At 38.4% G+C, this 144,179-nt stretch overlaps 8 protein-coding genes, 3 long non-coding RNA genes and 2 pseudogenes across 16 annotated transcripts; 7 read left to right on the plus strand and 6 right to left on the minus strand.

Moving 5' to 3' along the window:
- Positions 1-7,964: 7,964 nt before the first annotated feature.
- On the plus strand, positions 7,965-9,272 carry LOC121052104. The gene is made up of 3 exons (XR_005807986.1): positions 7,965-8,243; positions 8,896-9,021; positions 9,110-9,272. It is a non-coding gene; the product is annotated as an uncharacterized LOC121052104 (long non-coding RNA).
- Positions 9,273-10,357: 1,085 nt separating this feature from the next.
- Positions 10,358-12,497, plus strand: LOC112194988 (tRNA ligase 1-like). The gene is made up of 6 exons (XM_024335262.2): positions 10,358-10,454; positions 10,796-10,896; positions 11,099-11,149; positions 11,407-11,489; positions 11,984-12,083; positions 12,300-12,497. Exons 3-6 carry the CDS (start codon positions 11,111-11,113, stop codon positions 12,456-12,458), a joined length of 381 nt encoding a protein of 126 aa, XP_024191030.1. The 5' UTR covers positions 10,358-10,454; positions 10,796-10,896; positions 11,099-11,110; the 3' UTR covers positions 12,459-12,497.
- Positions 12,498-17,105: 4,608 nt separating this feature from the next.
- Positions 17,106-18,000, plus strand: LOC112194340 (annotated as a pseudogene).
- A 5,137-nt stretch (positions 18,001-23,137) lies between these two features.
- On the minus strand, positions 23,138-23,816 carry LOC112192851 (cold and drought-regulated protein CORA). The gene is made up of 2 exons (XM_024332753.2): positions 23,627-23,816; positions 23,138-23,511 (listed from the first exon to the last, which is right to left on the minus strand). The coding sequence occupies exons 1-2, from the start codon at positions 23,733-23,735 to the stop codon at positions 23,360-23,362; spliced, it is 261 nt and encodes an 86-aa protein (XP_024188521.1). The 5' UTR covers positions 23,736-23,816; the 3' UTR covers positions 23,138-23,359.
- Positions 23,817-59,577: 35,761 nt separating this feature from the next.
- Positions 59,578-62,127, minus strand: LOC112191832 (V-type proton ATPase subunit H-like). The gene is made up of 4 exons (XM_040517011.1): positions 62,065-62,127; positions 60,430-60,671; positions 59,884-59,946; positions 59,578-59,777 (listed from the first exon to the last, which is right to left on the minus strand). Exons 1-4 carry the CDS (start codon positions 62,125-62,127, stop codon positions 59,666-59,668), a joined length of 480 nt encoding a protein of 159 aa, XP_040372945.1. The 3' UTR covers positions 59,578-59,665.
- A 3,450-nt stretch (positions 62,128-65,577) lies between these two features.
- Positions 65,578-66,842, minus strand: LOC121052153. Its single transcript, XR_005808199.1, has 3 exons — positions 66,694-66,842; positions 66,539-66,577; positions 65,578-65,785 (listed from the first exon to the last, which is right to left on the minus strand). It is a non-coding gene; the product is annotated as an uncharacterized LOC121052153 (long non-coding RNA).
- A 118-nt stretch (positions 66,843-66,960) lies between these two features.
- LOC112193856 lies at positions 66,961-68,137 on the minus strand. The gene is made up of 3 exons (XR_002934058.2): positions 67,627-68,137; positions 67,462-67,533; positions 66,961-67,040 (listed from the first exon to the last, which is right to left on the minus strand). It is a non-coding gene; the product is annotated as an uncharacterized LOC112193856 (long non-coding RNA).
- A 3,766-nt stretch (positions 68,138-71,903) lies between these two features.
- Positions 71,904-76,856, plus strand: LOC112191750 (serine/arginine-rich splicing factor SC35). 5 transcript variants are annotated; one of them, XR_005808772.1, is made up of 10 exons: positions 71,912-72,169; positions 72,273-72,351; positions 72,747-72,826; positions 72,930-72,996; positions 73,445-73,516; positions 74,276-74,494; positions 74,575-74,752; positions 74,850-75,045; positions 75,240-75,417; positions 75,547-76,856. XR_005808772.1 is itself a non-coding variant. In XM_040517118.1 (8 exons), the coding sequence occupies exons 1-8, from the start codon at positions 72,094-72,096 to the stop codon at positions 74,853-74,855; spliced, it is 756 nt and encodes a 251-aa protein (XP_040373052.1). In that variant the 5' UTR covers positions 71,904-72,093; the 3' UTR covers positions 74,856-75,115. The 5 variants fall into 5 exon arrangements, 2 of the variants coding, with proteins under 2 accessions (XP_040373052.1, XP_024186920.1); XR_005808771.1 differs by having other exon boundaries at positions 75,240-76,856; XR_005808773.1 differs by having other exon boundaries at positions 74,850-74,961; positions 75,240-76,856.
- A 14,543-nt stretch (positions 76,857-91,399) lies between these two features.
- LOC112193664 (60S ribosomal protein L21-1) lies at positions 91,400-92,945 on the minus strand. Its single transcript, XM_024333887.2, has 2 exons — positions 92,633-92,945; positions 91,400-91,864 (listed from the first exon to the last, which is right to left on the minus strand). Exons 1-2 carry the CDS (start codon positions 92,867-92,869, stop codon positions 91,607-91,609), a joined length of 495 nt encoding a protein of 164 aa, XP_024189655.1. The 5' UTR covers positions 92,870-92,945; the 3' UTR covers positions 91,400-91,606.
- A 2,495-nt stretch (positions 92,946-95,440) lies between these two features.
- LOC121052049 lies at positions 95,441-97,738 on the plus strand. Its single transcript, XM_040515913.1, has 3 exons — positions 95,441-95,525; positions 96,555-97,385; positions 97,496-97,738. Exons 2-3 carry the CDS (start codon positions 96,557-96,559, stop codon positions 97,528-97,530), a joined length of 864 nt encoding a protein of 287 aa, XP_040371847.1. The 5' UTR covers positions 95,441-95,525; positions 96,555-96,556; the 3' UTR covers positions 97,531-97,738.
- A 16,442-nt stretch (positions 97,739-114,180) lies between these two features.
- On the plus strand, positions 114,181-115,080 carry LOC112194802 (dirigent protein 22). Its single transcript, XM_024335033.2, has one exon. The coding sequence runs from the start codon at positions 114,276-114,278 to the stop codon at positions 114,858-114,860; it is 585 nt and encodes a 194-aa protein (XP_024190801.1). The 5' UTR covers positions 114,181-114,275; the 3' UTR covers positions 114,861-115,080.
- Positions 115,081-140,301: 25,221 nt separating this feature from the next.
- Positions 140,302-141,338, plus strand: LOC112194913 (annotated as a pseudogene).
- Positions 141,339-141,469: 131 nt separating this feature from the next.
- Positions 141,470-144,153, minus strand: LOC121052103 (F-box protein At1g30790-like). 2 transcript variants are annotated; one of them, XM_040516083.1, is made up of 2 exons: positions 143,792-144,153; positions 141,470-142,613 (listed from the first exon to the last, which is right to left on the minus strand). In XM_040516083.1, the coding sequence occupies exon 2, from the start codon at positions 142,611-142,613 to the stop codon at positions 141,525-141,527; it is 1,089 nt and encodes a 362-aa protein (XP_040372017.1). In that variant the 5' UTR covers positions 143,792-144,153; the 3' UTR covers positions 141,470-141,524. The 2 variants fall into 2 exon arrangements, with proteins under 2 accessions (XP_040372017.1, XP_040372016.1); XM_040516082.1 differs by having other exon boundaries at positions 141,470-142,616.
- Positions 144,154-144,179: the final 26 nt, after the last annotated feature.

Consider the following 144,179-nt stretch of genomic DNA (forward strand, 5'->3'; position numbering starts at 1 on the left):
AAAACCTCTTAATCATGGCCGTCACAAGAATGGAAGTCAATGAAAAACCATGACTTTGTAGCAATTGAAGGACCATCAAATGCAATGCATGAGCTTACCTGAGCCATGAGTATAAAGGACTTCTTCTATTCTTCAACCTTGATCTTCAACAAGGCAACAAGCCACAATGGAGAAGAAGATTGCAATTAAGCAAAGTGGTCTTCAGGCTTGGGCTTCAAACTCTTGGGCTTAATAGGTAGAGTTTTGTTAAAAGAAGGAATGCCAACAATATATCTATAACTAATACTTGGTCTAAGAACATTATATACTGGAGGTTGAGGCTGACCCATGATTCTTGATCTGCAGGCAATTGAGAGAATTGAACAAGCAGCAGAGGTTTAGGGTATATAAAGGAGCCAGTGAGAGATGAAGGAGTAGGTTTTTTGTCCCTTTCTGGACTAATCCTTGTCTAACAAGCCTCTGCTTAAGATTTCCAAGTTTCTGTTTTTGTCAGTTTTGAATCACTATACTTGCTTCATTGATTAGAACTATAATTTGTATTGCAGCAATCTTGAACTCAAGTAGGCCTTCTAAAGGTGATGACCAAACTGGGTATAGTACCAATTAAGCCAGGCTAATACGAATTTTGAAAAAACGAATTAAAAAAAAAAAAAAATTTAAAGAGCCAAAAACCAGTACCTTTACGTTTAATAAACTAATCACCAGGATCTTGATATTGCCTGATCTTGTACTCTTATATGCACTATACAGAAAGTATTACAGTATACCTTAAACTGTCTACTGATAATGTGGTAGTGTGTTCCTCCATTCTGTTCTATGAAAATAATTTACTGCAGAATAATTCATCGATTACTGTTCTAGATCAACATCATTATGTTTATCCTATCCAGAGTGGAAAAAAAATCTATCCTTGTGACCTTGTTCATACAAGCCAGGAAGGTCACGTACGCATGAATCGATGCATTAACTAATAAGCATTAGAACATCAATTTTAGTGGTTTAATATAAAATTTGTCTACACACACACACATATATTTTAGTGTCAAGGGAAGAGGGATATAACTGAATTAAGAAAAGAAAAGAAGAAAAAATCAACAATGACTACTCCATTGGGATTATTGATAAACAAACTGTCAACTCACAATACTGTTAATACATATGTGTACATACATGTGCATTTGCAAGCATAATTAGCTATAATGAGCCACGCTCATTGTACCGCCAGGGGTACCAACGCCCACCATATAAGTGACTGGCGTAAAGACAGCTAGCCGGGTTACCGCCTGAGCCCCGGATCAACCCCAAAGCACCGCCGATGCGCCGCCACGCGCCGTGTCAAGTTAGCATCAGAAGCTACTGAAACTGGGAACTGAAGCACATCAGTCCCACATCGAAAACAAGGAGAAGATCATCCTCTTCCTCACCTATAAAAGGTCCTCTCCTCTCTCCTCTCTCCTCATTTATTACGCATTCAATACTTACCTACTGTTACTTTCTCAACATAAATACATTGACTAACTTAGGCATCGGAGAGTTGAAGACCGCCCAGCGCGGTCTCCCTCTGACGCCCATTGTATTTTACTTGACAGGTAACGGGAACCACTAACAACAGAAGTATCGATCCGCCCGCCGGATCAGCGTTAACTAAAGTCCAGCTACCGCTAGACTTTTAGACATTAACAATATGTGATTTCCATAATTTTTTTGAATCACATCAGCTTCTGCATGTTCTGCATGTCAACTTGCATCCTCAGTTAACATGTACGTTCTTCCTTTGATTTAGATAAAGAATTCCAAACGAATTGGCATTGTATATGTAATGGTTTGTGATCAATGTTCCCACCTGACATGGGCATTAGTAATATGCATAAGGTACTAAACTGTAATTAATTAAGCTCTTAATGTGAAGTGTTCCTCCTTGTGGTGGGTTAATCCAGGGCCGGCCCTGAGGGCAGCTGCCTCAGGCCACCGGCTCCCGAGAGAAAGGGAAAAGAATATATATATATATTCTTTTCCCTTTCAACTAGGAAATGGCAAGTTGGTCCAGGGGAAACGAAGTCATTTAGCATCCTCCCAACCATGGTTTGAATCCCAGTACTTCCCTTTTTTTAATCTGTTCAGTCACTTAAGTGACTTCAGAGGGCCCAGATCGAAACTTGCTTCACCCTTTCAGTTTTTTGTTTTTTTGTTTTTCCAATTACTTATGTTAATTTTTCTTGGGGATGTTAACTTTTCTTGGACCCTGTGGCCCAGACCACCCTTTTTTTTTAAGCCTTTTCCTTTTTCCATATGAACTTTTTTTTTCCTTTTCTTATATTAATTTCATCTTTACTTTTATTAAAAATACATGATTTTGTACTGTTACTTGGCGCGAAAAAGAAAAAAAAATATATATATATATATATATATATATATATATATGGGAGGCCACATTGTAATTCTTCGCCTCAGGTCATTAGAATATCAGGTCCGGCCCTGGGTTAATCAACGCTATATTTGGGTTGAAAGTTATGTAATAGTTAACTCCATGTATATATACTTGGGTCTAGATCAACTTCAATAATGTTTATCCTATCCAGAATGGTTTTTTTTTTTTTTTTTTACACATGAATCGATCAAGTAATGAGCATTAGAACAATTTTATTCCCACTTACCCTTTTTAAAAGAAAAATGACAATTTTGCCCTCAGCTAAATTAAATAATTACATCTCTCTCTCTCTCTCTCTCTCTCTCTCTCTCTCTCTCTCTCTCTCCAACGAGGCCGGCATCTCTCCTCGAGGAGGTCCACCGCCAGTGACGGGGATTGGGTGGAGTTGGAGTTGACGACCGCCGCGACATCACCCCTCACGCCGGTGTTATCTTCCTCACTCCGTTGCCATTGACGTCGACTGCACCTCCAATTCCGAGCACCGCCTCCATGTCAGGGTCGTCATCAGACCTCCAAAGCTCCACGCACTAGGACTGGAGTTCTGTCTGGGTCGAGCTCCGACACCGTCATTTACTATCCAGAGTATTTTCTGGGTGCACAAATCATAACTTTTTTATTTTGTATTTTTTAAAGTAATGGGACAGAAGGAAAGGAAAAAAAAATTTGAATGTCTATTGGGGGGCAATAGACGTCTATTGGAGGGCAATAGACGTTTTAAAATTGATATAATCTCTTCGTTTTTTTCTTTAATCAAAGTTTTATTTGTCTAATTTTAGGAAAATTAGTTCTCATTTCCGCGACTTATGAAATCTCCGACGACCTCTTTAAGGACCTCCGGCGAGGTTTTCAAAAAAATCTAGTGGGCGGCTATCAGTGATCGGAATTCAGGCCAAAGTTGGCCGGAATCCAGCCACCGGTGACCAAAAAATCTGGTGGCCGGTGATCGAAGTCTCCTATAGTTTCTCTCTCTTCCATTTTATCTCTCTAAGTAACAAAGGGGTAAGAGTAAAATAGTCTAAAAAAATAAAACACAAAAAAAATTAATGGGGTATTAGGAAAAACTTTTTTAGAGTGTTTTGGGTAAGGGGGAATTAAAAAAAAAACTTAATGGGGTAAGTGGGAAAAAAATCCCTAAAAATAGGGTAAATGGACAAAAACCCAAGTTTTATTGTAAGATCTCAAGAAGTCTCGTTACAACCAATTTAAACCAAGGAAGAGGGATATAACTACAAAAATCATCGATGCCTATTCCAAATATTAAGGTAAAAAAAAAAAGTTGTCATCATTGTGCTACCTAACAACCTGAATGATCTAGTACCTAAAAAAAAAATTGTATATGAATAATACAAGCATTAGGGTTTTCTTGTTAAGTGCTCCCATTGTGTTGTTGCGTCATCTCTCCCATTGTGTTGTTGCGTCATCTCTCCCATTGTCTGACCGCCTGAATAGATATTGATCCATTGGATGCTGACCCATTTGGCCCATCTGGCTCAACTCCACTACCTGATGCATATTTTCGCTTGTTGCTTCTTTGTTTTCTTTTGCCTTGTGGGCTGCTTTTGACATCTTGGCCAATCTGGCTAGACTCGCCTATCTGGTTCATATTTTCGCTTGTTGCTTCTTTGCTTTCTTTGCCTTGTGGGATGCCTTTGTCATCTTCTCCAATTTTGCCTTTTTCCTGGCTATTTGCATCTGAATTTTGTTGTTGTTGTTGTTGGTGATTATCCTTTGGTTCTAACAAATCTTTTTTAGATTTGTTGCTGTGTTTGCCTCCATTGAAACAGCCGCAGCAGATAGTGTCTAAAAAACCCATCTGTTTATCGTGTACGTACTTTTCAAATATCAGCTAGTTCTTGAGTTATGAGTTTGCTTCATAGATGTCAGCAGGGGTCTGGTGTGTATAAAGGGGCTAATGCCTGTTTAAGGAGTAGATTTTTTTTTTCCCTCCTTGTTCTGAACAATCCTTGTCGAACAATTCTCTATTTTAGATCTCAAGTTTAGTCTTTTTGCCAGATGTGAACCAAGTTATCTTGATTCACAAGTTATAAGATGATTATTCTAGGTATATGCATAATTTTCTGGTGAGCAATTATATTTATGTTAAGGGTGTTTTTATACTGTTAAGTAATCGGATTGTTTTTTCCTTACCCAAAATTTATTGGACCGTCAGCAAGCTATATAGTTAGTGATTCCTAATCCTTGTTGAACTGTACAAGTTTGCTCAACTTGATTGTTGTTGAACTATACAGCTTTGCTCAACTTGATTGATTTCCACCACTTACTAAATCTAAACTGCTTTCTACCACTCACTCATGAATCTAAAATTGCCTAGTAGCACACAGGATCGATCAGATGATACAAGAACAGATGGATGATGAACAAATTCTCAATTAACAAATGGTAAACCTCACCCAAAGAGTGCAGCTCTAGGATGTAGCATGCGATTTGTGTGTAGTTGAACTGCTATCCATTTATTCAACGATTGTTCTTCTGCTTCTCGAGTTTGGATGTTTTGGCCGTTTGGGTGTAAAGGCTACAAGAGAATAATGGATATATGCAAAGGTAACAGAGACTAGCAAAGGTAAAGGAATGCTGAGTATAAATTAAAGAATGTTAAAGTACCATTATACCAAAGGTGAGAAGTAGCAAATATCAAAGGTAAATACTCAGCATTTCTAAGATAATTACCAACAATAAAGTTGTTGTCACCGTCTTGAGATTTGTAAAACAAGTCATTAGAATCTGCTATATGGGCATGCAAGAAACCAGCAGATAAATCGAAACTAGACTCACCCCAACATAAACACACTACTCGCCAAGTTAAGCAAGTGTGGAACACTAGAACTCACAATGCACTTTTTTTTTTTTTTTATCGAGATCATACGGTTCCTCAAAGGCTTCCTAGGCTCAGAGACTAATCCGTGCTGAGGGATCATGTCAGAACGCTTCCTCCTCCCTGGCCACCAAGAATATATTGAACTCACAGTGCACTTATACTAAGACTAATTATAGAGTCTAGTAATGAACAATTCACCTAACAATAAGAGCAGCACACCCAAAATATTGAGAATCGAGAATTCAATTAAAATATTTTACCATTTTGTAAACTTATACAGTCCTACCCCTTATTTAGTTAAAGAAATGATATATGTCGATAAAGGCTTTTATGGACATAATAAACATTTCGTGCATTACTGTATTAATAGTAAATTTGCTCTTGTGAATCGGTGTTTTCATTAAAAACAAATAAATGTATGTTGTCTAATTTATTACATCTACGGTTGTTTTTAGGTTGCAAGCTCTCTCAATCAATATATGTATATGTCAGGTAAACCATCTCTTATTGTTTCTATTAAACCTCTTAACTTTAAATTGTTATTAGGGTTTGTAATGTGTGTGTAGATGATGTAGAATAAATGGCAACAAGGGTCGAAGAGCAACTTGTTTATAAAAATGGAAAATTGGGTCTGCTGCAAATTTGGCGTTTGGTGTTAGAATGCTAATTATTATACCTTTCCGAGAAGGAACGGTGCTAGGAACAAAATTTGTCACTTTGCCAAGACGTATGGGCTTTTTTTGGCTTATTTTGGGGTTGTTTCGGGCTTCAAAACTGCAATTTCCCTTTCTTTTTTTTTTCCAGCATTTTAAGTTTTCTAGTTCGATTTGAATTTATTTTGTTTTAACCCGTGGGCTTTTAGGATTCATTGTTGGTTCCTAGGGTTTCTTTTCTCCTATATAAGTAACCTTAAATGGTTGCATAACTCATCTTTCAATCTTTTATCAATCAAAATTAAGAGTTTTATCTTATTTTCTGGTGGACTCCAGGCTTATTTGTTTTAAGATTTATTGCTTGTAAACCCAAGCTACACTACTTTTGACTGCGTCAATTTATAATTAATATATATATATATATATATATATATATATATGTAAATATTTGACATACACAGCAAATATAAACGCGGCAAAGTAGGTGGTTTTATTGTCTTATAAATAGTACGTACAACATGACAAGTTGATCAGAGGATCGAATTAATCATATCTTTGTGAGCCACTACTCAACCAATACAAATTTATTGATTAGCAAACAAGCTAGTGCATACTTCTTCCACTCTAATACTTTTGCAGCTGCAGGATCATCATCTAGTTCTCGGTTTCGGGTCCATGCCCTCCCCCTCCCTTTCCTCCCTTGCCTCCCTTTCTTCCCATGCCTCCTCCTTTTCCTCCATTGCCTCCTCTGTTGTATCCCCCTCTGCCATCTTCATTGGAAAATATATTTTAAAGATCAAAACGGAAAATAAAAGATGATGTACATAAATTATATATACCGTAATTCAATAACTCGCTCCAAAGGTGTAGCTACATACGGGTTCCGCTGGGCTACAGCCCACCCCTGAAAAAACTATAATTTTAGTTTAAAAAATTAAATATTAAAAAGTAGCCCACTTCAAATTTCTAAAGTTAGCCCATATGTTAATTTTTTTGGGTCATATCTATGTTATTTCTTTGCTTGAAGTATTTGATTGTGTTTTATTTTCTATTCTACTTTAAGAGACATATTCGCATAAAAATCTTGCTTTTTTTAGGTAAATAAGGTCAGAATAAGAGTTGGCTGAGAATTATGATACAAATTCAATAATTAAATATTTTTGGTTTTATTCAAGAGCACAAGATAAAGTTTGAGTAGATATGTTATTTTGTCTTAGACTTTTGTTACCGAATTTCTATCAAATGTTATAATGTTGATTTTTTTTGAATCAGTTAGCTATTTGATTATTTAATATGTAATTAATATATGATGTAGTTTAATTTAAGGAAAGAATAAAACATGTTACTAGTAAAACTTAGGAAAAAAAATAATTTAAAGCATTAGTAAAATTTTATTAATTTTTTTTTTAGCCCATCCTATTTTAAAATCCTAGCTCCGCCATTGACTCGCTCAATTTATGCATGCATGCCTCAATTAATTCACAAATTCATTATTACCGGAATAATGTGCAGGTAATTAAGAAAGTGGTCTAGATAGAAATTTACCAGTAGTTGGAGTAGTTGTCTTAGTTAGGTCACGATGAGCTGAGACCTCAGCAGTGATGAGGAGAACGTACAGCAAAGATAAAAAGAAGAATAGTCTTTGAGTACGCACTATGCCAATAACCTCATCAGACGACAGAGTTCAGACGACAGACATGCTGTTTTCTGTCGTCTGATATATTTTAACGACAGACAGTCCAAAAACTGTCGTCTGAATATAGCAACATACCATACAAAGTTGGTCTTGAGAATTAAGTTTGTTTTCAGACAACAGTTATCTGTCGTCTACTCAAAGGAGATAAATTAATTTTGGTTCGTGTCGTAAGATATTTTTTTTAGTTTGTGGTCAGACAACATTTATCTGTCGTCTCTTTAAAAGAGATAAATTGACTTTGAATTTTGTAGTAGCTGTTTTTTTTTTGGCACAACGTGAAGGGATTTTAAGACAAGCTTTTAATGATTCTCTCTCCTCAACAAATTTATCAAACTCAAAAACCCCGACAAATTTATCAAACCCAAAACTTCACACAACAACTCTCTCAAACTGAATCCAAATTTCTTGCCATGCAAATCAAAAGTCCTCACCCAGAATCAAAAATCCAGCTGAATCCAAATTTCTTGCCATTCCAAACTGAAAACCCAAAACAACCTAACCCCCCAATCCATACCCCATCTCTCTTCGAGAAAGACAGAAAACCTCATTCCGCATCTGAGACTTTGTTTCATATAGCGAAATTGTCCAAACCTCATCACTCATTTCATGGCTAGCTCTTTATCTATGCTGGTAAGCCCTTAGATCTAGTGTTCATCTATTTAGGGGTTTTGTTGGAATGGGGATTTAGGGCTTTTATATGAAATTTCCTTTGAAATTTGATTTGTTTTTGCTGGGTTATGTTCGAATTGGGGATGCGGGGTTATCAAAGCAGATTTAAGTGTTCGGCTCCGTTCTTCCCAATGGCACAGTCCTCCCATCGGCCTTTTATCAGCATCTTAAGTAATCCTATGTATACTTTAAACTTTAAAGGCTTCAATTTACATGTCATGTTTGCGTCTGTGTTTCTTCAATGTAGGGTTTCTTTGTTGGTTGTTTTTTGGATTTACAGTTCGTCAAATTTGATTGGTGTTGAATGAGTGGGTTTTGGTGATGAGTTAAATTTTGGGTTTCACGTAATCCGTTTTCTCAAGCTGATAGACACGATATATATATATATATATATATTTTTTTTTTTTCTCTTTGTTCTTGGTTGAGCTTTGTGTTTCTGTTGTTGATAGAGTGAAAGAGAGGGAGAGAATTCCATAGAATATGCATGTTCTGCATGTTCTCTGTGTGTGTGTTTTTCTGTTCTCTGATAATAGTAATAATCAAGAAACACGGAGAATGAAAGAATTTGTGGTTTTTTTGAAACAATTTTGATTTGGGGTTTTGGTGATGTCAGGGGTTTCTGGGTTATTGGCTTAACCTTGAGGTGGAGGTGTGTGAGAGCTGCTGAGGTGTGGCTTCAAACATCCAATTCCAGACTTATTGTTCATGCTTGGAGACATAGATTGCTTCTACGTTCAAGGTTCCTTAATTCTCCTCTCTCAATTTTGTCCATTGTAATTGTAAATTGTTCCTATTTAATGTTAAACTGTGATTGGTTTTGTATGCAGGTTTCATATGCTACTGTTGTAAGAAATTGGTCTGCAAGGTCTGAAGAGAAGGAGAAGGTTGAATCTGTAAATCAAGGTAAATGGAAGAGAATACATGCTAAGCAATTTTTGAAATCATGCTCAACTTTAAATTTTTAGAAATTTTTTGATAAGGTTTTTTTTTTCCTGAAATCTGTAGAGGATGAATTTTTTGAAGTTGCAAACTTTGAACATTTTAGTACAATTTTAAAGCCATAGCCCGAGAGTAGAGTAGAAAATTGATATGGGGTGGTCTGCTGGTGTGAGATTATATGCTGTTGAGGAACTCTTCTTATGCTTGAAAGATGGTATATGAAACAGGATTTTGGTTAGATTGCTCTATGGGTTTGATTTCTGCATGTCTGACGATCTCCCAAATCAATCTTTGCCTTTCAAGTATTTTAATTAAATTAAGTGTGGATTTTGTAGAGTTATCTGTATGGGATTTTGTATCTATTCAGAAAAGAATCATAAGCACTTGCTAATCTAATTCATAGAAGCTTGGAAGCTTATTGCATCTTTGTTTTGTTCAGTTTCCATTTCTTTGAAAATACATTGACTACAAATGGTTGAAACAAAAACTTTTGACTCACTGTTTGCTCTGCACTTTTACAAATCTATGAAATGAAATCTTAATTACAAAGAAAGAGAAGAGGGAAAAAAGAAAAAAGCACTACAAATTCACTTGGAAAAACAACAATGATAAAAGAGAGTGTTGTTATGAAAAATTGCATGTGATTCAGATTCCTAAATTGTTTGTGCTCAATAATAACCACATGCATGGTATTTGGGAGGAAACAGAAATTTGAATTTCAGTTTTGAACTTTTGAAGCATATGCATGTTTTGTTTAACGAAATCTGTCTTTGTTTTTGAACTCAGAATCTAAGTTAGTAATAAGAGATAAAGAAAAGCAATGGAGCTTTGGTTTTCAAATCAGAATCAAGAATGAAGCAAAACGATTATATTTGTGGTTTGTGCGTAGATGGATCAGGACAAAGAAGTTCTCAATAGGGAAGAAAGTACCAAACCCCTTAACTCTTGATCTTCACCATGCTGTGACCAGTATCTGCAGAGCTGTATCAGAAAGACATCCATTTCCTGATGGAGCTCATACAGGTGTTTTGTTTGTACAAAAAAGAGTGTCTTTTTCTTTCAGATCAAAACTGATCCTTCTCTTTTTATTTGTGAAATTTGTTTTTGGGTTTGTAGAATGCTGAAGACAATAGGTACAAAGAAGGTGTAGAACCAACTCTGGAGTTTGTGCTGACCAAGAAAGACATAACTAGAACTGGAGCACCAACTACTCTTTTGGTTTTCAATAATGAGGTTGGCTTTTCCAGGGAGAACATAGACTCCACTGAAATCATAATCCTCTTTTGTCATTGAAGGATTCAGCACTGTTAAGAATCTTAATGTTGACCTTTCATCTCAAAGTTATTCCCCCCCCCCCCCCCCCCTCCCCCCCAAAAAAAAAAAAAAAAAAAAAAACAGACACACAAAATGCATCTTAAGAATGGTGATGATTATTTTTGTTAATTAAGAGAATGCTTCTAGGTGCTAAATAGTGGCTTATTAAAATTATTTATTGATAGAGATTGTATTTTCTACAACTTTTCATATTATTTGATCTGGCTTAAATCTTATGTTAAAGAATGTACTGGTGACAGGATAGTTGAAGTCCCAAGCTCCCATATTGTGATCATTGAGGGCATCTATGCTTTGAGTGAAAAGTTGCGGCCTTTATTGGATCTGCGAGTATCTGTCACAGGTGATGTTCACTTTGACCTTGTTAAAAGGGTTTTATGGGACATACAGCGAGCTGACCAAGAACCTGAAGTAATAATTCATCAAATATCTGAGGAATGGGAATATCCTTACCTAGAAATGTGCCTTGCAATGATTCTATCTAATTCTTCTTTGATTGCTTGTCTTGCTAATATTAGTCACTCTTTTCTTCTTCTTCTATTCAGATTAGGACAAGGATGATTGAGATGGTATCTCAAGGCTCGGCTACCTTGGAGGTAAGGGATTTTCATGAGCTCTTTATTATTTTGTAAAAATTACATTACTTTGTGCATTGAGATACCACTGTTGACTTTTAACTAATTACTCTTTCCTAAGAGTTGCAGATCCTACAGTTGGTTCCTCGATTGTTGTATTGAATATTAATAAACTTTTGGTTCCCATAAAAGATTTGGAGTTATTTATAACCTAATTTTGATCTGTAATGACCAAAAGAATCTTCAGGGAGATTTATTGATTATGATCCTTTTTGCAGGTTTCACTTAAACACTCGGGGTCACTTTTTATGTACGCTGGTAATGAGGGTGGTGCTTATGCCAAAAACAGCTTTGGTAATATGTAGGTGACAACTGTTTCTTCCCCACACTGTCAACACTCCATTTTTTTCTCTCTTTATTTTTGTGCTGTTCAATTTGGTTAATGAATAAAAGATGAATGGCCATGCAAATGTGTGTACATTTGGGTTAGCCCATGTTCCTTATTGTGAAACAACTGCTGTTTCTAATCACTCGTATTGAAGAAGGGGGCATGATATGTTAAGTGCACCAGTAAAACAGTAGTGGAATTGTATCTGTTACACTGCTATTGTTATGAAACAGAATCTCTTAATCATATCTTGGATGATTATCTTTCTTGTGAAAAATTGGCAGGCTTACTTAAATTTATTTATCCGGCAAAGAGCAAGTTGTGGAACCATTTGGGGAAAACCTGATCAAAATAAACTTTGCAGAAATGGAAATTATGTTTTTGTTACCATTATGTCTCTATATTTCTTCAATAATCACTAGTTTATGTAGGTTAACAATAGCTGGCTGAGCATTGTACTTTTACAGATATACAGCTGTTGGTGTATTTGTTCTTGGACGTATGTTACGTGAAGCATGGGGATCTGAAGCAGCAAAAAAGCAAGCAGAGTTCAATGATTTCTTAGAGGTGTTATTCACATGACCTGATAGTAAAGAAAAATGAACATTACACGTAATATCTGTCAAAGTTTTCTTTTCTCCACCAGAAAGCAGTATTCAGTCATATCATATTTATAAATAAGAAATAACTTAGTGACCAATAATCATGCTCAATATATTCTTCCTGCTACCCTGTCCCTTCCCTGCCTTCCTAAATCTGGCTTCTTGTTGGTTACTCCTGCAGAGGAACCATATGTGCATATCAATGGAGCTCGTAACTGCAGTCCTAGGAGACCATGGACAGTGTCCAAATGAAGATTTTGGTACTGAGTGTTTTTCTTCTCTCCTTTTTCTTTCTTGTGATTTAAAAGACTTTATACGTTCTCTCTGCTACTATCCTTAAAAGAATGGGATACACAATTGGATACACAATTGCTACTATCCTTAAAAGAAGCAGTTATGTATTCTTCAATGATGGTTTGGACATGGGTTTATATGAGGAAGGATGATGGAGATTACACAGCAACAAACACATTACTTGTCTTGCCCCACTCTCAGAGAGGTAAGAAGACACTTGACCTTGAGCGTGGAGGGTTTTTTGCCTAACTAAATGAACGGCTTTTGCTGCTATTATCGATCATTTTAACCCTGTTCCAGTAGTCAATTTCAGGCTGGATTGATTTTACTTTGTTGAAAATTTGGAACAATTGATGTAGTTTGGTCACTTGGTGGCTTATTGAAGTGGTAGTACAATGTTGTTAGTGGTTTCCAGGTTTTTGATGAATATATGGTACAAAGTAATTTCTAGTTTCTATATGAATGGTATATTGTGGTTTATATTTCCAAGTTCTGATGAATGTATGGTACATCATTGTGGTTTCCAGGTTTCTGAATGTGTGTTGCTTCATTAAAAAAAGAACAATATATGGAAGCCAAATTCTGTGGTGGTAAACCAAATCACACAACATATAAAGCATAACAACTGAACATCGAACAACAGAATTCAAGCAGAATTCTGTTGTCTGAAACAACCAGAATCCATAGATAACTCACCGTAGATGTTGTTGGAATAAAGTTCACACAATAGATTTCCCAAATTAACTTGTAAATTCTACACATTTAGTCGACACTTTATTGTTGTCTCAAATTAGATCAGACAATAGACAATTGTTAAAGTCTGTTGCTAAAGTTATACTACAACAACATTTGACTGTCGTCTGATACCATATTTAACCACATATACTACCATTTTGTGCATATCTGAGCAACATTCAGACGACAGATATATTTTTGGTGACTGTCGTCTGAGTCACCTTCTGACGTCGGGCATTGACTGTCGTCTGAACACCAATCAGATATCAGCTTAATAGACGACAGATTTTCTTCATATCAGACGACAGTCAAAGTCTGTCGTCTGATGGGTTTGTTGGCATAGTGACGCCATTTCTCGGTTGATTGCGAGTATATATCTGTGAAGGAAATATGCAACACCTCTTTTATTTTGTAGTGAACTTAATGTAGCTTGGCGCTCCCTTTTTATAGACATAATCTGTAAGAGACAGTGGGAAGATCGAAGAGTGAGTGAGAAAAAAGATTGAGATCGAGGTCAAGTTGTGAGGGCCTACGTTTTTAATTTCTTTTGTCGTTCTGGAATAGAAAGTATATGCACGTGTAAATTATTTATCAATCATGCTTTTAATTCTTTTGTTTTGATGGTAAGGTCGATAGATAGGAGGATCGAGATTATAGCTTTGTACAATTCATTCACGCAAGAATTGGAGTCCACGTACAGAGGATTTCCCTGGGAGAGGACCGCAAAATAATTGACACTCCAGTCTCAAATTGGCTGAATTTCATAAGAACAGACTAGTGATTATCAAAGTCCTTTTCAATGATCGGACCAAAAAAAAAAAGTCCTTTTCAATGCCGACCATCCATTAAACTGTAACTGTACTACTTGATTGATATATATATATTTCTCAAGTAAATTAGAGAGTAGGTAAAAAGAGTTTGAAATATTGGTAGGCTTTTCAAACTACTTGACTGACCGTTTTGATGATTTATTGAAGAAAATTAACATAATTTTTAATTAAAAAATAGACAGTTTGGAATAAAATTTTAAACTATTATCAATAATTTATTTGCTTAATACAATTCAATAACTTAATTTTCTCCAATCTAATATACAGAGGTCCGTGATAAAATCAAAATCTTGGTACAATTAGAAGTAAGTCACTCATGAGATATCCTGTATTTAGCATATCATTTCACATGCATGCAAACTTATTATGAGTCTGAGTGTATATTCAAATAACATTATATCTCTTATCAAGTGACCTACATATCAGAAAGTTGGTAATTTCATATATTGGATTGGGTGTTCGTCGTTATCACCAATCATTTTGCCGAAGGCCCAGTATAGGAACCTAGTATTTCAGACTTATGATCTGATTAATTAGAGATAGATTCGCTATGATAAAATCTTAAATATGTTGAGAATATATACATCTCACATGGGAAAAATGGAACATTGCCTATGGGTTTATAAGAGTTTGGGCTATTCCATCCATTGCCAATTGGTTTTGGATGTGAACTCCAGATTACTTTATCAGGGTATCAGAGCGGGTTATCCACGTGTGCATGCCAAATGGCCACACGGGCTCCACGTCACTCAAAAGTTGTCCATGTGTATGGCTTGAAAATTCGCCACACGTGCAGGGGTGTGTTGAGAATATATACATCCCACATAGGAAAAATGAAACATTGCCTATGGGTTTATAAGAGTTTGGGCTATTCCATCCATTGCCAATTGGTTTTGGATGTGAACCCCAGATTACTTTATCAAAATAGTGACAAGTGTGACCTGTGACCCATTATTAACCATCACTGCACTAATATTGTCAGCCTTAACTAATCATTAGGTATTAGAATTTATCACAAAATGTCTCAATATAGTTGGAGATGATCTTTCTAAATGTATCCAGAAAATATCTAAATACGTCTAACAAACTTTTTACACCCAACAAAATTATAAAATATCTATCTACACCCATCAAGTTTCCTCTAAGATGAAGAATACCAACACTCGGATCCCTGGATGCCCAACACCCCAATCTAGTTGTTTTTTTAAATATCAAAATATATATAAGTTCTTGGACATACTTAATCCAGTGCACAAATATAAACACTCCATCTGTCTATCAGAGCGAGTAATAACTAAACCTTCAATAGCCAACACGAACAGAGTTCTTTCCAACTTCGAGAAACTAAATAGAGCTCCTATACACTAAATTATTAACACTCATTCATCACATGAAACATGTCTTTTGTGTTACTATCTAATATGGAAAAACTGCACTCTCCTGCTATGTTTTTGGAAAACCATAGAGCCCTTGCTCTCGAATTTCTCATCACCACAATTAGAGGTGTCAAACGGGTCGGGCCGGCCCATTTTAAGCGGGCCTAGTCGTGCTTCGTGCCGTGCTCGGGCCAGCCCATTTATTATCGTGCCGGACTCGTGTTGGCCCATTTACTTAAATATTAAGCCCGGCCCGGCCCATGGCCCGAGCCCATATCGTGCCTGGCCGTGCTCGTGCCGGGTCAATAACGGGCCGTGCTCGTGCCTACCCACTATAAAACACGATTTTAAAATCCTAATTTGAACAAATAAAAATTACTTTTATTTAACTATTTAGAAAATTTAAATAAATTAAGTTCTACAACGTTTTTCTTAATCTTAGGTTTTTAAGATTAGATTTCTAATAATTTTTTATATTCCACTATAAGAAAGAAAGAAAAAAAAACTCAAAATATATTGTTTTTAGTATATTATTGTGAGATTAATCTTTATTAATATAATGAAGATTTAATATCTATTATTCTTTCCTTCATTCTATAGTTGAATTATTATTAATGTCTTTATTAATAAACATATATTTAATATTTAGAAAAAATACTTATGTCAAAACAAGGATATAATGTTGAGAGTTTCTATTGGGACCTCCAAATCTGCTCCCTTGACCTCACTCTATTATGAATTATTAAATGACATATATAACTGCTATAAAATGACTATTAAGGATAATAATTATACTAAAAAATATTATATTTAGTTTATGTAGACTTTCCAATTCAATAATATTAGATTGTATTTCTTATTATTTTCCTTATCTATTTTCATTTTCCAATTTCACTACATACTCATTAAAGCGTTCATATATATTTAATAAGAATTAAAAATATGATTAAGATCATATGACATAAAAATGTATGATATATATGTTGAACGCATATTGGTGAGTTTATGATTTATGACCTAAATCTAAGTCAACCAATTATATTTGCAAAAAAAAAAAACTAGTAGTTTAGAAAACCAAAAATATTTAAATAATTAATCACGTGGTACAAAAAAATAGAGAAAAAAAAACATTAAAAACAAATGATTTTTTTTTTAGAATAAAAAAAAATGAATTCTTCATTTTTTTTTTTGCACAGCAAAAATAGAAAAAAAATTATTTAAAAAAAAACAGAATAGTTCATGGCATTTTCTTATTGATTAGACATTAATTTTTGAAACCCAAGTTTGATTAAGAAATGTATATTTAGTTAAGATTTATAGAGTGATTAAATCATTGAAATGACTAACTTTTTTATTTTAAAGATAACAATTTGTTTGCAAATTATATGATTGAGGTTATTTGAGGAAGTTTAGTGAGTAAATTTAGTATTTGAAAATTTGATAAGAGGTGTAAAAAGCATAGAGGTCAAGTGAGCAAATTTGGAGGTTCCAATAGAAAAACTTTATAATGTTTTGTTTCATTATTTTGACAATATAAAAGAAAGCATTGGTGGAATATTTGTCATGAGATTTTAAATAAAAATGTCTCATATTCAAATCTCATCATTGTAGTTTTTTAATATTTTTAAAAACAAAATGAAATTTTGTATTTGTAACGGGCCGGCCCACAATATGTCGTGCTCGGGCCGTGTCGGGCCGCTTTTAAGCGTGTCGTGCTCGTGCTTAGTGACTCGTTTACCACCTCTAGCCACAATGAAACTCGTCAGGTTATTGAGGTTGATCGAACAACGAAACCATGTTGATCGAGTTTAAGAACAACACCGTCGTGAATGGCACCATCACAGGTGTGGATATCAGCATGAATACACATTTGAAGATAGTGAAACTTACACTCGTGGAAGAATCCAGTCAGCACTCAGCAGTGGCGGAACTACATGAAGGACTGTTTGGGCTATAGCCCAACCCAAAATTACTGGGATATTTTATATAGTATAAGTGTGCATGTTTAACCGTTGGCAAACATTGGTTCAGTTGGCAAATTGTGGAGTTGTTTTCTTTCTTCCTAAGGTCTCACCTTGGTTCGAGTCCCCTCAACTTGCAGTTTTCCCATTTTGGCATTTTTTTCCCCTTTTGTTCCTGTTTTTTTGTTGTTGTCCTTTTCCCATTTTCTTCTCCCTCTCTCTTTTCTTTTGTTTTGTTTTCTTACAACATTTGCTATTCCTAGTTTCTTAAAACTTTCTTCTCTTAAAGGTAAATCTTGCCTGTTAATATTTTTTGCTCTTCCCCTTTTTGTCTCCTTTTTTTTTTCTTTAGTTCCAATAACGTGCTTCATTTGTATTTCTTCTAAAATTAAGTCCCAAAATTCTTAAAATCATCGTTGACCAAAAAAATATATATCTTGTAAGCTCTTTAAAGTAGCCCACCCCTATTTGTCATCCTGGTTCCGCCACTGATCCAGTGTCTCCGGATCATCTTAGTGTGAGAGGTAGCAATATATTCGATACCACGTCCTTCCTGACAACTTGAATCTTGACTCTGCTGGTTGAAGAGAAGCCCAAGGTCAAGCCCAAGAAGCCAACTGCAAGGAGGCCTGTGGGAAGGCCGGGGATGTGGACGTGGACACAGTCATGGCCGTGGTGGATGTTAAATATGCTACACTTTTTAATTTTTGTGAATGACAAATAAAATGAACATATATACCTTATTAGAAGCCTTCGAAATCCTGATGCTCACAACTTTCTCAATACCATGTGTATTTAATCTAGAGATGAAGCAATTATAATAGAAAGTGAAATTTGGGTTCAAGGTTTTTGCTCGAACAAAAATGACATTGTTACCTGAACGCAATGGACTGCTGGGTTCAAATACAAATACATTTTCAATTTTTATGGATTTTTTTTATTATCTCAATTTATCATGAATTTTAAAGTCATTTCCTACATGGAAACAATTGTCTTTTTATGCTAAATTAATTTGTTGGGTGTATTTTATTTACTGCAGACATCTAAAAAAAATAGGATTTAAAATAAGCCACCAACTTATAATCTATAGTTTTTTAGTATCACGTCAATATCATGAATTTCATTCTCTTCTGACAATATCTGTTTGCTTTTGAAAAGCAAAAAGCGAAGAAATTACCAATATGTTGGATATATGTCTAAGATGAGTAAGATCCATCGATTATCGATGCTCCGCATAACACAAAATTCCTAAATTAACTTTTAGCATCGCGTACTCTAAGTCAAATTAGTTGTTGATGATCTAATATCACATATCATGTGGCAAATAGGCTTAACACAAGAAGGTTCATCTTCCATGCATGACATAATCCACGTATAAGTTATAACAACGAACATGTCGGTGATAAAGTAGATCTTTCAATAAAATAAAATAAAGGAGGGAAGGATTTCAATGGGTTGAAATTTTAAGATCACAGCAGAACAAGCACTAGGACCTACACTCCTACAGCGCTTGGTGTGTTTGCATCAATTAATTGATTTTCAAGTAGAGGCCAAAAGCCATTTCATATGTATGTAGCCGCAGAGTTTGAATAGGCCGGGAGGCCATTCACACTGTCGACGGGCATCTCTGATCTCTCTAGCTAGCTAGTCGACGGGCATCTCTGATCTCTCTAGCTAGCTAGTCGACAAGTAATTAGACGGGTTTGATAGATCTTGATGGTTTCTGGCTTTTACATCAAATCTTCTCTGGCTTTTTCGACCAAAGGGAAACAAAGAAGAATATTTGGATCATCGGAGAAGATTACAGTACTGGATAGATAGCCAAGCAAAGCACACTAGCATACGTCCCTCACTGCGTCACTTAACACTTACGTATGGATCGCGGGGCCTGGATTTTGTTGTAGGGATTGGACTGCAGTCTGTATCTGACTCACTGCCGTTGGGTAGCTGGCATTGGTAATATACTTTTATTTAGTGAATTTGAAGTAATTTTTTTTTTCGTTCATACTACTCATTTTATATTTGGTTATATATGATAATTTAGAATTAAATTGGAGGTCCAGTTACGGAAGGAATTGGATCGATCAGTTCAACTTTGAGTATAAATTATTAATTGAACTGATAATTTTTTTTTAAATAATAGAAACCGCACCTTTTCAGTTTTATTCGGTTTCGATTAATTTCAATCATGCTGACTTTAACAAATTGACTATAAATTTTGACAATTATTTTTTATCCTAAATAACAATATCTATAATTAATTTGAACCAAATAACATGCATTGAATGACAAAAAATTCAAGAGAAATTTAAATCTATAAGAAAAAAAATAAATAAGTAGAGTAAACTACATCTACAATAGAGTTTGATTAACCTAAAATCATAGAATTTAAAAGTTCTAATAAGCAATAGAAAATTAAAGAAGCATAGGTGTTAAGATTATGGACAATTATATAGCGTTTGAGAGCCTACAATAGAAACTAAAGCTAATAATAATCAACCCTATCTAACAATTATATAACTTATGCTTTTGGTTCGTTTCGGTTAAGATTTTTTCCTATTTTTCTTAAGTACTATCCGAAAACGTATTGCAAGCATCAGTTTTGTTTTGTTTCGATTAAATTTTGTCAATTGACTCAAACCACGTTCGATTTGGTGTGGTTTGTCATTCCATTGAGTAAATTTAGAAGTCCCATTAAAAATGCTTACTATAAAGTGAAACATTTACACCAACATATAATAAAACCTTTACTTGCAGCACCACCTTTTAATATTAAGGTACATGTTTCACCAGGCTTTCTTTTCAAAGAATGGATGCTTGAAATGGCATCTACTCTACAGGCTAGTATCTTTGCTAAACTACTTATGGTAATCTGGGCTATTTGGAAAAACAGAAATGCCATGTTATGGTCTGAAGCTGCAATGCCCCCTCAAACCCTTCTCTTGAGTAGTTTCGCTTAGTATGAAGAGTATATAGCTGCTCAGGGAATTTCTGTTTAGGAACAGAGATCCCAAAAGGAACGATATTGGAAGCCACCTTTGTAGGATAGATTAAAATTGAATGTAGGTGGTGCCTTCTTGCCATCTTCAACTGTTGGGGGTGTTTTACGAAATGCAGTGCGCAGGCCGGTGATTTCATTGACGGTTTCTCACATCAAATTGATCATGTTGCCTCTGCACAACATGTTGAATTACTAGCAATACAAAAGCGTGTTGAGTTACTTCAGCAACTGCATGTTACTAATGTTGATTTGGAAAGTGATTGTCTGCTAGCAGTGCAAGCCATTAATTTCAGCCAATGAACTGGATCTTTCGGAACACAGAAGCTTGATCTTTGATATTCAAGCATGTTTGAAGACCATTTCTGGATTGAAAGTTGCTTACACTCCTAGAAACACCAACTGTGTTGCTCAGAGACTAGCTAGTCTCAATATGGACAGTATTTGGCAAAATCATGCTCCAACGCCTGTGGATACACTTATCTATGACTGTAATCATCTTACATGATCAATGAAATTCTACCATCATTCAAAAAAAAAAAAAATAGTAGTTAGCGCATTTAAGGGAAAACCTTTTTCTCTATGTCCACTATATGTCTCGGAAATCATGACCATTCTTTGGCTCTTTGCGACATTATCCACAGTCAAGTTAGTTTCATATATATATATATATATATATATATATATATAGGGTTTTGTTGGTCTAATTAGGAATTAATTGATGCAAAAGGATATAAGCAATCACATGGCTCAAACCTGAGATTATTAGGTCAAAGGCGAACCCTAAAAACTGGGTGGACTTGACTCTTCTGCCATTCATATATATGAGAATTATTTTTTTTCATAATCCGGGAAGAATGCACAAAAATCACAAATTCAAAATGCAGGCAGAAGCCAACAAACAAAATAAGTCGAAATACTAATGAAGCTGAAAATGGCAAGGGAAAATATACAGTGGTCGCGGGGAGAGAGAGAGGGTTTTGGAGTTAATTTCAGGAAAAATTAACTTTCCGGTCACTGTACTAGGAAGAAAGTACGTGTTGGATCCGGATCCTCTCCTTGCTGGGAGTTATCCTTATTTATCCTTGGCTTTCAATCTCAACCGTACATTACATATCCAAGGGCCATTAAAACTCCACATCAGCAAAATTTCCATTAAACGCGTAGCTTAGAATTCTACTGTTAACAAAACATAAACGCCGTTTACAATTTTTTTTTTTTTCCCCTCTTTCCCCATCTTTCTCGTCTTCATGACTTCATCTCTTGCCTCCACATTAGTTTTCAACCCATTGCCTGGTACAGCGAATTGAATAGCCAGAGAAATAGACCGTCATTCAACCCACTTAACAAACTTCAGAATCATATCTCCTAGTTCGAACGCTCTTATAGCACCGGCATGAGAGTATAGACCAAATGAGAGTATTTGAAGACTAATTTCTCTCTTCAACGAGGATTGAAATCCCCACCTCTTTTATGATCAGTAATGACTCCTCAATACCCATTTGCAGCAAACTGCAATCCATAGACAAAATCTCAAGGCTTTAGATCTCTTACAGGATGTCCATTTCATTAGATAATCACCTACTTGATAGATGTCTCTTACATCAATTGTCTTATGAATATTGCAAACTTGCAAAGCATAGAACATGAAAGTACTGAGAATTAATGTTTTGGGAATTTAAGGAATCAAGAGAGACCCATTTGGCCGTTGAACTTCACTGCCAATCCCAAATCTACCGAACCCAAAACATCTTAATAAAATTTGGCCAGCAAACCCACCCAAAATCCCAAAATGAGATTACAAGTTTACCACTCGCCGCAGGTGAATGAATCTCGTCATCCACTTCCATCGCTTTCTTCCCCCACCGCGTGCTTATCTGAGAGAAAAAAAAAAAAAAGTAGTGTACAGATCTCTGTGTCTGAGAATTGGAAAATTTCCAGATGATAGATGAGAAAGATTCAGATTTCAGAAAAACAAGAAGAACGAAAAGGATAATGGAGAATAGGCGACTAGAAAGAGATGGACTAAACTAAGTCCAGAAGCCATAGGCTATTAGGTTGATATTGAAATTGATTCAAAATTTATTTCTGCATGAAAAGGTGTCGAGGTGGGTGAAGGAGGGGAAAGATGACGGAAATAAACGTACTTTAGCATTTCCATTGGGAGAGTTGAAAAATTCTTGCGTGGGGCTGCCACGTGGTGGGGCCGTGAGACATTTTAATTAAAAATCTCAAATTTTTCTCTTTTTTTTTTGAAACTGTCCTTGATTTTTAATATGCAATACTTAAAATACCTCCCCTACTTAGGTACTGATTGGCCCGTCCCACTGCCACGTGGTGTGGGTGCAGTATGTAAGACTCCCACCTTGGGAGTTTAATAGTCTGATGCTGATGTGGACAATTATTAATTCTTTAGATTTCGAATCTAGCAACAAAGGAGGAAATGTCACCTTGGCTAGGATCCGGATCCCGTAAGTGTCAGTTTTTTTTATTTTATTTTTATCTAATTTCAATGATTAAATTTAGTGATTCAGTTATCGACCTCGATCAGAAAAGTTTGTTTTGCGCCGAGGGCCTCTCTTATTATTATGTCTTGAGCTTATCTTGTCATTCAAATATTGCACATAAAATAAAGTTTGCTGCATATAGTACTTTCATCGAAAACTTTATAAAACTACGTTAACCTTTGAGCTGGCCGACTATATATATTCTCTTTAAATTGTTATTAGGTGTTATTAGACAATTTTTTTTCCCCACACACACTGGAGTTTGATATATATATATATATATATATATATATATATATATTTATAGTCAAACATGAATTCAGCTAATTTAAGTGGATCATATATAGTTCATAACATGAAGATGCGAGGATTGAATTACAAAGATATGATCGATTGAGAGTTTGGTGGACTGCTCAACCAATACATACTTATTATTAATTACCAAACAAGCTACTAATATTAATACCCTTACATCAGGTACGTACGCTTGCAATAGTGCAATATACACACAACTGCATGCATACAAAGGGTCATCACCATCTAGTTCTCAGTTTCAGTCTCAACAGCATGAGGTCCATGTCCTCCATGACCTCCATGACCTCCGTGTCCACCATGTCCTCCGTGTCCACCATGTCCTCCATGGCCGCCATGTCCATGATCGTGTCCGTGGTGACCGTCAGTGTTGGCTTCTTCTACAGTTGAAAAAAATCTATACGTTAGAAAGGAAAAGAAAAGAAACATAATACAATTAAGTTGAATTATAGAATGTAATTCTACACTGGTTGATTAAGAAAGTGAGAAACTCACGAGTAGTAGTGGTAGTCTCAGCTAGGTTACGATGAGCCGAGACCTCAGCAGAGATGAGGAGAACAGCGAAGGCGAGGGCGACAAGAAGAAAAGTCTTTGAGAATGCCATCTCGATCTCTCTTGATTGCTTAGAGTTTGTAGGAAGGTATGCAAGAGGTGATTGATTTCTGAGTGAAGTTCCTGAAGCTTGGCCCTCCCTATTTATAGACTTCTTGGCCTCGAAGAGTGATCGAGTACGTGGGAGAGGAGTGAGCGAGTGAGAAAGAGGGATCAATTTGTGAGACCCACAGTTTAATTTCTTTCTTTTCCTTTTCTTTTTGCGCATAATTAAACCAGTACGAAATGCTTTATTTGGTTTTCTTGATAAGGTTGATGGGAGTGCGTTTCAATTAAGCAAGTAGTTAAGTCCACGTAACTATACGTGTTACTCGATCTGAAGTTCTAATCGAATAAGATTTTAAGGGATGTGGAAAATCGGGTGAATTAAGTTTCGATGATTCTCTTTCTTAGCATCAATTTACTGAGTGAGTATGAAAGACCTTTCACTATGAACCATCAATATCAAATTAGGCAGTTACATATATACATATGAAAATGGATTAGCCTAGCTAATAGCTAGTCTAAAAGTTTGAATTAGGGAGCTTTTCACACTACAATGTTGACAAACCACATACAAACGTTCTCACATGTCTCAAGGCCAGATAAATAAACATGTTGAATGATCAAAATTCGAAAAAATCGTATGAAACTATGGATCTTGTGCGATATATACGTCCCTCCTTACGTCACTAGGTCATATAAATATGGGAAAGTATAGTATACCCCATTGTTATTAATATAGAGCACACGGGATGCTTTTAATTGGACATAATTGGATTTGCATAAAGATGGAAAATATGACCACATTCACCTTTTTTCGAAAGGCCACCACATGCACCTACTCACTGTAGGGTAGGTACTATTATGTAGAATTTGTAATTTTTCACTCTGCGTCATTTTCAGACTACGGGACATTTAAAAATTCACTCAACTCCATATATAGAACAGAAGATGCTTATGGATAAACATGTTTAAAGATCATAGAAGATTGTAGAAGATGCATGTTGCCTAATTAGGCTCTTTTTTTTTGGTTACATTTCTTTTCTGAAGCTTTTGTAAAGGTTAATTGTTTTTTTATTTTTTATTTTTAAATTATCACAAACATAAAAGAACTTTGGCCGCGGATTGTTTAGCTAAAATAAAAAATATAGCATAGAAATTCTCGAGGGCACTAGGCTGAAACCATTATTATTAATATAGAGCACACGGGATGATTTTAACCGGACATAATTGGATCTGCATAAAGATGAAACTATGACCACATGCACCTACTCACTCCCACTGTAGGGTAGGTACTATTATGAATTTGGAATTTTTTTTTTTTGTCAACTTCAATTTGTAATTTTTGACGCACATCATTTGCATACTACGGGACATATGGCCATGCTCACAGAACAGAAGGAAAAAATAAAAGAAAAAAGGAAGAAAAAAGAAAAACGTTATTGATCATGTTTATCTACGGCAGCCGTGCTAGCTTATAGATAAGCATGTTTGAAGATCATAGAAGATTGTAGAAAATGTTGCTTAGACATCATCATTATCATCCAACCCTAAGGAAAAAACTAGCGTAGCCGTCATTGCATCAACAGATGCCATAAAATAGTGCTAATAAATCCAACCCTAGAAGAGGCCTGAGAGATGATGAAGATGCATGCTAGGAGAATAAATACCACATTTTTCTCATTTGGTATTTGGACCTTTTACTTTATCACTAAACTTTCAATTTTACCCTTTTGAGAATTTTCTTTTCTTTATCTTCTTCCACTTCCTGACCTCAATCTACCTCCTCACAAGACTTGTGTGTCTTCAGCAAAAACTTAAAACTTTGTTGTGAGAGAAAGATAGAGAGGCTCAGAGGTTGATCAATAAATATAACACATATGACAACAAGGATATTGAAAGAATTGATAAAGAAGACAATTTGGGATTCAAGTTTGGAGAAGGTTCATAGGGGAAAGCATATGAGGGTTGGGCCTTTGAGCGTTATATGACTGCAATTTAATGTCATCCCAAGATATCAAGTAGCAAAATCAATGGAATGCACACATTTTTTTTTTTTGAATCAAGGAAATAACTGTATAGATAGAAACTCAAATAGAGTTGAATACAAGCATATCGTAACACCTCCATATAGCATTTGTGGAGTGTTATCAAATTACTAGAAATTTGTGTTAGACTAAGGCTAGAGTAACCATTACATACCCTTCCGCTACCATCTACAGACAGAACAAGAAGATGTAGTAGTACCCACGGTGGTACATAGAGATAGGCTAACACAAATAGATCTAGTTGATTATGAAGAAACAAATGAGTTTATAAGCAAAGAAAATTAATTTAGTCGGTTTAATAAGAAATTCAACTCATCTTTTAGACGGACTCTCAATCATCTTTTATATAAATTCAACTCATAATATTAAAAGAAGTAGGAGCCATTCAATTAGGCGGACTCGGTGAAACTTTATCTTTTAGACAAGGACTCTCATATAGGACTTGCCAATTCCAATAGAGAGATATACAGAAGAATAATGAAGAGAAACAAGAAAAAAAAATATAGAAAAGAGAAGGAGGAAGAGAAAAAAAATATGCAGGAAAGAGAAAGAGGAAGAGGAAGAGGAAGAAGGAGAAAGAAAGAGAAACCCAGAAATGGCAATTTCAATTTGGGGATGCATCTCTGGTTGCATCCGACTACGTTCTAATTATTTTTACTTGTTTAATTTTTTTATAGTTTTTCTACAGGGTCAAAATGGGAATAAAAAATTTGTAAAAACTGAGGGGGGGGGGGTCCATATAACAATTGTAGAGGTATGAATAGAAGCATTTCAAAGGAAAACATTAAAAATAATAGTGTACTTTTGCTATTCACATACACAAAAAGAAAAAGAAAAAATGAAATATATACTCCAGAGATGAGGAGAGGTGCGGCCGTATCCTTCGTTCCCTTTACTTCTGGGCTCCAAAGTTTTAGAGGTCCATAATTAATAGGGAAAAAAATGCAAACAGTACCTGACCTTTGGCCCATTAGTAACTTTGGTACCTGACAAAAAAAAAATATCACTTTGGTACCTCAAGTTCTAACCACGACCCAACATTAGTATCTGGACCGTTAACTCCGCTTAACTCCGTTAAGGAGACTGCCAACTGTCATATTTTAAAGGGTATTTTTGTCTATTTGTATCTTAATTAATTTTTTTTTCTTTAAGCATTTTTTCCTCTCTCTCTCTCTCTCTCTCTCTCTCTCTCTCTCTCTCTCTCTCTCTCTCTCTCTCTCCCTTTCTTATCCTCTTCTTCCCTCTCTCCAGATCAACCTGCAAATTCATCCCCGTTCACTCAATCTCTTCTTCTTTCTATTCGTCCTCGTTCAGCCAAGTAAAACAGAGCTAGTGTCAATGTGAAGAAGAATTCTCAGATTTTTGGAACAAGAGACTCTAGCCTGTAATCATCACATGGAAAATCCCGATCTTCCAAATAGAAATGGAGAATCCCAATCAGATGAGAGAGAGAGAGAGAGAGAGAGGATCAGATGAGAGAGTTTTTTCCCAATCCAAAACTCCACAATCTTCACTCTCACTTCTTCAACCTCCAAAGCCCAAATCTTTACATCCAAAGCCCCAACCTTTCCCCAATTCCCCGCCGTTCCCTCAAAATCAATTTCAAACGATGCTCTGCCTCGTCATTTCGATCTCCTCCACATCATTTTCATGAACTTCTTCCTCTTCCCCTAACTCCCCAATTTCACCAGAACCTAGTTGCTTTGAAACACCAGCAACCATCCTCCTCCCCAATTTAGAGGTGAGTACCTTTGGGTTTTGGGTTGCTTTTCGCCGCGTTTTCTGACCTGGGTATCGAGTTTCTTCGGCGAAATCACCCCGATTTGTAGAAATTGTACTGCGAAAACAATGGCAGGGGCGATGATGAAGAAGACAATAGTGATGGGGATGTTAGGAGGTGGAGGCTTTCGTGATTAATTGGAGGGAAGACTAAGCAGTTGCGTCCTCATATCTAATTTTTCTTCTTCTTCTTATTCATGCTTTATGGATTTGGTTATTGTGTATGAATGTTTGAAGCTTTTTTATGCAAAGATTGCATCTTGGTTTGAGTATTTTTGGGTTATTTTTGATGGAATCAAAGCTTCCTTTGGAAGTCCGCCGACTGTTTATGTTCTAAGGCATCAATGGGTCTATTCGTGTGAGAAGGCCAAGCAGGAGCTGGATTATAGTCCTAGACACTTGAAGGAAGGATGAGGAATCTGTAGGTTGATCTGGAGAGAGGGAAGAAGAAGATAAGAAAGGGGAGAGAGAGAGAGAGAGAGAGAGAGAGAGAGAGAGAGAGAGAGAGAGAGAGAGAGAGAGAGAGAGAGAGAGAGAGAGAGAGAGAGAGAGAGAGAGAGGAAAAAATGCTTAAAGAAAAAAAAAATTAATTAAGATACAAATAGACGAAAATACCATTTAAAATATGACAGCTGGCAGTCTCCTTAACGGAGTTAAGCGGAGTTAACCATCCAGATAATAATGTTGGGTCATGGTTCGAACTTGAGGTACCAAAGTGATATTTTTTTTTTGTCAGGTACTAAAGTTACTAATGGGCCCAAGGTCAGGTACTGTTTGCATTTTTTCCCCTAATTAATATTGATCCAATCTTGTGGAATATTAGACAGAAAGCAGCGCTGTATATGCAAGAGTAATCATTAATTTGCGTGTTTGTTGATAGAGAGAATTCTACAAATGGTCACTCAACTATGACTCATTCGACACTTTGGTCACTCAAGTTTTAAATATATCACTTTGGTCACTCAATTATTACACTGTCAATCACTTTAGTCACCCAAGAAGTATATTTTCTCACTTTAATCACTTGTCCCAATCATATTTCTCAATTTTTCAGAATTGGTTGGATAAAAATATCATTAATATAGTGGCAAATAATTTTTTTAATGAAAAAAATTAACAAAGTTACTAAAGTGATTAACAGTGTAATAGTTGAGTGACCAAAGTGATATATTTGAAAGTTCAGTGACTAAAGTGTCGAATGAGTCATAGTTGAGTGACCATTTGTGAAATTTTCCTTTGTTAATATTCTTTATCTGATTTATATTCATCTTTTTGGAATAACAAATTGATTGTGAATCTCTGTGTATTGCTGCCGTTGTGGGAAGCAATCGATCTTCTTCTTTTTTTGAATAATCGATCTCTTTTTTTCAAAACGGAATTTGTGCTCTCAATCTTGTTCATCACCACGTAATTTTCTCTAAAGCATATATAAATTAAGAGCAATGATATAGGGCATCAATGAGGCCTAAGATTTATGGCCTCAATCCTAGGTGTTATGCCATGTAATCTACACATATCACATATTTGCCGAATCATGTTATGTAATTCTTGAGTAAAAAAATCATCTTATCATTCCAAAATTCAAGGCTCTAAATTATTTTGGTTTTCAATCACCATATTTCTTGGGTTAGAATTATGATTTCAATATTTTTTTTATTTTGATTTATGTGAATCCAATTTAATTTTTGACTTTTCTAATTAACTTGTTAGTGTAAGGAAACTATCATGCAATTAATTTTGTTAAATATATTTATTAAAAGAGTTTAATATTACTTCAAATTACCAGATTTCATGGTTAGATTTTGATAAAAAAAATTTAAAAATAAATAAAAAAAAAGATTTTGTGGTTTAGAGTTACGATATTAATATATTTTCTTTATTCAAGTAAATCCAGAATATGTGTCTGACCCAAACTTTAGGTTACTTGACCTAGTGGTAATAGAGTTAGAATTAGAGATATTCATAGATATCAGATTAATTGTACGATTATCTTTCCTTGTACAATTCTGATTCTATGTCTTGTAATCCTATATATAAAGAGATCTCTATTATCTATGAAAGCACGACTCAATTCTCTCCCAATTTCGATTTTCCTTAAACACGTTATCAGCATGAAGCCCTAACCCTAAAACCCTAAAATCGTAGTCTTCAAAGCCTAGCAACCACCAACCCTGAACTTGAAGCTCTCGATCCCAGGACCCAGAACTGCAGGTGGCGTCACCGGAACCAGCCGAAAAAGCACCGAACCGACCACAAGAAGACATAGAATATTCACTGCGCGGTTCGAGTATTTCCAGCCCACCATCGACCTTAATATTCTGTCAACGTCAGCATCTTCACCTCACAATCTGGGAACTGGTAAAATTATTCCCTGAACTAGTTGAAAAGTCCCCGAGCCGGCCACGAATGAGCTGCAACGTTGAACCATTCTAGGATTTGATCCCCAAAAAAGGAAAGGGAGCAGCCCAAAAAGAAAGGGAAGGAGCGGCCCAGAAGAAAGAAAAAGAAAAAAAAGAGGGGCCCGTGGCCCACATTCCAGTCAAAGAAAGAAGAAAAGAAAGAGAAGAAAGAAGAAGAAAAAGGGACGGGGCCCAGAAGAAGAAAAAGAAAGAGAAGAAAGAAAAAAGTGGAAGCCCACGTGCAAAGAAAAAAAAAGGAGAGGCCTATGGCCCACTGAGGGAAGAAGAAGAAGAAGAAGAAGAAAAAAAAAACCAGAGAAAGGAGAGTGGGTTTGGGCTGAAGCAGAGAAAAAAAACAAAAGAGGCAGGCTTGGGCCGAAACAAAAAAAAAAGAGAAGAGAAGGGCAGCCCATTGCCATAATATTCCTGCCAACCACCGCCAAGCTCGGGCCACCTCCGTTGACCAAATTCTGGCGGCTTTCCGATCACTATTTCGAGGTATTTTTTTACTAAAAGTTCTTGTTTTTGAGTTTTTTTTCAATTTCTCTTCTTTTCATCGGGGACTTGCAAACTCCCTTCTTCTACCCCCTTTCTACTTCATAGGGACGGCTAAAAAGCCGACCTGTGGGGGTTAGTGCTCACTCCAAACTTGGAGCTTGTAGAGTCCTCCAAACTTAGAGTTTGTTGAGAAGTTATGATCGACCACAAACACATCATTGTTTCGATCTAATCCAATTCCTCTTGGAATCGGATTTCTTGGAAGCGACTACGCTAAGAAATTCTATTTTTTTCGTGGTAGCCTTTTACACTCCGAAACTAACCCTAATTTCTTGTTCTGTTTTAAGATGAGTTACCTGAACAAACTGGACTTCGCTCAATTGAGAACAACTGGTTTTGGATATCACAAGTGGGTTCGTGATGTCTACCAACATTCCAAGGCCGATGGAATCCTGGATACGATTCTCAAGCCTAGCCAGGACGTGCTAACTGTTGAGCAAGCTCAAGTTTTGGAAGCAAATAGAGCATCTTTGGAGGCAAATAAGGCAAAAGACCAGTGATAATAGGGTTAGAATTAGAGATATTCTCAGAAATATTTATAGATATCCGATTAAGTGTACGATTATCTTTCCTTGTACAATTCTGATTCTATGTTTTGTAATCATTATATAAAGAGACCCCTATTATCAATGAAAGCACGACTCAATTCTCTCCCAATTTTGGTTTTCCTTAAACATTCTTTGCATTTTTGTGGATCTAATTTTAATTTTTGACCCTTTTTTTCATCAAATTTTTTTGACTTTTGTGGTTATAATTAGGATATTAATATATATACTTATACCATTTTAATCCTAAATCAAATACATACACACACACACACCATACATACATACATACATACATACATACATACATACATACATACATACATACATACATACATACATACATACATACATACATACATACATACATACTAGCCTTCCTACACGCGCTTATGCGGGTGTGGAAGTGTGCGGTGCTCGCATGTGCACTTATACATTTCTGTCCTTTCCTTTGACAGTCACTTAGAATGCCTTCGACGAACAGTTTTGGGAAGTTTAAAGAAAAAGCCTAAAGGGCATCATACTATGTAATTGAACTAAACAAATTGGCCTAATTACCCCTTATACACTAACACGTATGAAGAATCACCAGATTATTCCGAAGCCTTGCATCTTAATTTCAATAAAAGAACATAAATATTAAAAAATAATAATAACAATACATTCACGTAAGGAACAACCATTACATATTACATGCAGTTGATTATAATCTCTTATGGCAAATTTAACAAAATCATATGACAACTAAATACTAATAATTCACAGAAGAAAAAAAAACCTTAAGGCACCAATAACAACCTCTGTTTAGCACCACCAAGCCGACCATCTTCCGGCAAGCAAACCTTCAAAAGCATGCTCCAAGGCAATATTCTGGTGTGGAACTGTAGGGGGATCGTGAATATTGAAACCCAGAGGGCCCTCATTGATCTTGTCAGAGCGAAGAAACCAAGTCTTATTTTCTTAGAAGAAACTAGCCAAGGAAAATCTCATTGTTTCGCTTTAGGGGCAGATTGGGATTCAAGGGTAGCATTTGCGTGGAACATGGCAAGGAGTCTCAAGGCTTGGTGCTACTCTGGAATGAAGACATACATGCATATTGACGTTCGAACATCCTCCCCAAACCATATTGACACTACCATTGGGAAACCTGGGTTGGAGTTGTGGAGGTATACGGGGATCTACGGTGTTGTTGCAAGGGGAGGCAGAGACAAAACTTGGTCTCTTATTGAAACCCTAGTTGTGCAGCCATGCTCTCTTCCATGGCTAATGGCTAGAGATTTTAACGAAGTTATGAATCAAGCAAACAAGTCGGGGGCCCCTCCAAGGGTAGCTTCTGCAATGGTCAAGTTTAGAAGAATGATGTCAGTTTGTGGTTTTATGGATATGGGGTTTGTAGGTAGCAGATATACTTGGTCCAATCATTACACAAAGGAGCATTTGGATTGGGGGTTTTAGACAACACAATGGAGACGAAGGTTCCCATTTAGCAGAGTGATCACTCTTACCCTAGTGAATCTGATCACGACTATCTGTTGATTGAGGTCAATGGTGAAAAGAGGCAAAATTGCAGGAGATGTAAAAGGTTCCGCTTTGAGGAGATATGGCATGACAGGGAAGAATGTGCTAATATCATTCAGCAAGAGTGGGCTAAACCTACAACTGGTAATCCATTAAGACAACTAGGGCACAAGATTAAGTTTGTGGGCCAGCAGCTAATGGAGTGGCACTACTCTGACTTTGATAAACAGAGAGTGGGGATGGGTACTATTCAGGAGAAGCTGAATGACGTAATGAGACAACCATTTTCTTCTCAACAATATGAAGAACAATGGCTGTTACATGTGAAGTATAGTCAATTACTTACAGTGTAATAGAAATATTGGCGGCAACGTTTAAAAACACTTTGGCTAAAGGAAGGTGATAGAAACTTGACATTCTTTCATAGAAGAGCTAGTAATCGGAAAACCAGGAATACAATGAAGGGGTTAACATATGTCACGCCCCTGATTTTATACACAATAAATCGATATATAACCCCATAATTATATATGCGTGAAATGTTCAGCCATCAATACAAAATACTTAGAACTTATTCCCTTTTAATGCAAGTACATATTGATGCCCTGAACCCACAAATTCTATATTGACTCGCCCCATAGAGTCACACAACACATGAGTTTACGAATTAAATTGTCAACAACAAAATAAAACGTAAATGCTCCTCAGAGTAACTATACAACGGAAGTCCTTATCAACGGTAAAGTCACAAAGATGGCTTCCTACCGTAAAGCTGCAAAGCGCCACCTCAGCTTCAGCCACGATTTCTCTGACCTGCAGGATTAACCCCTACACCATTCCATTGAATAGTGCACCGGGTTTCCACACAACAAAACCCGGTAAGCTTATGAAGCTCGTATGAGTAACTCAAAACCAATTACACGAATTTACGGGATAAAAGCCCGCACAACTCATGTCAACACGAGGAAAACCTTTCGACTCGAGGATAAGGAAAACATACCATGCTTCCCAAAACAATACTCTTCCCCAAAAAGGAAAACACAGAAGCCACACCGTGACAAAATCATATAAATCGTTAACATCACAATTCAAATCTGATTAATTGATCCAACCTGGATAAAACACACACGCACATCAATCATACCTATCGTTAACCTAACAAATAGCATATGATTCTTAGTCCAACCTGGACAAAATACGTACCCAGGAGTCATAAGTAACCTACTTAGATCCATGAGGTACCATGGCAGACATACTAGCGCTCTAGCTTATCGTAACCACTCGCCCGGCTAACTGCGTGATTCCTTATTTCTTACCTTGGTCATTATCAGCGACCTGTCACCATCTGTGACATATGATCTTCAGACCCCATCCAATCTCGAAATCAACCATTGGTCACCATCTGCGACCTATCACCATCTGTGACATATGATCTTCAGACCCCATCTGGTCTCAGATCAACCATTAGTCACCATCTGTGACATATATAATATAATTCACAAGTCCTCCCAGGACAATTAAAAGAAAGAATCCCCGAAACTCTCTTTTAAAGAAACACGTACTCATGAGCATCAGATAGCTCCCCACTAACCCCATGATGTACCAACAACAAATCAGTCCAACCTAGACACACAACACATCAACACAGATTCACCACGAAGCCACTAATACATGAATACGTATGTATATATATATGTACACACATAGTCATTCACTCAGAAATGCAACCAATACATGAATACATATGTATATATATATACCCCATAATATATATATGTACACACATACTCATTCACTCAGAAATGCAACCAATACATGAATACATATGTATATATATATACCCCATAATATATATATGTACACACATACTCATTCACTCAGAAATGCAACCATACATCTATGGTAACTAGACTCATAACACAGATAAATCATTGGTTACCATCTGCAACCTATCACCGTCTGTGACTCTTGGTTTTCATACCCCGTCTGGTCTTAGAACCAACAGTTGGTCACCATCTGCGACCCATGCTTTTCAAACCCCATCTGGTCTCAAGTCAACGTTAAGTAAGTCACATCTGACCTAAAAGCGTTACGACCATCTAGTTCCGGCTTTCCCCATCCCTGCTCACCATCTGTGACCCTTGGTACAAAGACCAATACATTTAAAATGAGTCACGCTTGACTCCAAAATGTAACATCAACTCAATGCTTTTCAAACAATAGAAAACATCTTTTTCCACAATATTGTTTCTATGAAAAGTCCAATTCAACAATAATATGAACCCATCATGCATATTATTCATCACACATCATCCACAAGAATATATATATTTCACGTAAATATATATATATACATAGTCATTCGCTCAGGAATGCCTATTAATACCAACTATAGTTTGCAGTTAAATAATTAACGCCAAAACAATAATGGTAGTTCCGTTCATAATGAACCTTGTGAGATTACTCACCTCGAAACTCCCGCTGCGTCTTCAATACAGAACAAGACAGCCAATCCACAAAATAGCCGTCCGAGGAGTACTACGTCACGTACCTAAGGAATTACAGCTCTCATTCAGTCAACGAATCACAAGGGATAACGTTCGAAACCCTAAATCGAACCAAAATTCTCAAGGTGACGCCAAATGAGGCGAAACCACATCCGAGACCTCCCAAAGTCCTCGGAATACGTCCACGATCGATGTGACCAAACCACAAGTCGATCGGACGCTCAAATCCTCAAGGATCGAATAAATCGATCGGTATGAAACTGCAAAAATCATAACAATTCCATACGAACTCCAAAATTTGCATATTATATATCGAAACGCTCGTATCAACGAGTAGAACATATATAATACCAAAACCAATTCCTTAAGTGGCCGGAACACCGCCGGAACGCCACCACAGACGGTGGTGCACCGCCGCCGGCCAAAAACACATTATTTCACAAAACTCCCAACATCAAAAAGCTTCATCTAAGCATGCTTGTGAATTCTCATAACTGGATCGAAGTCAGAAAACAAGCCTAAGGGATCGAAAACTACCTCACAAGCCGTGAACAGTGATCCAATCCGAGTTGATCGAAGTTTCACGTGAATCGATCCAAACAACCACCAAGGATCGATCGGCGATGCAGTTCTGAGCTCAACCAAGAAAACTGGAAGCCTTGCCGACGTCGGAATAAGGATCGCCGGCCGGGTCCGATTTCTTCAATCTGGGTCGACTTGCAGCGCCGCCGTGGATGAGAATCGTCGATAGAGACCACCACAGAGACGACCGGAGCAAGGAGGCGAATCGTTCTGGGTTGGTTTCACCGGAAGAGGTCGCCGGAGCTGCGAGTTCCGACCGGGTCGGAATGCCGGGTTCGGGTCGGGTCAGTCGAAGAATTTCGACTCTGAGGGCGCGGACGAGAGAGAAGAGAGAGAGGAAAATTATTTCCGGAAACGGAAATGAGGAAATGAATATATTTTTTCTGATTTTTCCTATAAATACCAAAATGGAAACTTCTTTCCATAGTCATAACTTCCTCATACGAACTCCGATTTCCGCGTTCCACATATCCACGAACTCGTATCGACGCGCTCTACAACTTTCGTGAAGGAAGTTTTTAGAGAATCTCAACGTATCAAAAGTCAACCTTGAAACCCCCCCTAATTCCACACTTTACGAATAAAAATTCGTCCAAAACACTTCCGCTCCGTCCACGAGCCACGAAAACGTCCGATACCCACAATTTAAATTCCGGAAAATCCTCGGAAAGTAAATACGAATTTCTGGGGCATCACATTCTACCCCCCTTAAAGAAATTTCGTCCCGAAATTTAAACGTACCACTCCCACAGTACGTATAAATCATCCCCACATCCAATTCTCATTCCTCAACAACCTGTTCTCACCTCGCTGTACAATATCCTAGCTCAATAATGGATACAGGTACCCTACCTAATATCACAACACTAGGAATCTTTACCACACCGCTCGGTGGCAACCCAATCATTTCATGGATCTCATCCTCGTACACTATCCAACAAAGACTCTGTGACTGCAGCACTACACACAGATCACACAAGAGTCCAGAATCCTGTTATCACAACAGTATCTGCATCATATCATCAATAATGCAAACCTTGCATTACAAGAATTGAAAATGAAACCTTCATTTCAACTCACCTCGAACCTATGCATCACAACTTAATAAGTGTCTACCCAACCTGGGAACACAAAATCAAGCTAAGGTCTGGCCCCACCTGACCCGCACACACATCATCACCTGTCATTGTAATTACAATCAAAGTGGTATAGACCTTCTACTACCACAACAATGAAGGATGCATCACATCACATGCCACACTCAAAAGTCTAGCTATAGACAACAGACAAAACTCAACACAACACAACACATGGAAAGAAGTACACAACTATCACACATTATTCTAGCACACAAGCAGAATTAGATAAGGTACTTTCTTATCCGCACACACATCAGCTTGAGGAAACCATGCAACCATGATTCCATCTAGCACTCCATAACCTTTCCATCTAAAGGAAAACATAAATCACCGCTGTGACAATGTTCTATTTGCTAACTTAACCATTAAGAAGCAAATCAAGTCTCATCTAGACAATAAAGGAAGAATACTCTCGGAATTCTCCTATAATTACATACTTATGAGTCTCCAGCAACCTCGACCGTTACTCCCATAAACTATCCTGGCAGACAGACAAGAACTCTGACTGACATCGTAACCATTCGTCCGGCCAAGGACGTGATTACCTATTTCCTGCCTTGATCACCGTCTGCGATCAGTCACCGTCTATGACTCAATATATCACCATCTGTGATCAGTCACCATCTGTGATTCAATATATCACCATCTGTGATCAGTCACCTTCTGTGACTCAATATATATCACCATCTGTGATCAGTCACCTTCTGTGACTCAATATATATCACCATCTGTGATCAGTCACCTTCTGTGACTCAATATCGATCACCATCTGTGATCAGTCACCATCTGTGACTCAATATCGATCACCATCTGTGATCAGTCACCGTCTGTGACTCAATATCGATCACCATCTGTGATCAGTCACCATCTGTGACTCAATATATCACCATCTGTGATCAGTCACCTTCTGTGACCAATATCGATCACCATCTGTGATCAGTCACCATCTGTGACTCAATATATCACCATCTGTGATCAGTCACCATCTGTGACTCAATATCGATCACCATCTGTGATCAGTCACCATCTGTGACTCAATATATATCACCATCTGTGATCAGTCACCATCTGTGACTCAATATCGATCACCATCTGTGATCAGTCACCATCTGTGACTCAATATCGATCACCATCTGTGATCAGTCACCGTCTGTGACTCAATATCGATCACCATCTGTGATCAGTCACCATCTGTGACTCAATATATCACCATCTGTGATCAGTCACCTTCTGTGACCAATATCGATCACCATCTGTGATCAGTCACCATCTGTGACTCAATATATCACCATCTGTGATCAGTCACCATCTGTGACTCAATATCGATCACCATCTGTGATCAGTCACCATCTGTGACTCAATATCGATCACCATCTGTGATCAGTCACCATCTGTGACTCAATATCGATCACCATCTGTGATCAGTCACCATCTGTGACCAATATCGATCACCATCTGTGATCAGTCACCATCTGTGACTCAATATCGATCACCATCTGTGATCAGTCACCATCTGTGACTCAATATATCACCATCTGTGATCAGTCACCTTCTGTGACCAATATCGATCACCATCTGTGATCAGTCACCATCTGTGACTCAATATATCACCATCTGTGATCAGTCACCATCTGTGACTCAATATCGATCACCATCTGTGATCAGTCACCATCTGTGACTCAATATATATCACCATCTGTGATCAGTCACCATCTGTGACTCAATATCGATCACCATCTGTGATCAGTCACCATCTGTGACTCAATATCGATCACCATCTGTGATCAGTCACCGTCTGTGACTCAATATCGATCACCATCTGTGATCAGTCACCATCTGTGACTCAATATATCACCATCTGTGATCAGTCACCTTCTGTGACCAATATCGATCACCATCTGTGATCAGTCACCATCTGTGACTCAATATATCACCATCTGTGATCAGTCACCATCTGTGACTCAATATCGATCACCATCTGTGATCAGTCACCATCTGTGACTCAATATCGATCACCATCTGTGATCAGTCACCATCTGTGACTCAATATCGATCACCATCTGTGATCAGTCACCATCTGTGACCAATATCGATCACCATCTGTGATCAGTCACCATCTGTGACTCAATATATCACCATCTGTGATCAGTCACCATCTGTGACTCAATATCGATCACCATCTGTGATCAGTCACCATCTGTGACTCAATATCGATCACCATCTGTGATCAGTCACCATCTGTGACTCAATATATCACCATCTGTGATCAGTCACCGTCTGTGACTCAATATCGATCACCATCTGTGATCAGTCACCATCTGTGACCAATATCGATCACCATCTGTGATCAGTCACCATCTGTGACTCAATATATCACCATCTGTGATCAGTCACCATCTGTGACTCAATATCGATCACCATCTGTGATCAGTCACCATCTGTGACTCAATATCGATCACCATCTGTGATCAGTCACCTCAACCTAGACACGATATACACATAGCTCACACCTGCGGCCATCAATTCCATAATCTTCCATATCGTGCCTACATAAGTCAACTGGTGACTACAGCCTCATGTTTAGATTCTCAACTAGCGTTCCATTACACAAATTAAGCCAACAATCAATCAAATCAAGAAGAAAACAAGGCGATCACAATTTAAAACAAGCAAAACAATTCATAGTAACCCCTGCATATAATTTAGTTCAGGAGGTCACATTAAGTCAAACAACATGACTACAACAATCTAATAACTAAGCTCGCACGAAAGGATACAGTTTTCCCCGAAAACAATCCTTATCACCCCACCAGAGTTCAATCCAGAGGTTCCCATTCCTCCAATGACTGCAACTCAAAGAACCAACACCTAGGTTCACAACTTCACTAACAGAGCAAACCAATGCTCTGACGATTCTACATTCTAACCCACAACCAACACTCATACATACCCAATGATTATATCAATACTGAAGAGCATCAGATGGGGATCCGCTGCAGACGGGCCATCACTCGGATAGTACTGATTATCACCAAATATGTACCTTACGCTCTGATACCAAACTGTCACGCCCCTGATTTTATACACAATAAATCGATATATAACCCCATAATTATATATGCGTGAAATGTTCAGCCATCAATACAAAATACTTAGAAACTTATTCCCTTTTAATGCAAGTACATATTGATGCCCTGAACCCACAAATTCTATATTGACTCGCCCCATAGAGTCACACAACACATGAGTTTACGAATTAAATTGTCAACAACAAAATAAAACGTAAATGCTCCTCAGAGTAACTATACAACGGAAGTCCTTATCAACGGTAAAGTCACAAAGATGGCTTCCTACCGTAAAGCTGCAAAGCGCCACCTCAGCTTCAGCCACGATTTCTCTGACCTGCAGGATTAACCCCTACACCATTCCATTGAATAGTGCACCGGGTTTCCACACAACAAAACCCGGTAAGCTTATGAAGCTCGTATGAGTAACTCAAAACCAATTACACGAATTTACGGGATAAAAGCCCGCACAACTCATGTCAACACGAGGAAAACCTTTCGACTCGAGGATAAGGAAAACATACCATGCTTCCCAAACAATACTCTTCCCCAAAAAGGAAAACACAGAAGCCACACCGTGACAAAATCATATAAATCGTTAACATCACAATTCAAATCTGATTAATTGATCCAACCTGGATAAAACACACACGCACATCAATCATACCTATCGTTAACCTAACAAATAGCATATGATTCTTAGTCCAACCTGGACAAAATACGTACCCAGGAGTCATAAGTAACCTACTTAGATCCATGAGGTACCATGGCAGACATACTAGCGCTCTAGCTTATCGTAACCACTCGCCCGGCTAACTGCGTGATTCCTTATTTCTTACCTTGGTCATTATCAGCGACCTGTCACCATCTGTGACATATGATCTTCAGACCCCATCCAATCTCGAAATCAACCATTGGTCACCATCTGCGACCTATCACCATCTGTGACATATGATCTTCAGACCCCATCTGGTCTCAGATCAACCATTAGTCACCATCTGTGACATATATAATATAATTCACAAGTCCTCCCAGGACAATTAAAAGAAAGAATCCCCGAAACTCTCTTTTAAAGAAACACGTACTCATGAGCATCAGATAGCTCCCCACTAACCCCATGATGTACCAACAACAAATCAGTCCAACCTAGACACACAACACATCAACACAGATTCACCACGAAGCCACTAATACATGAATACGTATGTATATATATATGTACACACATAGTCATTCACTCAGAAATGCAACCAATACATGAATACATATGTATATATATATACCCCATAATATATATATGTACACACATACTCATTCACTCAGAAATGCAACCAATACATGAATACATATGTATATATATATACCCCATAATATATATATGTACACACATACTCATTCACTCAGAAATGCAACCATACATCTATGGTAACTAGACTCATAACACAGATAAATCATTGGTTACCATCTGCAACCTATCACCGTCTGTGACTCTTGGTTTTCATACCCCGTCTGGTCTTAGAACCAACAGTTGGTCACCATCTGCGACCCATGCTTTTCAAACCCCATCTGGTCTCAAGTCAACGTTAAGTAAGTCACATCTGACCTAAAAGCGTTACGACCATCTAGTTCCGGCTTTCCCCATCCCTGCTCACCATCTGTGACCCTTGGTACAAAGACCAATACATTTAAAATGAGTCACGCTTGACTCCAAAATGTAACATCAACTCAATGCTTTTCAAACAATAGAAAACATCTTTTTCCACAATATTGTTTCTATGAAAAGTCCAATTCAACAATAATATGAACCCATCATGCATATTATTCATCACACATCATCCACAAGAATATATATATTTCACGTAAATATATATATATACATAGTCATTCGCTCAGGAATGCCTATTAATACCAACTATAGTTTGCAGTTAAATAATTAACGCCAAAACAATAATGGTAGTTCCGTTCATAATGAACCTTGTGAGATTACTCACCTCGAAACTCCCGCTGCGTCTTCAATACAGAACAAGACAGCCAATCCACAAAATAGCCGTCCGAGGAGTACTACGTCACGTACCTAAGGAATTACAGCTCTCATTCAGTCAACGAATCACAAGGGATAACGTTCGAAACCCTAAATCGAACCAAAATTCTCAAGGTGACGCCAAATGAGGCGAAACCACATCCGAGACCTCCCAAAGTCCTCGGAATACGTCCACGATCGATGTGACCAAACCACAAGTCGATCGGACGCTCAAATCCTCAAGGATCGAATAAATCGATCGGTATGAAACTGCAAAAATCATAACAATTCCATACGAACTCCAAAATTTGCATATTATATATCGAAACGCTCGTATCAACGAGTAGAACATATATAATACCAAAACCAATTCCTTAAGTGGCCGGAACACCGCCGGAACGCCACCACAGACGGTGGTGCACCGCCGCCGGCCAAAAACACATTATTTCACAAAACTCCCAACATCAAAAAGCTTCATCTAAGCATGCTTGTGAATTCTCATAACTGGATCGAAGTCAGAAAACAAGCCTAAGGGATCGAAAACTACCTCACAAGCCGTGAACAGTGATCCAATCCGAGTTGATCGAAGTTTCACGTGAATCGATCCAAACAACCACCAAGGATCGATCGGCGATGCAGTTCTGAGCTCAACCAAGAAAACTGGAAGCCTTGCCGACGTCGGAATAAGGATCGCCGGCCGGGTCCGATTTCTTCAATCTGGGTCGACTTGCAGCGCCGCCGTGGATGAGAATCGTCGATAGAGACCACCACAGAGACGACCGGAGCAAGGAGGCGAATCGTTCTGGGTTGGTTTCACCGGAAGAGGTCGCCGGAGCTGCGAGTTCCGACCGGGTCGGAATGCCGGGTTCGGGTCGGGTCAGTCGAAGAATTTCGACTCTGAGGGCGCGGACGAGAGAGAAGAGAGAGAGGAAAATTATTTCCGGAAACGGAAATGAGGAAATGAATATATTTTTTCTGATTTTTCCTATAAATACCAAAATGGAAACTTCTTTCCATAGTCATAACTTCCTCATACGAACTCCGATTTCCGCGTTCCACATATCCACGAACTCGTATCGACGCGCTCTACAACTTTCGTGAAGGAAGTTTTTAGAGAATCTCAACGTATCAAAAGTCAACCTTGAAACCCCCCCTAATTCCACACTTTACGAATAAAAATTCGTCCAAAACACTTCCGCTCCGTCCACGAGCCACGAAAACGTCCGATACCCACAATTTAAATTCCGGAAAATCCTCGGAAAGTAAATACGAATTTCTGGGGCATCACAACATATGAGAATGGTGAATGGCAATCTGCCCCCATTGAGATTCAGCGCCTCTTAATGCAGTATTATACTCATATTTTCTCTACTGAAGGTGCAAATGTGATTGCTATGCAACAAATATTGTATGCAACACCATGCAAAGTCACACAAGACTGAATGAGAGCTTATTGAGGCCGTACACTGATGAAGAGATTAAGACTACATTCTACCAAATGCATCCTTCTAAAAGCCCTGGCCCGGATGGTATGTCTCCATTATTGTATCAAAATTATTGGGATGTTGTTAGTCAGGATATGTGTATGATTGTGAGGTGTTTACTTGGAACAGGAGATATTTGGGTAGAGTTCAATTATACCTATTTGTGCTTAATCCCAAAGATCAAAGACCTAAAAGATGCTACACATTTTCGGCACATAGCTCTATGCAATGTAATCTGCAGAATTAGGTCCAAAGTGGTTGCTAACAGGCTTAAAGTGTGCTTGCCGGATATTATCTCCCCTTTGTAGAGTGCTTATGTTCCAAGCAGGTTAATTTCAGACAATATTTTAGTAGCTATTAAGACAGCTCACTTTATGCATATGTTGAAGCATCAGGAGATCGGTTTTTTCTCTTTGAAACTTGACATTAGCAAAGCATATGATATGCTAGAGTAGATTTTTTTGCAGGCCATCCTACTCAAGCTAGGTCTCTCTACACCTTGAGTTTAGATGATCATGAGGTGTGTAAATTTTATTAAGTACGTACTCTATCCTTATTTAAGGTGAACCATGTCGACAAATCACTCCTACTAGAGAATCCTACAGGGAGATCCTCTATTATCATACCTATTCATACTATGTGCAGAAAGCTTATCTGCATTGATCACCAAATCTGTTAATGATAATGTTATTGCTGGTCTTTAGACCTCCCCTCAAGCACTAACTCAGCATCATTTATTTTTTGCAAACGATAAGTTTTCTGTTTGGAACCGTCACTGTAGAAGAATGTTATCAATACAAGAATATTCTAAATGTGTATGAGCAAGCTTCTGGACAAAAAGTAAACTTCCGAAAGAGTAGTATTATCTTCAGCAATAATGTGCCACAAGAAAAGCAATTTCACCTAGCCTCCATTCTTGAAGTTAAATGTGTCAAGGAGCATGATAAGTACTTGGGGCTTCCCTTCAGGGTTGGTAAATTGAAGACAGAGATTTTTGCATACCTCAAAGAAAAATTATCTAAAAAGCTCATCAGTTGGAAGTCAAAAATCCTCAGCTGTGCAGGTAGAGAAATTTTGATCAAGGCTGTGGCACAAACCATGCCCTTATATGCTATGAACTGTTATTTGCTACCTAAGGGTTTATGTGATGATATTCACCAACTTTGTGCTTCCTTCTTTTGGGGTGATACTGAGGAAAAGAAAAAGATACATTGGCGAAGTTAGGAGCGTTTATGTCTTACTAAACATGAAGTTGGCATGGGCTTCAAAAATATTTATGCATACAACTTGGCCATGCTAGCTAAATGAGGGTGGAGGCTGTAACTAACTCTAATTAACTTATTGCTAAGTTGTTTAAGGCTAGATATCATCCCCATTGTTCATTTTGGGAGGCTGAGCTAGGGTATTCACCTTCTTTCTCTTGGAGAAGCATTTTGCAGGGGACACTGGTGCTAAAGGCGAGAGTGCATTGGTGTATAGGAGATAGTGTTAGAATTTGTGGCTTTAATACCACTGTTGTAATTTGTTGTGGAAGCTTTAGGAGTAGTGGGTTAGGACAATGTGTTTAGGACTTTAGTTGGGAGCAAGGGTTTGGGAGAAGGAGTTAAAACAGAGGAGGTGTTCTGTACTAAAACAGAGGAGTTTTTGATAATTGATGGTTAGTTTTTGGGCTAAATACTGGTTACTACCCTGTGGTTTAGGTCCAAAATCAATTCAGTCCGTGGACTTCTAATTTCGTCAAAAACACCCCTATACTTTCAATTTTGATCTAATAGGTCCAATTCGTTAATATTCTGCTATGGGTTCAACTTATAGTACTTATAGTTGGATTATTTGATGAAAAACTTTTTATTTGATAGATTTTGAATAGTGAGACTCACTCCTAAATTAACTATGCATGCCACCTCAACACCACATCATAAAATATAGGCCGTATACGAGTCACGTCAACAAGTTAAATGACTCAATTATCGGAAGACTAACAGATTGGACCTATTAGATCAAAATTGAAACTGCAGGGGTGTTTTTGATGAAATTAGAAGTCCAGGGACTGAATTGATTTTGGACCTAAACCACAGTGTAGTAACCAATATTTAGCCCTTCATTAATTGATGATTGTACATGGCTTGATATATATATATAGGGCTGGGCATATAAAACCGAAGTACCGAACCCGACCCGAGCCCGTACCGAAAACAACTAAAACGGGCTGGTACTGAAAATATAAAAATTACTGTTGGGCTCGTACCGTACCGTACCGAATAAACGGGACGAGCCTCGGTTCTCATTTTTAAGTCCCGTTTTGGGCCCGGCCCGTACCGATTTATATGAATCTATAATATATATTATCTTACCCTCCCACGTCCCACATCCCACGACCTACCCACTTTCTTCTTTCTTTTCTATCTTTTCTCTCTCTATCCCACATCTCTGTGGCTGTCTCTCCCTCACCCTTTTATCCTCTATTCCTCTCGATTTCTTCTCTCTCTCTCTCTCTCTCTCTCTCTCTCTCTCTCTCTCTCTCTCTCTCTCTCTCTCTCTCTCTCTCTCTCTCTTCCCCTCTTCGTCTTCACCTCTCTGTGGCTCTCTCTCCCTCACCCTTTCTTTCCTCACCCTTTATTCAACTTCTCTTTTTCAAAGACATCACCACCACACCACTGCACTCTGGCATCCTCGGCCCACCGCCATCTTCGGTCAACCTCGGTGGCACCACAATCGTCGCACCACCCACAAGGAACGCCCTCCAGACTTGTTCCCATTGATTTTAATTTTTTTTTAAGATCTGGGTTTTGTCAATTTGTGCATGTTCTACGAAAGAAATTGTATCTACAATTATGCAGGGTAATTTTAATTTTTTCTTTTCTTGAGATCTAGATTTGTAAAAATTGATATTTGAGTTGTAAAAATTGATATTTGAGTTGCTTTGTTTTTGTTTAGTTGGCTGTAATTCATGGATAGAGCCAACCTAGAGCCTTCCAGAGTTCCAGATGCTTGCTCGAGAGCATGCCCATTTTTTTCATTTAAAAAAAAAAAAAAAAGCTTAAGTGCCGAACCCGACCCGGGCCCGTACCGAACCTGTTCGGTTTCGGTACCGTCGGTACCAACTTTAGAAAATCAAAATCCCGTCCCGACCCGTACCGAAATATATTTTCAGAATCGGGCTCGGTATCACTCAGTAACCGGCCCGTCCCGGCCCGTGCCCAGCCCTACATATATATAGACCAAGTCTGCCAACTTGCTTAACCGACCTTCCCTTATGGTTAATTGATAACCACACATTAAGAGATGCTTCTAGATACATTTTGACTTTCTTAATTATATATACATCTAGAAACTTTCTTCACTAGTTAACCTGATTAGTCTAGATTAATCTAATTAGATTTGTACAAGTTCTAGATTAATCTAGATAACTAGAGAATAGAAAGTATCAATGTGCATTACTGTTTTAACAGATGGGAGGACAAGTGGATTACGGGTTGTCATGCATCCCAAGTCCAAAAACCTCCATGTGAGTTGGAGTTGGTGGACGAACTTATTGATTCTAATAATCCAGCATGGAATGCCCCTCTCGTTCTAGAGATGTTCACACTAGAGTAGCATAAAACATCTTGTGCATACCTTTAAGCCAGAGAATAATGGAAGACAAACTGTTTTGGAGTCTTGAAAAAAAAGGTTTCTACTCGGTGAAGTCGGTGTATTGGCTTACTAGACCTATTGTGCTAGGTAATGCACTTGCGTCAACTTCTACCAGAGATCCTTTCCAAATGTTGTGGAAGAAAGTTGGAAAGCACAGGTACCTGGTAAGGTCAAAATCTGTCTTTGGAGGCCTTGTCATGATCTCCTGCCTACTCGCATCAAGTTACTGTCCAAAGGCTTTTAGGGGCCAACAAACTGTGCCTTATGTACACATCGTTTTGAAGACACTGCACATGTTTTGTGTAATTAAGTGCCCCACGGCCTCTACTATTCTCTCATCACCCCCTTTTAATCTTGGAGATAGTTTGCTTCCCAACATACACTTCAAAGAATGGATGCTGAAAAGGGCCTTGCAGTTGAGGCAGGAAATGTTTGATCATTTTCTAGTGGTGTTGTGGGCCTTGTGGAAGAATAGAAATAACCAGGTTTGGAATGAAACTCATCAGTCTGCAAATGAAATCTTCCTTAGTGCTTTAGCTTAGATGGAGGAGTTTAAGCAAGCTAACCAAGTGACCAAACCAGTTGTGGAAAGAACTAAGCGCTGGTGGAAACTGGACTCTGTAGGCCGGTGGAAAATTAACACTGATGGCAGTTTTGTTCCGAACCAGACTCGAGGTGGGCTAGGTGGAGTACTCCGGGACGACTTGGGGTAGTTTCGGGCTACATCTCCAATCCCAGTAGCTAATGTCTGCTCTGGTAAACATGTGGAGCTAATGGCTATCAAAAAAGGCCTTGAAGTGCTGTAGACCTTGCAGGTTGACAACGTGGTGCTGGAGACCGATTATTTAGAAGCCACAACAGCAATTAATTATCTTAGCCCGAATCTTACTGTGTTGGGAGGTCTGGTAGATGATATCAAAACTGTTTTGGGTTTGTTTCGCAATGTGTATGTTGGCCATGCTCCAAGAACTTGTAATGGAGTAGCTCACAGGCTAGCTAGTATTCCTTTTTGGCTAGGGAAGGCTGTTTTTGGTTAGTCGAATACCTAACAACATGCAGTTTGATTCTGATCACTTTGGCTAATTGCCTCCTAATTTAAGTATTTCTGTCTTTGATTCAAAAAAATTACATATTACATGCAATATTGAACACAGATGACATCCATCCAATAGCAATGTCAGACTATTATCTTCTTTATCAGCTTCCCTTTTAATGCAACTAATAAGTATCTATGGATTTGAGCCCTGCTCTACAATATTTGATGCAATTTATACCAATTGGTCCCCATCATCCTGCATTTTGAATAAGTAAAAGAAAATAATATAAAGCCCATGTACCAAAGAAACAATATGAGTCCATCCTCTTCTAGAAATTAGTTCTTGCCCTTTAGAGCTTTGAAGAGTAGAGAAAAAATTATCATAAAACATAATAACATAATTCTTTTCCATTCATGTAGTGTATTCAATTTACAGATGTTCAAATCACAACAGGTATACAGTAAAGAAACCAAAACCAATCTTTTTCTTAGGTATACAGTTTCTGAAGCACAACCGAAATGAAAACTTTCTGAGGAGGGGAACCTCTGTTCTCTCTCCTCCTCCCTTTCGTCTTCCCTACCTTTGCTCTTCTCTACCCTTTCTTGTGGTAGTTCTCTTCTCCGGCGGTGGCAGGTTCCTTTGTTTTTCCTTTCTTTATTTCTTCTTCATGTTTATTTCTTTGTTAATTTATTTATTATCTACCCTAAACCTCATTGAAGCTTTGTTCACTTCTTCAACAAATTCCCTGATACAATTGAAGTATCCAAAAGGTGAGCACTGAGCTTCCTCTAGAATTCCACCAGGAAAGCAGTTTCCTACAACAATCTAGAATTCATAGTTTTAATAGAAAATTACACACAAGTGTCATTCTGAAACTATAATTCAACATAAGGCCACTTAAATTTTTTTGTATACATAGGGCCACTTGAGGCTACAATACAGCAGATTTTTATTTTACTGTACCAATTTTGCCCTTAGCTCCAAATCAGATCAAAATATCTGTCTCTCGAAATGAGAATCAGATTTTGCTCTCTCTCTCTCTCTCTCTCTCTCTCTCTCTCTCTCTCTCTCTCTCTCTCTCTCTCTCTCTCTCTCTCTCTCTCTCTCTCTCTCTCTCTCTCTCTGACGAGCTCGTTCGCTTCTCACCGTCGAATAACCTCTCTGATGTCAGAAGCTCTCCCTCAGTGGCAATCGACTATTACGTAGTGAAGCTCAGCGCTGGCCGGATGATGTCGACGTAGAGACAAGCTTTGTTGCAGATTTGAGCGAAACGAGACTGCATCGTTGCACCATCTCCTCATCTTTATTCCACGTTTTCTCTGATCTCGATGCCGATTCAAAACAGATCGGAGAAATCAAATCAGTCACAAGAGGGAATGGCTTCATCGACCACGGTCAGAGTCTCCTCCATCTTCCGCCTCGACCAGATTATCATCCTTGTCGTCCACAAGATCTGGTATGCGAGCGCGGGTCATGGATCTGGTAGGCAAGTTGAGGTCAAAGCAGAATCAGATCGGCTAGATATGAGAGTCAAAGGGCGAGTGAGAGAGAGAGAGAGAGAGGGGGAGGGAGAGACCTTGTATTCGTGGATGTTGAGGCGGCGGAGCTGTTGCTACTGCCATTTTCCGATGATGGAGAGAGAGCAAGAAGTGAGGTGCTTGAGTAATCCTCTCACCATTGTTCGGAGCTCTGAGAGACCTAGGCCAACAACAACCACCACTGAGATATAGAGAGAGGGAAAGACTGCATTTGCCGGAAGCAGAGACTCTGATTTAGATTTCTTCTTACGACGATGGCGGCAGCATCTCCTATAAAGGCTATGATCCTGATTATAACATGTTGTCAAATCCGGTAAGATTATGTTGTATATCTATACTTGTTAATTGCGAAATTTTGTTGTGTTTATAGTGTGTGGAATGGTGATGAGGTTTTGATTTCAGCTTGGCCTGTGAGGTTTGAAGTGTTAGTTGGTTGTTAATTGAGTTGGTTCAGTTTTACAAAGTGTGAAGTGTGAATAGGTTTTGTATATATGGCTTGTGATTTAATCTAAGAAATTATTATAATTGTATGATTGTTTTGCTCAAAATTTGCAGAATTTGAGACTTTTTTTTAATTTTAATGCCAATCTGGGACTTGTTAATCATTGTTTTGATTATTGAGTAAATTACGTATAAGTGCATCTTTGAGTGTTTTTTTAACTGTAAGGCCACCAACTAATTTTTTTTCCTCATAAGGCCACTAAATTTAAAATGGTGTTATATTTTGGATATAAAAACCAACATATTTACATAAATGCCACTAGAGCAAAAAGTCAATAACCATTCTCTCTCTCTCTCCCCTCCGGCGAGGTCTTCAATCAACTCCGGCCGACCTTTGGCCAACTTCCGACGGGTCTCCGGCCAACTTCCGGTGAACTCCGGCAACCACAAAAGCTACTGTCGCAAGCAATAAAAGCTACTCTAATGAAATTTCAGGCAACCTCCGGCGAGATCACAAAAGCTACTATCATCAATAACAAAAGCTACTGTCACTAACAAAAGCTGCTGTCACTAGCAACAAAAACTACTCTGGTGAAATTTCCGGTAACCTCATATAAGGTAACAAAAGTACTGTCACTAGCAACAAAATCTACTGTCAGCAACAAAAGCTACGCTCTTCAAAACCAAGAGCTACTATCCCTACCAATAAAAGCTACGATCACCAATACCAAAAGCTACTATCACAAGCAACAAACGCTACTGTCACCCACACTAAAAAACTACTCTCACCGGTAACAATAACACTCTCACTATCACCAAAGGTTACTCTCATCAATGCCAAAAGAAATAACCAAGCAGAACAAAAATTGCTACTAAGTAGAACAAAAGCTACTCCAAGAGACTGAGAAAACTATTCTCAGAGACTAACAAAGTTATGGAAATGTAAATAATCTAGCTAAGATAAAAATGCTACTGCAATTGAGATATAAAAACACATTCAATAATACGAAAAGTATGCAGGGTTCAAACAATGATATAACTATGTAAAAAACTACTTATATAGTTGTAAAAAACTACTTCCATAGTTGTAAAAAGCAACTACCATAGTTGTGAAAATCTATTACAATAGTTGTACAAAGCTACTGTCAATGTTGTAATGCTACTGTCATTTTTCCAATTGTGATGCTCTAAACCCATATGCATAATTTTGCCACCTTCAACATGAGACTCATTTCTACATTTATTGGTTGGCTGAATGCTCTCTTGGTCAATGGAGGCTTCAATATCCAAATTCATATGTTTTTTGAAATCTTCTTCTACAGATGCAAGGGGACAAATTCTGCAAGAACAAAGATACAACAAAATATTAGTATTTAAAATGAAAATTAAAAACAACAATGTACTGCTATGCCCCAAACGTGGCACTCTTTATCAACTAGATAATAAAAAAATAAGCAATCTAAAAAGCAACTAACATAGGTATAAAAAGCTACTATAGCACACGTACAAAGCTACTGGACCAGTAATAAAAAGCTACTGACTTAAGTACAGAAAGCAACTATAAAACATGTACAAAGTTATTGGAGTAATAATAAAAAGCTACTGACATAGGTACAAAAAACTACTATCACACGTGTACAAAGCTACTGGACTAGTAATGAAAAGCTACTGACATAGAAACTGATTGCATAAAACCAGCTGATTATACATGCTTGATATTTCAAAACACAAATGCTTCTACGGATTCTAATAAACATTGACATCTCAACATGCCTAATCTCAAGGTTATTATCTACATAATGTATAAAGTACACTTAAATTAATTAGAAAATTACACACTACATTCAAACCTTTGAGGGAGGTTTAATAATAAAGCTCAACTGCAGCTAGCTAGCAGGCACTACTCAATTGCTATATGGTTATGAGGTCCAATAGATTTATTAATATGTTCCTTGATTAATGGCATCACCATCTCTCACTTAATGCTTTGCCTTTGTTATAGGTAGATGATATGATAACCAACTCAGCTTTAGCATCATTCACCAAACTCAGCAAACTAACAAGTACTCTTGGCATGGAGATAAAGCCATTGTTAATGCTGCTGCTACTGATTGATCATGTATTTCGAGCAAAACAACCAAGTTTCATCACATAAAGAATAATCAATTTATCGTAAACCGTTGACCACCGGTTTGACCGCCGCTTGTGGCGGCGCGTGGCGTCTCCGGCCGTATTTTTGTGTTCTGTTTTCAGTTTATTCATCTACGCATCCATACGAGCGTTTTGATATATTATATGATTATTTTAGAAAAAGTTGATAAATAGTGGATTTACGTTTTGACGTTACTATTTAACGTTTTTACGTTTTATCTTCGGTTTACGATCTGTGAAGATCAGACCATCGGTTTTACTTCAAATTTTAATATGATGATCGTATGACTGTCCCGATGACTTTGTGTGGTCACGGGCGAAGATCCGACCGTTGGATCTTCGTATAATTGTGAAATAGTGATTCGGAAGGCGATTCGTGAGAATCCGACCGTCGGATTTTCATGAAATTTTGTGGAGATGTTTATAAGGACGATTCAGGAAGATCCGACCGTTGGATCTTCGTGATAATTTTGGAGGATGATCCTAAGGGCGATCCGTGAGGATCCGACAGTTGGATCATCATATAATTTCGATCCGACCGTTGGATCGTCTTTATTTTCGAATCCGACCGTTGGATCACCTTTATTTTTGAATCCGACCGTTGGATCGTCTTTATTTTAGAATCCGACCGTTGGATCGTCGTTTAAGGTTATTTCGTGTTTCGTTTACTAAGCAAAGACCATACTTGATTAGGTACTTGACGGTTTGAGTTGACGAGCGTTCGGAATATTGATATATTCGACTTTTTAGAAGACGCAGCTGGATTAGAGGTGAGTAAACCTCACGTGGTTCATATTACGAACCGAATAAATTTAATTACTTTATTTTTGTCGCAATTGTGTGAAAATATCTCAATTATGTGAAAATATTTATGGAATAAATATTTGTTTTAAGTCATATGGACTTGATCAACTACGGTCCATAGGTAAGTAAAATGATTTTATTATACAAATGAATTTCACGGTTTTTATACTTGAACTATAGTTGGTATTAGTAGTCATTCCTGAGCGGATGATTACGTATATATATATTTACGTGAAATATATATGTTGATTGACGTGTGATTGGTATGATGAAATGATTGAGAATTGATTGGATATTATTCAAGCTATTAATCTCCCATTTAATTGTTGAATAATGAAATGGTGATCATGTGGTGTGAAAGCTATTTTATATGCCCAATTGTGAATATGTGGAAATTATTTTAAGAAGTAAAGATTTGTCTTGAAATAATATGTCTCTTATGTGGGTGTACATATGCATATTTACAATCTAAAATTTATAAAGATTGTATGTTGTGAAATTGATTATGTCTGAAAAGTACAATTGTGAAGCCAGGTGATTACAACAACCCCGTGCTTAAGTGAATTACTGGTAAAACTGTTTTGGGTGTTATGATGACGTTAAGCTGTGGGCTCTAGTCCCTTCAGATAGTGCACTATTATACTCTTAGGAAGGGTGGTACTTTGAGTATACATACTTTGGAGAGTGGCCTTGGTATGCTGCGGCTTACCCATGCTTTGGTATTATGGACCCTAGCATGTGGTTTCCCGTGCTTTGGTATTATGGACCCTAGCACGTGGATTTATGATTTGATACCAGTCAACCTGGTTTTCCCGTGTTTTGGTATTATGGACCCTAACACGTGGATCTGTGATTTGTTACCAGTTAATCTGAAAATTCACTAAAAAGAGAAATGTACTTATGTGAAATTGATCAAATATCTATCCATGATATATTTTGAATATGTGAAGGTGTTAGTGAAATTTATCCAATATCTATCCATGATATATTTTGAATATGTGAAGGTGTTGGTAAAAAGAAAATCAAGCATGCATTGCTTTAATGTTATTTCACATATTAATGATGCAATATTTGTTGGTTGTGATCAAGCATGTGTTGCTCAAATGTTATTTCACATATTAATGCTTCAATATTTGTTGATTGTTTACTTGAGTTATAAGAATTGTAACATAATAAATCAACAGTTCTTTCTTGTTTACTCACGAGCTGTCAAAAGCTTACCGGGTTTTGTGTTGTTGCAATTCCCGGTACACTATTCAAATTGTGTAGCGGGTAATCTCACAGGTCAGGAGAATCAGGGCAGTGATCGTGCGGTTTAGAGTATTAGTATTAGATTTACAGCCTTTGTTTTTGTGAGGAGAATTATACTCATTTGAGCTTACAATTTGATTTGGTGAGAGTGTGCTGTAATAAGTACCTTGAGGATTTGGTTTATGTAATATTAAGAGGTGTAAGGTGTGGTTGTTTCTGAGAGAAAAAAAATTCAGAACGTTATTTGTATTGTTATTAGTCATGTTCCGGATTTGAATCTTTATTTCAAAATTCGGGGTGTGACAAACCTAATCTCAAATACTAGAGATTGCATCGTTGTGGTTATATATGAGTATCCATGTGAATTGGCTTTCATTAGACTTAGGCCTAGCAATTCAGCCCATGACCCATTAACCGCCATTAATCGCCCGCTAAAAACCCATTTATTTCCACCCAATAACTTAACGTGTTAATGGGCTGCCAACCCGTTAGTTAAGGGGCGGAAATGGGCTGCACGACGGAACCCATCAAGCCCAATTAGAAGGAAAAAAAGGTCTAATGCTCGCTTCTCTTGCAGTCACAGCTCACTCTCCCTTCTCCACTTTATCCGCCTGAACCCTCTACCCATCTCTACGCCGCCACTCTTAGCCGGCGCTGCCAAAGAGTTCTCCGACGAGCTCGGCTTCTTTCACTTCTCGCAACTCTTTCACTGTTGTCTTCCATACTCGAACATGTATGTAGTGCTTAGTGTGTCAGTGGAGCTCTGCCTTTTGTTAATTTGTTTTTAGTGTGATTTGTTCATCTGGGATTTGGTTCTACTTTTCTGGGTGCCCATTTGTTTTGATTTTGGTTATGGGTCGTGACCCTGTTGTGGTTTTTCTTGATTCTAGGTTCTATACTCTTAATGGTAGTAAAGCCTTGATTCTGGGTTTTTCGCAATTTCAACATCAGTTCCTAACATGGCTAAATCGTCTTGGCCTTCTCAACCTCAGGTACTCTCTCTCTCTTTCGCCTTGCATTGTTTACTAGAATAGAATGCCCACATTGCTTTTGGAAGCAACAACAACGTGGGTCACTGAATTGTCTTAATTGTTGAGTTTGGTTTCATGTATTATGTTACTAATGTATGGATGTTACTTACTATTTTGTATGAAAATCATGTGAATGTTTTGTTGTGTTGCAGCTAGATGAAATTAGAGGGGTAGTTTTAGAAATGTCTGGGAGAGGAAGGGAAGAAGTTCGGTGCGCGACTTCTCCTTGTTGATTTTCAAAGCAATAATGAAAAAGAGTTTCAATTGGTAATGGACATGTTGAGATTATTGCTTACAGAGAAGCTGTTAATTATGTGTTGGAGCATTCAATTCAACCTGTGATTTTGGAGACTGATTAATTGGTATTGAAACAACTATTGTGTCAAGTAGATATGCAGAATACATCTGCAATGGGAAGACTTTATGAGGACCTCATATTTGATGTGAAAGCTGTTAACCAGGTTCGAATATACTACTAGAATTTTGTTCATAGACATCGGCCCAGAACCGATGTTAAACTAATTTTCGACCGATGTCTTAGTGGGTGTAGAGAATGGTATAGATATCAGTATAAGCGCGTTTTTAACCGATGTCCCAGACAACAAACAACATCGATTCTAAAAAACAAATCGATGTATAATCGTTATAATCATCATAATTTTGTATGTTAACTATATTTAAATCTTTATATTTTCGCATTTCATGCTTAATAAAGTATATGTCGAACAATACCTATGTTACGTCCCGAATCTAGAATTAACGATTTACTCACTATTTGGACGGTAATTGTCGAATACTTTCAATTTTTACTTTTTATCGATATTTTAGTGGCCCTAAAAGTTGACTTTTTGTTTGGGTCAAAATTTGAGAAAATGTTCTTCATGAAAGTTGTAGAGGACTTTAAACCGAGCGTGTGCATATGTGGTGCGTAAAAATAGGACTTAGTATGTGAGAGTTATGGCCAAAAATGTAGAAGTTACTGTTCATGGTAATTTATATATATATAGAAGTTACTGTTGGTAGATTTCCATTTTCGGAAAATCTACCTAGCCCCCCCGGTAACTCTCTCTTCTCCTTCCCCGACCCTTCCTCCCTTTCGGCCCGATCTTCTCCCTTCGATTTCTTCCCCCTCCGGCCGACCCAGGACGCAATCCGGCCATCCCCAAGCTCGTCTCCTTCCCCTTGTCACATCTGTGGAGGTATTTGGCGGAGATTTGGCCGGAGGAGCTCGATTTTGAGTGGGGAAAGTTACTATAGCAGTTCGCCATTATTGTCGATTTCCGGCGATTCCGGCCATCTCCGGTCACCATATTGGCGTCGAAGGCTCGGTTTTCGACGGAGATAATTTCGCCCCTAGCCTCGAATCAAGATTTGTTGTGTAGAGGCCAAATCGATAACCTAGGGTTCTTGAATTTCTGGGTTATCTTCGTCGGCTGAATTCAACCATTTCCAGGTAAAATTGGGATGTGTTGTAGTTGAGAAAATTAATCAGTGGGTTGAGTTGTAGCTATACATGGAATTTGGTAGCCGGTGGTGGAGGTTGGTACCGGCGCGTGGGTGCCACGCGCCGCCACTGTTGGTGGCTCGTGAGACAGTATTTGGCCGGACTTTAACTTCTGTTGTTGAGATAATTAATCAATTATACATCTAGTTTCATAATTGCAGCTTTGAGATAGAATTGGAGATGGAATGAATATGGATTTTGATGTTGTTTAATGGTGGAATTGTTAATTGAATTGCGAGGAATCCATCCATCGGATTTCCTTGATTCGGCCCTAAAGCCCATACCTTAAGGGAATAGCATTAGTGAAAAAGATTGGGAGGTTTTGGACAAATAAAGATAATGTTAGGGTTTGGTTTTATTTATCATAAATTAGTTTTCCATCCAATAATTATGGGTTTACGAACGTTATATTGTACAGGACGTGAGGAGGATTCCCTCGAGGAGGGTTCGGATCGACGGCAGGCTTAGCCGTACACTATGAGTGGACTTTTGTTTTCGAATAAGTGATGCATGCATTTATTTATTAAAGCATGTTCTATTTGATTAACATATTATTTTCCGAGCATATAAATTTGATTGCGAATTATCTCGTGGATTTGCTTCCAATGATGATTTTTGTGAAGTATTTATGATTTATACCGGTTGTGAATTTTGGTTATTAAGTTGTTATGCTCGGATTCGAATTTATAATTGATGTTGATTTTCGACGAATTGTTCTCAATGTGGTTTTCGGATTTATATTATTTATATTATATTTCTATTCATCAATTTGAGATTTTATTTTTGAAATGAGTTTTGTTGGAGTAATTCTTCATATTTATTTATCGACTTTTGATTTTGGCATTGGGAATGCCTTACTGATAATCTATTTATTCTTTTAGCGTGTGGGACACGCTGTTGATTTATACGACTTTTTACGAGAATTTCCGGGTACGGTTGGGAATTGTACCCGTGTTTTCTTTATTCGTGGGACATGGGGAAGCCTTATAGATTTATTGGATTTGAATAGTTTTTACCCACCATACCTGGGTCGCTATATTTTATTGCTAGCTAGCCTATTAGTACTCCTCCCTGCTTACTATGTGTTTGTGGGTGAGTAAGAGCAGAGCATGGGATGCTCCAGAGTGTGGGATGCTCTGACCCGAGTCTGAGAGGCTCCCTTCTTTCGTATGGTGAAATCTCTTCCCCATATTTTATTGTTACTTGACTAGCGGGGCTAGTCCGATTTCTTTTGACCAGCGGGGCTGGTATGTTTTTCACGAGTTTTGAATTTAAAGAAATACGTTTTATAACGTTGCATGCATCGAGATTTTATAATGTAAATTTGTGGGAAAGTATAAACTTTTCTTCCTTTATACTTATTTATTTTGTCCACTCACGCTAACGTTTTTATGTACTTTTCCCCTGGGCCCTTTGGTTTCGATTGCCCAGATCGCAGCGTTGCTGACCGGCTTAGGAGTGGAGGCTAGCACCACCTTTGCCATCTATCCTCAGTAGGTTATTTGTTAACCTACTTTATGTATTATATTTTGAGTGTGTTCTTTAGATTGCTCTGATTACTTTAAAAAGGGTGGATTTATACATTTGTATAATTATGAGTGTTTGGGAGTTGTATAATATTGGAGAAAGTTGAAAGATTTGATTTTGCAGGGTTGTAATTTATATAAATTAGAAGCGTTTTCAGCAGGTTTAGGGTTGTCCACTTTTAGGGGAAGTTCTGTCGAATTTTCCCGAAAAGTGGGCCCCGCAGGTCCATCTTGGAGTTAGGAGGGTAATTCCGGGGTGGGTCCTGACAACCTATGTGAACATTTGCATCGAATTCTATTTCAGAAGTGATGTCTCGAACCCTTCTAGACATCGCTTGTTGTTTCTAAAACCGACGTGTTGTTTCATTGTAGACATTGCTTTTGTTTTATAAAACCGATGTTCTCTGTTTAATGATACATCAGTTTACTTTATGGTAGGTGATTTGTGTGTTGGCAATAGATTACGTTTGGTGTTTAGAAATCGATGGGCGCTAGTTTTGGGTACATCGGTTCTGTGGACACAATTCGATATATTGATAATCATAAGACATCGATTTTCATTTTGATACTGGTTTCTAATCTCTCAACTGACATCATTTTTCTTGGCATTACTGTTTTGTTATGCTTTTATATAATTCACTTCATACTGACAAGCATAATGTGCAAATGAAAAAGAAATGCATTTCCCATCATCCAAAAATCGAGGCTTTCCATTAATTTTCTTTTCAAGTTCATGATTCAACATAATTCACAAAATAAAACCCCAAAACCGACAAAGGCTAGCCTAGACATTTGATCCAGCTTTAGAATTCTTATCTGTAGCCACTTTAGTAAACCCTATTGGAAATATTTCAATGTCTGGAGCTACAACACAGTATTCAGAATGATCAGTCTCAATAACCTTGAACTCGACACTCCTCATTCCAACTCTCACAATGAAGAGATCACCCTTCCTTACTAGGCGGTAGGCCTCCAGGAAATAACCTGCAACATATTAATGGTAGGTAAATATACGAGCCATTGAGGATTAAACCAGCATTAAGCTACAACATAGATGTAATAAAAATTCAAAACTCATTGTTGGTCTGTAGGAAGTTCCCAAGAGTAGCCCACCAACTATTGCTAATACATCTAATTCAAATGCACCGACAGCAGCAGTCAATCCATACAAAAGGAAAAAAAACCAAAAAAAGAATCCAATCTTGACTTAACAGAACTGCAATAACCAACAAAACACATACCTCTTTTGCTCCCAAAGCTTGTCTCCTAAACTCGATCACAATCTCGGCACACACCTCTTCCAAAACAAACCCAAGCCCACCTCCCAGAGATATCCAAAATCTTCCTGAAAACTCCCGCCCAATCCCTTTTTCTTTCCTAGAAAACTCCCGAGGCCTTCTTCAATCTATCACGAAACCACCAAATCAATCTACTCTCTGAATTTGAGGCTTCTCCATCTGCAACAGTTCCTTCGAGTTTTGGCCTGGTACTATATCAATATAGAACCATCAAGACAAGTTTAAGTAGGAGATCATACAAGAAACTTATAAAAGTATATATGAATTGCACTTTATAAAGTATCATGTTTGGAATACCTCACTATTAAAGCAAGTATCATATAGCTCATCTCTTGTGTGAACCAATTACTCTTCCAACAGCTGCATGCTAACAACGCATCAAATTTAACAGAGTCTCACCCAACTAATACACAGAACTATCAGCAACAGAAAAGGCATACAACCTTCTAACTCAGTTTTTCATATATACATATTAACAATTGATGTACCTTGACAAAAAAACTGTCAGTTTTCTGTATTATATTTGCTTTTCTGTATTATATTTGCTTTATGTATTGCAGAAGGTACTCACAAGGAATCAAATAATCAAATTGTGAATAGTAAAATGCTTAAAAACAAAAATACCCAATCAGGGAAAAAATAATCTAATATCCAATAAGAATCTAAATTAAAAACCCTAGATTCAAGTTCATTGAGTGCGAGTGAGTGTATATAACTAATTATACACAGATGCATACATAAACATACAATCATACACAATGCCGATGCAAAATAAACCAGTCATAAATGGAAATTGAAGAGCAGAAAGTGAATAAGGATCAAAGAGGGACCTATTTGACAGACTCGATGATCTCAGGGCTGATAGCATCGCCAGGGAAGAGGGTGGCAGTGATCGGAGTGGAAGTAGATGAGAAAACCCTAGCTGCCGGCGACGAGGATGAGACTAAGGTAGGGCAAGGCTTCGCAGAAGCTCTGTGTGTGTGTGTGTGTGTGTGTGTGTGTACAAGTGAATCAAAGGAAGCCAACCAAAGTGAATCAACCTGCAAGTGCGGTGATAACTTTGACAATTCATCATTATTGATTAGCTTTAAGAATTAAACCAGCATTAAGCTACAACACAGATGTAATAAAAATTCAAAACTCAAAAGCAAGAGTGACTTTCTAACAGTTATGCCAAGTAGATTCTACAAATGACCTCTCCAGGTACGAGGAAGTAGCAACCTCCTGCCAGTAAGAACAACTTATGTTTATATGCCGTCAATCAGGCATAACTTTGGAAATCAAGGTTTCTTAAATAACCTGAGGAAAATCTACACCTAAGTAGCAATTCCAGAAGGGAGTCTGTGTGAAATTAGGGCTGGCTGAAAATGCCGAACTTACCGAAACCAGCCGCAAACCGGCCGAACCGCCGCCGTCGGCGCCGACAAAACTGGTAGCCGAATGACCGGTTCGGTTCTGCCGAACCGTATATACCTACTCGGCTCGGTAACGGTATGGCTAAATGTATATATACGGTATTACCGAACCAGCCGTATATATCTAATTTTATTATTTTTTATTTAATTTTTAATACAAGGTATGTTTTGAACCGTTGATTTATAGCATCTGTAAACAAGAGCCGTTGGATGTTAGTTTCGATTGAGATAACCCTAGGGGGTCAGTTAGGGTAGACTCATTTCAGTCATTCACTCATTTGTGCCCGCAGCCTCTCTCCCTCGATTGTTCCTCTCTCTTCCTCTCTCTTCCTCTCAGAACCCTCTGTTCCTCTCTCCCTCGACTGTTCCTCTCTCTTCCTTTCAGAACCCTCCCTCGACGCAAGATGCAAACCTCACCACGATCTAACCCCAATATCATTTGATTTTCGAAATCCCCAAATCCTTCGACCCAACCCTAGGCGTATACGGTGTTGAAGTGGTGGTATACGGTGTTGAAGTGGTGGTTCAGAGCACAACAAATTAGGTAAAATCTATATCCTTTTAGTCTTGAACTGTTGTTACTCATTTTAGTCTAATTTCTATGAAAAAAATTGTAGTCTGTTGTTGTTATTTTTAATTGATTGTTTGCAATTGATGAATTGATCGTGGTTATCTAATATATATGTTAATATGTGTTTTGGTAGGAAAGTCCGAAGCTTCAACATATTGAGTTATTGACAGAGAGTGATCAAGGTATTTGATTAGGTAACTAAACGTCTAAACTTGTGTGTGCTTCGATGGGTTTTGAACTTTTGATTCTTTCATGCATGCACTATCTGCTCCAGATCTGTTAGGTTTTGGTCGTTTGATTGATTGATTGATTCTTTGAACTGTTTTGCATTTTTGATTGATTGATTGGTTGGTTGCAATGTGTAGCTTGATTGTAATTGATTATTGATAAACAAAAGTTACAAAACATATTTTGAGGCAGCATTACATGATTGCAAATGCATCTCTTACATAAAACATATGAAAACTAAAACTTTATTTTTTCGTTGTAGACCATGGCTTCTACAAGTAGGTCAGGAAGTCGTTGTTGTTCATCCCCGTCCATAACATCCAACATGGTTAGTGAAAGTGCTCAACCAACAATGGTTTCCCCAAATACTAACCTAAACCCTATACCAGTATTAGAAAACATTACCCCGGACTCAGTTCCTGTTCCAACCCCAAATACTACACCAAATTTAGATCCTACCTCAGTGGAAGACACTGCGGGGCTGGGGAAAAGGAAAACACAAGAAAAGACCACAAAGGGTAGGAAAAAGAGTCAAGTCTGGGATTGTTTCACTAGGCCTTTGCTCCCTGATGGCAAGGCTGACCCAGATAATGCCCAATGCAACTATTGTAAGGCAATAGTTCCTGCATCTAGTTCCAAAAATGGAACCAGTTCTTGCTGGTCCCATGCTAGAAACTGCAAGGTTAATCCTCTTTTTGAGAAACCAATCGACAAAGGGCAGACTATCTTATGTAGGGATAATATAACTGGGGCTCCACAATATCACAGATTCAATCAGGGTAGGATAGATCAGAAGTTGTACAAAATGATCATAAGGGATGAACTTCCCTTTAGGCATGTAGAGGGTTTTGGGTTTAGGGAATTTATGGAAGAAGCTCAGCCACAATGGATTCAACCAAGTAGGAAGTTAGTGGCCAAGGGAGTGTGGGAATTGTACAAATCTGAAAAGACCAAGATGATGTCGATCTTTGCACACCATGCAAAAAGAGTTAGTGTAACCACTGACACTTGGACATCAATTCAAAACATTAACTACATGGTGGTCACTGCCCATTTCTTGGACAGTGATTGGAAGTTGCACAAAAGAATTATTAACTTTTGTTCAATTACCAGTCACAAAGGGGAAGATATAGGGAGGATTCTGGAGCAGTGTTTGAGGGAATGGGATATCAATAGGGTGTTCACTATCACAGTGGACAATGCTAGTGCAAATGACCTAGCAGTTGTATACATGAAAAAAAGGCTCCGAAACATGAACACTTTGAGCTTTGATGGGGACTTTTTGCACCTGCGATGTGCATGTCACATCATAAATTTGATTGTCAAGGATGGAATCAAAGAATTAGAGAATGGAATTGATGCAATTTGGCATTGTGTCAAGTTTATTAGGTCAAGTTCAAGTCGACTAGACAAGTTTAGGGAGTTTTCTGTCCTTGAGCACTTGAATAAGAATGCTAACGTTCCCCTAGATGTGATTACTAGGTGGAACAGCACTTATTTAATGCTTGAGGCAGCATTAAAATATGAGAAAGTGTTTGATAGGATGGGTGATGAAAATCAGCAGTTTAGGCATTATTTTGAGGAGAAAGATAGTAAAGGTAGGAAGAGGGTTGGCCCTCCTGTAGAGGAAGATTGGAGAAATGCTAAAGCATTTGTGCATTTTCTAAAAAAATTTTACGAGTCAACACTCAAATTGAGTGCTTGGAAATCAGTGACTGCAAACTTGCAGTTCAGTGAGATGATTGGCCTTCAAACAGAGATTGATAAGAAGGCAAAAGATGACTCTGATTTGGTTCTGCAGAGGGTGGCAGTGGGAATGAAAGTAAAATTCAATAAATATTGGGGCAACTTTGAAACCATGAATCCAATCATGGTAATTGCAAATGTCTTAGACCCTCGTTGGAAACTTCAATATCAAAAAAAAGCTTTTGCAAGGGTGGGAGTTAGACCTGCGAAGATTGAAATGATAACTAGGGACTTGAAGAACATTCTGTTGAGAATGTATGATGAATATAAGGGCTGTGAGGGAGGTATAACCCAATCTGTTCAATCAGATGGTGTTGCAGGAATGGAAGGGGTTGAATTTGATGATTTAGAAGATGGACAAGCTGAGATACTTGCTGATCTCATGCAAGAAAGGCTTGAAAATGAACATGAAATGATATCCAACGAGGTTGACAAGTACCTCGCAGATAGATATGTCAATCCTTTAGTCAAGGGCTTTGATGTTTCACAATCGTGGAGGGTGAATGCAGCTGCATATCCTATTCTTTCCAAGCTTGCGCAAGACATTTTTGCAATTCCTTGCTCTACTGTGGCAAGTGAGAATGCTTTTAGTTTGGGAAAAAGAGTAGTTGATCCCTTTAGGAGTTCACTAACTCCTCAAATGGTTGAGGCACTAGTCTGCACTAGTGATTGGTTGAGGGCTGAGCAACCTAATTTCTATTCAGAACCAACAAAGGATGAGCTTACCTTGTATAGTGATCTAGAAGAACTGCAAAAAGGTTATAATCTAGTAACATTAACTTGCATGTTTTTATTTTTCATCAACTTATGATTTCGCATTATTGACTTGGCTATTTTTATTTTTGTGGTTTACTTTGCAGAAACTGCTAGCCTAAATTTGGGAGGTGCGAACTCTTCTACAACAACTGCTGCTTGAAGATTTGGATGCTGCAAAGTGCAAAGTGCAAAGTGCAAGCATTAGTCCGAAGGGATTGGAGTTCAAAGATATATTGCTGTTTTTTTGTTAAGTGATTGGAATCATCAAACCATCTGTAGATTTTTGTTTATTTCAGATTTCTAGTTCCTATTTGCAGTTATGTAATATTTAAGTAGTTTTAGACTCAGAAATCAGTTGCATATGTTTTGTGAAATCAGTTTGCATATGGAATAGACTTGATGAAGATGTATTATTCAGAAAATTGCAGAAAGAGTTGAGTATTCAGCTAAGAATGAATAATTGGGCTGAAAAAATACCAATAAATAGTAGGCCCATTCATCCAATTCGGTTGGGCCTTAACCGAAATTATACCGACCGGGAAAGTCGGTAACCGACAGTTTCGGTACCAATTTTTTTGGTACGGTATTGGTACTGCATTTGAGCAAACCGACATGTTCTGGTCGGTAGTCGGCTCAGTCCCAAAAACCCGGTAACCGTACCAGGGCCAGCCCTATGTGAAATTAAACAATATCACTAAATACACACACACACACACAAATATATAAGAAAACCTTTACTTGATGAAGCTCATATATTTCCAGGAATAGCTGCTTTGAAAGCTGTTCTAATGATTGCACCTCTGCTTCCATGTTTTTGATATCTTCACACACACACACACACACACACACACACATATATATATATATATATATATATATATATAGAGAGAGAGAGAGAGAGAGAGAGAGAGAGAGAGAGAGAGAGAAAGTATCAGGGAGATAAACTGAATAAAACAACAATGGAAATTCATTATACTGAATAGCTGAAAAACTTATTGTTCAGTTATGCATGCATTTCTTGCTGATCAATAACAAATTTGAAAAGAATTTAAATGAAATTGAGCTCTTGTTTTCCATTTCAGTTTTCCTGTGTGTTATGAAGAGTTATCTTATGATGACCATAAAGCAATCATGAAGACCATAAGTTTATGTAACCAATAGTATATTGAAGTTCATGATAACCATAACAGCATCTAATCTGATCGATCTATAAGTTTGTTCAACTGGTTCAACTATAAGTCACTCCATGCATAAGGTCATATCTATTCTTACCTGCAAGAACTTGATCATGTATTTTCTTGGTGTTTATACATCATTGTACATGTGTTGAGGTTCAGGACATCACATAATTGCCTTCTGCATAATTCCCCACACACTGCATTTCCACTTCAAGGGAATATCTTGTGTTTCTTTCCACTGTCATATATATATATATATATATATATATATATATATATATTGTGCGGCATGGCCTTCTTTATACCTACACCAAAATTGTTAGGAGTATGGAAAAGCATAATAAAGGTAGATACACGAGGGGAGAGAGAGAGAGAGAGAGAGAGAGAGAGAGAGAGAGAGAGAGAGATCAGTTTTAGCATGATGATAATGAGAACACAAATTTTTCAAGAAAAAATTTCTTACCTCCCACAACCAACAAAGCCACACAGAGAATACACATCAAGAGATTCTCAGAAGTTTGACAAATGAAACAGTGGGACTTTTCAGGCTACTGCTGAAAATAAAGACATAACTAACATAAGATATGGTAGTCAATTAAGCTACTACTTACGAAGCATCTACCGTGTTTTGACAACTCAATAAACTTGACCGAGCTAAATGCAACTACATTTTAGTAATAAAAACTACAGCCAAACTACTGACTGCAGCTGAATAATCTTGTGTCCTAATATGTAGTAATGTAGGTATCCCACCTCTTGAGCATCCAGAACTTAAGTATTTACACTAAAATTACTTCTGCGAATTTGTAGATCTGCATCTTTTACTAATTATGACTAACATCAATATTCTGTATACTTTAATGAAGAGTAAAGAAATTAAAAAGAAGGACTAAATTGAGACCAGAAACCTATTATCACAAAAAGATTTCAGAACCCATTACCCAATTGTAACTTGTAAGTATCAAAAAAAAAAAAAAAAGGTTTCTGGATTTAATCTTTGTTACTTTAACAAAGGTTCGATAAGAAACTGTAACTAGTTATGAGCAGAGTTCACTTACCAGTCACAGCATACATAGAGAACGAACTTGGCAAGAAACCTGGCAATAGAAAGAATCATTATTTCATTGAACAACTACCTCAAGACAAGCAAGTGTAATAACACTCGGAAAAAACAAAAACAAAAAGCTGGGCAAGAAGAAAAAGAGCCACGTACTTGTACTAGCAAAGAAACAACCGCTGGTTAAGCATAGCATGGCAAGTATATGAGGCAAGACATTTTCCATACTTTCTTGACAAAGCATAAACCAGAATGGTTTCAGTAATAATAGAGATGAGACCAAGAAAGATCCTAACAGCATAAAATACCCTTACCTGTAATCAACAATAATTTGGCTCAGAACAATTGCATAAAAATCAATACGATAAAACAAAATCTCAACAAACATGAGAAGAAAACAGTTCAAAAGGCAGAGACAAAGTTCTTACTTTTTCCTCTCTGTACAACAAGGAAGCCGGTCGACCCACCAACTCATGGAAAAGAATGTATAAATTGAGTGTAAACTGAGAACTGTACGAGGCATATTGCAATAAGAACCAACATTAGATAGTCATAAAACACAAAACAAACTGGTCATCATAACAAACTCAGCGCAAACTTGTTGGACCCAACAAGATTTTCGATCAAATACTAGGAACCCATTACTACCCAGAGTGGCAAAACCAAATCCTTTCAATCTAAACTACTTGGACTCATAGTAAACCAAAGAACATATACCCTAAGTTCTAAACTTTTGGAGCAATTAACTCCAAACTCTTTTCCTCTCCAGTCAACTCCAGACCACCCAATCTCTAAAGCATAACAAAATCAACAGTTCAAACTCAAGGTGACCATACAAATCATAGAATAAAGCAATTAAAACCAAAATTGCATAGCTCACAATTTCAATTGGTACAAAGATTGGAAGCAAGTGAGAGCACATACCCAAGCTGGACTTGACTTTCTCCAAAAATTCACAGTTCTTCAACCCACCCACAAACTCGAGCTTCTTAAACTCTAAACAAAAACAATCATACTTCAACAATAGCCCACAAATCCATACAATAATTTTGCCTAAATTAAAACAATAGCCCATAAAAACAATCATACCTATAAAGATTACTTCGTCTCCGACCGGCGACTCGTAGCACTGTCCAAGAATGGAGTAGTAATCGAAACCTTCGAGAGGTAAACCCTACAGTGACCTCCCAGTCGTTCTCTGAAGCCACTCGCATCGAATCGCCGCTATGATATTGCAGTCGCCGAGCTTCGATTCGAGAGACTAAGAAGGAACGCCGCCATTTAGAACGGCTTGGATGATGTCCTTGTCCTCCTAGAAGCACAATGAGGGGTCAGTGTGGACGAATTTGGGTTTGGCTGGGGGAGGGCAGCAGTGGCAGTTGATGAGCACCTCGTCGTCGTAGTGGGAGGCGCGTGAGATGAAGGACTAGACGAAGCCGAGGAGGTAGATGAAGGAGGCGATGAGGGTAACAATGGCGGCGACTGAGGACGAGGAGCTCGAGTATGGTTCAGAAAGGAGGTCGAGAGTCGAGATAGAGCTCGAGTTAGGGTTTATGTTTCAGTTTTGGGGTTGGGCGCTTTTTTTTCTAAGTGTGAGAATTTTGAGTTTTAGAACCCGCTTCCTTCAATTCACTTAAACACTTGGCGCTTTTTGCAAAAATAGGTTCCCTCAAATTTTCGAACAAAACTTTTAACACCGGTCATTTTAAGAACTGATGTTAATGACATACATTTAAATCGGTATTTTTGTAAAACGATGTTAGATTACTTTTTTACATCGTGTGCAAGTATGACCGATTTAAAACATGCAATGTCTATGAACAGATTTCTAGTAGTGAATAGTGCACGGTAAGAGAGAAGCAAACAAGGCAGCGCACTTGCTGGCAGCTCATGCTGCTGCTTGAACCAACCTTTTTTGGGTTGGGAAAGGATATTTTTTTTTTTTAAAGGTAATTGATTAGAAAAGAATTTTAAAACTAAAAAAAAAAAAAAAAATCCTTAGCGGTCTTAACGGGTTCCTACAGGTAACCCGCGAACCCGTTGGGATCAACCCGTTAAGATAACGGATTATAACGAGTTGAGCCCGTTATAACTGCCAACCCATTAAGCCCGCCCGTAACCCGCCCGTGACCGCGCTGTTGCCAGGCCATTTAGACTTAAGAAAGACACATCATGGACTTATACAGAATGTCTTTCGAGAATTCAAGATGTTGTATATGTTGAAAATAAATTTTATGTCGTCAATGCTTTTGACCAACTTCATTCTTTTGACGTTACTACCACTCAATTCAACTCGCAAGATATAAAATTTGCAAGAGTTTTTGAACAAGATGGTAGAGAGATATTTGACTCCATCAAGAGATATCTGACTCCATCAAGACATATTTGGTGGAGTTAAGTGATGATAAAGAGCTGTTGATGATCCAAAGGTATATGATTCATCAATTTCGCCATCGTGGCCACCGTTGGAAACGTATGACAACTAAATTCAACGTTTTCAAATTTGATGCCGATAAGCATAGATGGATCAAGATAAACAATTTAGGTGATGCATGCTGCTATTTTTGTAGGGGACAATTCTTCATTCTCTATGTTGGCTTCGGATTTTCTAAGATGCGCGCCGAATTGCATTTACTTATGGACGTCGTGGACCGCGTGATTTTGGTGTCTAAAACATAGAAATCAAATATTTTTAACTACTACTAGACATGCTTCGACTCAACTGAAGATGAGCAATAGAACATCTATATGGACTACGGCAAACATCGAGTTATAAATTTTTTAATATTAAGCTATTCTCACAGTTGTCGAAAATACAAATATTGTATGTTTCGTATTACAAAACCCTAACAAGCTCAATTGCCTTAACTTTTGTCACCAATATCGGGTTGCATATACAATCAGCAGACACAGGAAGATATGTATACAGCATGCAATTAACACACATGCATCCTTGATCTGCGTTTTCATAGTGATAGAGAGAGCATACATTCGAAAAATGCAACTCCATTTATGATTTTCCACTTTCTAGTGTTAGGAATTCATAAAGAAACCACACAATGGAATGTTAATTTGATTCAACATAATTCAATATATATAACACATGCTACCAGCTTATTTAGAAGAAGAAATACAAATAACACTAGAAAAATGTTTTTACTCTTAACAGTTTTAGTAAATTACCACTACCTATACTTTTAGTCCATAAATTACCATCAGCAGACATGTTTTTTTTAAATTCCCATGCACTAGCATGCAAGGCCCATGTGCAAGGTATTAGATCTTGCGGTCAGATTCCTTCACTTTTTTAGTTCTTTCTATTGACAAGTAAATTAAGAAATTGCCCTTGTGGTTTGAATAATGTGAATTAACATTGCTGAATGTCAGTAGCATTATGAAGAAATAATATGTAGAATTTTATCTTTTTTTTTTTTTTATAGAAACAACTCATTTATTTAATAATCCCAAAAACTATTTATACATATTACAATGTGAAACTTGAACACTATATCATTTATCTTTGGCTTTGCTGCTTTCACATACAAGTTGCTTTCAAGTTCACCTCTTCTCATGGTGAAGAAGTTTCTCAAGCAGGATTTCTTCATGTTTGAGGTTCTCTTTGATTTCATTTTCAAGTTGTAGCACATTGTCTGCCTAAACACTTCTATGCTGGTTCTTCTCATGTTTTTCAATCGGTACATCCTCTTTAATTGTCTATTGCAACAAGCCAGCAACCTTTCTCTTTAGCATTTGCGATTAATTTATGTATATGTCAAATGCAAACATATGAGTACTGATGCTCAGTAGTATACTGGCCCTTAATTTGATTTAAAAACCATTATAGCTTATAAGAATGCAAAAGACCTAACCAAAAGATACTCACAGTTGCAGCAAATCAATGACCAGAATTTCAAGCAGAAAATAAAGATTAACAGCAATAACAAGATCAAATATCCACAGAGCCTATAGGTAGACATAATTGCAATGACCTTCCCATAAAGTAAACATAAAGATGAGGTTGCAGTACAGATAAAATCAGCTAAAGCTATTGACCCTTAGAAATAAACATAAAAATGAGCTTGCAATAAACATAGGGTTGGTGAAATCATGAAGCTAAAGCTATTGACCCTCATAAACTGAAGCTTGTACAATTCATTTTGTACTATTGTTGGTCACATAACTCATCATTTTCCATCAGGACAAAGAAATCTCATAAACTAAAGATACTGACCCTCATAAACTAAAGCTATTGACCCTCAGAAACTAAAGCTAATGATCTTTAAAGGGTCCATATAATAATAGATTGCACATATTGCAGAATTTTAATGCTACTGACTCAATAATCATAGATTGCACATATTGCAGCATTTTAATGCTATTGATTGTCAATAAGCTCAAACAATTAATTTTGTACTATTATCAGTCACATAATATCAATATTCGCCACCCAGCTACACATAAAAATGAGGTTGCAATACACATAGCTTTACTGACCCTCAATAACCTAAATGTTAATTTCTTTGTTAAAGTTACTGACCCTCAGAATTTCTCAACCATTGAGAATAATCAAATTTCTCAACCAAAATCATTTACTTGAGGAAGAGACTGTGAACAACACGAGGCTGAAGATAATGACCGTCAGAATTTCTCAACCAAAATTTCTCAGCTAAAGCTACTAAGCATAATCAAATTTCGACAGTGTTGAATGCATAACACAAAAATCAAGCTATAGCTGCTACTGACCTTTTAGTAACTACAAGTTTCTATACTGATCTTCAAGCCCTAGTTTCGCAAGAGCCTCGTTGCCGGTGTCGCTCCCTTGCTTCACCGCCGGGGTCGCGCGATTACTTTGCTGCAGGGGTCGCGCGCTTGTTTCACATTCGAGGTCGCGCCCTAGCTTCGTCGGAGATGTTGATTTAGAGAGGATTTTGATTTTCAGACGGTTTTGATTTTGGGAGAACAAGATCTGATAGATTTGGTTTGAGAGAAAATCGAAATGACAGCTGTGGCAATTGTCGTAATTAACCAGAACTGTTTGTGCCCTTTTGTTTTTGTGCAAACGTGCCACTATTGTTACTCATTCTAAAGATGACCGCATGGACAACAAAATATAAATCCTGTGCATGGGAAGAATTAATGGCCCATTGTAGTTATTGGTAAAAAACTCTAAACAGTTTCATTAATCAAATTTTGAAGGCAACCGCACCGGGCCACCGGCCCTTTACGCTGCATTCATTCAAAAAAAGAAAAATATTTGTAAGTTACACCAATTTACCTTGTCCGGTAAAAGAGCCCAAAGTCCAGTAAACAAGCGGAATTGGGTTTGGGTTGGTTTTGGGCGGCAAATCCAAATCCAATCACCACCGGCCAGAGTCCATACTCAGACAGGCAGAGACTCCAGATTCCAGAACCCTCCTCCTCTTCCTCCCCAGATGATTTATATACAAATCCAGAACCCCTAAAGATACTTCAGGAAAGTTCTTCTATCCTCCTCCCCCAATTTGGTACTACACACCCTAATCTCTCACAAGCTCTGCTGCAACCACCACCACCACCATGTCTCACTTCGGAAGGTCTGGCCCTCCGGACATCACCGATACTTACTCTCTCCTCGTCCTCAACATCACCTTCCGTAAGTCCTCTCTCTCTCTCTCTCTGATCCTCTGGTTCTATCTGTTTTCAATTTTTCTGAGGGGATTTCTCATGGTGTTGATTAATTGATTCATCGTAACTAGGGACGAGTGCGGATGATCTGTTTCCGCTTTTCGATAAGTACGGCAAGGTCGTCGACATCTTCATCCCCAGAGACCGAAGGTTCGTTCGGATAACTCTATATCCTGTTTGATCTTTCAGTAATCTTGAAATGAAATTGATGATCAAGAATTAAGAAAATTGGTGTTACATTTAATTATAGGGGTTTATTTGTGATCATTGTTTTTTTTTTTTTTTTATGTAATTCCATTTGTTCATTGTTTTTCTTATTTTCTGGGATGCGGAGAAGATGTTGGAATTGAAAGCCTTTGATCCTCTGTTTTTCGTTTTCGGATGAGTGATTTATCTTCTCTTTGAAGTTTGAAGTGGTGGAGGGCTAGGAAATTGTAGGATTTCCTCAATTTCCTTCTTTTGGATTTGTGTAGCTACAAAATTCCTTTTTTCATTTTTTGAGGACTGACTGATTTTTGGGTGTTTATTGTGCTCTGGTGGTTTAGGACTGGCGAGTCCAGGGGATTTGCTTTTGTGCGATACAAATATGCAGATGAGGCACAGAAAGCAGTTGAGAGGCTCGATGGTATGCTAATCAATTTATTATCATTACCTTATCATTTCTCTCTCAAAAACTGGTTCACTAGTTTTAGTTTTGGTAACTAGAGCTTGCCAATTGTATTTTTCAGGAAGAGTTGTTGATGGTCGCGAAATAACTGTTCAGTTTGCAAAATATGGGCCTAATGCAGAGAGGATGTAAGTTCTATTGCTTATTTGTATGTTTCTATATAATGGATTGTTGATCAGTAAAGCATAGCTTGGGTTGGATTTGTGTTCTATGCATAAAGTTATGTATGAACTGCAACTACAGTCTTTCATTTGCTTTACAACATTTCTGGTTGAAATTTATTCGCACCATTGCGCATGGTTGCATATGTATCTTCTGATTGGTGCATCCTTCATTAGGATTCTGAGCAGTGCTTTGTTGACTGTTTTGTTAAATGGGTGTACATTTTGTTGCATTATCAGTGGACCGTGATTCTAATTTTTCCTTTTAGTCGTGCACTGGTGCTTTTCAGTCCCGTACTCTTACATTTATGTATACGGAGTTTGTCATTCACTTGCGAATTTTTTTTTTGTCTACATATGCCTACACATCTGGTAGTATTAATATACTTTTTTTTCCTTGCTGTCCTCCCTCCAGTCATAAAGGAAGGATTACTGAAACTCTACCAAAATCGAGGCATAGGTCAAGAAGTCGCAGTCCTCGGAGAAGGTTAGTTTCTTCCTTTTTGTTTCTCTAAGGATCGAGGTTTGGGCCTTTTCACTTGATTTATCATATATTTTCATTTTGATAGCTACTGTATATCTTAATGGACAAAGAATGTGAAAACTCCTTTCATAGATAGGGATGGAAACAGATAAGAATGGCAAAAGTGCCCATTGGATACCAACTGGGTTTCAAAACCATTGACTTCCTTCCCTCCCCTTTCGGGAGGTGGAATTAGTCGATTGATGGTGGCTTGTGGGTTACCACACTGGTTTTGTTTTCCTCAACTCTAGGAACAGATGTTGGAAAACTGTGGTATCTAACTTCTGCTATCCCAGTGCTATAATGTTTTATCAGGTGGAATGTAATGCAATGCATCTAACTTCAATTTTGAATGAATGCTTATTGGCAAATAAATCAGGAAAATTGAGTAATTGAGTATTAGGAGGCTTACATTTGTAATTTGTTTTGTGGAGTTTTCTAAAGTTTGAACTTAATTTGCAAGCGCCTGTTTATCTATACTATATTTAAGAAATTAAGAGTAAGGACTTTGTCAACCATAACTGCAAAATTTTGACGTAAATGCCATCTTGATATTAATAACATAGGGAATGTGTTTAATATGAGGGGTAATGTCAAATCAAAAATATAAAAACTATTTAACCACTCACCCGACTTCTTGTAGAGATTTCTAGTATTACATTAAGCTGAGTTAACAATGATATACTATTGAATTTGTGATACTCACTACTTCAAATCTGTTAGGTACCGTGATGACTATAGAGATCGGGACTACAGGAGGAGAAGTCGCAGTAGGAGTTGGGATAGGTATGAGCGTGACAGATACCGCCATAGACGAAGCAGGAGCCCTAGTGCCAGTCCTGATTACTACAGGAGCAGGGGAAGAGGACGCTATGATGATGATGATGATGATGATTATGATAGGCGGAGGCAGAGTCCGATTCGAAGCCGTTCTTTTGATAGGTTATAATTATTTCTAATCCTTTTCGTTTATTGTTTCAGCATTGAAAATACTTTGATTGTCTTTACTTAATGTGATGCAGTGCATCCCCTGCTCGGCGTAGCCTTACACCTCAAAGGAGCCTTTCTCCGTTAAGCAGAAGCCGCAGTGTCAGCCCTTATGGACATGGTCGTGATGGACGATCGCCTAATTCTCGAAGTGTTTCACCACGAGGTCATCCTGCTGATTCTCGAAGTCCATCACCTCGCCATTCAGATGATGTGAGTTGATGTGTATGATTTTGTTGGTTTCTGGAATGACTTTCTACTGCATCATTGAAGTATACTAAATTGGTAAATTTTTGTATCTATTTTGCAGGGTTGACTTTTCTGGTTGCTATGCAATTCCTGGAAGCATATTGATTCTTCTGGATGTTCTGCTGATGTCCGGATCATATTGGTTTTATCTGAACTTTGAATTGCTAGTTTGGGTAGTACTGGTTTTAATTAGCGTTCTATGCATCTTGCATTAATTTGGGACAGATTGGCAGTTATTGCACCTTTGTAGTTTTTAGGTTGGTATTACAGTATTTGCAAAGGATACTCTACTGTAATTACTTTAGTATGTGCACCTTTTCATCTTCATTCTCTTCGTAGTTTCATTTCTTTTGTAGCATTCTTTTTAACTTTCTTGATTATGAGTAAGTGGTGGTTTTGCTGGTTAAGTCATAGGACTGATTCATCATGAACTATTTCTTGGGTTTTATAGTTGTGTTCGGGAAAAGAATGATTGAGGCACGATAGAGGATGTTGATTTGTAGCCGTTGATGCTGTTTCTAGTCGTGAATGTGATGCTGTTTGCTGGTATTAGAAGTATGATTGTATTTGCAGTCAGCTGTTTGCTGGGCCAATAAATTAACTGGTTTTCTTCAACGAAATGAACTTTGGTAAGAATATGGTTGGCTCTTTGTTTCTGAGAAGTGTTATATGCTCTAGGATTTTAATGTTTGACCTGATGATCCTCTTTGGTCTCGTTTATTTTGAAAAAAATGACCCTGAAATGGGTCTATGAGAAGGTGGATGCATGTTGAAAGGGTCCGTACCTGTAGCTGATGCTGCATATGAATGTGAGATGGACTTGTATGAATGTAAAAGGATTTGTAATTGCTACATGGTGCAAGATGATGCTTCACATAAGTTGGACGTGTGATTTATTGACACTGATGTCGATGTCAACTCTGAACTGTGGCCACTAACAATGAAAGCCTGATCACCTGTATCAATGTTGCAGCCAGAGTCATGAGACTTGGTAATGAGTTCATGGCTAATTTTTTTAGGGTGTTCAAGACTATATATAACCTGTCAGAATATAATTTGTATTGCTGAACTTGCTTAGATCTTGCATGACAAGGTTGTTTGTTTAGTTGTGAAGTGGTAGCTTATCAGTATTATGTCAGTATCTAGATAATAACCAGCTGTAAGTTTCCATTTCTGCTATTTTATTAGGGGTTTTGTTGTCTGTTATGAGTCTGTCCCTGATTGTAGCTTCTTAGCTATATTTTGCATGTGCCTAAGCTAAAATATCCGTTTGGATTTGTGTGTTTTGTTGATAAAACGGATATGACATAGTTAATGAGGGGGTCATCAAGTTTCAACATAAATAATTTGCTTGTTGATTATGTCATGTGATGCTCGGGTATGCATGTTATCCTGAGTTTGTCTGTCCTTAAATACCAGTCTCTATTGCATTGCTTCTGCTACTTATGGACCAGTGTTTCACAAAGGGGGAAGCAATGATATTACTGCTTCCGTCTTTGCTTGCACAGAATTTGGTGCATGCTTATCACCACTGTGCTTCCTGGCTACTGGATTATTATGTGGTTGCCAGTAAACAAATTGGTGTGTGCTTGTGAGTCGATCTTTTGTGTTCTGGTTGGCTATTACCATATGGTTTTCTTGCTAATTGTTCAACGGATGTACATTACTCTTGCGAAAGTATGCTATCCAGTTTTTAGATGCTATTTCATGTGTTTTTATCTTGCAAGTGGATGCATGCATCGTTGAGCTACACTAGTGATTGAAACTGTTCTGGAAATTGAATGCTGATGGGTCATAGGTGCAGCATCATCTGCCTAGAATGCAGGCTAAACTGATTTTGCATCCTTGGAACCGATTGTAGTGAAGTGGGATAGGTTAATGTGCTGGACTTTGCAAGAAGCGATTGTAGGGAACTGTTGCAGATGTATGTGCCTGAAGTTGCAAGAAACAATTGCAGAACTGAATGAGGACCATTTGTGTTAGTATGTTTCTTTTTTGGGTTCAGGGCTTGAATTACCAGTGATTTTGTTAATGGATTACTGCTTATGCTGAGGTCATGTTTTAACTATTCCCAACTAGTTTCTTCCTCGCCTTTCTCGTTTCGTTTTGATGGGTAAGACTTGTCAGTGAACGTGGGCTAACAAGATGAGAGAAATGGAGTGTTCATAGGATCTTACGAAGCCAAGACAACTCTCGTTTTTCTTCACAAAGATGACCAGAATATTATCGAGAATGCATCTTTAACTCAAAGGCAGCAAACGGTGAAAATAAAAAATATCAATTACGAAGCTTCTAATTTGAAAATTTCTAAAACAGATGGTTCCATTAGCAAGCCAAATCCTATTCATTCATATGAAGTTCACTTTGAGAGACTGTTTTGCGGTTGGTTTAAGCGGGCCACGAAGGGTATCGTTTTCAGATCGATTAAGATGTTACTAATAAACTTAATGTGGTCTTAGCTAGGGCTGGGCTCGGGTCGGCCCGGCTCGGTTTTGGGCCGAACCCGACTTCGACCCGGAGTCCTCGGTTGGGCCTAAATTTGGACCGACAACTGTTTCTAAATGGGCTGGGCCGACATATTCGGAGACCCGAATTTTCGGTGCGGCCCGGTTCGGGTTCGGTTCTAAATGGGCTTTTATTTATTTATTCAGTATTCAGGGCCCAATTACAAATCCATTATTAATACACAAATATTAAGTTAAAACAAACATAATATTTAGGGCCCAATTGGCCCAAATAATTTGCAGCAAGCATAAACATGCAAAACACAACCTGCCCATGAAATGCTCAATACAACAAGCATAAAGAGGAAAAAATGCAGTTCAATACACAGTTTCATAAAGTCCGAAAAGGAAAAAAGTTAGGAAAATCCTACAAACTTAAAAGTCATAAACCATAGAGCCTAGTTCATAACAACCAGTTAACCACAAGTCCAGAAACAGATAGCTAGTCCATTAGTTATTACAGACCCAAATTTAACTCACAAAGGAGTTTCAAACTTAAAAACAGTTCATGAAAACATAAAAACTTCTTATATGCAAATCTGCAGCCAACACCAAAACAGCAGCATAACATGCATCTCTCTACTTTAAAGCATCATTCATTCTTGTGCAGAAACGTCCACCTGAGTTATGACACTCCCTACCAATCAAAACAGCAACAAATTGTCAAATTTCTATTAGTTTGACACTTGAAATTCAACAACATAGAAAATAACAAATGGATTTTATAACAAATTTACCTGATTCAAGCTTTTCAAGTTCACCATAAAGCTCCAGCTCCGACCTAGTAGGCTCCTTGTATTCATTAAAAGTTCCACCCCTTAACCAATCGTTGAGGCAAACCAGCCCATCAACCATGTTTGGAGTTAATGATGCTCGAAATGGATCCACAACCCTTTTCCCTAGGCTGAATGCAGACTCTGAAGCCACTGTCGAAGCTGGAACAGGAAAGACATCCCTTGCAATCTTGGACAGAATTGGATACCTAACAGCACTCTCCTTCCACCAATCTAAAAGCTGAAAGTTTTTGTTCGCAGGGTCCTCCGCAGCTTCAAGCAAATACTTGTCAACTTCATTCCTGATCTCCACCACATGTTTCTCCTTCCTAAGCTTCATAAACTTATTTAGTGATGCAGCATGTGAGTCATCATCTCCTTGTGCAAAAGCACTATCATCAACACGAGGCTGTGCTAGATCATTTGAGGCTTGTGCAGCCACAGGATCTGATTGGTGATACTCGTTGTATAGCTGCATGAGGGACCTCTTCACTTCATCTACCATAAATTGCACCATGCTGCTGTCCGGATGCAATTTTGGAAAAAAGTATTCAAGATACAATAATTTGTATCTTGGATCCAATACAACAGCAAGCAACAAAACTGTGTTAATGTCCTCTAACCTCAACCAATACTTGTCGAATTTCTTCTTCATGGAGGACCCTATGCTAACCATCAAAGGATCATCACTAGCTGCACATTCTTCTAATTCATCGACTATGGTACAAATCCATTGAATATGCTGGTTTGAAGTTACTACCTTAGTCCCACTAAAATTCAAGGTTGCATCATAAAAGATTTTAAGGAACTTCACTAATCTCGTAGCTTTCTCCCAATCCTCATTCTTAGGTGGCCCAACCCTTTTACTTCCTCCAACTCTCTCCAGAAAATAGTTCTCATACTGCTGATCCTCGTCTTCAAGCCTAGAGAAGGCCTGCCGATACTTAACGGCAATGTCCAACATGAAATAGGTGGAGTTCCACCTTGTGCAGACATCCAAAGGCACTATACCCCCCTTATGTTCAACCTTCTCTCTTGAAGCACACTTTCTAAACTTGTCAAGTCTAGCAGGTGAACTTCTAATGAACTTAACAGCATTCCTAATTGCATCGATGGAGGAATCAAGCTCCTCCATCCCATCCCTCACAATCAGATTCAACACATGGCAGCAGCATCTAACATGCAGAAAACTCCCACCTAACACTAAACATTTCCAATTTCCAATCTTCTCCTTCATGTAATCAAGTGCAACTTGATTACTCGAAGCATTATCAACTACAATGCTAAAAACCCTCTCGATACCCCAATTAATCAAGCAAGACTCTATCAATTTACCTATTGTCTTTCCCTTATGGTTTGGAATAACACAGAAATTGATAATTCTTTTGTGCAGCACCCAAGTTTCATCTATGAAATGGGCAGTGAGGACAAGATAATTGATATTCTGGACCGAAGTCCAAGTATCAGTGGTAAGTGATACCCTCAGATTATTCCTAGCTACAAACTCCCTTATCTTCTCCTTCTCAAACTGATAGAGATCCCAGATATCTCTACAGATTGTCCTACGGCTAGGTACTGTGAATTTTGGTTGAGCAATTTTCATGAATTCCTTAAATCCCTCCCCATCTACATGACTAAATGGCAATTCGTCCCTAACAATCATCCTAGCACATGCTCTTCTACAATTCATGGGATCATAAGCTAAAGCAACTAAATTACCACCTGAGGAAGCAGAATCGAAAGAAAGGAACTTCTGCCTTTTTGCTGGCATGTAAGCCGGGCACTTCTTGCATTGGTACTGCATGTGAGTCCTCATCGATGTTGTCCCGTTGGCTTTGGAATCGCAGGCATAGGTCTGGGGGCAGTATTTGCACTTGGCTCTTAGTTTCGCCATCTTCGAACCATCTGGATTCTTCTGCTTCACAAAATGCTCCCAGACGTCTGACTGGTTCTTCCTCTTCCCAAGTTCTTCAGCTTCACCGGTTGCTGCAGAAGTTGGTGTTGCAGCGGCAGGAGGAGACATGAGGAGTTGTCCGACTTCAGCCGAAGCTGGTGTAGTTCCGATGCTAGACTGAGTTGGAGTCTGTGACGTCCCATCACCAATCTACAAAATAAAAACACACAGATAGACAAAGTCCAATAAACAAGTTAACAATAAACTCCAAGTTAAAAACAGACTCCCATGAACAAGTTAACAACAGACTCCAAAGTTAACAACAAGTTAACGAGAAAGTATCTGAAAGTTTAAATCAAATCAAGAACAATGAAGATTTTAACCCGAACCCTAAAATCCAAAGTTTCACAAGTTCAATCTGAATCCTCACAAGTTTTACAGAAATACTATCACAATAGAGAGTCCATGAAGATCGAAGTGAAAACAGAGAAGTGAATTACCGAGTCCATGTCAGAGAGGCGACAAAACTGCAAATCGATGTGAAGATCGGCGTGGTCGGACTCGGCGTAAAGATCGGCGGGCAGCAAGCAACGTTCTGTAGCTAGATCGGGCTCGACGTGAAGATCGACGCGCAGCCAACAGCGTTCTGCAGCTAGATCGAGCTCGACGTTAAGATCGACGGGCAGCCAACAGTGTTCTGCAGCAAGATCGGGCTCAGCGTGAAGATCGGCGGGCAACCAGCAGCGTTCTGCAACAAGATTGAGGCGGTCGTTGCGGCGGTGCGCAGTCGGGCTCGGTGTGGAGTCGAGAGAGAGAGAGAATGAGATGGGAGGCCGAGTGTAAGAGTGGAGACTGAATGAGATCGTACTTGGTTAGGGTTACTTAGGTTTAGGCATGATCGGGTGTGAGTGTTCTACGTGCAACCAAATGTCCACCAGTCATAAATTGACACATAAGAAAACTAATAAAAATATATATAAATATAATAAATAGGCCGGTTCGGTTTTTTGCGGTCGGTTCAGAATATTAACCCGGTTCCGACCCGGTTCAATCCGGTCCGGTTCGAAAGCTGAATATTTTTGCACTGCTTTTTCCGGTTCAGTAACCGCCACCATATTTTCGGCCCGGTTCGGCCGGTTTTGCCCTCCCCTAGTCTTAGCTCAGTTCTAGCTTGGATTCAAACCACTTTTGACTCTGGTACACTCCCAAATTTATTCCAGAAGTCCTCCTAAGCGTTTTGATTTTTGAATAGCTGGTTTCAATGAATTTATCCATGTTTGAAAAAACATATGAAGAAGTCAAACCACCTTGAGGACCATCTCACATTACCGTACAGTCGTATACTTTTTTTTTTTTTTAATTGGGGGTAATCTCGGTTACTTCAGTGAGTAACACAACCGTCCAGTCCACGTGGATATCAGGGCCGGCCCTGAGATTTCTGGGACTCTAGGCAAACAAAAAAAAAAAAAGGCTCATGAGGTTGTGATCCAACTAGCCCCATATTCATACTTTATAATATAATAAGAGTCATGTTAGTATAGCAACCGAAAAAAATACATTGTAGTGAAATCAAAATTGAAATTTTGATAAAGGTAGAGAATTCAGCAAAATAATAAAGACCTTCATCATTAACCATAACAATAATCAACTAATCAATTTGTGATATATAAAATAATCTATTCCCAAAAAAATAACTAGCATGTCATTTGAATGAAACTCCATATATGTGTTGTGTTGTACACCACTTAGAGTAAAACTCTGGTGTTGTTCATTGGTTCATAATATCAAGTGAATCAAAAAATAAATCCATATTATATCTAAAATTCTAAATCATCAAAGAGAAACTAAAACTTGAAATTTACCCGATGAATATCTATTTCTCTTAGATAGTAACTGATCGAATTCAATGGTATAAATTTAGAATAGATGAATAACATATCATGAACAAATCAAACGAAGTATTGATGTTGATAAAAAAAAAAAAAGTTGAATTCTTCAACAAGCTTCAAAGAGAATGAAAAATTGAAAGTAATTCCTCCAATCTTTCATAGGCTTTCCAATTCCATAATTGAAAATAATCTGTGAAAACCGGAGTACTTGTGCAAGCAAAAGCGAGCTATTTTTTTTTTCCCCATCTCTCTTTAATTTTCTACATAGATATAAAGAAGGGTAAATTTTTTTGAGACCCATGATCATCCGGGGCCGGCACTAGAAGATATCCTAGCAAAGCCAGACGAATCCCCATCGCAGGCACACTAACCCGAATGCCCTTCAAACCTGTTGGCCACAAACTGATAGGAGTTGAGGCTCAAACACTAGACATGGGGGTTCCATGTTAGACTGCTCGACCAAGCTTACCACACCAAGTGGTTGTACGGTCGTATACTTTTAATTCTAATTTCACATGAAATATGATTACTCTTTCTTGCACCAATAAAATATATTAGTTTCTTTATATTTGCAATACACATGTTTTTTTTTTTTCTTTTCATGTAGTACTCAATTTGTACCATATACAAAACAAGTATAATCAATATCAAAAACATGAAAATAAAACCCTAGCCGCTCTTTAGCGTGAGTTCTCAGAGAGTAAACCCTAGCTACTCTTCGTTCTAGTTCCTTCCATGGACGCTATGGATAAGATGGCGGTAAGACTGGCGGCTTCCCTGGGCTTGGTTGATGGAAGGAAATCGGTGGATCTCCAGCCAACATGTGGGGAAGGGCTTCGACGCTCACAGACTTTTCTGGTGGGCAAACTTTAGACTTCTACGGCTTTTAACCGGCTGTCTTTCATGGGTATGTTCCGCCGTGCTTTGCGGCTCAATGGGAGGCACACGATCCAGGAACATGGGGACCGCTTCTTATTCACTCTTACTGACCCATCGGACCGAAACCATATTCTGCGAGAAGGACCTTGGGGCTTTGATCGAGCGCCGGTGGTTTTGGCTGTATGATAGCTTAGGACAAATCATTGCAGTCCCTTTGAACACGTTAGCTTTCTGGATCAAGGTGAAGGGTTTACCACCAGCGTTTCAATCGAACAGGTGCCTTCGTCGACTCGGGTGTGCTCTAAGGAAGTTTATTCAAAAAGACACGGTGGAATATGATGCAAGTCGTATTCGAATCCGGGTCGAGGTTGATCTGATGCAATCGGTGGTGTTACATAGGTGTTTCACCGTGGAAGAGGGGCTAGATGTGGATCTTGAGTTTGTATTCGAAAACCTGTTTGGCCGGTGTGTGGAGTGTGGTCGTTTAACCCATGTCGGCCTCCCATGTGCAGGTCCGCTGTTAGGGGAGGCCCTAAGGGAGGATACTTCGCCCGTTCAGCGCAACTTGGAACGAGTGCTGGCTCGGGAAGACACCACTCCGGCCTCTGGACCAGCATTAGTCTTTAGGGCACGAGTGGAAGAGGAAGTTGTTGCAGGTTTGGCCCGTTTCATGTTGGCAGCTACTCCAAAAGCTAAGGCTCGCAAGCCACTTCATCCTAAGGCGCTTCAGTCTGATGAATTGGTACTTCTAGTACCAAGACAGGTCTTGATGGTAGCAGCAAGGCTACACGGGTGGTGGAGAGCCCTGTGGTGGGGGTGGAGTCCAGTGGTGGTAATGGCAGTAATGAATTGTCTTCTAGAGATGTGTTGCTCGATCAGAGTATGGCACAGTTGGTTGGTATGAGGAGGAAACGTGTTGAGAACCTGGGAGTTTCCCCCAAGAAGCCTCGATTTAGTCTTGCAGTTGGGAGAACCAACCTTGATAATGTCTCTATAGGGTTGGTTGTGATGAATGCTGCTCAAGAAGGCACTAAGAAACAAGGCCGTCCTCGTGGTGCCAAGAATAAGACCAAGGCAAACTACAAAGTGGTCAAGACTTCACCCATGAAGCGTAGCAAAGGTAGCAAGAAAGGAGAACAGCTGGCTAATGGCCTTCCCGAGTTCTCTATGCCAGGAAAAGTTAGTACTCCTAAATCTACTAAGGGGAAGGAGGTAGTTTCTGCCTAGTTGGTTCTCTTTTTTTTCCAGATTATGGCCTATGTTGTTAGAAGCTTCTCTAGAAACCTTCGTAGAAGTATCTGGCCGCTCTCTTGTACCACAATGGCGTGCTTGGCGTAGTAGGGTTAGATAGAATACACTGTCTACGAGGCGAGATATTTTTGATTAGCATAGACTATTTTGTGCTCTAATTGTTTCCATGTGGAGTAGTCCTTGTACTATTCTATGACCATGAATCTAGGTGATATTAATTTATGAGCTCTTTATCTCAACAAAAAAAAAATTGTACTATATACGTTGTGACACACACACACCCCCTGATATAGTTGGTCACTTGGTCATGAAGGATTTGAAACTACCATCCAGGGATCCAAACTACAACCAAAAGAACTTGTATTCCGGATGAGTAAGGACTAAATCTCCAAATATATTTGCAAGCATTGTATCTTTGAAAAAGGTGAGAAGCTTCTCAAGCTTTTGCCCTTACAAGCGAGGAGCTCTAATTTGGATGGAAGAATGCCTCTAAAAATACTCAACTGCAAACTTCACAAGCATAATTCATATGAAAAACGGAATTTATGTGACAAATAACAAGTCTTTTGATTCTCCTGTTGTTTAAACAGTCAGTTTATGAGTTATTAACTCAACTACGCTCGAAAACTCTTCGAAGTCCACAATTTTATGATCATGGGATGATAAAGCTTCAGGAATCCAACAATTCAGCTTTTGGTGCTGCTCAACGCACAAATGACCTTTCTGCAATCAACTGTAAGAAATTTCTTGACATGGCAGTAAATGAACTTTCAAATAAGAATGAAAAGAGAGGCGGGCACGTTTATCTTCAAAGTGATGTCATTCGATTCAAACTTTATGCGTTTGTGTATTGAAGAGTTGAGGAGTACGTAGCATTATGACTTCTCTAATGAATAGTAATGGTCTCGAACTTTATAAGTTTGTATGTACCAAATAATGTACAATTATAGACTGAGACTTCCCAAGACATCAATAGAACTATAAAAGGGGTAAAACGCTTTTTTTTTTTACAGTCCATGATGCTTTTTCTAATGAACTTTTTGTTTTTTATAGGAGAAACTTTCACTCAAGGATTAAGTAATACGGTTATTACAATCTTGCTGTTGTACATCTAAGATACAGTTACGAGCTTTATGGAACCACACTTCCATTTGATCAGCTTCAAAAGCTATCTTGGCCAATCTATGCGCCACTGCATTGCATGTTCTGGGAGCATGTTGGATCTGCGTGACCCCAGTGGAGGTGGAAGAGGTTATTATTGGAGTAGTAGCCATCAATGTTTTAAAAAGCTGAGGCGTTTTCGGGAGAGCTTCGGTAAGGCGTTCGCCTTGAGCCTCTGATACCATAAAGGATTTGGGTCTATGAAAAAGGTGTTCGCCTTGTCAGTTACTGATCCATATATAAGCAATCGTCAGCCACGATTCATAGTGTGCTTGACAACACCTCAGTTCAAATCATTTATGGTATCATGAGCCTAAACGTCCAACATTTTTTTTTTCCTCCCAGCCACCCTTCCCATGGCTACTACTCCAATAACCTCTTCCACCTTCGCTGGGTCACTTCCTCCACCATGTCAACTGCAATGTCCACCACATCATCAACTGAGACCTCTCCCTCTGTCACCAACTTTCTATTCTGTCCATCAAATTGGATCGTACCAACTATGCACTATGGTTGGCTCAAATCTCTCAAGAGTAGAAAAGTGAAGGGATATGTCGATGGCACTTCTCGATCATTGTCCCCTTTGCTTTAAAACCGATGTTGCAGGTCAATTGACCGATGAAATTAACCCTATCTATGAGCAACGGTAGCAAGCACTACCGGTGTGAGCGAGTTGTTAATCCAACCAAGCACCATTTGGTCTTGTGCCATCCAAAGATCATAGGCACGGTTGACTTCATCTGTCAATTGACCTGCTGCATCGGTTTTAAAGCAAATGGGACGATGACAAGTGCCATCGACATATCCTATCAGTTTTCTACCCTTGAGAGTGGTCAGAATTTGAGCCAACCATAGTACATAGTTGGTACGGTCCAATTTGATGGACATAAAGTTGGTGACAGAGGGAGAGGCCTCAGTTGATGATGTAGTGGACATTGCGGTTGACATGGTGGAGGAAGTGACCCAGCGGCGGTGGAAGAGGTAATTGGAGTAGTAGCCATGGGAAGGGTGGGTGAGAGGAAAAAAAATTGTTGGACGTTTAGGCTCGTGATACCATAAGGATTTGAACTGAAGTGTTGTCGAACGTACACACTATGAATTATGTGGATGATTGCTTATTATTGATCAGTAACTTACAAGTACAATTGTATTAGGAGTGTGAGACTCTACATATAGAAAAGATAAAGACTGGTAAACAGAAACCTATCTATACTAGTACGTCTAGGACTAAAATGAAATCAGATAGTGAGTATATCACGTAACAGAAGATAAGTCATGCTTGATCAATTAATGATTGGTTTATCAGTCTGCACTCTGCACACCCTTGATACTGCGCATAGCAACCTGTAAGTCATCTATTAAACTGCCATTCACATAAAGCTCATAATCTTTGTTCAAAATCTCATGGCCTCCAAACAATCTGTTTCAATAGCACTCAAATGAGCATCATTAGTTTTTCGAACAGTTCTGCCTTGACATGCAAGGCATGCCATAATTAACAGGGGGTGCAGATAACAACTCCACAACAATGCGACACTTAAAAACACGAGCTGTATCTTCCAATCTGTTCATGCCAAAAAGGCAGCCCGTCACCAACGTAACCCTTTGTAAGCAGTCTTCCTCTTGTGGGCGACAGGTTGTTGCATGCTCTCCAAACACATATTTGAACCTTGCCTGGCACTTTAGCTCTCCATAGTCTTCTCCATAATTCCCTAAAAGGATCACCATTAGATGTAGCAGTTAGTACATTCCCAAGTACCTCTTCTTGAGCAATCCAATACGCTATTTTAACCGTAAAGAATCCCCTTTTTTCTAGGCTAATAAAGCCTGTCGGGCAAGGCAGACGTCTGCTTAATGGAATACTTAAAAACCTGTTCAGCTACAACTAAAGATAAAAGTGAATGAACTATGGCTGGAATTCCAGCACGCTCTTGCATGTTGATGAGATCTGCTACCCTTTCAAAAACTGTGTTTTTTGGCCTTTGAATCATGTACTGATGACAATTTGGAATCCATTTATCATTCAATATACTCACTTGTGAACAATCCCTTATTTTCCATTTTACTCCTGCTTCCAAAACCGGCCTACTACTTATGATGCTTCTCCATGAAAAAGATGGTGAGTCTCCCATTTCCGCTTCCTAAAAGGAACAACGAGGGAAATAATTAACTTTATACAACTGAACAATAAGTGATTGATGATTCAAAAAATTAGTTTAACCCCAATTTGTCAATGATTTATTAGGTTAAACCTAATCACTTTTTCTCTTCAATCTACACCCAATCCACATTATCAAACATTTCTTATTGATTAAATTGTCCAATTAATATAATTTTTGTCCTTTTTTTGTATCCATTGTACCCTTTAGTAACTTGTAAAAAAGCATATGGAAAGAAATTAATCTATATGTCTAAATTGTATGAAAGTTTGCGATTTATGACTTAATTTGTGCTTTGATTTCAAAATTTATTGTGGAAAACTTATATATAGCACCCTGATATCAAACTCATACAAATACTGGTTCAGTTTCTCTACACTGAAAAAAAAAAAAAAAAAAAAAGTTTGTGCATTACTGACTATATTCTCAATCTAATTTTTAGCTTTATGGTATCTACTAATGAGGTATGTTTTTTTTTTTGGCAAACTGGAGATTAAGAGAGGCAGAAAGCCTCCAAAACCCCAGAATTTATTATAAAAAAAGAGATTACAAAAGGAGGGGGACCAAACCAAACCTCCCAAGCAAAAGCCAAACAACTAAATGAACACCAAGTACCAAACACGAAAGTTTGGTAGCCCTAGTCGATCTCTATCACAATTAGCATGAATAAAAGAGGGAGTCAAGTCCCACCAAATGAAACCTACAGAGGATGAACCGTAATTTGCTAAAGCATCTTTGAGGGGGAAGACGTCAATAGAACCACACACGCACCCTCATGCAGTGTATCCCAGATTTGCCAGACTAATCACTGCACTGCAGACGCACAAACCCTCGTGTTAACAAACAAAGGTCCCTCAAATCTGCTGGCCACGGGATGGAGCTGGAAATCGAACGCTAGACTTGGGGGTTCCAGACTATGCCGCTCGACCACCACACCACACCACACCACGTATGTTGTTATCATTGTGCCTTGAAATTTCTTTTAGTTACGTATTTTGTTCAAGAATTGAATTAAGTTAGAATTTAGCTATGTCAGGGTTCGGTTCTCCTCCAAAAAAAAACAAAAACAAAAAAAAATCACACCTGCACCAAATAGCTCCGAGGGGTATGCACTTCTGCCGGTCACATTTTGATCACTTGATCACCAACCGTTGAACTAATCAAATATCAATTTATTCTGGGTTTATTCTTGAACAAGTACCAGTTCATGGTTTCCCACATCCAATTAGTGAGACTTGATGACCTTTCCACATCTTCATTGAATCTGCACTTTATTCATTTTAGACGGAGAAAGTAGATGGTTACTCTTACGCTCGTTTGGTTCACGGAAAGGAAAGTAATTCCTTGATCTTTCCCATGGGAAGGGAAATGAAATTTCCCAAGAACTTTCCATTCCATTGTTTGGTAATGTAAGGAAAGTTATCAGGAAAGTTGCTAAAAAGTTTGTAAATAATGTAATAAAATAATATGGTGTGAGTAATAAATGTAAAGAAAGAAGGGGAGAAAGAATCACATTTGGAAGGAACTATTTTCCCCCTTATTTTCCCTTCCTTCAGGAAATGATTTCCTTTCCCTTTGCATCCCAAACGCAAGAAATGAACAAGTTTCCTTTCCTGATGCTTACTTTCTGCGAACCAAACGTGGCCTTAAGTTTATGATGTGAGAGGGATCGATCTAGAAGCATCCAAAAGGACCAAAACCAAGAGAAGCTGGCGCATCTCACTGATGAATTGAAAGTAGTAAGGTTACTAAGTTATAATACTCGATCTACTGATCTACGTACAATTATTACTTCTCTACAGCTAAGTTTGGCATGTGCTATTTCTCTGATCACATCTCTAACCACTCTAGCTAAAATCTTATTTCATTCAATTTGGCACCTCATACATGTCTTGTCCTCGATCTTGACATTAGTAAAACTGATCATGATAACGTAGGAATGACTCCATAATATGAAGATGAACTATAGCTGAGTTTATAGTATAGATGTAGATTGAAGTGACTATCAGAACTGTGCACAAAATTTATTAATCATTGAAGTGAAAACACTTCTAGCATGAATCTGTGTTTTTTTTTTTTTTTTTTTTGTTGTTGAAGTTTTTAGCTAGTTTCCATACATTCACCGTACTCGACTCGACACAAAACTCGCTAACCGGCTGCCTGCTAAAGAATATCAATGCACTGAACTGATTCTGTTATCCAAATTCTGGTAATAAATGAAAGAAAACATGCAACACAAATTTGTACTTACAGCTATCAACGCTGAATTTGCAAACACACACGGAAATACATAACTCGATCACTAACAGCAATCGCAATGCTGTTATTTACCGATATTTGTGTTTGATGATATGCATGCCACATGATTCACAGTCTTATAGTTTAACTCGCAGCACGATTGCACTGCAAGGATTAAAATGTATCAGTTTGGAGGATTCTTGCAATAGTATGTGCAAAAGCAAATGGTATTTTTGCACACTCCTGCGCCAGATGGTTCTTTGGAGCATTCCTGAATGCATTTCTGGAGCTCACATTTGCTTGACTCAATCTGCTTATGACATGAGTGCTCGGGGATCCTTATCGCGTGTGCACGACCGCGGACAGTTGAGGATGCCAAGATTCCGACTGTCCAGAAAATCCAACAGCAGGAATATGCAAATGATTCAAGTATGAGGCAACGAACCATGAATATCTAGTGGTTTCGTTGAAAATCAAAACCCAATGCAGCATTTTCTTTTTGCAATTAATATCAATCACCGGATCTTGATCTAGTGATATGGATTTTCATGGCCAATGGATCGGAAGTGATCCTTAAAGAAATATGATATGCAGACTCAAAATGAGCTTGATTATTGTCCTATTGTACATGCATGTCATGTGTGTGTGAAATTGAGATTAAAATTAGCAGAAAAAGAAAAAACGAGAATGATATATCAGATTAGACAAATTGAAAACCAGTGGGGTATGCGATTGAAAGAGAAACCTGAAACAAGAAGAAAGAGGAGAGTGCAGGATGCCTTCATCTTCAGTAAAACTGAGAGGTCAGGAAGAGTCTGTAGACTCAAAGCTTTGTCATTGTAAGATGAAAAGGGCAACGCCTTGTTATACACGTTGCAAAGATTTTTATGAAAAAAAAATTGTAAATGAACAGTTGTTGGACAGATAAACCAGCAAAGAAAAATGTATAGTGTTTCTTCTATAAACAGAGCATTCAATTTCAGAAAATTCCGACAAGAATGAATGCTACGATAGAGATCGAACACTCTAGGGAAAGAAAATGGAAGTGCTTTGTCAAATGTTCTCAAATCAAATTAGCTCTTTTGGAATCCAATCTCACTTTGTCCAGTGCTAACGATATGCTTCATCTGAGCATCTGTTAGATAAGCTTCATTTGAGCATCTGTTAGATTCTTATGACCATAATAACGGAAACTAAAATCACCACTGGTGGAAGCTGAATCTACCCCATCTTCGTAAAGATCTAGATCATTTTTGGAAAGTGTTTCCATTCTGTTAAAATGCCAAGAAACAATGTATAGCTTGATGGTCAAATCATGTCGGACACCCAACTAGAAATTTGATTCTTTCAAACATTGGGCACGGGTCGCAGGCTCGCAGCTCATATTGCTATAGATCATATCATTGTGCTAGAACTGGGCAAATCGTGTTCCAAATGCCATTTGAAACACAAAGAATGTACAGATTTCAACAGAGTCCAAGTTTTAGGGGGCAAAAAACAACAGGGCCAATTTGGGATTCTATTTGAAAAGAAACTTTTGTCTTTGAATTGAACAAGTACTAACCAAACATGGGTTCCTTGAGAAAAGTGGTTGTTTACTGCTAACAATGTGACGGAGAACTGAATTCAAAAAAACATAAAAGGATTTGAGCCAAAGGTCTCACATGTTTATTGTACTGAAACACTTTCCCTCATGACCAAATATTTCTCATGCCATGTCCCTAACTATCATCTTATGTAATTCAAAGATAATGGCAGGGATGAGCCAGCAAAATGCCTCACCATGTTCAAAAAACTTAATACTGACTATTCAAGGGCCAGCAGTGCCTGGCATTAAAAACAGACAGTCGAGCAACTTAAACATGTTTCAAAAACATTAACCTACCGCAAAGAAAATTTCCAGATTCGCACAAGATTGTACTTCAAAACATCACATGTATCAAAACACATTAATCAAAACTAAACCAGTACTTCTGCAGCAAATAAAAATATCTCAAAAATTTATAAGAGGACAAACTAAAGAGACATCCAATTAGTCCGGATGGTAAACAAAGCCAAATAAATGTAGACCTAGTAACCTCCCTTAAGATCATTGACGACATCATAAGGAATGGGAGTAACAGTTTCCATAACTGCACCTTCAACCATGAAACCGGGCTTGGGACCCTTTGGCTGTCTCTTGGTGCTGATGACCTCACCCTTAGCCTTGGCCTCTGCCTTCAGCTCATCGTTCTTCACCTTCCTCAAACGGAACTCTTCAGTGCACCTGGATGGCTGCACATGCTCCACACGCACATGGATCCTCTTCCTGATAATTCGGTTACCCACCTGCTCTCATTTAAAAGTAAACAATCAGGAAACCTTTGAATTGAACTGTGCAGAACATACAATAAACAATTGGGTTGTGTAATGTATAAAGTTGCATTAACAAAAGCAGGGCATACAATTAGAATTGTGAGATCACAAGCTCATAAAGAAGCAACCTAGATTCTGACTACTGTGAATACAATTCATGTTACAACTACTAACCTCATTTTATATAGTAACCGCTGAACGAAAAACCATCAATTTACCTAAACTCTCAAGACCCTCATAAAACAAAATCAAGATACGTAACTCCAACATACCTCATAATGAGTAAGGCCTAACAATAATCACATCACATCCTAGTACTAATTCTCATTATTCAACTTCAACCAAGGCTTATTCGAATCCTGCAATCTTCAGTATCTGACGTAACTGAAAACATAACCTAACAATATATCAACAATAAGCACTACCCACTGAAACAGTACAACATCAAAGGTAAAATGAACAAGATGAACTAATTTTTTTTTGTTTGATAACCTTCACACATCTACGAAATATCTATCAAATCCAAACACTAAACACCAAACACCAAACACCAAAACTAGATTGGCCAGACCTAACTCGTTACTCTCAGCCCTAAACAAGAACAACAACAAAAACGAGCATATACTTCAACAATAGCTCACAAATCCATACAATCATTTTCGCCCAAAATCAGACATATAACTTCAAAAACCGAAAACATGGAAGAACAAAGAAGTAAAAGAAGGGTTCGGAGTAAATGACCTGCTTGTTGATCTCAACTCCGATGGCTCTCTTGGTGACGTTCCAGACGCGACCTGTGCGGCCGTGGTAGAACTTGTGGGGCATACCCTTGTGGATGGCGCCATTGACCTTGACGTCGACGAAGTCGCCGATCCGGTAGGTCTTGAGGTAAGTCGAGAGCGGGATGTAACCCTTCTTCCTGAAGGCCCTAGAGAACAAGTCTCTGGTTCGAGATCGGAGACCATGTCCAGCCGGCATTTTGAGCTGCTCACTCTCTCTCTCTCTAGGGTTTTCTGTGGAGCGGCTGGGAATATGAGAATTCTGAGAGAGGCTGAGGGTTCGTTTGGTTTTATAGTAGCTGCTCCTCGGGTAGGGTTTCTGTGGTTGAGATGTGGGCTGGGCATATAGTGTTGTAAGTTAATGTTTTGGGATTAACGGCCCAATGTGACCAAAAACAAAAAAGGATGAATGGCCCAAGTGTAAGGAGCCACAAGTTGGGCCCAGTTTAGAAAGAAGAGAATAGTATTCTCTTTTTTTTTGGTTCTTTGTTTTAGCGAAAAATTCACAGCTACTCTTTACTATTTTTGTAAAATAAGCTTCTCTCACAAAAGAATTGAGAAAAAAATTTATGATATATAAACTCAATTATAATAAAATGACTGAGTTGACAACTGTATCAGCAACAAATTTCTTCATTTGCAACGGTCTTCACAAATAACAATCAATGTAGCAAGAGGGGGTGGAGGTTCGTCACACGTTTTCGAAAGGAAAACAACAATTGCTGAATCATCTAAACCTTCATTTAAGATGAATGACCAACTAATAAGGAGAAAGAATGTTCCTTGGCGTCTTTAAGCAAAGTGGGTAAATTGTCTCGGGTTAGCAAAAGTCAGATGAATCTCGATGTTTCACATATTTTTAGAGACAGAAACACTGTTGCAAATGTGATTGCTAACTATGGTGCTCCCTATGAAGATGATAGAGGGTGGAACGCTCTTCCCCAATTTTTGTACCACTCCTTTGGCTTTGACTTTGCATCACGTATGGCATATCGTTTTGCTTAATTTGGCGTGGGATTTATCTATTAATTTCCATTTGCTTGGTTCTATTTGTCATTGTTATTTTATGACAGTGGTTTTGGCTTAGTCCTTCACTATCCACTCCTTGTACTTGGTTTGATTTTAATTAATAATACTTCTAGCAAAGGACGGGCAGTGGGTTCCAGTTGTAATGGTCCCCCTTGGGGTTGTATGGGTGCTCACTATTATATGAGAGCTAATACCGCCTAATCTTCTTTTAGTTTTTCAAAAAAAAAAAATGAGCAAGGTAGGCCTAGTTTTGAAGTTTAGAGTTAAAAATATGAACTTGAGCCCACCATATATCTAAAACTTTTTATTTTAAAAACTATTTACATATGCCCGGTACCATTTGGTCTCATGGCATAAGTCTTCCTTTTATAAGTGAGAGGTCGTGAGTTCGACTCACAATACACTAGTTGTTGCATATGAGTTGTTTATTTGATATAAAAAAAATTAAAATAAAATAAAATGTAAATATTTAATTAACCAAAAGTGGTAGACTATTTCTATGCATAACAAGGCTGCTCACTTAAGAGACTAGCTAAATGCATCTGGCTGAGAATAAATGCACAATTTTAGGTTATTATAAATTCAACATTTGAATTTAATACATGTGGCTGAGATCTATTTGTCTCTCACAATCCTTTAAAACTGTTCCTTAGGTGAGCAAGTTGTATATGCATAGACATTGTACTATAGACATTGTACTAAACACCTCAATTTATCATTCTTTTTTATTGTAGAAATAGAAAATTATAAAATATCTTATACCTAAAGCATCAAAATTAAAAGCATGAAGGGCACAAAGTGGAAGTGAATAATTGCAGATTGGCCAACACTTACAATTGCATCAGGAACAAAATTTGCTTCTTGCCAAACATGAGAGTAATGAACTGGAAATAGGAAGCTAGTTCAGGGATGTCATGCACCAGAGTTTTGATTAGCCAAGGTGTAGAAATCTTCTTGTTGATGCTATTGTAAGACTTGATATGAACATCTAATGAATGCATATCAAGTGTAATAACTATCGTTTCCTAAAGAGAAAGTAATCTGAGATAATATGAGAAAATATCATGGAATAGGTTCGTATTTATATGTGAATCTAATATTTATGATTGGGAATCTAAATGGCTTGGTAACCAAGTAAGAATATATCGGATATATTTTGTTAGATACAGTAATAATGATATTAAGTAACCTGTTATGGGCAGGTATTCATTGTTCTGTACAATATAAATACAAGGTCCCTGTGACCTCTCAAAACACGCAAGCATACAATTCTAGCCCCATAGATAGTAGCTTCTAAGTTGAGAGGATCACAGAAAACCTTGTTGCAAGATCGATGGCCTTCTCCACCACTGCTGGTATGATTCATGTTCATAACCGATTCTGTTATTATCTTGCTATGTTATACTATATATAATATCTTCATCTTGTGTTTATTATTTATGCAACTTCACGTGTAGTTTATTTTTCCGCTTACAATTGGTATCAGAGCCTTAGTTGCATGATAATAAACCGGATTTGGCTTTTTGCAATATTAGGTTTTGTGTTGCAAAAGTTTCAAAAAAAAAAAAAAAAAAAAAACCGGAACAGGCCTAAAACCTTTTATGGCTTGCTCCTTTTGTTCTTTATTCAAGTCTACTCACAAACCAATATATTTAGGCCTATTTTATTGCCCAAGTGCACATACAGTACTCCCTAAAAACACCGTTTTTTGAACGGTATCTCCTCTTCCAGTTTCAGTTTTGGGGTTTTAAGTTTTTGTGAGAGATGATTCCAATTTTTGAGAATTTGATGCTTCTGATTGAAAATTCCTTCAAGTTTCGCTACGGGTATGCCTTGATTTGATTCTACTTCATGTCTATTTGTTTCAATTAACACCCTTTTTCAGCGCGAGAGCGTACCGGTAAGATTTTCGTTTCAAAAACTTAGAATTTTACATACATGCATAATTCTGATGTTGAATGAGAACCTTAGAAGCATTCCCAGCGTGCGTCTAGGCTAGTGTAGATGGTGACCGGATGAAATTTAAATTTTGTTTTGCTTGATCATGAATTCTTGTATTGTTGAAATTGTCTTGTGATTGAGTGATGGGTTTTGTGCTTTCACTGCTCTGTATCTTATGAACTATATATATATGTTCTTGATCATGATTTTCTGGTATCTCGACTTTTGCTGGTATTGATTATGATTGAGAATGATTCTTGTGTTTTGCTTGTCTAGATTGATCTGTATGTTTGTATCAAATTTAGTGAAATATCAATTAACAAGAAAATCTCCCACATTGATCATTACGTCTTGTTATTTGATTTTCTAATTGACTGGTTGTATAAGATTAAAATCAGTAACAACCATAATAAGTTCTAGATCACGTAATGGTGTTTTGATGCATGTTGTAATATCAATCTATCACTATACTGTTATGTTGATCATTAGAATAGAACTAAACTTGTGTCTTTGTTTTTTGGGATGTGATTGTATCTTCAACAGAAGGATTGACCTTCACATTCTTAAAATCAAAACAGTGTGATATGAAATTTTAGAGATTAAATTCAGTGATCTGAACTCTTCTTCTTGCTACCATGCATTGATTATTCAGTGATGCCTTATTCACTAAATTTTCAGTTTTACAATTAAGAAAAAAAATAGTATGTTGAATTGTCTTTGTGCCAACAGGTAAAGCCTTTCAATTGAATGTGCATTTTGGGGATCTTTTATGTTTTCTGTGTGAAATTTTTCACTCGTTTGCTTGTTTGAATTTTCTGTGGATTGCTATGAATTTTGCATTCAAGTTTTTCAAACAAAGCCTTTAAAATTTTGAACAGAAAACTGAAATTTTTCTTTCTTTTCCTTGTTTTCAGCTATGAACTCATGCTATTCTTTGCACAACATTGAGCCTCTTAATGGCTCAAATTTTAAAACATGGAAAGAGCGTATTGAGCTTTATCTTGGCCTCCAAGGACTTGATGTGTGTTTGAGGGAGCCTCAACCTGTTTTGAATGATACTAGTCCTGAGGCGATAATTGTGAAAGACAGGGAGTGGCATAAGACCAATAGAATGGCCAAACTAATTATGAAACAAACCATGTCACCTATGGTGAGGGGTAGTGTTGCTGAACCTGATACGGCTTTGGGATTTATGACTGCTATTGGCCTGAAGTTTAAGGAGAATGAGAAAGCAGAGATTTCAGCCTTACTAGATCAGCTTTTAGGCATGAAGTTTGACACCTCAGAGAGTGTTAGGGAGCATATAATGAAAATTATTCACATAACCACTAGACTTGGTGAATTGGAGATTGCATTCTCTGATGCCTTCATTGTTCACTTGGCCCTGATCCGTCTTCCTCCTAGTTTTGGCCCACTGAAGACTGCATATTTTTCACAGAAGGAAAAATGGGACTTGAATGAGCTTATAGAAATTTGTGTGCAGGAAGAAGAGCTAATTAAGAGCCATGGGACTGTGTCTGTGAATCTGGTTAACAAGCAGAAATGGAAGGGTAAGGGTAAAGCTGTAGCGTCTAGTGCTGCAAATTCTGGTGAGGGCACAAGCGGGACTAAGCCATACCAACTTGGTCCTAAGAAGGGCGTCAATAAGGGCAAGAAACCTGGGACATTTAAGTGTTTTTTCTGCAAGAAGGAAGGGCACATTAAAAAGAATTGTACGGGTTTTAAAGATTGGCTGGTGAAAAAGGGTAAGTCTTGGTTTTCAGTGTTTTCTATTGAAGTAAATTTAGTAAATTTTTCCCCTAGTTCCTGGTTTCATGACACAAGCTCACCCATACATATTGCAAACAATTTGTAGGGCTTCATAACAAGGAGGGCACCAAGGAAAAATGAAGTCAACATCTCTGTGGGAAATGGAATTGGAGTAGCAGTTAAAGCTATAGGGACAGTTAGGCTAGTATTAGGCTCTGGAGCCATTTTTGATTTAGAGAATGTTTTTTATATCCCTTCTATGAAGAGGAATCTTATTTCAGTTTCGTGTTTAGTCAAGAAAAGATGTATTTTTTTCATCGACTTATCAGGAATAAAAGTTTCTTTTGGTTCGAAATCTCTTGCCTTTGCTCTTTTCATTAATGATTATTGGTTGCTTGATTGCTCTCTGCCTAAAGATGTGATGTTGATTGAAAATGGTGAATCAGACTTGAGTAAGAAAAGAAAGTTTAGTGAAAATTCTGCATTTTTATGGCATAGAAGGCTTGCTCATATTTCCAAAGAAAGATTGCAGAGAATGGAACGGGAAAATTTGTTACCTAAGCTTGACTGGTCAGATTTTGATACTTGTATAGAATGCCTTAAGGGGAAATTTACTAAATCCAGGAATAAAACTTCAAATAGAAACACTGAACCACTTCAGTTGATCCACACAGATATTTGTGGACCATTTGCAAATACCACCATCTGTGGAAATAGATACTTCATCACTTTCATAGATGATTTTACCCGTTATTGTCATGTCTTCTTGTTGTCTGAAAAATCTCAAGCTTTAGAGAAATTCATTATCTTTAGAACTGAAGCAGAAAAAGAATTGGGGAAAGAGATTAAATCAGTTAGATCAAATAGAGGGGGAGAATATTACGGTAGATACACTGAAGCAAGACAACAAAAGGGGCCTTTTGCAATGTATTTAGAAAAACATGGAATCCAAGCCCAATACACTACACCCGGAACACTAGAATCTAATGGTATTTCAGAGAGAAGAAATAGATCTCTTCTTAATATTGTTAGGAGTATGATGTGTACCTCGGGATTGCCTAGATTTCTTTGGGGTGAAGCATTAAAAACTGCCAATTATTTGATAAATAGAACTCCAAGCAAAGCTGTCACCAAGACCCCTTATGAACTGTGGAAGAATAAAAACCTAGTGTGAATCGCATTCATGTTTGGGGATGCAGAGCTGAAGCTAGACCTTATAACCCTCATATTGGAAAACTAGATCCAAAAACAGTTTCAGCCTATTTTATTGGTTATCCAGAAAGATCTTTTGGTTACAAATTTTATTGTCCTAATCACAGTACTAGAATCATCGAGACAAATAGAGTTGTTTTTCTTGATGAAATTAACCATTCTCATGCTTATGAAGACCTTGAACTCGAGTTTCAAGAACTGCCTGAAGATGAAACAGAGAGATTAACTGCACCAATTGACCTCAATATCACTGCTGAACCTGTTGTGCAACCTCAACTTGAAGTTGTGGAACAAGTTCAAAATAATGAGATGGCAAATCCCATAGAAGCTTAAATAGGACCTCAACTTGAAATTGTAGAAGAGGCTCAGAATGAGCATGTTGCTGAAGAATAGGTTTTGAGAAGATCGGCGAGAATTAGAAAACCAACAATTAATAGTGCATAATATGAAGTGTACTTGCAGGAGGCAGATTTTGATTTTTGTGATGGTAATGACCCTTAAACTTATAAGCAAGCTGTTGAAAGTGATCAGAATCTGAAGTGGGAAGAGGCAATGGAAGCTGAAATTAAGTCGATGCATGATAACCAAGTTTGGGAATTAGTAGAACCTGTTAAGAACCATAGAGCAATCGGCTGTAAATGGGTTTATAAAACCAAAAGGTGTGCAGATGGATCGATTGAGAGATATAAGGCTAGGCTTGTGGCCAAAGGTTTTACACAACAAGAAGTGATAGATTTTAATGAGACTTTTGCACCCGTTTCCACAAAAGATGCTTTCAGAATTATTATCGCTTTAGTGGCACATTTCGACATGGAATTGCACCAAATGGATGTGAAGACTGCCTTCTTGAATGGAGACTTGGATGAGGAGATCTACATGAGACAACCAGAAGGTTTTATTGAGCCTGGAACTGAACACTTAGTTTGCAAACTCAATAAATCAATTTATGGTTTGAAACAAGCCTAACGACAGTGGTACCTTAAGTTTGATGCAGTTGTATGTTCTTTTGGTTTCGTAGAAAATTTGGTTGATGAATGTGTATATATAAAAATCAGTGGCAGGAATTTTATTTTTCTTGTGCTTTATGTGGATGATATTTTATTGGCAAATACTGATAAGGGGCTGCTGCAGGAGACCAAGTCTTTTCTTTCAAGTAATTTTGATATGAAAGACTTGGGAGAGGCTTCCTATGTTCTGGGAATTGAAATCTCTAGAGATAGAACCAAGCACTTACTGGGACTATCCCAGCAGAATTACATTTCAAAGATATTGAAGAGATTTGAAATGCATAATTGTTCTCCAGGACAAGTGCCTATGTCTAAGGGTGATAAACTGAACAAGAGTCAATGCCCCAAAAATGATATTGAGAAAGAAGACATGAAGAGCAAACCATATTCTAGGCTTGTGGGGAGCTTGATGTATGCTCAGGTCTGTACTAGACCTGATTTGGCTTTTACAGTAAGTATGTTAGCTAGGTTTCAATCCAATCCAGGACATGAACACTGGATAGCTGGGAAGAAAATCTTAAGATACTTGCAGAAAACCAAAAGTTATAGCTTGGTTTACCGAAGAGTGAATGAGCTTGAAGTTGAGGGCTTTTCGGATGCAGACTTTGCAGGGCAATATTCTGATTTTGGAAAGTCAACTTCTGGCTATGTATTCATGCTTGTTAGAGGGTCTATAGCATGGAAAAGTGTAAAGCAAACGCAGACTGCAACTCCACTATGATGGTAGAGTACATTGCCATCTATGAAGCAACATGTCAAGGCTTGTGGCTAAAGAATTTCTTGCAGCAGACCAAGTTGGTGAATTCAATTATTTCTAAACCATTGAAAGTACACTGTGACAACTCAGCTGCAGTTTACTTTACCAAGAACAATAAAAGATCAACCAACTCCAAGCATATTGACTTGAAATATTATAGTGTTAGAGAAAGGGTGAAGCATAAGGAGCTTGATATTGTGAAGATTAGTACCCAGAACCAGTTGGCTGATCCATTCACAAAACCCTTAGCTGTTGTAGCCTTCCAAACTCATGCACGAAGTATTGGCATTCTGCCTACTTTGGATACTGAAGTCTAGTGGGAGTATTGCCAAATTCAGTGGGAGTTCTGTTTTTGTTTGAGCTGATTTTAAGTTTTTTGATTTATGTTTCAATTTTGTATTTTGATTGAGATTTTCTTAAGAACTTATCAAGTTGTATTTGAAATTTGAATTTTACAAGTCAATAAAATTCAATTTATCCATGGTTTTTAAGTTATATATTGTTTTGCTGCAGCATTTTCTTTTGAATTATGTTTTGATCCGTTTCTAACTTTTACCATATATGTATACATTCAGCAATTAGTTATTATGGATCAAAATTTTGATAACAAATTATGATCAGTTATAATCATTGACTGAGTGTTGAGGTTCTTGCACATTGAACCATTAAGAGGACCATGTACAGATGCATCAAGAGTTAAAATTCACATTCATTGGCACTGTACATATTAAGTGATAATTCTAGTATCTCATGTGATGCATGATCATGGGGTTTTGTAATTGCAGAGGGATCAATTTTTACAATTTTGAATCTTTTATGTGGTTCTTCAACATGGTTGTACATTGACAGAGATTGGTTAGATTAAGGTACTTATTTTATCTCTGTGCACACTTTGGTTGATTATTATGTCTATACTGAGCAATATTCTTATTACATGGATTCACTAGATGTTCAAGTGGGAGATTGTAAGACTTGATATGAACATCTAATGAATGCATATCAAGTGTAATAACTATTGTTTCCTAAAGAGAAAGTAATCTGAGATAATATGAGAAAACCTATTCCATGATATTCGTATTTATATGTGAATCTAATATTTACGATTGGGAATCTAAATGGCTTGGTAACCAAGTAAGAATATATCGGATATATTTTGTTAGATACAGTAATAATGATATTAAGTAACCTGTTATGGGCAAGTATTCATTGTTCTGTACAATATAAATACAAGATCCCTGTGACCTCTCAAAACATGCAAGCATACTGTTCTAGCCCCATAGATAGTAGCTTCTAAGTTGAGAGGATCACAGAAGACCTTGTTGCAAGATCGATGGCCTTCTCCACCACTGCTGGTATGATTCATGTTCATAACCGATTCTGTTATTATCTTGCTATGTTATGCTATATATATGATCTTCATCTTGTGTTTATTATTTGTGCAACTTCATGTGTAGTTTATTTTTCCACTTACAGCTATCAATCAATCAACTTGAACTTTAAGATAGCCATGAAGTAAAGCAGCATGCAAACTAGCTCTAATGCCAAAGCCTTTATGGTTATAACATCAGAAACACCTATTTTTGGTTGAGGCAATTGTAGGGTTTCCTAGAGTTTTAAATATTTTAGTAGATGCACGATGTTTGATCATTTGTTTTATCTAAGCTTATATCAAAATATCATTTGTCACAACACTTACTCGATCACTCAATTTGGAAGTGCAAATTTTTAAGAGTCAAACTATCTGAGAAACATTTGACTCCTTCATTGATGCTCTACTTAACATATTTGTAGAGTTCCACTTTTGTAATTAGTCGTTGCAATTGTAAGGAGAAAGTCTAATATTGTCCATACGGTAAGGATAATATCTTATACATAAACTAGAAGCTCACTTTCTCTATGTTATGAAGAAAAGAATCATAACATCTAATTTATAAATTGTATGTACTTGGACCATTCCTTTTTCAACACATGACTTTCCCAAGACCTCAAGGACAACAGACAGTGCAAAGCATTAGGAGAGTATCTCTCCTACTTGTTCGGAGACTTAAAGCAAGTAAAAGAAGATCGCAGAATCAAATCATGAAGAGAGATTCAAGGAAGTTAATCCACTGATCTTGAGATAGAGGTGTTTTTAATACATATCATCTTTGCATGATTCTAAATTGATATGCATTGATTTTAATTGATCTCAAAATCTCTTTTGGATGCATATCCGATTACTTGTTCAAAACAGTTTAAAAACCTTTCTATGTTTATCTTATTCTGTGATTAAGATAAGATTTGATTGAGGGGGAGTCTTGCTTCCCTATAAAAAGGTTTTGAAACCATTTTCTGAGATAGAGTTTTTTTGTTGCAAAAATTGTTTTTTTCTTGAACCACTTGTGTTCTTGTTCAACTTGATCTTTGAAAACTCTCACTGTTTGTTTCATGAATTCCATTGCATAATCAATCACGTTCATAACTCATTCTCAAGATCTGTGAGACGATTGAGTGCTAGGAAGTGGAAGATAGCTTGGCTAGAATTCTATTTGGATCTAGTTAGAAGTTAGGACAGTAGTAAAACAAGTTAGCATTTGTTGCTAAGTGAAAGTGTTTGTTATGAACAACACTACTTGTATACTGTAAACTTCATTGTTTCATATTGGATTGATTATTTGTGTTGGCTATGTCAAAAGCCAAGCAGTGAAGTTTCCTCAGTGGAGAGGTTTACACTGCGTCAGCAATTCCTGTGTTCTTATTGTTCTTGTTGTGCATCATTACTCAAACTCGATAGATTTTGTTCCATTTGGTAAAAACAATTGGCATCAGAGCGGGTTCTAGAATCTTCAAGTAATCCCAGGAAAGATGGAACATTCACGTGATAGGGCTGCTGGTGGATCTGTCAATGGTCCTCCATGGTTCGATGGTGGATGTGAAAAATATACTCAGTATTAGATATACATGAAATCATATCTCTACGCTCAAGATGAACATGTGTGGAACATTGTAGAAAATGGCTAGACTGTACATATGATAAAAACAAAAGAAGAAAGCTCTTCCACTGCCACCCCCAAACCAAGGAAGGACTGGACTGAGGAAGAAGTTCGTGATCTGCAAGCAGACTTCAAAGCTAAGAACAGCATCTTCACATCCTTATCTAAACGGGAAAAACTGAGGATCAGTCATTGTGATACTGCCAAGCAGGCATGGGATCTTCTACAGACTACATACGAGGGAAATAAAAAGGTACGTGCACAGAAATTACAAGCATTGATCTTTGAGTTCGAAACTATGACCATGGGAGATGATGAAATCGTGGATGATTTTCATGGTAGAATCCTTAAAATTTCCGGTCCATGTCGTAGTCTGGGGGCACCCTTTGATGAAGACAAGATAGTCAAAAAGATACTCAGAGCCCTGCCAGAAAAGTTTCATTCAAAAGTCACTAGTATAGAGGACTCATTTGACATTGATGAGTACCATCTCGATGAACTCATCGGAAATCTTAAAACTTATGAGATGAGATTGAAGCCTGAGAAGAAAATAAGGGTGTAGCTTTCTAGGCAGTCAAAGGAGCAGAAGAGGAAGAGTAGACACTGGATCTTGCTTTACTGACAAAGGAATTAAAAAAATTTCTCAAATACAAGAACTCATCCAGAAATCCCAATACCCCTAGGAAAAACTCCTACAATGGCAATAACAGTAGTGATTACAACAGCAAGAATGGGAAAGCAAGCTTCAAGGGAACTCATTCAGGAAAAAATAAGTGTTATGAGTGCGGTGGCTATGGTCATATTTCTACTGATTGTGGAAATAGGAAGCATGGAAATGGCAATAATAAATCTCTTCTCTCAACCTGGAGTGATGATGAGTCTGAGGAAGTGGAAAATGTTGCTTTTGTATCATCACTTCTACCTGACTCTGATAGTGACGAAGCCTTCTCTGACGATGAAACAAATATCCGCTGCAGACAACTCTACAAAGCTTCAAAGGCAACTCTGATTAGAAACTTGAGTTGGGAAAAAGAATTTGAATTCCTGAGAACTGAAAAAGAAAAATTAGAGCAGATTTTGGAAACATCACAATCTGCATGGGAACTGGAAAGAAGCAAACATGTGAGTGAATTAGCAGATCTGTAAGGTGACCAGAAGTCTTCAACATGGAAGACTGAAAAGACTGAGTATCTCAACAGAATCAAAATGCTAGAACTGGATGTTAAAGGACAACAAGTATTGAACTTGGAATTGTTGGCTAAAATGAGTCCCTGCAAGAAGAGTTACAATTAACTCAAGAAAGATTCGCCAAGTTCGATGTCAGCTCCAGTTCCATGTCTAAATTGCTTGGATCAGGAAAAGCTCCTCATGACACTTGTGGATTAGGGTACACTGGAGAAAGCTCCAAGAGTACTAAGTTCGTAAGAGCATCGAGATCATCTGTAGAAAAGAAAGAAGCCTCCATGGATGATCATGTCACAGCTATGAAGAAACAAAGGGAAGACCAACCAACACCAAGTTATCAGGTAATGCTTGACCAAGAGTCCCCCACTGGTCGAAACAGGTACACGAACTCTAAAACTTTTATTCCTACTTGTCATCATTGTGGTAAGATAGGCCATATCAGACCTAGATGTAATGAAAGATTGTCAAACTCACAGGTTTCTCAAGAAAAGTGTATTGTTGAATCCCTAAGGTGTGAGCTTAGAGAACAAAAGGAACTCATTAATAAACTAGCTGAAATGTTCTCTAAGAAAGATTGTCAAACTGAAAGAAGAAAAGATGTCTGGACCAAGAAAAATGAAAGTAAATGTCTTCTGACTAATACGAATGAATTCGATGCTACATGTCTTTTCGCTTGTGCCAATACATCTCATATTGAGGCAACATGTTTGGTAGCCTTGACTGCCTTAGCTGAAAAGCAACGAGACTTTTGGTATGTTGACAGTGGCTGCTCTAGACACATGACTGGAGACAAAACCTGGTTCGCTTCCTTTGAAGATGAACACACAACTGGGTCTGTCACCTTTGGAGATGGAAGAAAAGCAAATATACTAGCTCGAGGTACTGTTAACACTCCAGGTATACCAAATCTCAAAAATGTATTATTTGTGGAAGGTTTAACTGCCAATCTTATCAGTGTCAGCCATTTGGCTGATGACTATGAAGATGTTTGGTTTAACAAACAGAGATGTTTGGTTTAACAAACAGAGATGTTTGGTTTTAAATAAGAAAGGAGAAGGTATCATGGGAGGTAAGAGATCTTTTGATAACTGCTACCATATTCAAGCTAATGAATCTTTTAGCTTGCAGTCCTGTCTGTCTGTAAGATCCACAGAGGAAACTTTTGAACTTTGGCACAGAAGAATGGGACATGTAAACTATCAGGACTTGCTAAAGCTATCTTCTAAGCAATGTGTCAGAGGTCTACCCAACTTAAAAGGCAAAACTGACAAGATATGTGGTGACTGCAAGATAGGAAAGCAAACCAAGGCACCTCACAAGGTGGTGAATTCTGTAACAACCACAAATGTATTGGAGTTGTTACACATAGATCTCATAGGATCAGCTCAATCTGAAAGTATTGGAGGTAAGAAATATATGCTTGTTATTGTGGATGATTTCTCAAGATATACATGGGTCAATTTCTTAAAAGATAAGACTGAAACATTTGAGTCTTTTAAAAACTTGAGTCAAAAGTTAATCATTGAAAAGCAGTCATCCAAAACTAGCATAGTTAGAGTAAGGTCAGATAATGGTACTGAATTCAAAAATGTTGCCTTTTCTAACTATTTTCATGAGCTTGGTGTGTCACATGAGTTCTCAGCTCCAATCACTCCACAACAGAATGGCATTGTGGAAAGGAAAAATAGAGTATTGCTGGACATGGCTAGAGTTATGCTACATGCTGCAGGTTTAAGTACAAACTTTTGGGCTGAGGCTATTAGTACTGCATGTTATACAATCAATAGAGTCTTTTTCAGACCAGGTACAGATCAAACAGCTTATGAGCTGTGGAAAGGTAAAAAGCCGAATGTAGGATACTTTCATGTCTTTGGAAGTCCTTGCTATATTTTACGAGATAGAGAGCATCTTGGTAAGTTTGATGCTCAAAGTGATGATGGTGTTTTCTTGGGATATTCTATAAATAGTAGAGCTTATAGGGTGTATAACAAAAGAACCCGAGTTGTTATGGAATCCATTAATGTCTCTATTGATGATCAATGTATGAAACATGAAGAATCTTTTGCATATACATCATCCACCTCTACCTCAGTTCCTAGCAATGACATTTAGACTAATGAAGAGGAAGCCTCTGATTGTATCTTTAAATCTGCTCCGACAATGAGACAAGGTTTCAAACAAGTTCAAAAGGACCATTCTGAACAAGATATCATTGGGAGAGTTTCAGATGGCCTAAGGACCAGAAGTCAAGCTACCACACAGGTAAGTCAAGATCAGGTGAGCCATGACAATGCATTGCTGTGTTTTATCTCTAAAAATCTGATGAACATAAATGTCATATCCCAGTTTGGTTTTGTGTCATTAGTTGAACCAAAAAATGCTGGGGAAGCCTTGTTGGATGATGAATGGATTAGTGCTATGCAAGAAGAATTAAATCAGTTTGCTAGGAATGATGTGTGATACTTAGTACCAAGACCTAGTAATTGCAATGTCATAGGCACTAAATGGATTTTCAGAAATAAAAGTGATGAAAAAGGGAATGTCATCAGAAACAAAGCTAGGCTTGTTGCACAGGGATATTCACAGGTCGAGGGACTTGATTTTGATGAAACTTTTGCTCCTGTTGCACGCCTAGAATCTGTGAGATTACTTCTGTCTGTGGCTTGTCATCTTATGTTCAAACTGTTCCAAATGGATGTTAAAACTGCTTTTCTCAATGGCATCTTACAAGAAGAAGTTTATGTGGAACAACCTCAAGGTTTCAAAGATCCACATAATCTGGACCATGTTTACCGACTCAAGAAAGCTTTATATGGACTCAAGCAGGCTCCACGAGCTTGGTATGAAAGGCTTTCCACTCATCTTGTGGGAAAAGGGTACTCAAGAGGATCAATTGATAAAACGTTATTTGTAAAACAAATGAAAAATGATCTTATCATTGCTCAGGTGTATGTTGATGACATTGTTTTTGGTTCTACATCTAAATATCTTGTCAATGAATTTCAATCTATCATGGAAAGTGAATTTGAAATGAGCATGTGTGGTGAGCTAACCTTTTTCCTTGGACTGCAAGTAAAGCAACTTGATGCAGGTATATTTCTCTCTCAAACCAAATATGCTGAGAATCTCATCAAGAAATTTGGCCTTGAATCCAAGAAAGTGGTTACCAATCCCATGAGCACCACTGCTAAGCTGAGTGAAGATCCGCATGGAAAATCCATAGATTCCACTCTCTACAGAAGCATGATTGGAAGTTTGCTGTATCTCACTGCCAGTCGACCTGATATTTCCTACAGTGTGGGAGTATGTGCTCGATTTCAAGCAAATCCCAAAGAATCCCACTTGGAAGCTGTCAAAAGAATTATCCGATATATTTCAGGTACAGTTAACTGTGGTATTTTATATACTTTCGACACTAACGTGGAAATTGCAGGGTATTCTGATGCTGACTGGGGAGGAAATCTAAAGGATCGAAAAAGCACCTCTGGAGGATGTTTCTTTATTGGAACAATCTTGTGGCTTGGCACAGCAAGAAACAAAATTGCATTTCTCTATCTACTGCAGAAGCTGAGTATGTTGCAGCTGGGAGTTGTTGCACACAAATGCTATGGATGAAGCAAATACTTCATGATTATGGCATCGCTCAAGGTAAGTTGTCTATCTTCTGTGACAACACAAGTGCTATTAACATAAAAAGAATCCTGTCCAACACTCTAGAACAAAGCACATTGATCTTCGATATCACTTTATTAGGGATTTGGTTGAGCAGAACATTCTTGCATTAAGTTTTGTGCCCACTGATAGTCAACTTGCTGATCTATTCACAAAACCTCTGGACACTGCAAGGTTTGAATTCTTGTGAAATGCACTGGGGATATGTTCCAGGTATTGAAACACAAGAATGTCTATCCTATGTCGTTAGAGAATATTGTGATCTTAGTGTACCGTGACCATTGTCCTTAGTGAATTAAACTATTATCAATTAAAGTGTCTATTATTATCATGTCTTATTCTGGACAAATAATTGTGTACTCATGAGTCATCACTTATCCAGGTAACCTTGTTCTGCACTTCACTTCTAGCTTTATGTGGTGGCATGTTTCTTATTTATTGTAAAGAGAGTCTCCGTAACAAAGAAGCACTATTTCAACTGCTCAGATGACTCATTCCCTCTTCTCAAAGTAATCAGGTCCTAGTTGTGGTGAACTTTCTAGGATCTGTAAGAAACGAGAATGGATAAGATATATCTCTCCTCTCAAAGTAACCAGACCCTAGTTGTGGTGAACTTTCTAGGGTTTGCAAGAAATGAGTTGGTGGATGATCTTTGTATGTAATTTGTGAAAATACGACCAACAACTCAAGACTCTCTCCATGGAGCATCCTTGTTATGCTTAGTACCCTAAGATCATCTGGTTTGGGAGCTACTGAGACGGGTCTTATTACATGAGTATGTGTCGTTACAAAATAAAGAAGACTATGACTCAAAGAGCTCAATCTTTTGGGGACAATGTTTCCTATCTCTCCTAGGAGATCTCCTGAGCACAGTCCTTATGTCTAGTTGTTCTCCTTCAATACTTCTCTCTTTCACTAAACCTGTCTCTAAGCCCCACATCTTGCTTATACGCACTTCATCACAGGTTTAATCTTTAAGGTCTACGCATGAGTACCAATCCTATTTGTTGATAGAATACATCATGATTGATACTCTGAAATATAGTTCCTTCCCTAAGCGATTTATGCTCTCTGTGCTTGAACTATGCTATATTTTTCTCCCTCGATATGACAAATGCATTCATTGCTTTGATACTTAGCAGGACAATCGATTGTGTGTTTTAATTGCAGATTTTGAATATTTTTTTTTATCTCTCTCTCCCCTTGCGTGACATCTGGTTGAAATTCTTTTCCTTACTGGTTAAGTATCAATTGAGGGGGAGAAGTTCATTGCATGCGTGTTTCTCGGAACCATAATTTGTCATAATTACTATCCTCCTTGAACACGCCTTCTCCAACTGGGCTATCTCTTCAGTTTCCCTAACCCTACTGTTTTGATCTCTATATATCCTCTTTTATCTCTCTCGGATTTCACTCTTGTTTGTCTTAGTGTGCAGTTTTTTTTTCTTTCTTCTCTCATCCTGGTTCGTTCAAAAATCACTACATGCATAGGAGGACACCGACGTCTCCCTCCTCCTGAGGAGGGCCGCCAGGCCGCTACCAGAAGTGGTGTGCTTCATCTTGGGATGCATCGCGACCGGAGCCGCAGTCCTCCACCTCCCTCTCGTCTGCCATCTCATCCTCTTCCTCCGGTCTCTCTCGATAGTCTTCGTGACTCCATTCTGGTGGCTGACTGGAGGATTGCTTGCCTCACTAACGACATGGACGACATGCACTCCCTTCTGGTCCGCACTAATCACGCTCTGAAAAATCTCATCAGGGAGGTCAGGAACATGCAGCGCCACCCCCCAGGGTTCGACGCTCCTGGTCCGTCCACCGCCATCGTTGAGGAGGCCACCCAGGAGGACAGCTCTACTTCCATGGACAGTGAGGAGTATCAGGACACCGTCACCAAGATGCTGGAGGAATTTGACCTACCTTCCCATTCAAAGGGGGAGAAGTAATTAAATTTTCAACTTTTGTTTTGTTTCTGTACTTTATTTTTGTTGGACAATATCTCTTTTAGTTTTTGTGTTGTAAGTGCATAAGCACAGACTATTTGTTGGATGCTTGTTGTTATTAGATAATATTGTTTTGTTGGCTGCTTGGATTTGGAAAAGGATGGAAACTGATTCCTTCATCCAAGTAGACAATATGTGTATGTCTGTTAAAATCTAACATGCAGGATTACCAAGATGAAAATTGTCATGTGTTGAATGGGATTGCCCAAAGGGGGAGATTGTAAGTACTTGGACTATTCCTTTTTCAACACATGACTTTCCCAAGACCTCAAGGACAACAGACAGTGCAAAGCATTAGGAGAGTATCTCTCCTACTTGTTCGGAGACTTAAAGCAAGTAAAAGAAGATCGCAGAATCAAATCATGAAGAGAGATTCAAAGAAGTTAATCCACTGATCTTGAGATAGAGGTGTTTTTAATACATATCATCTTTGCATGATTCTAAATTGATATGCATTGATTTTAATTGATCTAAAAATCTCTTTTTGGATGCATATCCGATTACTTGTTCAAAACAGTTTAAAAACCTTTCTATGTTTATCTTATTCTGTGATTAAGATAAGATTTGATTGAGGGGGATGGAGTCTTGCTTCCCTATAAAAAGGTTTTGAAACCATTTTCTGAGATAGAGTTTTTTTTTTTTGCAAAAATTGTTTTTTTCTTGAACCACTTGTGTTCTTGTTCAACTTGATCTTTGAAAACTCTCACTGTTTGTTTCATGAATTCCATTGCATAATCAATCACGTTCATAACTCATTCTCAAGATCTGTGAGACGATTGAGTGCTAGGAAGTGGAAGATAGCTTGGCTAGAATTCTAATTAGATCTAGTTAGAAGTTAGGACAGTAGTAAAACAAGTTAGCATTTGTTGCTAAGTGAAAGTGTTTGTTATGAACAACACTACTTGTATACTGTAAACTTCATTGTTCCATATTGGATTGATTATTCGTGTTGGCTACGTCAAAAGCCACGCAGTGAAGTTTCCTTAGGGGAGAGGTTTACACTGCGTCAGCAATTCCTGTGTTCTTATTGTTCTTGTTGTGCGTCATTACTCAAACTCGATAGATTTTGTTCCATTTGGTAAAAACATAAATTATATTGAGACAAAGATGGGATGACAAAAACACAGTTTGACTTCGACCAAACAACCTGTTTTTAGTGGATCATATTACATATAGGAATAATTTCCAGTAGAGACTTAAAAAACAAATGTTGACGTTGTTTTTAACACAATGCATGGATCTCACATGGAATATATCCTCAAGTGGTTTAATTTGAATAGTCCCAATGAAAGTGTGATATACCGGCTCGCATATCAATAACGTGTTGGGTGATTTTAGATATTTATCGAAGTATATAATTAAGTTTAAAAATAAGTCCAACTACTATATTTGCTGGTCAGCTGAGATATTTAGAATAACAAACACTAGAGAGATTGAGAATTCAAATCTTACTGGTATCATATTGATGAGCTGTGGCATGTTGGTTAGCTAGTCTAACTAACACTATAGAGGTTATGAGTTCAAATCTCATTAGAATCAGGGATAAGTGGGTTTAGAATGAGAGGGGGTGAGGCAAAGATATAAAAATGGGTGTGGCTATGATATGATGACGATTTTCTTGATTGACTCTATGAATATTTGAATTATTAAAATACTACATCATCCAAGTGCAAAAATGACTAATTACTTATTTCTAAAATCCAAATCTATAAGGGAAACTAAATACATAACCAATTAATTAAATACAAAAGGCTACTTAAATTCTCATTGGATAATATTAATCTTCATCTTCTCCATCCAAATCTAGATTTATTACTATTTTTTTATTGGTCTTTTTGTTCCCTCTTCAGTTCTCATCGTTAAAATATAAGATGTAATTAATGAGGTAGTAGGGTAAACAAAGAAAATGATAAGGTGACAATAGCCGAACAAACAAAAAAAAAAAAAAAAAAACTTATTGGTACCATAAGATGGATGAGGTATAGAAATAGGGCGTTACAAAAATAAGAATTAAAAAAAAACAATAACAGAAATTTCAGCTACTACATTGTTACAAATGGTACGGTATTACGTCAAACCTAGCCATCTTGATTATGTGGGAGTTCGGTTCATGAGGATGGCCACACCAATGAGAAGAATGGTGCCTCTCCCAGTTAACTTGAATATGTAACTAGATATAAATGGTTGCGTTACCTATTACAAATTCATTTAATAAGTGTACTCCATTCTCAATTTTTTTTTTTTTCATGGAGACATGACGATTCAAAGTAATAGATGGACATTGTGATACCCTGAGTTTCCACGTTAATAATGCTATAATTTCAAAAAATAGTGGTATTTAAAGAAGACTTGGGAGTCCACAAATAGTTTGAATATGATGACTTGGGTTGTTAAGTAAAGACGAACTCCTTCAAATTACCCCTTTACATAAGTTAGTTGACTGGTATTAGAAGACCTTATATATATTAAAGACTTTTCTCTTCTTTTGGCCAAGACCTTGGTGAAGGCTTGAAATTAGGACAGTAACGACCATAGGGTCCATATCCTTCCATGTCGTTCATTCTTTTCTTTTGGTTACAGACTCGCATATAATTCCAAAGACATTGTTGCTTTTGGTGGTCACCTCTTCAGACCCCGGCCCCGTGGTCCATGCATGACTTAAACTCCCATTATTTTCTCTGCCATCAATTTCCAGTCGACTTCATAGATTTTGGTCGTCTTTCAATTACAACAGTGAGATCCTCCTTCTACAATCTTTGATCAGACGGTTCTAAACCAACTACAAATTATCTCGACCCAATCTGCTTGTGTTTTTTTTATCATCTAATGCATGTTGATGCCTAGCTCCTTGATTTTCCAAACAAATGTTGAAAAACAAGAAAATGAAAATTTATTTTTATTTTTATTTGTCAATCACACGATATCCTCAAAACCTTCTTAGGCCCAAGGACTAATCCATGCTCGGGAGATCTTGTCAGAATGCTTCCTCCCCCCTAACCACCAAGAATATATTGGGATTTAACTCCAATAAGCGCCGGCGAGATTCGAACCTGGGTGTTGGGGTTCCACACCTGGAGACTCTTACCAACTCGACCACCTGTGGTGGTTACAAGAAAATGAAATTGATTGCTTCAATTCCTAGCTAGACTGCTTGGCTTATAAATTTTGTGAAAAGCAGTCCTGGAATTAGGGTTGTCAATGGGTCGTGTAGGGTTGGGTTCGTGTCGGGTCAAGGTATATGTCGTGTCACAAGAGACAAACTCAAACTCAATCCATTTATTAATCGTGTCAAAAATTTAAACCCAAACCCAACCTATTTATTAAACGGGTTACCCGTTTCCAACCCGCTTAACCCATTTAATAAACAGGTCGTGTCGTGTTTGATAAATTGACACATTTAAGGGCTAACACTGCGACCCATTTAACTAAAAAAATGCATAAAATTAATTAAATCCACTACCTAAGATCGAGGTCATGGGTTCGAGTTATTATGGGGGTAGGAGTGAAATCTTTTGATCCTCTTTATATAATATAGAAAAATTAAATTCACTAAAAACTCTATAAGACGAAGAATATAAATAATTATATATAATTCATAAATAATTAAATCCAATAATGATGAAGCAAAATATTTCAAATTGTCCAATCTTAGGATCAAATACTTCAAACTTCCAAAATTTCAAAAAGAAGTATAGCATAATTGGGTTATACGAGTTCACGTCGTGTTGGCGGGTTGACCCGCGGCCGACCCGTTTATTAAATGGGTCATTACGGGTTGACCCGCTGCCGACCTGCTTTTTAATCATGCGGGTTCAACCCGCTTTATTTCGTGCGGGTTTTAAGTTGTACTATCGGGTCGTGTCGGAATTGACAGCCCTACCTCGAATGTATATGTATTACGCTAAATAAAATAATCAGCCTTTTTCGTTTTGTATTATATAAGGGTTTTACCCAAATGCTATAGATGCAAAGCTTTACCACACCTCTGTAGTCTGTTTTTGCTGTTTCTGTTTCTTCTAGCTAGCATAAAAAAAAAAAAAAAAAAAAAAAAAAAAGCTTTACCACACCTCCGTTTCCAACAATGGCTAAGACCCTCCAAAACTTCAGTTCCCTCTGCACCATTCCCTTGACTCTTCTCCTCCTCTTAACCCTTGTCGGTGCCAGCGAGCACCGCTTCTCAAGACCCTTGTCCCGAGCCAAACTTGGCCTAAAGAAAGAGAAACTGAGCCATCTCCGGTTCTACTTCCACGACATAGTCAGCGGCCACAGCCCAACAGCCGTTAGGGTCGCTGAGGCTCCCACGACCAAAAACTCCTCCACGGCTTTCGGTGCAGTGGTGATGATGGATGACCCCTTGACTGCCGGACCGGAGCTGGGAACCAAGCTAGTCGGAAAGGCACAAGGCATTTATGCTTCGGCCTCGCAAACCGAGTTGGGGCTTTTGATGGTGCTGAACTTTGCTTTTGTGGAAGGGAAGTATAATGGGAGTAATCTGAGCGTGTTGGGAAGGAACGCGGTGTTCTCCGCCGTGAGGGAGATGCCAATAGTTGGCGGGAGCGGCCTTTTCCGGTTTGCTAGGGGGTATGCTCGTGCTAGGACTCACAAGGTTGATTTGAACACTGGGGATGCTGTGGTGGAGTATAATGTCTACGTTCTCCATTATTGATCTCCTCTGTTGGTTAGTACTTTTAATTTACTTTCATATTTTAGCTTTATAAAGAGAGAGATGTTGTTTTAATAAAGAGAGAGAGAGAGAGAGAGAGAGAGAGAGGAGAGATGTTAGGATATATATATCATGAGATGTAAAAGATGAGTCTCTTGCACCTATATTTGAGATTTTGAGAATCGTATGTTTTTCTGAGCACTCTGCATTTTCAACAGTCAACAAAGATTTATTTTAATTTCCATCAGAAACACGATTTACATTCATGTTTCTTGTTGTTATATATATGTTTGTATGTTATATAACGAACAGAGTGAAATGATCCAAGATGGGATCAATCAATTACCCAACTATTGAGTTCATTATTAGTGAATAATTTCAAAGACTCCAAATATATATATATATATATATATATATATATATATATATATATATATACAGATCCTATCCAAAGCGATGCATCGCTTTGAAATTTCAGAGCGAGGTTAGGGTTTAGGGTCACTTTTCGGTCGCATATCCACATCTCAACCGTTCAGTTTTTAGGTACTAATGTATAGATCATCTCTGCAAAATTTCAACGAAATTGATGGTCTTTAAGATATCTAACTCGCTTAAACCAATGGACGAACTGAATCTGTCCAACCTGAACCGTACTAGCTTTAAGGCAGTTATCAATGCCTTAACGACCATCAATTTGGCTGAAATTTTGCAGAGATGATCTATACATTAGTACCTAAAAACTGAACGGTTGAGATGTGGATATGCGACCGAAAAGTGACCCTAAACCCTAACCTCGCTCTGAAATTTCAAAGCGATGCCTCACTCTGGATAGGATCTATATACAGATCCTTAGATACTAATGTATATATATATATATATATATATATATATATATATATATATATAACTTTTCTTTGCTAAGGAGGTCCTTAGATACTTAGATATTAAATATCTAAGGATTCCTTGATATACCCATTTTTTGATCGCATATCCACATCTTAACCGTTCAGTTTTTAGGTTCTATTGTAGAGATCACTTATGCAAATTTTCAGCCAAATTGATCATCGTTAAGGTATCGAACTATATTAAATCAATGAACGAATTGAATCTGTCCAACTGAACCGTTCGTGTTCATAATTGTAAATAGCAGTTTCGAATGCCTGAATGATTATCAATTTGGCTAAAAATTTGCAGAGATGATCTAGTCATATATACCTAAAAATTGAACGGTCGAGATGTAGATATATGATCGAAAAGTGAGTATATCAAGGAAATCCTTAGATATTAATATCTAAGGACCTCCTTAGCAGAGAAGGACTATGTGTGTATGTGTGTGCGTGTGTGTGTGTAGATAGAGAGAGAGAGAGAGAGAGAGAGAGAGAGAGAGAGAGAGAGAGAGAGAGAGAGAGAGAGAGAGAGAGAGAGAGAGAGTGAATTGGCATAAGAAGATAAAACCATCTGTGTCTTGGTGATTCTTCTTCTTCTTTTTCAGAGCATTTTCAATGACTCAAAATCGATCAAACTCATGGGGCAATTGGGAGATTAATCTCTTAAATTTCAAAGAAAAGATTCTTTAGTAGCTCTCAAAGACTCTCTTCGGTCTTTCTCTCCTCAGTCTCTGTGCAGCAAAAAAACCCAAAATTGAAAGAACTTAAGCGGTTAATCTTGGGAGCTGGTGCCTCAGCAGATCAATAGGTGGCAGGGCAAATGAGTGTAATTTGATTAGGAGGGAGGGGCAAAACAGTCTGCTCACTGTTGAATGAGCAGTATCTAACCCCATTCTACCTTAGCAAAGTTATAATTTATTAGCTTGTTAAATTCTATACAACATATTAAGACTTAATTAGTAATCGTTGTAAAATTATTGAGCTCCCCAAAGGTGAATGGTCAATCACCACTAAAAAGGCTGAAATCAATGGCGTTGGTTTCGTCTCTACCTCTTTTATACTTCTATAACTGGAGTATATATAGTCCAAAAATGAATGAGGAGTGAAGAATTCATCTCGAAAGATTTTCTGCCAAAATTTTCAATTACACTTTCTCCCTCCACATAACGATTTGTTGTGCATGGTTGATGGCATTGGAACTACAAGGATGAGAGGAACATAACACAAGTGGTGATGGAGTTCGAGGTGGCCGAATAAGGAAGAACCCGGTTACAACACTTTTCGGTTTCTCTTCTTCAATACGTCATCCTGTGATCAATTAAATGTTCTTGGTTGGTGGAGTTGAAACCGCGAGGAAGAGAGGAATACGACTCAAGTGGTGGCGGAGCTCGAGGTGGCCGAAGGAGAAAGAACTTGGTTACAACCTGTTTTGGTTTCTCTTCTGCAATACGTCGTCGTGTGATCTATTTGATGTTCTTGGTTGGTGGAGTTCAAACCGCAAGGAGAGAGGAATATGACTCAAGTAGTGACGGAGCTCGAGGTGGCCGGAGGAGGAAGAAGTCGGTTGCAATATTTTTGGTTCTCCTATTCCATACGGGTGGTTATGAAGGATGGTGGAGCTCAAGTAGTGGCTAGATGGGATGAGGTGGTCGCTTTAGGACCAGTAACATGGTCGGAGGTGGCACAAGGGTGGAGAAAAAACATGGTCACCTGTTTTGGTGGTGGTTGACCCGCCAGTGAACTTTCACTAGCGGTGAACTAATAGGCTCAGATAATAGTCTATACAGCTAATCTCACTAAGAGCAACTCCAGCAGTTTCTCTATATTTTGATTTTTCCCTATTTTAGGGAAAAATTAGCATCTTTTACTCTAACAGATTCCCTATAACTATTCCCATTTTAGGAATAGTGAGGAAAGAGAAAACCAAATTCTCTAAATTTACAGCATCCCTAAACCTTCAAATTATATGTTTTGTTTCTCAATAGTAGAAAAGAATCGATATTGGTATGGACCCAGATCCTCTCCTTGGCTCACCCTCATCTTCGTTTCTCCTTGTTAACGTCATTAACAAGCCACATCAGCAAGTTAGTATTATTTAACCAAAGTTTGGGTTTCCAACACGGATTCAAATTTGCTCACCACCAATACTTTAGTGGTGATACCACCACTCAATATAAAACTGCTATGTGTTATAAAATATAATTATAGTTAATCATGATGTTTCATTAAAAAAAAAAATTTATTCTATATGACGTGGCAAATTTTAATAGGATGGTGATATCACCATGTTGAGATGTAAAAAAAAAAAAAATAAACAATGAACATATGAGGCCAAAGAGGTGCAAAATTCCATAATGACGTGCTACACTTTACTGGTAGCTTTCTTTATTATATAAGATAAAGTTCCAGCCAAATAATGATAAAAAAAAAAAGAGAAAGAATAGGAGTAGCAGGAGAACGTCTCAGTTAAAGATAAGGACAATTTATCTTCAAGAGCCTTGAAGAAAGGAGACTCTAGCTATTTCATTTCATGTGGGAGTCAACAACATTCACGTTATTCTCTCCATCAGCCTACTATATAATACTAGCAATATTGACGTGGAGGACACAAAAAAAAAAGAGAAGAAGAGAGCCGAGGCCCTGCTGCAAGCAAGAAGAACTCAACAGCGTGTTTTTATCACAAAGGTTGAGACTCCCTTTCTTCCATGACCTTCACTTTCTTTTGTGTTCACAGGTCTCTCAAAGATGTCATACCAAAGTAAAAACAAAGGAACAAAAAATACCATGCCGGGCAGCGTCCCGATGAACTCATGCCGGGCAGCGTCCCGATGAACTCATGTCGGCCAGCATCCCGATGACCATGCCGGGCAGAGTCCCGATGATCCATGCCGGAGCAGCGCCTCTGATGACTGGACCGGAGCAGCATCTCTAAGAGCCATATTGTAGCTGCGTGCTTCACCATGCTCGCTCTTAACAACAACAAAGCAAATACGAAATTGATGGGGTTGACGAAGGTGCTAAACGGCTTCAAAGAAATACTAAAGGCCATGCACTAATCTCACAAGCTTTGCTTCTCTCCCAAACTTCAGGCAAGCTCAGTGGGTGTCTCTCTCAAAATAAAAGACAGGGAAGGCAAGACAAAACAAATGAACAAAAGAGTTGCAGGCAAGCATGCAGTCCGTGGCATATAATATATATATATATATATATATATATATATATATATATGGTCTAGTTTGACAAGGTCACCTCTTCGAGAACCACGTAAATAGCCAAAAGCAAAACAAAACCAAAACATAAAAGCATGATCAACTTTGGTTTTGGGGTGGTTGTGTTGCAGACCAAAAATAAGGAGGGGCCTTAATTACCTATGCATAAGTCAAAAAAATTAAGGCTTGTAATTTAATTGTTGTCCTGGAGCTTTGTTTTAAACATGATTAATTTAATACAAGGGTGAGCAAGATCAAATATCGAAGTCAGGATGTGTAGAGACAAAACATGATCATATGTGGGTCTCTCCCAGTCGCACCTGCAAGCAAATGAAGTTGAATTAATTATTGCCGGTGAAAGCATGGATCCAAAAGACTACTTCATCTTCAGATTGAGCTCATAAACACATGTTATTGGCTTAAAAATATAGCCATTGAGTACTAGCTTGTTCGAATTCGCTTCAACCAAAGTTTAACACCAGGAAGCAATTTCAGAAGCAGAGTGACTGATAAAGAGAAGAGAACCAAAAGTAAAGTTTCAGAATTGAGTTCTTACTATTCCCAAGTTGAGGCTCCAGGCAATGAAATCTCCTAATTTCTTTGAGAAGTTTAGGCTCATCCAAATCCAGGGCCAAGTGTGATCGCACCTCCAGGAGCGGCCTCGTTCCATTTTTGACATCGCCTCCAGTTCGCCTGGACTTGGAAAAGGAAAGAAACAAGTAAAGAAGTCAGAGAAACAAAAGAGCAAAATGTTTAGCTGTTGGGTGCCCATAGCAATTTGCGGCCCAAAACATTCGAAGGCTGCTTTCGGGTTCCAGACGAAAATTTAAAAGTGTGACTCGGAGTTTACTCGACATTACAGGTGCCTATATCAAATTTGGGGTCCAAAAGCCTTGATTGATGCGGACCAAGCGACATAACCCTCAAGCAAAGCCCACGTCCAAATTTGGACCCATTTGAGGAAATCGGCGAAGGTTGACGCTATGGGTGTCCAAATAGAAAAATACCCGAATATTGGTTTCGTAAAAAAATGCTTCGAAACCCAAAATGAAAATCCTTTTGGTACAAAACCAAGGGAAAGGCAAATACCCAAAATCCACAAATTTTATGAACTACAATGGTTTGATCCCTTTACTGGGTATATAGGCAATCTAGCGACTCACTAGATGCAACCACAAATTCAAATCGAATCCCTGACTCCACCAATCAAATTCACCCAAACACCAGAAAAATAAAATAAATTCCAAATTATCCAAAAGCAAATGCAAGGGCTCTAAACCCTCACAAATATCCCAAACACAAATCCAAAAATAAATGGGTCATCTACCCATTTAAATCCCAATTCTGAACTACAATGGTTTGATCCCTTCACGGGGTATCTAGGCAATCTAACGACCCACTAAATGCAACCACAAATTCAAATCAAATCCCTGACTCCACCAGTCAAATTCACCCAAACACCAGAAAAATAAAATCATTTCCAAATTATCCAAAAGCAAATGCAAGGGCCCTAAACCCTCACAAATATCCCAAACACAAATCCAAAAATAAATAGGTCATCTACCCATTTAAATCCCAAATGCTGGAACTACATGTGGTTTGATCCCGCAAGGATATGTAGGCAATCTGGAATCATAATCTAGATGCAACCGCATCCTAAACACTATTCCTGTTCCAAAATCCAAGCCTTCCAATGGGTCATTCACTTATTGGAACTCTTGAACTACGAGTGGCTTGATCCCCTCCCGGGTACGTAGGCAACCCATTCCAAAATTCGGGTGCAGCTACAAAAACAAACAACCACACACTGGTTTCTTTATGAATGGAATCAAAGGGTGTTTCCCTTGTAACAAGGGATTGTAATTAAGAGACACATTCTGTCTTGAATGGGTCGAACACGAAATAATTAAAACTCTATTCTGTTAATGAATACGAGTGAAATTACGTTGGGTGACATTTTACACTTTGTGCAATTTTTGCTCAACACACCACAAAATGAAAGTGGTGAGCAAATTTGAATCCTTCCAACACTAAATCCTCTTCTTCTCAGATTCTGTTCTTTCCAAAGACTGTCGAGTTGTGAGGTACTGAGGTTGGTCATTGATCATCATCATCACATATCTCCCATATTCTTAGACTTAGCAATCCAAACATAGGTTGTTCATGATTTTGGAAAAGAGAGGTTGGTCATCATCATATTGTCATTCTCATTGTTCCAGTAATTTCTTTTTCTAATTTCATTCTTACATACATTTTCTTTTGGAGATTTTAAAATCAAAATATTTACATATCGAGCTCTATCAATCATTTCCATTTTTCAATATTGAGAATTGGCATGTTAACCAGGGTGAAGGGAAAAAGGGGTTTGGTTTTAATTTATTAATCTGAAGATTAAGGAGTGAATGTTTTTTGTCAGTTGGTCATCACATCAATTCCAATCTAGAATTCTTGATCTTGTCAACCTTCTAAGCACTTTATATTCTGGGCATAACTCTTCTTTATCGAATTTATTTGCCCCAAAAACCTTTTTGCGAAATGTCCAGTTTAGATCCAAATAAAAAATTGAAACTTGCTAATCTTTTTGTTTGGTCATGAAATCAAATGAATTTCATACAAAAGCCCGAGAAGGCAAAAACCAATCAGATATGAAAATCCATAATTAATGGTGGATTGTGGAATAGAGAAATTTCAAAGAAAGAAAAAGGTCCGACAAGAGAAAACGAATAAAGAAGAAGAGGAGGTTCTCCTTGCCTAGATATTGAAAGGATATGGATTGGATAGAGATGAAACAGATCTGGAAGTCTTTTAGATGGTGGAACAGAGAGAATGGAGAAGGCAAAGGATAGAAAGAAGAGATAACGAAGAAAACTGTTGTCAGATTGAATAAGTTTTTTTGTGTGCAATTAATTGTCATTTGCTGACTCGTTTCTACCATTAGATTTGAAATGACGGCTGACACGAGAAGTCAAGGAGAAACAAGGATGAGGATGAGCCAAGGAGAGGATCCGGATCCTATTATGAAGCATTCTTGTGCATTCTAATTAAACACTCGCAAAAACAAAATGATCTTTCTAAATGTACTCAGTAAATTTCTATGTAGACCCAGTAAATCAATTTTGTATGAAAATACAGTCATATTCTCATATAAAATGACAGTAATAGTCATGATAAATAAAGATAATAACAAAAGAAACCAAAAAGCTTTTGTACCCTGCAGTTCTTTTAAAGCTCTTCAATGCAAATGGATCATGAGGATCGGACCTCCAGGACATGGACCACTTAGAGGCTAATCTGCATCTATAAATGGTTTAGAAGCTTGTTTTTCCCACCCCATCCTCTATTATACCATCATCTACTTCTGACTGAGAAGTGAGAAGGTTGAGAACAAATTTTCCTTTTTGTTTTTGAGTGGGGCAATCATGGTGTTAAGGACCTCAGGCCATACTGCAAATCAATAATTATGTCTAATTATATTCAGAACCGAGAAAAAATGTTGGAAAGTTGGCCATAAAGTGGATCTCTCCAGATTTCTTATTTAAGAAGTATTTGAGCACCAGCATGGGCACCAGATAATGAAGGCATCAAATTCGATCAGATTTATGCTTCATATATACTCACCATTTGTAGCTTTAGGTATTATTATTGTTATTACTATAATTATTATATACATTCATGTACTATTGTATATCAACAGAGGGTTTCGAGTTTCTACTCCACATAGAGATGTGGGTTTTGCTGGGTGTGAGATTTATTAGGTGTGAGATTTGCTGGTTGCAATTAAAAATTCTTTCATTTTGTTGGGTGTAAAAAACTTGCTGGGTCTATATAGATATTTGTTAGGTACATTTAGAAAGACCCAAAGCAAAACTACACGAGGAATAGCAACTATGCAAAAGTGTTAATTAACAACTCTCAAAATTATACATCTAACTTTTTTTCTTTTCTCTTTTTTTTTTGGGCTAAATACAAATTACTACCCTGTGGTTTAGGTCCAAAATCAATTTAGTCCCTGAACTTCTAATTTCATCAAAAACACCCCTGCACTTTCAATTTTGATCTAATAGGTCCAATTTGTTAGTTTTCCAACAATTGAGTTATTTAACTTGTTAATGTGGCTCATATATGGCCTATATTTTATGATGTGGTGTCGAGGAGGTCTGCATAGTCAATTTAGGAGTGAGTCCTACTATTAAAAATAAATAGTTTTTCAACAAATAATCCAACTATAACTTGAACCCATAATAGAATATTAACGAATTGGACATATTAGATCAAAATGGAAAGTGCAGGGGTGTTTTTGATGAAATTAGAAGTTCAAGGACTGAATTGATTTTGGACCTAAACCACAGGGTACTAACTAGTATTTAGCCCTTTTAAAAAAAAAAAAAAATACTATATCTACTTTCTTAAGATGAAAAGAATTCATCATCAGTATGCTATCATTCAATAATTAGGTGCATTTTTATCAACAAATAAGATAAGAGTGCCAAATGACTTTACGAAAGTGTTAATAATAATCGTATTACAATTGTTTGTTATATTGGAGAGGATTTGAACTATTATCCAACCTAATATTACTCCTAATCTAATTCTCAACCCCTTCTCACCGCTTATTATGGCATCTCCAACCCAATGTCAAAAGTCATTTTGGTTTTTCCAATTCAAATCCAGCATCTCCAACCCAATAGAAAAGGGTGTCGAAAGCTTAATCATTTTGACTAGGTTTTGTAGAATGAAAGCCAAAATGGAGAATAGGGGAGAGGAGGTAGGTTCCATAGTCCATTGAGATTATGCTATGACTTTTGACTAAATGGAATTGGAGATGCAAAATTTGAATGAATAGTAATAACACTAGGGGTGTCAAATTCATGAATTAGTTATGACTTTTGACTAAAGAGTTATAGATAGACCTGTAAATGGACCGGATTTGGATCGGATTGACCTAAATCCAAATCCGTTTACTTCAAAAAAGAATTGATCCAAACCCGCTCCGTTAAACCAGCGGATCATTGATAGCTCGATCCAAATCCGTATCTACCGGATTAACGAATATCCGATCCGCCAATCTGACCGGTTTATAATTTTAAATATTTTAAAATTTTAAATAATAATATTAAATTTATATCATAATACCTCATAAGATATTAATGAAATATTAAAACAACATGAAAAGTATCACCAAAAGTAGAATTACATTATCAAAATTTTTAATGCTTCTTGGAATCTTGGGTGATAGACTGTCCTTTAGATTTCTGCAAAAAATTTGTATTATGTTTTAGGAAAACTGAATTGGGAGAGAATTGAGATATACTTTCATTGATAATAGGGGCCTCTTTATATAGAGGATTACAAGCATAGAGATAGAGTTGTACATGGAAACATAATCGTACATTGATTCAATATCTCCTAAGATTCTCTGAGAATATCTATAATATAACCCCTATTTCAACTAGAGCAAGCAACCTCGAGTTTGGGCTAGACACATATTCTGGATTTACTTGAACACTCCCCCTTGTGTCGCCAAAACGTGGTGCTCCTCTCGTTGTCTCATTAAAAACCCTACTGAGTAACAAAAACTCAGTAGGACAAAAATAACCTCGGTCGAAGGGGAAAAAGAGCACAACACACCCTTCACGTTTCGAGACCATAAATGTAGACACCTCCCCCTGATGTCTGCATCTCCCCCTGACGACTATGGTCATTGGAGTTCGAATAACTTCCGCAAACGATGCTACCAACATGTTTCTCGAAAGTGGAATTTAGGCAATGACTTAGTGAGCAAGCCTGCCACACTGTCCTCAGATGGAACCTAGTTCAATTTTATCTTGAGGAGAGTTTGTTGTTGCTGATTATACTTGGTATGATCGCTTTTGATGTAGCCTTGCTTCAAAACAAGCAGCATTATCTTATATGCTCGTAGGCTCATCTGTGGTAAACTTCAAATCACAATTGTTCAAACATGCGTAATTATGGATCCAATCCGTATACATTCACAAACCACTTCGTGAAGAGCAAGAATCTCTGCATTATTCGAAGATATAGCGACTAAGGTCTGTTCTATAGACCTCCAAGATATCACGGTCTTTTCCCATGGTGAACACTTAACAAGTTTGGGAATGACCTTTGTATGGGTCAGAGAGATACCCAACATCAGCAAAACCTTCCAAAATACTTATGTCGTTCTGGGATGGGGATAGTGGACGCAGGCCAGTGTTGGCGGCGTTCCTGGTGTGTGATGGGTCTGAATCCATCATCTCTCTGTAGGGATAGAACAAGTTCATATAAATCGTACATCTCAAGTACTGAAAGATATCTTTTACACCAATCCTAATGGCGTCGCGTTGGCGCAGAGGTATATCTTAGCTAACAAGCTTACGGCAAATGAGATGTCCGGTCTTGTGCATTTAGCTAAGTACAATAATGTGCCTATTGTACTAAGTAAGGCACTTCTGCCTCTAGCACATCTTCATCATCATCCTTTAGACAAAGTGGATCCTTTTCAGGATCAAGACTACAAACGATCATGGGGGTGCTTGAAGGCTTGACCTTGTCAAAATGCCTAAGCATCTATCGACATGATGCTCAAGTTCCAAACCAAGACATAATCGTGTTATCCCATAATCCTTCATCTCAAAATCGGATTTCAAGTATTCAACGGTTTCCCTTAACTCTTTAAGGGCTTCTAATGAAGATCATGTCCAACATGAACCGAGATAGAATCCGAAACTTGTTATGGAAACGCGTGCGCATATCCTTTTCCAATCAAGTAGTCACTTTAGTGAGCATTTCAACCTCTTTGCAAACGCGCTCCGTGATTTAGAGCCACTTGACTTGGGTAAAGGAAGTTCACCATGAACCTTCGTGTATATTCCGTATCTAGATCCCTATAGAGATACGTAGTGACCACATTTGTAAGCTGCATGTCCAGTTATTCGGAAACTACCAAACTGACAGGGTAGTGGAAGGCAATGACATCCATTATGAGAGAATATGTCTCATCATAGTCGATTCTAGGGCGTTTTATGAGAAGCCTTGCTCTATAAGGCGACATTACCATCTCTTTTTCTCACTACGCTTTCTAATGAAGACCCATTAGTCAATAGGTTTTATGTCAGGAGGTGTTGGCATCACTAGCTCGAAAACCTTCCTCTTCATTAGAGAATCCATCTTAACCTGGATCGCATCTTTCCATTTAGGCCAAATCACTCTACCTTGGCATTCATTCATCAACGGAGTGTGGTTCGATATCACCTGACTCAACAAACTCAGTCGCAACTACATCATCAATTATGATGGAGTTTCTATCCCACGTCTCATGTACACTAGTGTAATTTTCATAGAGCTCTATATTCTCAGGAATAGGTTCTGACGTTGAGGCGACCCCCAATGATAACCATAACCTGGAAGATTCTCATGAGACCGATTTTGACTGTCAAAGATCAAAGGATTGGAGTGTGCCAAAGCATCATTTGAACCCACGGGCCTCCCACGCATCCTAGCTGGGGCCATGACCTATAACGCCAGAGTGCCACTCTCCTTGGTGTTGGCGCCATGCCTACCTCCGTGTAAGGTGGCGCTACGTCTTCTTGTAGGGACGTACTTCCTTGCAGGCATATTTGCAGCAGATGTGTGATCTCGTCACTTTAGTAGGGATCAAGATGAGACATAGTAGGGACATGCCACGACAATTCATATCGTTCCTGCTGAACATCCGTGTTCTTATCTCCCCCTAACGACGGGAAGATTGTCTCATCAAAGTGACAACCCGCAAATCTAACGGTAAGGAGATCGCCTTGCAAGGGCATTAAGTGTCGGACGATTGTTGGAGTCTCAAATCTAACGTAGCTGCCCATTCGTCTGTACGGACAGATCATAGAGCGCTGTGGCTGCGTAATTGGCACATAAATGGCACACTCAAAAATGCGTAAGTACGATACTTGTACCCAGTCACTAGCTGTAACGCAAAGGTAGATTGAGTGGTGGTGGGTCGTAGACAAATTAGCAAAGATGCAAGCGATATTTCATCACCCCAAGCGGATATAAGGAGATTGGTGCGCATTAGCAATGTCCGGACTACCATCGTAGACATTTTCGCGAGACCATTTGGGTGTGTTCATGGGAATGTGATGTCCAACATCAGTCCCAATGCAATAACCATCGAAAGTCTTCAATATAAACTCGCTAGCATAGTCAAGTCCAATTGACGGAATAAGATGATCCGGGGAGTGAGTCCGTTGTCATATGATATTTACTAGGAGTGTAGCATAAGTAGCATTACAAGTGGACAATGGCAAAACACGTGACCAGCGTGTTTGCATATCAACCAATATCATGAGATATTTAAACGTCTTCGAGTTGGTTGAATCAGTCCATAGAATCCCCATGGATTCTATGTAAGAACATAATGAGTATTTTCATATCCTTTGCATAGGACGGTCACAGTCCTAATTTCCCTAAGGAACGAGCTTTGTAAAATGAGCGAGAGGCTTTAGAAGTAACCAATGAGAATTTTGGTTGGGCCTGATCGTTTGAAACGCTATTTGAAGCAAGTTGGTGATTGCAGCATCACCTATGGCGCCATCACTATGATGGACGCCATCCATGGCATCATGGATAGGGACTGCGCCAGCCCTAAGCTGGTGGTGGACGGAGGCGGTGCCCTAGGCAGCTGCATCGGTCACACTTAGTCCAGAAATCAACTTTTGATCATGCTTCGTTTCGCTCGAAAGGAATGATGTTCATGTGAAGTCTTTAGTAGACGTATCATCATATCATGACTAGGATGATCTATCCTGTCGTGACAAAGCCAATATGTGTCTAAATCCAAGAGATCTTCTCTTATAAATTTATTGGATTAATAGCTCGAATAGTGACATAGAATCCACTAGAGAGACACATAAACTTCTCTAAGATGCGAACAAATCATTAGAGGTATTGCAAAAGAACTCATTTCTGTTCTCTACATGCGTTTTCGTATGGAATCCGATGGCTATTCATAGGTGCAATTGGCCTTAGGAGCGTAGAGAGTTTCTATGACAGTAATTAAGGTGCCATTTGGCAAGTGGAACTTAGGCTATTCCATGTCATTGGATTAATACTGATGGCCCAGCCATCGTAGTCACAAAAGTCATATGCTCATAATCAAAATTGAGTCATAAAGAACTCGAAATTTTATTCATATGCCAACGGAGTTACATCATTGTCTCTTTGACTAAACAAAATCTAATCCAAAATGATAGCTAATGCAAAATAATGGTAGTCGTCTAACTTCTTTCGGTAATTCCAAAATAAATGTGACCAGGTAAGTAGAGAGGTGTTGGTGGAGCAAGGCTCGCTTAAGTACCACTAATCTCATAACCTTCCTAGACATCACACTTACTTTGAGTGAGCCTACTTTAAAGAAAAACTAAACCATTGGCATTTACTACAAAAATATATGGCAATTGCCTATTACATCTCTTGTTAAAATAAAAACTTAAACAGAATTGGTGATCTATTGATCCCAACCAGATTTGTAGTCTTCAACCCTTCACTCTAGATCATCTTCTTGATCTTCTTGTTCCATATAGTGAGCTTCTCTTGCTTCACAATATGCTTTGTAGGCGATGACGATTTCTTCACGAGCTCTACAAATGTGTACCCAACGATCAGACACTCCACATCGAGAACATATATCTCTTTGCTCAAACTCCATTGATTGAGGTGCTTTGAAAGCGTCATTCAGATGGCTCTTAGTGTTGGTGGCGCCACCAACATGGCCAGAGGCGTTGCCTCCTTCTCTCTTTCCACGTTGACCTCTTCGGTTTCGTGTTCGTCTATTTTGGCTATTGTTTTCCCAAGTAGAGCGATTATATGGACCAGAAAGTCCAGAAGTATCCCTAAGGTTAGACTCTTGGCGCCTTCTCTTAGGGGCGCGACTATAATTGGATTCCGAAATATGCTATGTTCCCACAGATCTCGAATTATAGTTCTTCACAAGGATGTTGTCATGCTTTTCAGCGACATTCATAGCTCCAATGAGCTCATGAAACCTTGTGATTCGTCTTGCAGTAACATCGATTCGATAGTTCTTAGCAACCATCATTGCAGAGACGGGGAAAGTAGAGAAAGTCTTCTTAATCAACATCGCATTTGTGATCTCTTTACCACAGAATTTCATTAAGGATTTAATGCGAAGTGCTTCCGAGTTGTAGTCAAGAACTGACTTGAAATCACAGAAGCGGAGGCTATGCCATCTCACTTCTAGGTCAGGAAGCAGGGAGTCACGGAAGTTGCCAAATCTATCTTCGAGTGAGACCCACAGCCTTCTGGGGTCTTCTTCATTCATACACTCGTACTGGAGCGAATCATCCATATGACGAGTTATTAGGATGATGGCTTTCGCCTTATTTGCCTCTAAGGCTGCTCTATTTGCTTCCAAAGCTTGAGCTTGCTCAATAATTAGCACTTCCTGGCTAGGCTCGAGAATCGTATCCAAGATTCCATCGGCCTTGAGATGCTGGCGGATATCACAAACCCACCTGTGATATTCAGAGCCAGTTGTTCCCAATGGAGCAAAGTCCAATTTGTTCAGGTTACTCATCCTGAAAGAGAACAAGAAATTAGGGTTAGTTTCGGAGCGAAAAAGGCTACCAAGAAAACGAATAAAATTTCTGAGCGTAGTCGCTTCCAAGAAATTCTATTCCAAGAGGGGTTGGATTAGATCGAAACAATAATATTTGCGGTCGATTGTTTTATCTCAACAAACTCTAAGTTTGGAGAACTCTAGTACTCTACAAGCTCCAAGCTTGGAGTGAGCACGAACCCCCACAGTTCGGCTTAATTTGGTCTTCCCTATGATAAAGAAAGGGGGGTAGAAGAAGGGAGGTTGCAAGTCCCCGAAAAAGAAAAGAAATTAAATTTAAAAACTCTAAAAAAAGGGGAACGTTTAGTAAAAAAATATCTCAAAATAGGTCGCCGGAAAAAGTGGTCGGAGAATGGCCGGAAAGTGGCAGGAAAAGTCTCCGGAAAAGTCATTGACCGGGGGGTTGATGTAACGTCCCGAACCTAAAGTTACCAGTTTACGAGTCTTTCGATGGGTAAACGACAATTACATTTAATTTTTGGCTCCGTTTTGACATTTTAGGGGGCCCTAAAAGTTGACTTTTTGTTCGGATCAAAATTTGAGAAAATGTTCTTCATGAAAGTTGTAGAGGACGTTAAACCGAGCGCGTGCATATGTGGTACGTAAAAATCGGAGTTCGTATGTGAAAGTTATAAGCGAAATATGAAAGTTACTGTTTATGGTAGATTAGTATAAATTTGAAAAATTACTGTGGCTGGATAACTTTTCTTTCTTTTCTCTCTCCTTCCCCCGTGCTCTCTCTTTCTCTCTTCTGCAACTCTCTCTTCCACCACCTCTAGGCCACCAAATGGCGAGCTGCGAGCATCGATGGACTCGTCTCCTCCTCCTTAACACGCATGTGGGAGTTGTTTACGGCGATTTGTCCGGAAATGTGGAGATCGAAGCCAACTTTTTTACTGTAGCGAATTGGTCAACGCCGATTTCCGGCCACCTCCAGGTCATAAAGTCAGGTCCATTAGAAGCGCCTTGAGCCACTTTTCATGCCCACCAAGTTTCATAACCCAGATCGAAGCATGGAGGAAGAAAGCATAATTGGAAAATTTCACTGTACTTCGGAGTGCTTAATTGTTCGGCCACTTCAAGGTATTTTCTGACTTTGTCACAGTTGAGAAAGTTATTAGAAATGTTGAGATGATGCTGTGGATGAAATTTGGTGGCCGGAGGAGGAGTTGGCCGCCGCATGAACAGTGTAGCCGCATGAATAGTGCGACGGTGAATAGTGCGGTGTATGAACAGTGATTTATATTCTGTTTTTTTTAGCTAGTTAAATCCTATATTTGTTGTAGAGTTTGTAAATGTGATTTTGGTGGATTTTGGAGTGATTTGTTATGGATTATGAATTTCTGAAGTTTAGTGAGACGGGTGTCGATTATGGGAATCCGACCTTCGTATTTTTCCCTTGTTTCCGCTTTGGAAACTTAATCGATGAATTGTTAATAGTGGTAAGGTTTGGATTGAATCCAAGAAGAAGTGGATAGGTGATTTATGAGGATATGATGTGGGAATTGTGTTTAATTTCCGGATTGTTATTCACGAATTATAATTGTGTACAGAGCGACGTGCCGAGCTACTGCTCGACGTAGGAGACCGGTAGCATGGTCGCCTAAATAGTACTGTGAGTGGACATTTATTTTAAATTAATTGTGCATGCAGCATATTAGCATTTTCCGATTGAGATTTAATTTATAATTTGAATTATTGAGTTTTATGGTTTTATGAGATTTAGTTTATCGAGATTTATTTATGAATTACGAGATTAGTATTGAAATTCCTTCCCGAGGGCTTTTAGTAGATTTTTGAGATAGTCATTCATGAGTTATTGAGTTGAGGAATGATTTTCGGGAAGTGACTGATTTAGAAAATATTATGAGAATTATGGATTTCGAATATCGGTTTTTATAAGGATTCACGAGTACGAATGTTTCATCGAATTTTTGAGCATGATTGAATTATCGAGATTTATTGAGCTTTGAGCTCCGTACTTATCAGCCTTGAAGTTAAATTGAGTTTTCTTTCCGAAAGCATTTATTGATTTACAGAGTATTTGATTTTATGCTTTCGAGGATGCTTTCGAGGATTTATTGAGATTTTGAGGTTATTTTCAGTTTCTTGAGGAGGCTATTCAGTTTATTAAGGAGACCAGTTTTGGCGCATGCGTATCTTACCTAGTTGGCAGTCCCTTCTAGGTAATAGTCTGGTTGGCAGTCCCTTCCAGACTACAGCCCGGTTGGCAGTCTCATCCGATGCGTCACCTGGTTGGCAGTCCCTTCCAGATGACATGAGGTAGTTAGTCGGCAGTCCCGTCTACTACCTGTGGTTAGTCGGCAGTCTCGTCTACTACATGTGGCTAGTTGGCAGTCCCATCTATCCACTGCCTCCTATTCCGGTTGGCAGTCCCTTCCGATGCGTCATCTGGGTGGCAGTCCCTCTTAGATGGCATGAGATGACTAGACAGCAGTCCTTTCTAGTCATCAAACGGGCCTCATGAAAAGGATGTTTTTATAAGGATTGAGGATGAGATTTTAAGAGATTTCAAGATGTTCTTGTTACGTGATTGAGATTTCAGTAAAGAGGATGATTAAGAGTGTTTTCAAGATTGTTACTGCATGCGAGATTTTAGAGAATAACTTGGGAAAGCATTAAGTTTTACTTATACAGTCGAAATTACTTATTTTTCGTCCACTCACTCTAACGGATTTTAAATGTTTTTCCCTGGGCCCTTCGGTTTTAAATGCCCAGTTTGCTGGTCAGTTTAGCTTGAGGTCGAGCGTACTTGGGGTTGAGGCATAGCTGTCATAGCTTCCGCATTATAAAAGTATTGGTCGTTTATCTTGTATTCTACCTTCTTGTACGCCTAAGAAATAGATTGCTCTGATAATTCTTGAGATTAATATTCTTAAGTATCAGAATTGTTTGTGAAATGGGAGATGTTGTGTTATAGGGAGCAGGGTGGCTCCAGGAGAATAAGGATGGATGATTTAGAAGTGTAAATGCTTTTCTACAGGTTTTGGGTTGTCCATTTTTAGGGGAAGTTCTGTCAAATTTTTGGTAGAATTTCTTCTAAGGTGGGCCCCGCAGGGCCTCTTCGGATTTCAAGGTGAAATTCGGGACGGGTCCTGTCAGTTGACCAGACGGCTGACGTGGCTGTGGGTCCTGCTGCTGACGTGGCTGTGGGCCTGCATCAGTGGGCCTCTGCCTTGGGCTTCTTGGGCTTCTTTTCCTTTCCCTCTTTTTTTTTTTCTTTCTTTTCTTCTCTTCTTCTTTTCTTCCGGTTCAAGACGCAGATGCTCAGATGGCCGGTTCACGTATTTTTAGGCCTGTTTTTGAAGGTTTTCTTCTGGTTCCTGAAACTTCAGATCAATGGGCTTCTGCTATCAAAATTTGGTGGAAATTGGAGGTACGGAAGATGGTGAACCGGTGGAATATTTGTTGCAAGTTGTATGGAGCTTCCGATGGCCGGTTCGGTAGGTTTCCTGCCGGTTCTTGGGGTACCGCCGCCGGTTCTGGATTCCTGGAATCGAGTTTTTCAATGTGTGAGATAGAGACAGAAAAGGCTTCAAGGTTTTGTATTCGGATTCAAGGTTTTTAACTTCTTGAATCAGGGTTTGTTATTTGTTTCAGGGTTAAGGCTTCGTGCTGATAACGTGTTTTAGGAAAACTGAATTGGGAGAGAATTGAGACTTACTTTCATTGATAATAGGGGCCTCTTTATATAGAGGATTACAAGCATAGAGATAGAGTTGTACATGGAAACATAATCGTACATTGATTGGATATCTCCTAAGATTCTTCTAGAATATCTCTAATATAAACCCTATTTCGACTAGAGCAAGTAACCTCGAGTTTGGGCCAGACACATATTCTGGATTTACTTGAGCATATTAGAAATTCTTCATATTTTATATTATATATATTTTAAAAATAATAATATATTAATAAAAAATATATTTTATTATTACGAAAACGGGCCGGATCATTAACGGATCGATCGACCTAAATCCGTATTTGATCCGTTAAATAAACGGGTTAACGGATTCGGATCATTAACGGATCAACGGATCAAAATTTTCAATCCAAACCCATCAAATAGCCATGGATCTGAAGCGAGTCCGGATCAAAATCCGGTCCATTTACAGGTCTAGTTATAAATACCCTTATATAGTCAGCAATCTTGTAATTTTAGTTATGAAACAAGTGAAAGATTATCAAATATCAAAAGATCATAGTTTAACCTGAAACAAAAAAGAAAATTAACCGTACTCTATAATAAATTTTCACTAAAAATCAACTAAATAGTAGTTGGCCGGACCTGTGCGATCAGCTGTCACAATTATTATGTCACGCTGACGATGCATCCACCAGCTTTCCACTTTACTTCACACCTCCTTTCGTTAATTTATAACTTTCATATATTATGCCAACACAAAAACAAACCCTTTTTTTTTTTTTTGGAAAAGATATTTCATTATAACGGGCACCGCCCAAAGAGCCCAACAAATAAAGATGAGCCCAGAGAAATACAATTACAAACAGCCAGGAGCTCCTTCTCAGTCAGTACAGATAGAGAAAAAGGAGACCAGAAGCTCAAAAGAATGGAGGAACACGGGGGTTCCAGCTAAGGCTCTACCTAATGAGGACAAGGAAGCCCGTCATTCCTGAGTACCATTGTGAGAGACGGTGGTGGTGTTCCCGCCCATCTGTTAAGACCCATCGTCTGACATCCAAGCAAGGCAGCCTCATAGGCTACACAATTTGCTTCCCGGGGAATCCATTCCCAAGTTACAAGTTCCAGGAAACTCTTCCGCCATTTGATCTCATCAATCAGTTGGGAAGTTTTCCAATTACTGTGCCTTCCATTAGAATTCAGATCAGCAATGAGATTAGGAGAGTCTGATTGAATTCTAATTATTCTCAGGTTCAAATCAATCGCCATGTTCAGACCCTGGAGCACCGCTCGGGCTTCCGCTACCTCCGCAGAGCACGCTGGAAAGAAAGAGGCTTCTCCTGCCACCAAAGCCCCAGTATGATCTCATATAACAATTCCAAGGCCCCCCAAAGTAGGAGTATGCCACGCCACATCGCAATTCACTGCAAGGAAACCCGAGGGAGGTGGAGTCCATTTCCTGGGTGCTTCAATGGATGGCTTGGACTTCGATAGCGACGCAACAGACAAGAACTCAAAAGCTGACCTGGAGCATGTCTGAACAAGAAGAGTCAGGGCCGGATGGCGTTGCTGGTAAACATAGCCGCATCTAGCCTTCCAAATGGCCCAGCAGATGAAGCTAATAAAGGTAAGAACCCAGTTCCTCTCCCCCAAGCAGTTATAAGAGCATGCAATTTCAGATAGCCAGGTATCTAGATTGGTAATTTTCTGTTTTTCAATCTTCAGTCCCAATGGGGAGCCGAACCAAACTGGTTCCACCCATGGGCATAAGAGCAGTATGTGTTCGATTGTCTCTTCAAACTCACCACATAACGGGCATAATGGGGAAATGCAAGTTTCCTTCTGTGGAGGTTGAACAGGGTTGGGATAGCCTTGTTCAGAGCTTTCCAGAAGAAGAGCTTGATTTTCGGGAGGGTAGCTAGATTCCACAGGAGTTTCCAGCATTTTGTGTCAACAGTGTGTGAGCTTCCACTAATAATAGGACTACTATTGGTCTGTGACCATTGGTGGATCTGGTGATAGCTTGATTTGACAGTGTAGTTTTCGTTCTTCGTTAGTGTCCAGACAAGTCGATCTGAGCCATCCCCCCGACCAACCTGAATAGATCTGATCCTAGTAACCTCTGAGGGCTGGATGATGTGTAAAATGCTATCAAGTTGCCATGATCGAGTCTCCTTGTCGATAATCTGTTCTACCAGAGTTGGGGCATTTAGAGGAACAGTTCTGGTAGCTAGAGTAGTACCTGACAAGGCCGCATTGCTGGTGTTTTGGGGCGGTAGCCAGGGGTCAGTCCAAATATTGATTGCAGATCCAGAAATGATATGCCAATAGCTATTCCTTGTAACAAAGTCTCGAGCTTCAAGTAAACTTGACCACCCCCAGGAAGCCCTATGACCTTTAGTTGCCACTGCAAAGCTGCAATTCAGAAAATATCGTGCCTTAAGCACCCGTGCCCATAACGACTCAGGATCGTTCATTAACTGCCAAGCTTGTTTGGCTATGAGAGCCAGGTTGAAATGATGAAGGTCACGAAAGCCCAAGCCTCCATTTTCTTTCGGTCTCCCCAAATACTCCCAACTCTTCCAGTGAAGCTTTTTCCCATTTTCAGTAAACCCCCACCAAAAATCACCGAGGGCAGCATTAATATCATCACATATCCCTTTAGGGAACTTGAAACAGTTCATAGGATAAGAAGGCACAGCCAACGCCACTGCTTTAATTAGGATCTCCTTTCCTGCAGGGGAAAGTGTTTTTTGCTTCCAGCCGTCAATCTTATTGGCTAGCTTCTCCTTGATGAAGGCAAGGGCTTCATTTTTTAATCTTCCCCAGAAAGTAGGAAGGCCGAGATAAACACCAGGATTATCGGTGCCTTTTATCCTTAGGAGTGTGCACATCAACCCCTGCATCTGGGATGGGGTGTTAGGTGAAAAATAAATACTTGACTTGTCGAAATTAATGAGCTGACCCGATGCCACACAGTACTCCTGAAATATCATGGCTAGCTGCCTACAGTTCTGTAATGTAGCTTTCATGAAAAATAAGGAGTCGTCTGCGAAAAAGAGGTGCGATAGCATAGGGCAAGATCTAGCTATTTTTACACCGCATAAATTTCGCAACCTTATAGCCTTTGTCAGGTTTAGGGAGAGAACCTCGCTGACAATGAGGAATAGGTAAGGGGATAGGGGGTCCCCTTGACGAAGCCCTCTGGTTGGAGTGAAAGGACTACCCGGATTGCCATTCAAAACTATGGAGAAGGTAACCGTAGTGACACAGGCCATGATCAGATTAATCCACTGAGGGGAAAACCCAAACCTGTAGAGGGCAGCCATAAGAAAATCCCACTCAACTCGATCGTAGGCTTTGTTCATATCCAGCTTTAACCCAAATTCATGCTTGTCCCCCTCTCTTTTCATTCTTAGGTAGTGAAAGCCTTCATGAGCCAACATGATATTGTCCTAGATCGATCTTTCCGGGACAAATGCATTTTGGTTTGGGGAAATCAGATGGGACAGCAGGGGTTTGAGACGGTTTGTCAAGAGTTTGGAGAGGATTTTGTAGGAGTTATTGCAAAGGCTAATTGGCCGGAAGTGAGTTGTTCTCTCCGGGTTTGGAACCTTAGGTATAAGCACAATGTGGGTTTGGTTAATGTCTTGGACCTGAAGCTGTCCGGCCAGAAAATCACCAGAAGCAGCTCCCACAATTTCATTTATTATCTTTCAGTATTTTTGGTAAAACAGCCCAGGGAATCCATCTGGACCAGGGGCTTTCAGGGCCCCCAGCTGGAAGGCAGCAGTTCTCACTTCCTACATGGTAAAAGGGGCCAACAACCCATCATTCATATCATCTGTGATTACCCTTTCCACTCCATCAAAAGCAGACCCCCATGACCTTGACCTAGAACTCTGGAAAATTCATTTAAAATGATCCTCAAACTCAGCCCGAATATGGGCATCACCAGCCAACCACTCATTTGCATCATTCTGGATTTTCAGAATACGATTTCTTTCTCTCCGGTGGATTGTAGACAAATGAAAGAATCTAGAGTTGGAATCCCCAGATGATAACCAATTCACCCGAGAGCGTTGATGCCAGTATTTCTCCTCCCTCAACCAGAGGGTGCCCAATTCACTAGTCAGCTCTTGTTGTTTGCTGTCTGAATGGAAGGGGGAAGAGTTATGTAAATCCTCTAATTCCATTAGACAGTTCCTGATTTCAGTTTTATTGCACTTAGGGAAACGACTTTTGCTCCATTTTGTGAGATTCTGTTCACAGGTTTTAAGGTTTGCCCTCCAATTTGTCAAGGTCGGCATATAGTGTCTGGGATGCCAGCTATCCTTGACAATATGATAAGAATCAGCCTCGTCAGCCCAATAGGCCTCGAACTTAAAAGAGCTGTGGTACTTTGTAGACGTAGGCTCCGAGTCAAACAGAATAGGGTTATGGTCAAACCCAATCCGAGTAAGGTGAGAAAGGCAAGAATTGGGCCAATTTAGTAGCCAACCCTCATTTAAAAGACAGCGATCGAGGCGTTCTTGCAGAATTACTTTGCCATCCTCTAGTCTGGCCCAGGTGAAACGCTTTCCCTTGAAGCCGGGGTCAAGTAGTGAGTTGGAAGAGATAAAGGTCCTTAAGTATTTCTTGCGACCAGAGAGCCAGAGAGATCCCCCATCCCTTTCATGCTGATCCACCAACTCATTAAGATCACCAATTACTAACCAAGGCTCCCCCTCACTATGATTAAGCCCAGACCATGCTTCCCAGAAAGAAGCCTTCTCATCCCCATAAGGAGGACCATACATCCAAGTAACACGTATGGTCACATCCAAATGATTAGTGTGAATGCGAGTGTCGATGAGGTTTTTAGAATAGTCGGTGATTTCTACCGTGCAACCTGGTTTCCACCATAGGCTAAGGCCTCCAGCAGTATTGATGGGACTGACATTGTAGCCTTTACTATATCCAAGCTGCCGACGTATTCGATTAACATAGTGGTCACATTTGTGCGTTTCTGATAGAAAAACAAAAGAAGGATTATGGGAGCGGGTTATCTCGCTCAGAGTTTGAACTGTCAAGGACTTACCCAAACCTTGACAGTTCCAAGAGATGCACTTCATTGACCCCGTGCAGCTGTACTCGGCCAGCCGCCACAGCCGTGGAGGGGGGTTGGGTCCTCCATACCTTCTGCAATATCTCCCTGCACACGATGGTTAAGGTCATTCCCCATGGGTTGGGGCTCATAAACCCGTCTGCCATTACTAATAGGGGAATCTGGGTTGACACTTGCATTCACACTAGCCACTGTGCAACCTCTACCCCTTCCTCTTCTACCCATGCCTCGTCCCCTTCCACCACTACTGGACAGCCTAAGCCCAGGGCTCTGAATGACTTTGGTCCGTTTTGTGGGTGGTTTTGAGTCTCCACCAGCCTCAAAGGGCTTCTTCGGTTTATGCTTTCTTTTGGTCACTGCAGGATGAGAATCCAATTCCTCCTTTTGGATGTCCGAATTGCTGACTGGATCCAGCTCAATTAATTTGATTGTGGTGGCCTCGGGCTGCTTGGGGACTGACCCATCATAATTGTCCAGACATGAAGGTACAGGGAAATGCGGATTGGCCTTATAGTACTCATGCTTATTCTGGAAGGCCCAAGGTGGGATGCATTCCAGATCCGCCCATGACTCATTTCTCAAGCTCAGCCCACCCAAGGCCCTGGTAACACTTCCATTTTTGAAGAAAGCCCCATGTGCGTCAAGGTCCCAGAGGTGGGGTCCATTCAAGGGGATCCTAGGTTTCCGCAGTGTCATTGGTGAGAGGGACATGTCCCTTAAGGACCATGATGGCCCAGAGGGGGGGTGTCTATCTGTCACATCATCCACAGAAGTTGAATTGTGTGCCCTGATAGGTCTATTGTACTCTGAAGGTCCCGCTTCCCCAGAATTTGAATTTTGAGGTAACCTTCCCCCAAGTTTGTTCCGGCCAAAGACTCCTGTTGTAGGGGCATAGGGGAACTCAGCCGGAAAATTGGACTGAGTAAAGACTGCTTTTTGTGGAGGTGCAGCAATCAGGGAGTTATCATACTTGACCCCCATGGATAATAGAACAGGATTGACTTGGTACCTGCATGAGGAGACCATATGACCTAGACGGCCGCATTTGAAGCAGAAATTATGGAGGTTCTCATACTGTAGTTGGATCCTGGATGAAGAGGAGTTGGCTCTTGGCAGCTGAATGAAAGTTGCAAGAGGTCTGCTTGTATCAAAATCGACTCTCAATCTAAGATAGCCCCTGTTACCAGTGATGGAAGGGTCTTCGACCTCAATAACCGACCCCAGCAATTCTCCCACCTTCCTCCCATTGTTGAAATTCATCTGATGTAGAGGAATGCCATGAGCCTGGATCCAATATGTCGCCCTCCTAGTTTCGATGTCATCAATGGATTGATATCGTGTCCAATGACGAATCGTGAAGCAGTAGCCTTTTACGTTCCAGGGGCTGTCCTTCAAGAGCTTGCTTGCCAGCTTTTCAGAGCCAACAGTTAGGCAGTAGGTGTTCTTTTTTACTCTGACAATTCGTATTTGGCCAAGAGATTTCCAAATGCCCATCAGGGTAGCTTTGACTCCCCCAACCCCAAGCTCTTCATCAGCAATAAGGATACCCAGGAGACTGATTCCCTCTTCGATGTCCACGAAGTCTGTATTGTCCTCAAAGCAGACTGACATTGCCTCAATGATTCCTTCATCCTCATAGGGAATTTCCCTTTGAGATGACGATAAGGAATTCATATCCGGAGTAATAAAGGGACTGACGAAAAAAGTAGAGACATTGCTCTGAAACAAACCACAGAGGGGTATGGCCCTAACTCACAGGAGTAGGTAAAATTTTTTTTAAAAAAAAGTGCTTGGTTCCTAAACAAATAGTAAGTAAAGTATCTAGTTCAGATAAAGGGGACCAGAATTGACTTTGGTATGTGATATCCTTTCCCAGAGAGAAGAATCTATCTCTTTTGTAGGCTCCATATACCAATGGTATATGGCCAAAGCACAGAGACAGACGGCTCCCCTCAAGTCTTTTGAGGGGCTCATCCCTTCGATTCAACCACTACCAAGTAGTCAAGTGAAAGTACCTGTGTCGTGATCCCATCTGAATGAAGCCTGCACACTAGAGTCAGGGAAGCACCTCGTCTCAATCTGAAACAACTTGGAAGGGGATGAGGATAAGGTTAAGGTTTGGACAGTCAGTTTGTGTGTTGTAAACTAAAAGAGTGTTGTGTTCAAAAAAAAAAAACAAACCCATTTCATTTCTCACACCATGACCAAAAAGTCCAAAACCCTCCCACTACTCGATTCTACTTTCCTCATTTCCCTCACCATTTGCTTCTTCACAATCCATGCCACTGCAAAATCCTCAATCTTCTCAGAAAACACCTCCATTGACACTTGGGATCAAGCAAGAGAAGCTAAGCCACCTCCACTTCTACTTCCACGATATCGCCAGCGGTCCCAACCCAACTTCCATCTGGGTTGCCCGAGCACCCACGTCTAGCAAATCTCCGACGCTGTTTGGCTCTGTATCTATGATCGATGATGCGTTAACTATCGGCCCCAAAAGGAGCTCCAAAGTTGTGGGAAGGGCACAAGGGTTTTATGCATCTGCCTCACAAAGTGAAAATGCTTTGATGGTGACCATGAACCTGGCTTTCACCGAAGGGAAGTTTAATGGCAGCAGTCTTACTGTTGTGGGACGAAACCCTGTTGTTGAAGCTGTAAGAGAGATGCCTATAATCGGTGGAAGTGGACTTTTTCGGTTTTCTAGGGGATATGTTCAGGCCAAGACTCTCAGGTTCAATGCATCAACTGGAGATGCCGTTGTTGAATATAATGTGTTTGTGTTCCATTATTGATCAACTTGTTCTTGCAGCTTAATTACAGATTTTTTTTTTTTTTTTTAATTCTCTCTGGACAAGAATATTCTTCCTCAATCATGTGTAGTAAGTGAAGTGTGGTAGGTGGACAGCCTTTGGTTTTTTATATGAATAATATGCATAGGGCTATATGAATGTAAGCAAAAGATCAAATGTAAGCTAGTACCAGTAATGTAGAACAGAGAGGGTAAAAGCTTCTTTACAGACATAACTAAAACTTATAACAAGGTTCTACAAGATGAACAGATCGATCAAAAAACAAAAACGAAAACAAAACAAAAAGCCAAGATGAACAGATAAATGTAATTTTGTAGACAAGCTAATTCGTACCCATGTATGATGACAAGTAAAATTGTAACAGCTCTATTTACCTTCATTCTTAGGGTAATAACCATTTTCTGGCATCATTATTCCCTTAAAACTTACCAGGCTTGGCTTATGTAATATCTCCCCAGTCTCTCCACATTTGGCCTCTCTCATCTCCTCTTTCCTGACAGATGAAAGTCTGTAGTCCCCTTCATCATTGATATGTAAATCAAATTCGGTAGAAGGAATTTTTGTTATTTCCTTAGCAAATTTTGGACGACCGTCGTTTTTTTTTGGCCCTTTGACGGGAATGATGATCATGTTTGGACTCCATTTTCGCTCCTTATAGTCTTGTAACACCATGAGGTCAAGGGATTCCTCTTTCATATAACCGACTGATAAGCAGTTATTCCAACGAAGAACACTAACTTCATTCCAGTCCAAGGAAACTCCCTGGGGAAGAGTATTCGTTGTAAAATGTTCACTCCATAGATCTAAAGATTGAACTTCTAGGTACATATCTTCATCTTCATCAGTAAACGTAATAATTTGAAACAAATGACAAACCCCTTCAACCTTATTTACTCTGCTATAATATCCTCTAAACGCCCTTTTTTTGCGTAGCTTATTTTGGTCGGGGAGCTCTAAAGGTCTCCACTGCTCATCTTTTCCAATGGTTATAACTTTGAATCCAAATGCAGCGGGGACATTTAAATATAGCTTTTCCCAATAAAAACATAGAACTTTACACTCACCAGTGAGTGAGTTAAAAGCAAAGTCTACTGATGAAGTATATGGAGGTGGATCGGGCAAGTAAAGCACTTGGTGAGTCGCGGGGTTTCTGATACGAAAAACTGTCGAATTACTAGCACTCTCACTAGCACTCTTCTCCATACACAAGCCTGCACAACTTGAAACAAACTCAAAATTTTCATCATGGGATTTGCAAGGATAAAAGAGCAGCATTGTACTTGTCCGATCCATATTTTTGAGAATGAAATTGTAATCTTGAATCAAGGAACACCATCGCTTGCACACGCACTTGAACCTTAGCAAAGACTCGACTGGCAGCCAACTCAAAATCTCAACAATGGAATCAAAGGGAAGTTCTAATCTCCTTTTATTTCTTTCATTGCAAGACATCATCTGCTGTGTGCGACAGAAAGTGAGTTTTAGTCATCAAATTTAGTGAAACAGTATATACTATAGATTGATAAATAAAACTTATTTTCACTACAATTATGTGGGAAATTCTACTAGTATGTTTAGTCTTGTTTTAACGAGAGTTCATGAGCTGAGTTATATTGTACTTAATGAACTTGACCTCATCTTTTCCCTATCAATGGCATTGAAATCTTTTCATCGGTATACACAAAATATATAAATCTCTTGAATTAGAACGCTAAGAAATTTAATTCAATTGTACAATTAGGGTATTGCTAGTTGAGTTACAAGAAATAAGTACGAAAAACTAAAACTGACTCTAATTGAATTGTAGCCAAGAGATTTCAATAGCCGTAAGTAAAACAGATTAAAAGAAAAAAGTTCCAATATCCCTCAGCTGGGATAAAGGACTAATAGTAGATCCCCTCACTTAATGAATTAAACTGTTACTTAAGTTCCATTTTGAGATGTAAGAAAAGACTCGCAGTGGATCGAACTATTTGAATAATCTCCTAACAGATTGAATACAAATAACGTTTGTACATAAGATTGTAAACCATATTCATATTCAAAGAAATACTAAGACTTTATTCTCTGTTGGAGGTATCTAAAAAACAGAGTGGTATGCATCTGGTCTCTAAGTGACCAAGAATTTTATGATCACATTTAATATCAAGGGTTTAAATCAAATGCAAGAATTTTAAGTGTTTTTAACTCTTGTTATTAAATCGGCTGACCACATAATTCATGGTTACCGCTAAATGAACACTTTTGCTGAAAAACATCAACAAGATTCAAACAAAAAGCCAAAAAGAACTTCAGCAAAGCTGCATCTTCATTAGTTTCTTTCAATACGAATGTAGTTAGAAAAACTGGAGGCTACGAGTTCTTTTTTGGCAGGGTACTAATTGAAAACATAGAAAACTGCAGATAGGAATTACAAAGTACTTTTTATGTATAGCAAGGCAATCAACCAAGAAGAGACCTAATAATATATCAATACGTACAGTAACAGTACGTAGTCGATCATCACAGCAAACTGATCGAGAGTCAGAAACCATATGTACTTAAGAGAGCAATGTTCAGAAATATAGCTTATCGGAAAAAAAAAATGTTCAGAAATATATAGAAAAACAAAGCAGAGAAATCAATATACGTACTTATTAAACGAGTATGCATATGGATGCAAGGTTGCCAAGGTGTTGCTACCGGCTTATCATTTGAAAGAAGCCGTAATCTAGTATTTGTGTTAGATAGGGCCAGAGAAAACATTCTAAATTAAAGCGTGTTAGTGTTGGAATAGGAAGCGGACTACCAAAAAAGATAAGCTCCAAAAGCTTTTACCATCCCCCTTACCCTATCTTATTCGGATATTTGAAAGCTTTTGGACATTCTAGGGATGGCAATGGGGAGGATAGGGTAAGGGGATTAAATTTCCATCCCCATACCCGACTTCATTCCTCATCCTCTTACCTGCCCCAATCCTCGCAATAAGATACTGGGGATTCCCTGTCTCCGTCCCCATTGCGGATTAGGTCTCTGTACCCG

Source organism: Rosa chinensis, chromosome 3 (assembly GCF_002994745.2).
Source record: "Rosa chinensis cultivar Old Blush chromosome 3, RchiOBHm-V2, whole genome shotgun sequence".
NCBI classification, from domain to species: domain Eukaryota; kingdom Viridiplantae; phylum Streptophyta; class Magnoliopsida; order Rosales; family Rosaceae; genus Rosa; species Rosa chinensis.

What these genes read in the sequence shown, in the direction of transcription:
- LOC112194988 (XM_024335262.2), top strand. Translation starts at nt 11,111, where the DNA reads ATGATTGAGATGGTATCTCAAGGCTCGGCTACCTTGGAG. An exon ending in AAGGCTCGGCTACCTTGGAG is followed by an intron (nt 11,150 to 11,406) that starts GTAAGGGATTTT and finishes TCCTTTTTGCAG; the next exon opens with GTTTCACTTAAACACTCGGG. An exon ending in AAAAACAGCTTTGGTAATAT is followed by an intron (nt 11,490 to 11,983) that starts GTAGGTGACAAC and finishes GTACTTTTACAG; the next exon opens with ATATACAGCTGTTGGTGTAT.
- LOC112192851 (XM_024332753.2), bottom strand. Translation starts at nt 23,735, where the DNA reads ATGGCATTCTCAAAGACTTTTCTTCTTGTCGCCCTCGCCTTCGCTGTT. An exon ending in TGAGACTACCACTACTACTC is followed by an intron (nt 23,512 to 23,626) that starts GTGAGTTTCTCA and finishes TTTCAACTGTAG; the next exon opens with AAGAAGCCAACACTGACGGT.
- LOC112191832 (XM_040517011.1), bottom strand. Translation starts at nt 62,127, where the DNA reads ATGTTGGATGTTATGGACGGGGATGAACAACAACGACTTCCTGACCTA. An exon ending in ATCAGCCCTGAGATCATCGA is followed by an intron (nt 59,947 to 60,429) that starts GTCTGTCAAATA and finishes GTTAGCATGCAG; the next exon opens with CTGTTGGAAGAGTAATTGGT. An exon ending in ATACTTGCTTTAATAGTGAG is followed by an intron (nt 59,778 to 59,883) that starts GTATTCCAAACA and finishes ATATTGATATAG; the next exon opens with TACCAGGCCAAAACTCGAAG.
- LOC112191750 (XM_024331152.2), top strand. Translation starts at nt 72,094, where the DNA reads ATGTCTCACTTCGGAAGGTCTGGCCCTCCGGACATCACCGATACTTAC. An exon ending in AGTCGCAGTCCTCGGAGAAG is followed by an intron (nt 73,517 to 74,275) that starts GTTAGTTTCTTC and finishes CAAATCTGTTAG; the next exon opens with GTACCGTGATGACTATAGAG. An exon ending in CGAAGCCGTTCTTTTGATAG is followed by an intron (nt 74,495 to 74,574) that starts GTTATAATTATT and finishes AATGTGATGCAG; the next exon opens with TGCATCCCCTGCTCGGCGTA.
- LOC112193664 (XM_024333887.2), bottom strand. Translation starts at nt 92,869, where the DNA reads ATGCCGGCTGGACATGGTCTCCGATCTCGAACCAGAGACTTGTTCTCT. An exon ending in GAGTTGAGATCAACAAGCAG is followed by an intron (nt 91,865 to 92,632) that starts GTCATTTACTCC and finishes AAATGAGAGCAG; the next exon opens with GTGGGTAACCGAATTATCAG.
- LOC121052049 (XM_040515913.1), top strand. Translation starts at nt 96,557, where the DNA reads ATGAACTCATGCTATTCTTTGCACAACATTGAGCCTCTTAATGGCTCA. An exon ending in AGATTGGCTGGTGAAAAAGG is followed by an intron (nt 97,386 to 97,495) that starts GTAAGTCTTGGT and finishes AACAATTTGTAG; the next exon opens with GGCTTCATAACAAGGAGGGC.
- LOC112194802 (XM_024335033.2), top strand. Translation starts at nt 114,276, where the DNA reads ATGGCTAAGACCCTCCAAAACTTCAGTTCCCTCTGCACCATTCCCTTG.
- LOC121052103 (XM_040516083.1), bottom strand. Translation starts at nt 142,613, where the DNA reads ATGATGTCTTGCAATGAAAGAAATAAAAGGAGATTAGAACTTCCCTTT.